Consider the following 144,179-nt stretch of genomic DNA (forward strand, 5'->3'; position numbering starts at 1 on the left):
TGCTTGTGGTTGTTGTTTGAGCAGGGTTCCAACCCCCCAAATAATAAACCAATTCCTTACTTTTTAAATACCTTGCACCCTATGGACATTTAGGTGTCGATTCCGATCCTGGAAAAACCGGGTACGAATCGTCGGACGGAGTGTTTTCTCGGTCCGACTCGTACCCGGGAAAAATACCTTACAAACATGCGAGTACGATTCGTACGGAAACACCATTTCCGTACGAAGTGTAAAAACCACCGACCGACAAAAACATACCCACAATTCCGATCCGGGACACCGCGGACGTGACGTCCGGACGGAGTCAGGCAGCGTTTCACGAACCAGCAAGTACGATCCGTGCCCACGTCACTCCCCACGGATTATATTCTACGGCAGCCAAAAACTGCCGGGAAATCAGGACGATGCGCAGAAGGAGCACCTGTACGCGATGGACAGCCATGGACCCCATCCTACGTGTCATCCCGGCCCTCATAGCAGTCGACCTGGTGGACAGGAACCGACGCATACGCCACAGAAGGTCAGAACAACACCCAGGGGCAAAGGGGGGGGGGCAGGGGCAGGAAACATAACCCCCACCCAAGTTTAAAATCATACATGCCCTGTACATACCTGACCCCCAGGGCCTGGTCACTTCGGGAGGTGGGGGCGTGTCCACCAAGGCCTGCGTCCGCCACTACGGAAGTCAACATGGACGCGAACCGGCAACACAACAATTGTGGTACGCACTGTACCCACGCCTCAAAAGCATGGGTACGGGTCGTACCACGCCCACCCCTACGTCACCCCAACAATGGCGGTACGGCCGTACCCATGCCTTTGGGACGTGGGTACGGGCCGTACCGCCATTGTTGGGGTGACGTAGGGGTGGGCGTGGTACGACCCGTACCCACGCTCTGAAGGCGTGGGTACGGGCCATACCCCTACGGCACCCCAAAAATGGCGGTACGGCCCTCATCCACGTCCCAAAGGCATGGGTACGGGCCGTACGCCATTGTTGGGGTGACGTAGGGGTGGGCGTGGTACGACCCGTACCCACGCTCTTAAGGGCTGGGTACGGGCCGTTCCCTTACGGCACCCCAACAATGGCGGTACGGGCCGCCGTACCCATGCCTTTAGGACATGTGTACGGGTCGTACCACGCCTACCCCTACGTAACCCCAATATAGGTGGTACGACCCGTACCCATGCCTTTGGGACGTGGGTACGGGCCGTATCGCCATTGTTGGGGTGACGTAGGGGTGGGAGTGGTACGACCCGTACCCACGCTCTTAAGGCGTGGGTACGGGCCGTACCCCTACGGCACCCCAACAATGGCGGTACGGCCCGTACCCATGCCTTTGGGACGTGGGTACGGGCCATACCGCCATTGGTGGGGTGCCGTAGGGGTACGGCCCATACCCAGGCCTTAAGGACGTGGGTACGGGTCATACCACGCCAGTGGACAGACACATAGGGGTGTGTGGCCATCAGCCCCAGCAGTGCCCAGACATAGGAGGGGTGGGTGCCTATCACTCCCAGCAGTGCCCAGATATAGGAGGGGTGGGTGCAGAGTCCTCCCAGCAGTGCCCAGACATAGGAGGGGTGGGTGCAGAGTCCTTCCAGCAGTGCCCAGACATAAGAGGGGTGGGTGCAGAGTCCACCCAGCAGTGCCCAGACACAGCAGGGGTGGGTGCAGAGTCCTCCCAGCAGTGCCCAGACATAGGAGGGGTGGATGCAGAGTCTGCCCAGCAGTGCCCAGACATAGGAGGGGTGGGTGCCTATCACTCCCAGCAGTGCCCAGACATAGGAGGGGTGGGTGCAGTGTCCTCCCAGCAGTGGACAGACATAGGAGGGGTGGGTGCCTATCACTCCCAGCAGTGCCCAGACATAGGAGGGGTGGGTGCAGAGTCCTCCCAGCAGTGGACAGACATAGGAGGGGTGGGTGCAGAGTCCTCCCAGCAGTGCCCAGACACAGGAGGGGTGGGTGCCTATCACTCCCAGCAGTGCCCAGACATAGGAGGGGTGGGTGCAGAGTCCACCCAGCAGTGCCCAGACGTAGGAGGGGTGGGTGCCTATCACTCCCAGCAGTGCCCAGACATAGGAGGGGTGGGTGCAGAGTCCTCCCAGCAGTGACCAGACATAGGAGGGGTGGGTGCAGAGTCCTCCCAGCAGTGCCCAGACATAGGAGGGGTAGGTGCCTATCACTCCCAGCAGTGCCCAGACAAAGGAGGGGTGGGTGCCTATCACTCCCAGCAGTGCCAAGACACAGGAGGGGTGGGTGCAGAGTCCTCCCAGCAGTGCCCAGACACAGGAGGGGTGGGTGCCTATCACTCCCAGCAGTGCCCAGACATAGGAGTGGTGGGTGCCTATCACTCCCAGCAGTGCCCAGACATAGGAGGGGTGGGTGCAGAGTCCTCCCACTAGTACCCAGACATAGGAGTGGTGGGTGTAGAGTACTCCCAGCAGTGCCCAGACACAGGAGGGGTGGGTGCAGAGTACTCCCAGCAGTGCCCAGACACAGGAGGGATGGGTGCAGAGTCCTCCCAGCAGTGCCCAGACATAGGAGGGGTGGGTGCCTATCACTCCCAGCAGTACCCAGACATAGGAGGGGTGGGTGCAGAGTCCTCCCAGCAGTGGACAGAGACATGGTGGTGTGTACACCATCCTACAATTAGCAAAACTCCATAGGTGCATTGTGGTACTGTAAAATTCGGAACCACATTGAAGGCATGCCCCCACCATGCCGATTTTGGTGTCAACGAACCGCAAATGACAAATGCGGTATGTGCAAGTGTTTTTGTCAGGTTCTACCGATGAATTCACCGTGTATATGATATTACATATTGTATCCGTGGGTTCCATTTTACAACAGTAGCCATTTTGTGGTTGCCCTCACATAGGCTGTGCTCTGAGGCCATGCCTAGGCCTAAAGGACACGTACACCTTCTGTGACTTCTTTGTGACCTGTGCAAACTGACTCCTCTGCCCGAGGTCAATCCTGTCCGGCCAGTTCCTATTACCCGCGGCCAAATGAGATTAGCATCAGGACTCGACACATCATAAAGTCTTTCATCCCACATGAACCCTGACTAATCTGTTTCACATCTGACTCTGTTTCCTACTTTATGGCTTGTTTTACGAGCAGGAGGTGCCCGTTTTATTGGGGTCTGCTGATATCTGATGAGGGTTCTGAGCCTTGCTGGGTTAAATGATTGTGGGCTGAACTAACTGAAATGTGTGATTGTCATCATGACTCTGCTCTTTCTTTGAAGCGAAAATATGTGAATGACCACTTGTAAAACAGGGGCGGTGTTGCCCAAAGCGTAATATTCTGTATAAAAGAAAAGACTGGTTTTTGGTTCAGGAGGCTGCCTCGTTCAGTTGCTTTAGGTGCTTCTGGGCGACGTAGCCTCACTCATTTGACTTTAATAAAGATGTCTTTTCATATTTCAGCTTCTTTGCCAAGTTCTTTGTTATATTACCCTGAGAGTGAAATTTTCAAGTTTCACAGTTGGCGCCCAACAGCGTGGCCTCATCAGAAGTGGCTATCTGGAGGAGTGATCTTGTCAGAGGACAGAAAATCTACTGGGGAGAACAGGACAGAAATCCACTAAGCAGGTACTCTGTGCACAGAGGTTCTGGGGGATTCTTTGTCTCTGCAGCCCAGTATATCTCTGATCTTTCTGACTTTGACTCTCCAAAAGATGTCACTCCTGACTGAGAACCTTTTTTTGGCGTGAGCGTTATAAAAGGCCGTTAGGTCATGTAGAACTTGACAGTTAGAATTTGGATGACCTTTTGATTAGTAAAGGTAAGAGTTAAGTATAAGTGGGTCGCTCCCAGTCCTTTGGTTCTTTGGGTCTTTGATTTGGTTATCGCAATTACCAAAGCCGAGGGGTTGGTTTCTTGGTTTTTGATTTGGTCATTGCAATTACCATAGCCAAGGGTCTCGTATATTTGCGAGTGTATTGGTAGAGATAACCCCTTGAAGTTTGAAGCTAGATTAGTGAGCTATAAGATGCCTGATCTTAGCAAATTTGGAAATGTAGCTTTGGAACTTTGAGATTTGTGTTGGCCAACTTTTGGTTTGTATAGGTTTGGATATGCGAATTGCAATTTGTGTAGTCAGGTAATGAGGAGATATTTCTCCATTTGGTTTAGTTGAACGGTGCACGCACGAAAAGTACCTTAAGCACCATTTTGATTATAATACTTGCGTTTTCCGCAGTATTTTTGGCATGTTTGTAAGCTCACATGGAAAAATGTGTTGTTTTTTTTGGAAGGTACCATAGTGTGGGAAATATCTAAATAGGTTAGATTTAAAAACATATTTCTTCCTTGGTGATTTTGTATCCCCAGGGAATTAAATTATGACATAATACAAAACAAGGATACTTTGTTCTGCGCAGTTTTATTAATGAAGATATGCAGAACGATTTTGTTTGGTGTTCTGCTAGGCAAAGCTAGTGAATTGAGCGCATTCACTACTTCTTGGACATACATCTGTCTGTTGGGCTGTTTATGCAGTTTTTTGGAACACTATTGAGAAGCGTTTCTTGTAAATATGACTTACAGCTAGTATTTGCAAATGGTTTGGTTAAAGTACAGTCTGTGAGCTGTTCTTTATTTCTGTCCTGAGTATTGATTTGTAAGTCAAATGTGTGTTTAAATGTCTATGTGGTTTTCCAATTAGTGCAACTTCTGTAAGTAAATTGCGACGGCGCTATTTATGAAAAATGGCTGAAGCGCGCTGTATTGTGTGTTTGACCCCTTTCTGTTTATGTCTGAAATGAGCTCAATGTGTGTTTGTGGGTCTTCTGATGTTTTCAGTCTGTTAAGCAAAATGTTGGTTAATTAATATTAAGTGGAAACTTAGAAAAAATCCAGAATGAACCATGTGATGTGCTAAAATAGCTATATGTTGCTCTTTAATTTATAGAATGAGCAATTGTGCACATATACAAAACTGCCGTTAAATGCTTAAAGGATAAAATTAGAAACACAGTCAATAGATATAAATAAGGCCCCAAAAACGAAATTATCTATTTTTGCAAAAATAAATAAATTGACAGCATTTTCCTTAGATGCATTGTATTAGATGTTCACAGGCAAACTTTTCAGCTGCAGTATATTTGATAGGAATGTTCATTCAGCCAGCACTTTCCCAGTTAAACACGGGTGGAATTTTGCATAACCGTCCTTTTAAATGAAAGTGGCGCAAAAATGTGACGCGTTTCAAGTTGGGCTTATGCGCTTAGGCTTGTGAGTTAATGTGTCCAAAATGATAGGCAAGGGATGCAGCTTGCATTTTATATGTGGAATTATCACAAAAACGAATAATTGTTTTGTTTTTTTAAAGGAAATTATTAATTATGGAAAAATTATTTTTAAAAAAATAAGTGCTTTTCAAAATCGTTTTTTAATATTTATAAAGCTTAATACTCATTCTATGACCTCCTAGCATTAAAATTTGATTTAAGTTGTGTTGCATCACTAAAATGACAAGCATTCGTGTGTACAATATTCCCTTGGCGCAGGCGCAAACAAGCTCATTTTTATAGAGTATAAGTTATTATTTCCAATGCCTGACTCATGGGTTATGTAATAGACATTCTGGTAATGCATATTGTGCAAGAAAATTGTAGGATATTAATATTTAATGCCCAAAATATCAAAGTCGAATTTGGGTAAAAGCACTGTTTAAACTGCCTTTTCTTTCAGTCAGAGTACTTTTTAAAGTGTCACAGGCTTCAGTAAATGCATACATTTAGGTTTGATATATATTTACAGGTTGTGCCTTCTTATGATTCACTGAGTCAATGTGCCAGTACAAAGGCTTGTTTTATTATCAGGGTTGAAGGTTCTAACTTCAGCTGGGCCTACTGAGACGTTCATTCATTTAAGGTTGATGAAATGTGTACCATTGCATAGGATTGCAACAAGCATTTAATCTAAAAACTGGTATGTGTGTTATTAAGTGTTGTGAATTATTCACAGTAAATGTAGTTTAATAATCTGGGAATAGAGAATTTTTTTTAGCTCCTAAAAAGGAGAAATTATTTTTTAAAATATAGTGAATTATTGAAAGTTAGGAGGAATTAGGAAGGCCTTCTGCCTTTGACAAATTCAGAGTGGCAGAAGCTGGGGGCTAGGAGAGCTGCAGAGGCTGGCTCAAGTCGCGCTGCTGAGATGCTATCTTTAGTTTTCCCGTAAACAATGGAGTAGGCTGTCACGTTGACATTTATGACCTTTTAAATTAGGGCCTTGTCCCTGTGAAATGCAGAATGACCTTACGGGCCTCTAAAAAGTGGGGTTTCTGGTTATTCCATAAGAACATCAACAAAACTAAAGAATTTAATTCCAAAGGGAAAATATAGAAAAAGGGTTTCTTTGAAAGTCCAAACATCATGTTAAATGCTTTGCAGAACTGATACATTTGTGTCTCCGCTCTAAAAAATAATAAAATAATGCCTGCTAGTTGCTTTTATTTGACAGAAAACGAAGTGTTGCATTAAGTCTTAGACAGAAAATAAGGTGCAGCTCTTTTCTAAAATTTTGAAGGCTACATGCCACAGTGAGTGCGATTTTGCCAATTAAGGATTATTTTTCATAGTGGAAATTGTAGGTGCCAAATTAATATGAAGTGTTAGTGTAACGATTTTTTACTTTTAGAAAGGTAAAACTAAGGTAGCTTAATGTTGCAAGGACTGACAAGAGGGTAACAGTTAAGTAATGGAAATTTATTTTTGTGTATTTGGTCCTATCATGAATTGTTCTTGCTGGTCCTGTATGTTAGAAGAGGGACAGTAAAGTTATATTTGACAGCAGATTTCCATTGCCTGGTGATCTACTGTCAAAAGGAGGGTAAGGATTTTAAACCTGACAAATTAAACAGGCCCAAATATTGAGTTTTGGGCAGCAGGTTTACAGTGCATAAAGTACATGACATGGTGTTTGTGTGTCACCGCTTACTCACATATGCTATTGTTTTGTCTATGCTTTTTGTGCTTGATATACAGCCAGTATATCTGATGGCTTGACGTTTTGTGCGTTTTTATTATTATTTTTTTTTTTTATGCATGTTTTCGTTGTTTTTGTTGCTGCTTTTGATACTATTACAAGTTTACCTGTGTTGTGAGGGGATGGTCATGACGATGCCCATCGCTACGCAACAGTTGGTTGAACTTGTTCTGGTGACTAAATTCCACAGATAATGATATTACATGCTGTGAACATGAGAGACAACACTTCACCAGTGCATGTCTATTTGGCTATAATGGTATTAAAGGAAAATAAAAAGAGATATACAGGATCAAAGTGTGTCACCTGCAGTTAGTCACGTTACTGCCCCTTCCCTTAAAGGAACAGGCAGCCCTACATTTATGTATCCTTGATTGGACCTAAGGATGAAATTATAGATCTGTGACTCAAGGTGGCCTAATTTCTATATTACATTAGTTAATGATGTTTTGCTTCCTAAGTAGCATATAGCTTTTGTTCCTTAAAAGAAAACCAGGTTTTCATTTTTCCCTGAAGAAGGAACTGGAACATTGCCTAGGGTTACCGTATATGGTGTAGTCGCCAGCGGTAGAGTTAAAATGTGTGTAACTTTGGCCTTCTATGTATCACCCGTACTCTTGGTGTTGTGTCACATGCTTGACTATCACCCAAGTAACTTCTTGTTCTTCCTATAGATTTTTTTCTTTTGTTGCTTCTCCCCTGACCGATGTCGCATCATGCTTAGTTATTGGGGATTTTAGTTGTGTCCTAGTTCCAATTCCCTTTTCCGTATTCCTTTCACCAGTCAGCCCATTTATTATTGTAGGTGTATTGTTCAGGTACCCACTTCCAGACTGCAGTGATGCACCAGGGACCCCCATATTTTGTATAATTCCCTTTTTGTATGACCAGACTGGTTTTCAAGAATTTTCCTTAGGCCTGCCTCAATGTTTTCCAGCCTGACTGTCAGGGTAGCGATAGACTGGTTAACTGACTCAATATTATAGTAAGACAAGTTTTCCATCTCAATAGGAGATAACTTACATTTACTTTTTGAACATGACAAATTTTCAATGTCTATTTTTAATGTGGTTTTTACCCTTTTGTTCCTGCTGGTTTAATTTTTGGTGGGACCAGATGTGTTCTAATCATGCAAATACAAGGACTCTCTAGTTCTTGTCTTTTGTTTCCACATTTCATCATTAGCCTGTGTACCACAAGTGCACCTGATGCACAGTTTTAGAGGGAGGTTTCTACATGCCCATGATAATCTGTACCAGGTGATTTCTCTATTGAGATGTTCTAGACAAGGAATTTAGGAACACCTAGATGTAATCATTGAGAAAAAAAATGTGTTTGCCCCATTAGACAATGCCACCATATGTGAAGACATCCATTTAGATAGAATTCTCGTGTAGTTATCTACCCTTAGATGATGGAGGCTCTCACAGGGAAACCCAATTGAAAAGCTTAGAGGCACTGTTTTGCCTATTGCCTTTATATTTGTATTGCTTTTTGAGAATGACAGTGTATTTTAGACCAAAATTGTCCCATGGCGTGTGGCCACTCCTTTGAAGAACGCAGGCCACCTGTTTACAGTCCCCTTGTTATACAATGAACTGTTTAAAGCATCGCACTTGCTTCATCAGAAGGCGTTCAACATCAGAAAAGAAGGAGGAGCTGGTTTTGCCACAGAACCAGAATTTCAGTGCAAAAGAGCGCCTGTCATGTGCTGGTAACCTCTGACAGTGTGCAGTCCCTTGAGCCCCTTGGCCTGAGTTTTTGGCCACACACCCCCCTTTTCCCTTTGCTCCAATGGAAGTGCAGTGCACCGGCAGATCCAAGATTGACAAAAGGCACTACATTCTGGTGCCCATGAAAGAGCAGCCTGAGCGTCCTCTGACACTGAATGATGAGTGTTGGAGCCTGAGAATGGTCCCGGGTCTGCACGAGAAGACCTGTGCCCTTGATCAATGGAGAACACACTACCTGTAGTGCCTGCCGCAAGGGAGAGATACTGGTGCACTGCCTTGAGACATTGAGACTTTCGAGTGAGCTGTGGGTGTTTGCCAGGAGGGCACTCCAACTAAGCAGTACTTTTCTCATGAAAGGCTTGAATTAAGAGGCCCATGCGAAAGAAAACAACAAAAGACGATTTGATGGACAATAGAAGCCTGCCAGAGAGGCTTTTTGAACGGACTCTGGCCGTAGTTGGTTCACAAGAGGTTTCCGTGTGATTGTATAGACTAGGTGTTAGGAGACTGATTGTTTTGCTGGCATTGTTTTAAAGTACTATTCTGTTTAGTAAAAGCAGAATAAAGTCAATTTTCTGTAGAAAGAGTACCCCCTTTTCACCTCAGAGCATTATTGAGGGTCACCACTGTTTCACCTGAACATACAAAAAAAAATTACTGAAATGCATAGGAGCCCTAAAAATGTTACTAGATAATTTTAGGATTTGCTTTTTGCTTAGGGTTGTGAAAAATTATTATTTCATTTGTAATAGTGGTCACTACTTTCTCCCGTTGTCTATATGTTCTTAATAACGTGTTTTCTAGTGTTTTTTTAAACATGACGTTGTCATTTATGGGTGGGATTGTTTTTCTCTACTCAATTGACTTCTGCACCCGCTTCCCAACCTATGTCTTTTCCTACTACTGTTTCTTTGCACTCTTTTCACCCTTTTCCTGAACATGAGCAGGTTGGAAGATCAGAATTCGTAAGCAATTCTTTTGTACAGCTTCTGCATCAACCCTAGTTAGCAGTGAACATCACTAATTATTGGGTGTGTGATCTTATGCCACCTACTACAGACAGAGGTATTCCTTATTTTGTCCCGCCATATGTGGCCTTTGTGCTACTACATGTGTAAGGAAACATGTATCAAAAGACGAGCTAAGTAATAGGATGATGCTACAGCAACATCTCCATGACCTTATGAATATAGACCTGAACTCAGATTAGTATGTGTATAGTTATTGCCTATGTAAGGGCAAAAGGAGGGTCTGTGGTACTGTAAAATCCGGAACCACATTGAAGGCATGCCCCTACCATGCCGATTTTGGTGTCAACGAACTGCAAATGACAAATGCGGTATGTGCGAGTGTTTTCATCAGGTTCTACTGATGAATTCACCGTGTATATGATATTACATATTGTATCCGTGGGTTCCATTTTACAACAGTAGCCATTTTGTGGTTGCCCTCACATAGGCTGCGCTCTGAGGCCATGCCTAGGCCTAAAGGACACGTACACCTTCTGTGACTTCTCTGTGACCTGTGCAAACTGACTCCACTGCCCGAGGTCAATCCTGTCCGGCCAGTTCCCTTTCCCTCGGCCTAATGTGATTAGCATCAGGGCTCAACCCATCATAAAGTCTTTCATCCCACACGAACCCTGACTAATCTGTTTTACATCTGACTCTGTTTCCTACTTTATGGCTTGTTTTACCAGCAGGAGGTGCCCGTTGTATTGGGGTCTGCTGATATCTGATGAGGGTTCTGAGCCTTGCTGGGTTAAATGATTGTGGGCTGAACGAACTGAAATGTGTGATTGTCATCATGACTCTGCTCTTTCTTTGAAGCGAAAATATGTGAATGACCACTTGTAAAACAGGGGCGGTGTTGCCCAAAGCGTAATATTCTGTATAAAAGAAAAGACTGGTTTTTGGTTCAGGAGGCTGCCTCGTTCAGTTGCTTTAGGTGCTTCTGGGTGACGTAGCCTCACTCATTTGAGTTTAATAAAGATGTCTTTTCATATTTCAGCTTCTTTGCCAAGTTCTTTGTTATATTACCCTGAGAGTGAAATTTTCAAGTTTCACAGCATGAAGGCATACACAAAGTGCGACTATATTGAGAGTGGCATGCCAACACATCACTGACAGCAGTGTCCTACTCCCATGAGGGTGGATGTCCATCCCCCACTGCATGACACACCACATATGGGTGTGATGACAAATGACACATGCTTACCCACCCCTGGCGCTGGCAGCACAATACACACACTGAGAGCATGCAACAAGACTGTACATTAATGTGCCACCCTACTAAACTAAGAAACCCAAAGGGAACACACACTGTCACGCACATTCAAGGACTGATAGGAATGTACAGGTAGTGGGGCAGCCAACAAGTTGCTGCTTCCCATGGAAGGAAAAGGGTGGAGTACCCACAGACACAATGCCCACAATTGTCAGTCAGGTGCCCAAAGACCCTGCAGAACACGTAACACATGTGTGCGAGGCTGGGAGTACACACATGCATAGTGCATAAAAGGGAACATGTCCACATGAAGTCATGTCAATATACTCCATACACAAGTACAGTGACCACCAAGGATGCCACAAAGGATGCAGGTGGAGACATTGCTGAGCATGCATGGCCAAAGTTGAAGGGATCCGTCACACATCCAGGAAATATAGACACAGCTCAGCACAACAATTGGGAAACACCCTGCAGGGAAGATGTCAGGGTCCACAGAGGAAGGAACACACCTTGGGACAATGTCACCATACAGTAAGAGCTTACATGATCAAAGATTATTTGCAGATACCTTGTGATGGCACACAGATACCAGGGTCCACCCCATGAGCAGCACACTGCAACATTTCCCAGACACCTAGCACATTATCATCACCCCAAATCATGGAGCAGCACCACCAACAGCAAGACCAGAAAAGCATTAGTGTGCAGCATAAAAATGATTGCAAAAGAAATGTCCACTATATACAGGGCCTTTAGGCCAGGCCATGTGCGAAGTCCTGGTGGGGGACACTTTGGGACGCATCTCCCCTAGCTAGCCTGCACAGTTCACGTTTCCATATCATCCACAGAAGGGGGGGCATCATGTGGGGGGGAAGGACCAGGCACCGCAGGGACAGGAGGGGCAAGGGTAGAGGTTCTGGGTGCAGGGATGGACGACTCCACCACAGGGGGTGGGGCGGCGCCAAAGGTGGTGGTTAGCAGGGCGCTGCACACGGTTGCAAGGTCTTCCAGCGTCTCCCCTGCACCTGAAGGAACCACAGGCCCCAAGGAGGGGGGTGTCGGAGGGATGGGTTGCAGCGCTACTGGGGGAGGGTGTGGACAGGGGGGAACTCAACTACCCTGGCCGGGTACTGCCTCCACCGCTTGCGGGGTGGTGTCACACTGGGGCTGAGGGAAACACTGGCCATGAAGGACTCTTTATCGGACAGTTGGGCAGGAGAGCTAAGGGGGGTGGTTTTGGAGGAAGTGGGTTGTGAGGACTGCGGACTCCCACTGTGGCTGCGTGGCTGCTGTTTGCCCCCCGACCCAGTGGCTGTGCCTACTTCCCCCTGTGTGTGCGTGACAGGAGGTGTGCGCTTGGCCTTCCCTGGTGGTGTGCTGCCTGTGTATGGTGGGGTGCGTGCATGGGGACATCTGGGTGTGCGTGGGACAGGCATGGGAGTGGGAAGTGTGGATGTTGCAGGGGTAGGGGGGGACGGAGCACTGCAGGAGACCCACTGCTGCAGTCAGTGACGAGTCTATGGACCTCAGCAACATCCGTTGGTCAGACATCGCTGCTGACATGCCCTCCATGTTTGACACCATCTGTGTCAGCAGTCTGGTGTGGCCATGGAGGACATTAAGCTGCGATGTCTGACCAACCTGCAACTGCCGCAGAATTTCCACAGACTCGGCATTGACGGCAGCAGGGGAGACAGGGGCAGGGGGTGCGGTGCCTGCCACGAAGGAGACATGTTGTCGCCTAGCACGGACGGAAGGGACCCGAGCAAGTGGGAGGCGGGTGATGGGAATGGAGGGGGCGGCGAGAGATGGAGTGCTGCTTTCAGCACTGGGAGCAGCCTCCGCCCCCTCTGGGAGCTCAGCCTCGGACCCGTCAGCGTCATAGTCGGTGGTGGGACTGGACAGGTCCTCCGCCTCACTCCCCTCGGCCTCCATGCCACTCGCTGCGCCAGACTCACCAGCACTGGTGGCACCGGTGCTGGATCCCTCCTCAAGGTCCGTGCCAGTGTCTCCCTCGGTTTCCCCCGACGATGCTGTGGGCAAGGCGAAGAGACAGGAAATAATCAGACACCTGTATACATATGACACATGAGTCAAAACTACATAGGTCACAGTGCATAGCATGAAAAGCAACATGAGTAACATCTACAATACTAAGCACATATGGAGGCCCTGCACCACACAGTTGGTTGACCCACCATGCCAATGAGAAACAATGGAGAGCATGACACAACAGCAAATAACTTGATATCAAATGAGACAGAGGAGCTAGTGTCTGGGGACAGTCGAGCACAGCATCTGGACCACACACCGTTGCCAAAAAAGGGATGAGCAGGAACCATGTCTTTTAACTTTTGGCACATGCTGCTTAGCAAATACATTAAACCATGCCCAACATGACTGGGTCACTGCATGTTGAGTGTATGTTCAGACAATCATCACACACAGGCCAGACCTGGCAAGGAGACATACGGTTTGGACATGTGGGCCTTGCCCGCACAAACCCCCCCTACCTGAGACAATGTGATTGAGACAGAGGAAGTACTTACACCTCTTACTCGGGGATTAAAAAAATGCCCTTAAATAAATCCTGATTGTACACAAACTACCCCTTGTGTGCCTGTCCACACATATAATTGACAAACAACCATCATCAGATAGTTGTACCAAAACACACAGGCACTGGCCACTGTGAGTATGCACAAGCCAAATTGGGTCACCCTGTACAGTGGACACATGTAGCACACTTAACGTAAATACAAATTAGGCCAGGGTACAATGCCACATAGCCCAACCTATGCTGAAGACACAGAGAATGTCAACATTGTTGGATGACACACATGATACCTAGGAAAGGGTGCCTCAGGGGACTGTAGTGGCCACACTCCTCCATGGTCCTGTATGGGTATGACTGCAACAGAAGTGACCGTCCCTGCACTATGCATATCTCCCACTCATGCACATCATGTCTGAGGGCACAACATTGGTCTTGCATGCTGTAAGGCAGTACACTGTTAAGACACACTTCTATGTCGGGACTCAGCATCAGTGCCAACTAACATGGACCCCACAATGACTGAACTGGCCAGGGCACAGGCAAGGTCCCAACACATGTCACACACCACCCCCACACATGATGCTGCAAGCATTGGACACTTGGATTAACTGGCAGCCTAGATAACCTTGTGCAAGAGTGACTACACACAAACCAGGGAACACTTTTCAAGGAGGGGAAGGGAGGAAGAACAGCACGGGTTGACTTTGGGGAACAGGATATGCACTGCACATATAAACCCTGGCAGTGTATCCATGCGACTGCGCACTTCCAAAAGCTGGTGAGACACAACCAACACACATGTACCTACCCCCTTCCTGCTGCTGCTTCTCCTGTAAGCACCTATCCATCTCTGGGAAGACCACCAGCAGGACCCGGGCGATCCTCCTGGTCCAGCACCGGATATCCTGCCAGTGTTTCCTCACCTGGGCCAGGCGCCGCTTCCGACCCTCCACCGACCTCACGGCACTGACAGCTTGCTTCCAAATCATCCCCTTGGCATAGGCGCCTACCTGTGAGGATGACAAAGTGAGACTACTTAAATACACCTGCTACATGTCACAGAGACACACATTTGAACAATTTGGCTGGTTTGAATAGGGCATAGTATGCAGCAAACTCATTGCACCTTTGTCATAGGGACATTATCCTCTGGGGAAGGACAAATGCACTACGTGGCATTGAAAGTACACAGGTGGAATGAGGGGTGCGACACAATCAATGATCCTGGCTCACACTGTGCATCACAAGCTACACCAGGATTATGTACAGCACCTCAAAGCAGTCACATGCCCCAGGCCACTGACGCAACCTCAGCAGAGTACACAGACACACACAGGCACAGGACAATCACCTGCCATTGGCAACTGCGGGTACAAACCTCACTCTGCACATGTGCCACTTGACTGGGGGGTGTCACAGGTGTGGGGCTGGCTCAGCACGGCAGACACACAGCACTGCTCCCTGCTCACATCAGATGGGTAGGGTATATGCATCCCTCATGCAGCTGGGGTGGAACACTCCACATAGACACTCACCCACATGACAGGGGACTTACACACATACCAATGTCCAGGGGACGAACACATCATTTGGACACTCTCACCACAGGTACACTCAACTCACACACATCTGTGGGTACAGTCACCTGTCACACTGGGGGGACCACAGAATCACATCAGAACTGTAGAAACAACATTCCCAAGAGGATTAGCCAGGCTGAATGTGGCATGCACCATGCAGTGATTGTCACATGCAAGTGAGGAGTGCAGACATGCACTACATCATGCTCTGCATGGGAGACATGAGGCATTTCCCCCCCCTGGGACCCACTCTAAAGTACATTGCATGTCTGTCACACCTGGACACAATGCCAGAAGTGACATTCACAAAAAAGGGGCACAGTCTAAGCTAGTGGAGTCAGCACTCACCTGCTCCCCTGGTCTCCCATACAGCCTGGGGTACTGTGGGAGGATGAAATCCAGCAATGCCACATTCTCTCCCAGGGTGAATGGCTGGGCCCTCTCCACAGACCTGGACATGGTGCCAGAGGAATCACAAGCAGCAGCAGTAGTGTGGAATGAAAGGTTGTGCAGGCAAGTGCTCTCTCATGGGACCTGGCTGCCTTATATTTGCCTTGCTGGCCTGTTTCATTTACAGGAGTACAGAGTGATTGGTCAATCTCATTTGCATCCTACGTTTCCTCCAATCCCTTAAAACGTACCCCAGTGGGTGCCTTTGCATGGTTTAAAAATTGAGCATGATGTCAAGTCAACAACCACTTTGCAACATAGTATATTGTCTCCAACCGACTTTTGCTGGCCACCTGATGAAAAAATTTGAACTTGAAACTCGTTCTCCATGACAACCAGCATGCATTTAGGCCCTTATTTGACCATTGGTCGTACCAATGGCTACACACTTAAATGGGATAAGGTTGACCAATCTAAAGTATTAACCTCCGTATTAAATAAATGTGCCCCGGAGTTCCTGACTTGTCTCTCAGAGGATGCTATACCAGTTAACATCCTTGCTTCTTTCTCTATAATCTGTGACGAAATTAAATCTTCCCTAACGAGGAAATGCAAAAGCAATATGGCACCGAGGGATGGCTGGTTTAACTCTAGTTGCACTAGAGCATATTCATATTTAAAGAAAACGCTAGCTATCCACCCCAGGTGCACGGAAGATATTCGTAGAGCTAGGAAAGTCTACCAACTAGCATTAAAAGAGAGAAAAGACGAGTTAAGGAAAGAATCCTGGGAAGCGCTCCACCAGGCTTCGGTCACTAATGATTGTGCAAGGTTTTGGAAAATCATTAGAAACCCCTTTCTTAGAGAAAAGGACCGCCCCTCTATCGAGATAGCCATCCCAGAGGACAAATGGATTGATCACTTCTCCAATGTCTACGGGGGTGACGGCCTGTCTTATTCTCCTTGTAAACCTTTGGATTACCCTCTCCTGGGCAATATGCAGTTTTGCCTAAAAGAGGTTGAAAAGGCTATACAAATGAGTAAGGGTGGGAAGGCCCCTGGCCCTGATGGCGTACCTATAGATGTGTTTAAGACCCTTCCGTCTCTGTGGGCCCCTCTTCTGGTTCATGTGCTTAACGCCAGCTGTAGGACGGACTTACTGCCCACTTGGGTGGAGTCGATAATAGTCCCAATCTATAAAAAGGGGGATAGACTTGACCCGGGTTGTTACAGACCCATTTCCCTTTTAGACTCCTATACTAAAGTAGCTGGACGTGTCATCCTGGACCGTCTATCTTTATGGGTTGGTTGAGAATAACTCTATTTTATCCGACCTACAATACGGATTTCGTCCAGGTCTGGGAACTGTGGAACAGGGCCTTAACTTTTTAATGTTGACCGGGAAGTATACCAGGGCTAAGAGGGAGAATTTGTTTGTGGCCTTTGTCGACCTCTCAGCCGCTTTCGACTGCGTGGTTCACTCTAAATTATGGACACTTCTGGGTCAAATTGGGGTTGAAGAAAACATTATTAATGTTCTTAAATGTTTTTACAGTGATGCATCCGCTCGGGTTCGTTATGGACGAAAGGGAGAATGCACGGGCAAAATCCCTATCAGGAGTGGTGTTAGGCAGGGCTGTGTTCTGGCACCTCTCCTTTTTAATTTATACATCAATGGATTGGAGATGGCCCTGTGCAACACAAGCTTTGATCCCCCAAAAGCAGCCGGTCGTCCAATACCGCTATTAATGTACGCGGATGACGCCGCATTAATGTCTCGCACTCAAGTGGGTCTACAACGCATGGTGGAGAACTTTGCTCTTTTCATGAAAGATCTGGGCCTACGAGTCAATATAGCAAAAACTTTCATCATGCGTTGTGGTAGAAGTGCAAAAATCAAAAAGACTATATTTATTGAGGGTCAGCAGTTATCTTGTACGAAGCAATTCTCCTGCTTGGGTATTTTATTTACCGCGAAAGATGTTTGGGGCGAGGCTATATCAGCTAAAAGATTGGTAATGAACCCTGCAATTGCCGCCCTTAGATCCTTCACGGGGAAATTAGGCACCAGACCACCTACTGAATTAATTAGGATTTATAAAGCCAAATGCGTTTCTGCCGCAATGTATGGTAGTGGGATTTGGGGCCTCGCTGATACTTCTCAGCTCCAGATACTCGAAAACTATTTCCTAAAATTCATCCTCGCAGTCCCCAGGAGTTCCTCTAATTATATCTGTCACTCGGAATTGGGACTCCCCTTTATATCTGACCTTATCAAGCTGGAACCGGTATTACTTTGGCATAGGGTATGGACAAAAGAAGAACCCAAACTCAACAGAGTCATACTGGCAGATGTCTTAAAACTAGACAGACACTCGAGGATTCCGTGGCTGAATTACGTACAAAAATTCTTTAGTGATATTGGTAAACTGGATTATTTTCTAAAACCCCATACCATGCTTGCTATTTCACGGAAAGAGCTTAAAAAAGAGGGTTTGCTCTTTCTAGAATCCCTAAGAATTACTGCTGAGATCACAAACCCTCTGTTTTAAACCATCATTTAATCTTAATTTCTTTTAATATTCAACCCTATTTGATACATGTCGCGGGTAATTACGACAGATTTATATTAACCCGGTTTAGGATGGGACTGTTTCACAGACTGGTTAGCTTTCCATCAGTTAACAATTGGTCCCATGTATTACCTCCCTGTCCCTGTGATGGAAGTTCCCACCAAAGTACAATGCATGTCGTTTTATTTTGTAAATTTTACCATCAAACAAGGATTGTCCAAATATTACCTTTTTTAAAAGAGATCGGGCATCGGCAATGCCGCCAGGCTATGTATGAAATTCAACGGTTGGACAATTGCCTCTGCGTTGCAAAAATTACATTGTACTTAAAGAAAGTGATTTCCATCAGAAATAGGATTACCGTATAAATGGCATCTTTTTCTATTTTTACCCATGTTAATGTGTTTCCCATACGATGTGACTTTCTTATTAATCCCCTTTTAAGGAACTGTAATGTCTTGCGATATTATACTTTTATGATTGTTTTTACTTACAATCGAATAAAGTTATTTGATTTGATTTGATATGAAGTCAACAACCACTTTGCAACATAGTATATTGTCTCCAACCGACTTTTGCTGGCCACCTGATGAAAAAATTTGAACTTGAAACTCGGTCTCCATGACAACCAGCATGCATTTAGGCCCTTATACTTGTCCCTCATGTGTCCCATATGTAATTTCACTATACACACACAGGTGTGGTGCGTTCCACGCCCCTAGGGCACCACTACTCCAGTGATATGGTCCGTACACGCGTGTGTAGGGTCAGTATCACTATGGTAGTGTTGCCACACTACCATAGTGATACGGACCCTACACACGCGTGTACGGACCGTATCCCTATGGCGTACGCCTACGGCAACACTACCATAGTGATACGGACCCTACACACGGCCTCAGAGCGTGTGTACGATGCGTTTCACACCTTACACTGGTGACAGGCGGCACACAGAAAGGAATAGAGCTGTCATACTTGGCCAAGGCTGGACATCAAGTCATTGTCAGTGCAGTCCTACATGTCTCAGGACTAGGTGTGTCAGGCAGTGATGTGGCACATATCTCCTCATGTTTGAACCCAATAGATGTGTGATGAGCTGTGTACACATGTCATGTGTGAGGGTGCACTATGTGCCACACATCCCCTTCACACCTTTGACATGCGTGCATGTAGTACAGACTTGTCGAGCACTGCATCACTGGCATGGCACAGTCACCAACTCCTACAAGTGTCCCCTGATGCCAGGTACACGGATAATTACACCTGACATGTAACTACCGGCGTGGCACGATGTGACTATGTCATGTGTGTGTCATGTGTTCCCATGAGCTTGCTGTTGGTGTTCCGTCAAATGCATCTGCAGTTGCTGCATCCAACATGTGTCTGTGTGTAGATGGGCATGGCACACAATTACGTACACCAGGCCACATGTGGAATCAGATGTAATGTGTGTATGTATGCATTGAAGATGGACTTGCGAGACAAGGACATATCTGCGTAGTCTCAATGTATGTGTGATCAGTCTTGACATGTACCCCATCATGGCAAGGTGTGTGGTCTGTCCTTTTTTCAAGGACATGTGACCTGTGCCTCTAGTGTTCCGCAACCTGCCTGTATGATAAACATCCTTCTTCTGCACATATGTGGATGTCTGTCACTCCTGTAATGCGTCTGCCTGTTCACTTACACAGGCCCAAAGCTAGTTTCATGCCATGTCATGTTGACCTTGAGAATCCATGTTTGTAGCTGGCTCTTGGTAGGAGTGTCACCTGCCTGGCATACGTGTCCAGGATATATTGCACAGACCTGACTCTGTATGTAGCATATGTGTATTGGCTGTTGAACATGTGCTCAGTACATTGACATTGTTGTTGTACTGTACTCACTCTTCGTTATCCCTTGCAAATTACTGCAGGGCTCCGCCTCTCCCCCGACCAATGCCAGACTTGGCTGCCCTGAGGGAACGTGACTGTATACGCCGCTACCGCTTCACCCAACGGTTGATTGAGATTTTGACCGCAAGGCTGACACCACACCTCCAACCGCTACACAGGTATCCTACTGCACTGACACCCAAGATGAAGGTGATGGCAGCCCTACATTTCTTTGCCACGGGTACGTTTCAATATACCATAGCTGATGTTGGTGGAATGTCCCAGACCATGTTCAGCCGTGTCCTGCATGATTTTTTAGAGGCCATGTTGGTTCACCTGGATGAGTTTATTCATTTTCCAACTCCTGAGCAGTTGACAGGTGTCAAGGGTGAGTTCTATGCCCTGGGAGGGATGCCCCATGTCATTGGGTCTATTGATGGGACACATGTGGCTTTGGTACCACCACAGGCACAGGAGGTAGCCTTTCGCAACCGTAAACATTACCACTCCATTAAAGCCCTTGTAATGTGTCTTGCTAACATGGTGATTTCCCATGTCTGTGCTCGTTTTCCAGGATCAGCACACGATGCCTACATCATGAGGCATAGCAGGGTGCCTGAAATGATGCTGCAGCTGCGCAACGAACGAGCAGGTATACTCTGTTAGTCCTGTATTTAGCGTCATCTTTATGACTTACTGCTTCTCCTGACCCACTTCTGTCCATGATGTTTCCATGTAGGGGACTCTGGCTATCTCAACATGCCATGGCTTATCACACCTCTCCGCAACCCCAGAACGGCTGCCGATCACCGGTACAACAACGCCCATGGGCAGACCAGGCGAGTGATAGAGAGGACTTTTGGCCTCCTAAAGAGCCGATTCCGGTGCCTCCACAAGACCGGCGACGAACTCCCATATGCACCGGTGAAGGTCTGCAAAATCTTCCTCGTGTGCCGCATGCTGCACAACATGGCAGTGGAGAAAGCTGTGCCACTCATCCTGGATCCGGATGAGCAGGAACATCCACCCGTGGAGGATGAGGGGCTTGGTGAGGAGGCAAGTGATGTGGAGGAGGAGGAGGAAGAGGACATTCGGAGTCGGCACATACGCAACTTCTTTGCATAGTGGTGAGTTCCAGTCTCTGAGTGTGCACGCATTGAGCCTTGTGTGGCATGTGTTGCAATGTGTGGGTCCATCTGCATGTATGCCAAGTGAGTCAGAGGTGTGTTTTGGATGTGTCACTCGAGTGATGGTGTAATAAAAGAATGTCTTTCCTGAGACACTATTTTCACCTAGCATGTTGACAACCTTATACGTGTCGAGTACATGCCCATGCATGCGGATGTGCTTCTTTTGGCTGACTTCTTGTGTGTCTCTCATCCCCAGGTGTTTGCGCATGCTGTCTGCTGGTGGCATCATTGTGCTCCTGCTATTCCTCATGAATACAGCAACGTGTGCTGAATCAGTGTTACATGCACGGACATGTTGAAAATTCTCCTTAGGGTAAGGGATGCAGCACAGCTTTTTGGGTGTTTGGAATGTGTGTGCACTGCTACTGTTCATGTTTGGTTACTTTGCATACATGTCGAATCACCATGAGGGACATGACATGGAGCTGGATTCACCTGAATTGATAGTCACACTTGGTGACAGTCATCTGTAATCTGATTGTGGATTGTGATGAAGGCATCCATGTTTGTAACACTGCCCTCGGAAACATACGGGATGCACCGGGTTGACATAGTATGGGACATCCCCATTAGAGGCTCAATGGTGAATAGCGGCCTCTCCATGAGCAGCAGGGGGTGTTTAGCTCAAACCCGTCACTTGTGTGCCAGTTCTATGGATTTCCAGCATCTGTGGTGCAAAGGGGGGGTGCCAGTGTAGGTCCCACATGTTCATCCACATGACCTGTGCATCTGTTCATATAGATGCATTTGCCTTCCGGCGAACATGACTAAAAAAGGTGTCCCTCAGCCTCCAAGGTGCCTCATCTCTGTCAATGCAGGTCTTGTTGCAGGGATTCTGCTTTTTGCTCAGAACTATGCGCAGGAAACCAGGACCTCAGAGAATTGTGGTGTACCAGAAACTCCCCTCAGAACCAAGAACCCCTATCCGACTAGCTTAGTGTCCCATTCGTTAGCCTAGATCTAGCTAGGCGGTCCCAATGTATAGACAACCCAGAACAAGCGACTTAGATATTCTCAGGAGTGGTGGGAATCCGAAATACCCGTTTGTACATTTATATTTGTCCACAACAGAATAATAAAGACACGGTGAAAGTTTAAAGAGTTTATTTTATAAACCTCGCGTCCTAAGATGCAGTGCTTTGGCTAACACTAGTAAACAAATGGTTAAGATCAAGACCATTAGCATAGTTACAATACCATATAAAACGAAAGGAACAATCATATTAATAATGACAGTGGTTTACATCCACGTTCCTTTCTCTAACAACTAATACATTATTATTATTGTTATACTAATAGAAGGTCTCATAGGCTTGTACAGGGGACCCCATACCTTATAGATCAGCGTAGTGAAATCACATCAAAGGATCAGCTAACCCTCTCATGCTTCAGCTCTTCTGTTCGAATGAATCTAAAACTTCCTGTGCGGTCATATTAAAAGCACTCGTCCTTCAAATATTGGCAGCTTCATGTGTGATATGTCTAAAAGGTGTCCCGATCAATCTGAACACAGCACCCTATATTGTCTAGTGACCTAGACTCGTTCTTTGCACGATGTACAGACAAAGGTCGCTGCACAGTGCTAAGAATGCTAAACAACAAACTGTTATTTTGTACGATAATGTTGAGCAAGCATTTCTAAAATGAATAACACATAACATCAGTGTCGCGTGCAAAAGCCTCAGAAACGACAGGCTGGCTTTCAAACCATTGTCTCTGTTATGCTAACTTAGCGTTGTAAATAGGGAGGGGCTTAAACCATCCCACACCCCCCCTTGCTCGAACTATTAACCGATAGGGGCTCACCTATCAAGAACGCAGAGTTCAATTAGGATAGAACGGAACCAAGGGCGTGAAATAGAAGTCCATATAAAGTGAGTATAAAGTTCGAGAAAATAGAGAAAAAATTAAAAAAAGAATCGATGTCTTCAGAGGGGGGAAAAATATGAGGAAAAAAAATTACCATCCACTGATGTCCATCGATGTGGTAAGCCGGGAAGAAAGGAGAAAAAAAAATGTTAATCCATCAAGGTGTATGCACCGTAAGTTGCAACCGCTTCCAAGAGGAAATCATTGGAACGTTCTGCAAATGTCTCTGCCATCCAATTGAGCAAGTTAAATGAACACACGTGCTCCTCAAAAAATGGAGCCTCCAGCACCATAGGACAGCTGTTATTATCCTCTAGATAACTCCGTTCGAGAAATCCAATTGCAGCCTCTTCGATGTCCCAATTACCAAGGACTCCGTGTGCGGCACCCAAGGCCATAAACCCGACTCCAGAACAGTCAAACTCATGCGCCACTAAGGGACACATTAGTTCATCAAAATCCGGGTCGAGTGACACCAAGTTTGACAAGCACAAATCCAGAGCCCACTGGAAGGGACAATCCAGGCAATGAAAAACAGGCTGTACACAGGTAAAGAACGGAAACCGGAATGACAATCAATACTTGACGCTTAAGATCGCCAGAGGTAACGTGCCATAGTATTCAAACATCCGGCTACGAAGATGCAGCAGGCGGAGCATGTCGTCTTGCGACACCAGGTTTACAGCCATAACGAAGTGCGCAAATCAACAACAGGATGCCAGCTACAAGAGCAAGAATTAGAGGAAACCCTCCAAAGACACTTGAAAAAATAGAATGTAAAAATGCGGGAATCACACCAAAAATAGTTTGGAAAGAAGTCACGAGGCCCGAGCCCACAATTTTAAAAAAATGAACAAGGCCACTCGTAGACGAAGCATTAAAGATAGTCTGAATCAAAGTTCCAAAATGTAGGGGGAGGTCAGTATTTAAAAGTGTCTGTACCTCAGTGCGTGTGTTTGCCACGTTAAGAAGAAATGTTTCACGGGACGAAGTTAACGCAACTTCTTTTTTAGACAAAAGAGCTCTTATTCTGCTCATCCTATTGAACTCTGCGTTCAAGGTTGGAATCGCCGGCCAGATAGAAATATCAAGCCGGCCTTGCGGGGGTGGAAAAAGGACGTTATTACAGCAAATCACCCTTTGTGAGACTGTTACTATGTAAGGGATACCCACCAGCATCCCACAGCAAGCTTCACTATTCAAAAGTAAATAACTTCCATTAGCAAGCAACTTAAACGTGGGTGATACGACTGACACTGGAATCCCTTTCAGGGCACAAGCTAAATTAGGTGCATTTATATTGCAGGCGCCATGCAACTGTATATGTCTACAAACTACAGAGTGATCAGGCGAGGAAGTGCATTCCTCACCTTTCACATAAACCTCCTTTCCATCTCTCCCGCATCTATAAGCGAAAAGAAGTGACCAAACTTCGTGCAGGAAAGCATCACCAAGTTGTTCATATCTACCTATAGCATAATATTTCATACACAAACTAAATTTAAACAAGCTAAACGGGAGGGTGACCAATCCGTGTACGAGCCAAACGGCATAATCCAATTCAGCAACAGAGAAAGGTAAAGGTTCTAATTTTTCAATATGCAGCAAAGCGTAAGTTGCGTCTTTCATGGACATGAACTGCTGTTTTGACGTCAAATTAAAAGGAAGGAATAACGAAGTGATATTCATGTAATCCCAAGGGACTTTTCCTGCCTTTAACGTGTGTAATGTCCATGCAAACTGCATAATTGAACGTAACTGATTTTGACCATGATATAACAAAGATACACCATCCTGCACAATGTCTACAACAGACGAAACAATATTATCTAATGTATATATTCTAGATGACAAAGTATTAATACTATTATCTATCACAGCCAACACCTTTTCCATGTTGGCTTGGTCAATAGCACGTAATCTAGAAGCAGCTTCAAATTGTGACAATTTCCAAACTTCGTTGTAAATAGCATAAACCCATCTTTTCGACCTGCCATGTGCAGGACCCTTAATAAAATCATTCAAATCAATTTTATCATTTAACTGTGATAAATGAAGTTTAACTGAAGCTAATGTGGAATGCTGCAGCCATGACTGACATAATTTTCCTACAGAGTTGGTTGTCACTGTGTGTGAAGTTGTAAAACGAGGGTCAACCCTACTTTGTGTATACCCAGGAGCTAAATCCAGAAACCGACGTTGACAAGAGTCTGAACTTCTATGCCAAACCAGCCAACCCTCAGGATTCAAATTTGAAACATTAAAGGTGTCGTTGGTAATAAGGGACTGCAACACAGATAGGGATAGATCCGTATGATTATCCCAACCAGGATAAGCACCCAGATCTGGGATCGAGGGGAAATTCAATTTTTTAGATGTAGCCAATCCAAAACTGGTGGTCTGAAAAATGGATGAATTCAAAAACAACATGTGGTTCGGAATAAGACAGGCACGATGCAAAGCCTCAGTACCCTGCACATGCCACGGTTTGGTTCCCCAAACCGATTTAAGATCGATAGTAGCTTTCCATATCTCATAACCTCCAATGGCCAAATCATCCATGAAGGATTTGGAATACAATAATTTAGTGTGTGTCAATCTAACCTTAGATGCTGGTTCTACCCTCATTCTACAATAAAAAGAACCAGGATTTGACACACCAAAATCCGAAAAATATGTGAATTTTTTCAACATAGTGGCAGAACTGCCGGGCACAGGGACAGGACAATATTCCCATTGTGTAAAATTTACAAAATTTCGAAAAGTGTTTGCTCTGTGTAGAAAATGCGTGCCATAATGTTGAAAACAATACTGCTCATCATAATTTGCAGTATTTAAATATAAATCATCAGCATCAAATGCAGCATAATTTTTCAAATCTGAAAACAGTGTTTCTATTGCTTGTACATCCCAATCATCCGATCGGATATTTTGCTTAACCACATCACCCATAGAAACACGAAAAACAGTTGGTACATTAATAACTTCGGTGGGACCATGAATTTGAAAGTTCACTGCATCCCACGCAATCCCATCACGAACAGGCCAGGCGGTGATGTTCACAAAAGTCTGGTCTCTTCTCATAATGTGTGATGAGGAATGTGGGGCCAAAGTTCCATCAATTAATCGAATTGTAGAACGTTCATTCAGGTAGTGTCCATTGATAAGTCTAAAAAACACTACCACAAAGCCAATAGTCATGAACAAAAAAATACATATCAGCACTAGCCAGATGTAAGTCCAAGGTGCAACCAAAAAATGTCTCTTGAACCAGGCAAAAATTTTAGAAATTTTGGAAGGGGCAGTGGAAGTTAATGATTCAGTTTCAAAGGAAGAACAGGACTGGGCAAGTGTCGTTGAATGTAATAGAGGCAAAGGTACTTCTGCTGGATAAGCATACTCGGGATCATCAGGCGGACCACCCGCAGTAGGTGGTACAAGGGGATCAATAACTGTGAGCATCTCCACGGAGACTTCAGGCAAGACTGTAGAAGGTGGCACCACCACAGAGTTTCTTATCATTGAAGGGCAAGAAACCGAAGGTGTCATACTATGGAGAATCGGCCACCCGCTGCAGCTTGACATTCTCAATTGAAATGTACCTGTTTTCTTTCCTTCCAAGTAGTGGAGGTAAAACTGTACGCGTACCCAGTACTCCCAGCACCGGGACCGGTGCACGATAAGAGGGGCCGAACTCCTTCTTGTTCTCCACCTTCTCACGGACCAGGTCACCAACTCGAGGTAGCCAGCCGACTACCGGAATCTGGAGCGCCGCATCGGATGTAGAGGGCACGTGTTCCTTTGCTAGAGTGTCTCTGGCTTCTTGTAGATTCTGCAATACAGCACAGTGGTCATCTAGGTCAAAAGGCGCGGCAGCTGCCGCCATGTCTAGACCATCAAGGTCGGGAACAAACAATCTTACTCCAAAGAGCATCATGTACGGGGTCCGCCCACCCAGAGACCTTCTAGGGAGATTATTAAGTGCACGTTGAACGTTATACAAGTGGGTTAGCCAGTTCCGGCCTGTACCTAACACCTTGGCTGTCAATGATTGTTTTAGGTCACGGTTCATTCGTTCCACAACACTATTGCCCTCAGGCCGGTATGGAGACGAAAATTTGACTTGGACCCCCAAACTTTTCATAGCTTCTTTGTAAGCCTTAGAGGCGAACGCAGGGCCCTGATCAGAATGAAGGGTACCACAAGCAAAACTCCCTATAAAGACACGCAATACTTTGATGACAGTCCTGGCATCAGCACTCCTTTGTGGCCACACCCACAGAAAACGTGTGCACGAGTCTATTGCAACCAAGATGTATTTGTACGCAGTATTGGAGGTGAAAGGACAGCAGTGATCTAAATACACACGCAAGTGGTTGATTAGATATATGCAGTTGCATTTGAGGTGGACGCGCGACAGAAGAAGGTTTAATCTGCTGGCAAACGTCACAATTTAGGACATAAGCCCGCGCTTGTTTGTACAAACCGTACCACCAGTAACGCTCCTGCAATAGAGAAATAGTTGCTGACACTCCAGCATGCGCTGACGCAACTCTTTCGTGGGCAGCTATTATCAGAGATGGTCTGCGGTCCGCGTTGGGAATCAATCTGTCACCAACGTCGTTAATCCTCACTAACGGGACGTTATCAGGACTTAAGCAATAATGGTATCGAGAAGGGAAGCCTCTAGGGTAGTTTTCCCCAGACACTGATGCAGCAATAGCTGCCAAGATGTCATCATCAATCTTAGATTTGGATCTTGTAACTGCTGCTACTAGATATGTTGCCACTGCGGTTTTTGCTGCCTCATCAGCCAAACTGTTACCGACAGCATGGACACCAACTCGTTGGTGACCAAGTGTGTGAATGACATTCACAAGGGGCAGACTTCCATTAAGTTCTGCCACTCGAGCTCAAAGCATTTTATGCTTCACTGTGCTACCTTTTGAATCACGAAAGCCATTCATAATCCAAAAAAGTAAGTTGTCGTTGTAAGATTGAACACAATAGTAGGAATCACTCACTATAAGAGTAGTGACTCTGTGATCAGCAAACTCCAGTGCAAGCACTAGAGCCCGAAGCTCCGCCAACTGCGCGGTACAATCACCCAATGACTGCGTATGTACTGCATCAGATTGGAATTCCCCATTTACGAAAGTACCGACCACAATCGCGCAAGCCGCTGAATAAGCGTGCTTCGATCCAGTTGCGGGTTGCGCAGACCCATCAGTGTATATGACACAATGGTATTCCTCCAGTGGGCGCATTGAGAGAGGAGCAGGATGAATAAATTCATACTCCAAACTCTCCTGAGTCTGCAACCCTGCGTCAAAGAAGTATTCGACGTCAGGCGAAGCTGAGGAGGTCGCCCATTGTATCCACCTTGGATGCAAAGCCTTAGAATTCGGTACACTAGCTTTTGTGACTGCCTCGAGGGCAGGGAACGGTGTTACCACCAGCATACGCTTTCCTTGTGATAGCGCTCTCTCTTTCAGGATCGCCATCTGAACTGCTGTCAGGACTTTTTCAACAGTGGAAAATCGCAGCTCAGCCGAAGTGTACAGATGAGATTTGTAAGCAATGGGGACTGTGTCGCCCTCATTAAACGTTAAGTACGTGAAACCTTCCGCGCCTGGAACAATTCTAATGACCAGGTTTGTGTGGTTGTCACGAGTTTGTAAAAATTTAGCAGTAAGAAGATCAGTCTGCAATGAATACAATGCAGCTGAATGCTCTGGCAGCCAGCATGATTTGGTAAAATGTGGTTGTACCAAGGCATAAAGCGTCTTGATACGCTGGGCATAATCAGGAATGTAGGATCGGCCGAAATTCAGAAAGCCCAGCAGGGATTGTAGTTTTTTAAGTGTTGTAGGGATACGAAGGCTTGCGCATTTCTCAAGGAACTGCGGAGCCAAGCCTCGACCCTCATTATTGAGTTTGTACCCCAAGAACAACACTGTGAACTCGGCAATGTGGGACTTCTTAAAGTTAAACTTGTAACCGAAGTCTGCAAACATAGTGATTATGTTATCCACGCGAGCAAGGTGTGGAAGCAACTCGTCATCAGTTAGATATATGTCATCAACATGCGAGTACGCCTCCGGGTCTATCATCTCTAAGAGAGAGACCACCCGGGCAGCAAAAACCCCAGGGCTGTTCTTGTAGCCCATCGGGAGTCTTTTGAACAATTTTTGTTTTCCACCCGAGGTAAATGCTGTCCACTCATAACTATGAGGGGCCAGGTTATGGCAATAAAAACCATTGGACAAGTCAAGTGTGGTTTTGAACCGTTTTCTCACAAGACTATCAACGAGAGCCGAACTATGAGTATTCTGTACCGCACACGTCCGGCAGTGCGAGTTTAAGTGCCGGTAATCCAAAACTAGGCGGTACGACCCGTCAGGCTTCGTCACAGTGAATAAAGGATTATTCATGGGTGACACACACGTTTCAATCACTCCCTGATACTCTAATTCTTCAAGGATGGACGCGACGTGAGATCTCGCCTCGCGACGCATGGGGTATTGGGGTTGAGGCTGGGGATCGGACCGCAATGGAATCTCATGGTTGGGAGAACATTTATCCCAGCCTACCTGATTACGATACAACGCAGGTGCAAGCACCTGCGCCCACTCACCGGCTAACCTATTAGACTCCTCCTTGGGCACAGTGTGCCCGAAGGCAGGAAGTATAACTTCCTCCCCTCTTGGAGCGTTTAAAACGAAAGCCGGAGGCCAATCTCTTTCCGCCAAAAGAATGTCATAGGTGGTAGTTAGATGGTCCCAAAACACCACTTTAATTTTGCGCTGTATGTCACCCTCAATATTAAGAACTATTTCAAACAATTTTTCCGGGGGGGCTACGCGAGTATCAGCAGTTTCAACTGTTGAATGAATGAATGAATGAATGAATGAATGAATGAATGAATGAATGAATGAACAGTTTCAACTGTTACATAAATATCAGTTGCTGTCGCCTCCAGATATGGACGCAATGCTTCCCGCACTACTGTAACTTCCGCCGCGCTGTCTAGCAGCGTTAGTGCCCATATCAGGTTCCGAAGCTGTGTCCGTACCATCTGAGGCATACCTCGCTGAGATTGCAGCAACTTTCTTTTTCTGAAACGGGGGACGTTGTCTCGCAGCGTCTTCCTGTTTGCCTTTTCCGTCAGTCTGGCGGGGCTCGTCTCGACCTTGAGTTCCCCGTCCTTTCCCACGCTCTCCACCACCAGTTTGTACAGTCGATCTTTCCTGTGAAGAACGAGGAGAGCGTTGTTCAGAAACCTGAAATCTATCAGGTGATTTAATACGAGTACGATCGCGCAAATCATATGTGCGTTCACTAAACGACTGAACAGGCGAGGCAGAACGAGAAACCTGTTTCTGTTGCTGTTTCTCTTGTTTCTTAGCACGCCAACTTTGTTTTGGAAAGTTGGGCTTTTCGTCTTTTGTAGACAAACTCACCTTAGTTTGCTGCACTACATCAGGAATCTTGACGGTTGGCTTCACGCCTAGGGCACTACGTCCAACCATCCTATAGGCTTTAGCAATAATTTTTGCGAACTCTCTTGGTTTGTCGGCATCAGCCACGAGCGCCAGCATGTTTCCTACTTGAAACTGCATGGCATCTCCTTTGAGGTTGCCCATAATCATGGAACAAACCAAGTCGAAACTGTCTACAAGCCTCATTCCCAACACAATAGCTGCCTCTGCACCATGATTTTCTTGGACTCTTGATGACAGAGGGTAGTACAGACAGAGACGGAGTGCCGTAGCACTTCGAATATGTCGCAGCAAAGATCTTGCCCCAATTGTCACAATCGACAATGTCAGGGACCAGGTCCTTCGGCAAAGTAACGGTGAGTATCCTGTGTTTATCCACAGGAGTTGTATTTGGAAATACGGCATCTAGTTGATCAATTTTTTCAGCAAGCCAAAAGGGAAATTCTTCCTTACTCAGGGGGCGCTTGCCGACCACCGCATTAACCATCACCGGGCTTATGACCACCTCGTGTGGGTGATCAGCCGCGTGTCCCGCAACTGCAGGTGCCCCCACCTGTACAGTGCGTGACACATACTGCACTAAAGCCCTATGAACCGTAATCAGGGCTGTGTGTAGCGTTCGCAAGTCAGCCACACCTACCGTTAGGTAGCGTGGATGAGGGGTATATCCGGCCAGTACCGGCCATGTGGCCCCTGCGACAACGGGCCCATTCTCGCCGGTACGACCTCATGGGGGAGGGCGCCATTAAACCAAATAGTATGCTGCCAAGCAGAAATAGGTATTTCTAGTGTCCTATATGGGGCATAGACCGCAGGCACAGGCGTGGCTCTATATTTGTGGAACAAACCATCGTCTGCATTTACCTCCACAATAGTTACCCAAGAGTAAAACAACGCATAAGGGTGTGAGGCATCAGCACTCACCACAAAGACCACGGCCATCCCATCATCAGGTACCCCATACGCCCTCAAATGAGTACAGGCACCCTACTATGAGCGGGAATATTGGCCGCCATAAGGACACACTAAAAAGTAACAACGGATTTTACAGCAGCACTTGGGCTCAGAAAAGTGAAACCTTTTTAATTATCAAGCTTGAAAGAACCTTTAGTCGAAAACCTAGGTAGGTTAAGCCGTCACTCCCGTTATCCGGAAACCAGAGTGAGGGCTGTTGTGGACTAATACAAGCACTACTAAGGCGTCTCAGATCATAAGACCAAATGTTAGGTGCGCCATGTTGCAGGGATTCTGCTTTTTGCTCAGAACTATGCGCAGGAAACCAGGACCTCAGAGAATTGTGGTGTACCAGAAACTCCCCTCAGAACCAAGAACCCCTATTCGACTAGCTTAGTGTCCCATTCGTTAGCCTAGATCTAGCTAGGCAGTCCCAATGTATAGACAACCCAGAACAAGCGACTTAGATATTCTCAGGAGTGGTGGGAATCCGAAATACCCGTTTGTACATTTATATTTGTCCACAACAGAATAATAAAGACACGGTGAAAGTTTAAAGAGTTTATTTTATAAACCTTGCGTCCTAAGATGCAGTGCTTTGGCTAACACTAGTAAACAAATGGTTAAGATCAAGACCATTAGCATAGTTACAATACCATATAAAACGAAAGGAACAATCATATTAATAATGACAGTGGTTTACATCCACGTTCCTTTCTCTAACAACTAATACATTATTATTATTGTTATACTAATAGAAGGTCTCATAGGCTTGTACAGGGGACCCCATACCTTATAGATCAGCGTAGTGAAATCACATCAAAGGATCAGCTAGCCCTCTCATGCTTCAGCTCTTCTGTTCGAATGAATCTAAAACTTCCTGTGCGGTCATATTAAAAGCACTCGTCCTTCAAATATTGGCAGCTTCATGTGTGATATGTCTAAAAGGTGTCCCGATCAATCTGAACACAGCACCCTGTACTGTCTATTGACCTAGACTCGTTCTTTGCACGATGTACAGACGTAGGTCGCTGCACAGTGCTAAGAATGCTAAACAACAAACTGTTACTTTGTACGATAATGCCGAGCAAGCATTTCTAAAATGAATAACACATAACATCAGTGTAGCGTGCAAAAGCCTCAGAAACGACAGGCTGGCTTTCAAACCATTGTCTCTGTTATGCTAACTTAGCGTTGTAAATAGGGAGGGGCTTAAACCATCCCACAGTCTCTTGCCACTGTGCATGCGGCATGTCTGGCATAGTTATCCCAGATTGTGCATATGAGTCTATGTGTAGAGTATCAAGATGCAAGCTGTTTGTCAGGGATTATAATATGTATTGTGCATGATGTACATGGCTGTGTAGGTATTTTGGCATCTCAGTCCCCACAACGGCCACTTTGCTGCATGTGCATCCATTGTCTGTGTGTGTGCCATGTTGAACCAGACACTCCTTCCTTATCATACACCTTTTGCAGTAGTCCTTTCTGACATCCTTTTCTTTGTGTGCAACTTGTGGCATGGTTTTCAGGACATGGCGCCTGCTGCTGCAGGCCCTGCAGCAAGGGCACACAGAGTTTCTATATTTTGCCTCACACACACGCCTCGAAGACGCACCCCCCTTCCTCCCTCCACCCATTCATTTGGGTGTAATCTGCTTGTGTGTGACACAGTTGTGGTGGCAAAGGCTGGACCGTCTGCACATGCTACGTGCACATTGCATGTGCCTCATGTCCTTGCATGTGCAACATCACGCTACACCATGATGTTGAGGCCACCCACCAAGCAATGTCCATCCAATACATCTGTTGCATGCACTCAGGCATGCACTAATCGCCCACACAACACCTTTGCATAATGAGTGTGCAACTCCAACTGCCTACACAGCACTGGCATGCCTTCCAGGCCCTGTCACAACAACCAGGTCATGTCCCTCCTACTCCCCACCGGCTCTGTACCCCAACAAGGCCATGGGAGTGGTACTCCAGGCCTCTGCATGTAGTATGGTGTTGTTGTGGGACACATGGCACAGGTATCATGTCTCAGCGTGTCAGTCTACAATGTGTCCAGGATCCCCCTCTACACCATGACATGCGCACTGCATCTCATCATCATCTGGTGTCCCATTGACAGCCAGGTGCTCCTCACCCTCCCCAAAGACGCAGTCCTTGCCAGTTCTCATATTGAATAATGCATGGTATCCATTGGCAGATGGCTGAACATCAGCCACCCGATGCTGGACTTGTACAGGACTGAGGTGTTCATCTGCGGATTGTCCCATTACAGCTGGGTCACCTGCTTGTGTCCCACCCGCAAGGGCCCTGCACAGGCACACAGTGTCCACGCACACGAGCTGGTGTGCATCATGGATTGCTTGCTCACATGTGCTATGCTGATCACCAGCATCTGTAACTCAGGCTGCAGCACACTCTGCATTATGCACAAGATCCACAGTTCGATCCACCTCAAGGCAAGACAGACCATCCCCCAGGTCAACTACAACATCCGTGTCTAATCCTACCCTGCACTCTACGGACAAGTACGTTACAACTCCCATGATACTTGTCCACATCCAGGGTGCATCTGCACAGCTCTGCTTCAACATCCAGTGACCCAGCCACATCACCGTCCAACAGAGATAGCTGCAATGGATCACTGTCAGCTGCCCGATGACCTTCACAATCCACGCCCACACTCAGGATGCAGCCCACGACCACGACCCCAACACAACCTTGTGGCACTGTCATCCAAGACCCCATTGTGCCATCTCCATGCATCCAACCTTGGCCTGGCCACCATTCTCCACATCCACCTGACTCCAGCATGCAGGACATAGTTCTCTCACCTGGCTACACATACCTGGGACTCCCACCCCAGGACACTCCACATGATCCCTGACCTCTGCGCATGACTGTTGCTCTTCGAAATAGGTCTGTCCGCACAGTTGTGCAGGCACCCCCTTAGCTGGTTGGGCCCATCACGGGTGAGTATGGTGCTCCATGTCTGTATTGGATGATACATTGTGACCCATGTGTGTCCTGTGCCAAACTCAGACCCCAGGGTATGGATGGTTGGAGTTACTTCAAAACTCAGGCATGGTTTGACATTACAACACACACATGTTATGGAATAATGCAAAATGACGGCATCATCTCGTGATTTTGATGATTTTTATTAGTGGTGGGGTACGTGTTTGGGGGGATGAAAAGAGGTGCTCGCCGGGTGTCTGTAATCCAAAGTTCACAGGGGGAGTTGGTATCCTTGCCATTGGAAGTCATCAGAGTCCATGCCACAGTCTTTGTCAACATTGGTCAGACAGTGACCAGCAAGTCCATGTGGCAGAGAATGTCATTGGATGAGGTGCTGCTGTTGCGCCAGAGGGCCAGGTGCCAGGCCAGGTGACCTGGGAGATGGTGATGGTCCGCTGACTCTCACGGTCTTTTGTGTGGATGACCCACCTTCCTCCGGGGACCCTCAGAAGCAGGCCGTGATGATGTATGTGATGCTCCGTCATATGAATCCTCCTCCTCCTGATCCCTCCCTGTGGCTGGTGGTGATCTTTGCCTGGTGGCACAGGGAGGGTTGCCCATGTTTTCGTTCCAAGTGAACGGCTCATGTCCGTTTGCACCGCCACAAGCTCAGCCAGTCTTGCCTCCATCCATCCTTGGTGTTGCTGTTGACTGACATATTGCTCGGCCTGCAGGTTCTTAATCTCGTTGAGGGTCTCCACTACCTGGCTGATGCCCCTGGTGTCACGCCGGTATGTGTCCAGGATGTTGCGTACGTGTGACATACCGGTTTCCTCAGCTGGCTGGTCAGGTTCGCGCCTCTGCCGTCCTCCACTCCCACCACCCCTGCCCACTTGAGCCTGGCCTGCGGTTGTGGGCACATCGGGTCTCCGGGACCCCTGAGGGATGGCATTTGCGGGGTCGCCTGCCTCCTCCTGGGTGCCCGGATTACCTTGTCCCTCCAGGTCAGACTGGCTACGTTGTTGTGTGCGAGCAGGGCTCCTGGGTGTATCCTGGGATGTGGCAGGAATGGGGGTGGTGGATGGCACAGTTGTACCTGACGCAGATGCTGCAGGTGCTGCAGGTGCTTGGGCACCAGAGGTGCCAGGTTGGTCGGGGTCATCCACGGAGTGGTGAGAGTCGTCGCTGCCGGTGGGATCATCGTCACACCGAGCCTGGTCCTGTGATTCTTCCCCCCCAGTGTTGGGGGAGATCGACGACGTTGCCCTGTGTGTGAGAGAGAGACAATGTTAATGGTGTTTCATGCGACATCCATGTTTCATACATATTCAAGTTGGCACAGTTCCTCTGGGTAGTTGGATATGTCTAGCATTCCTCTCACAGTGCACTTGTGGATGGGTATGTTGCGGGAGACAGATTGATATGTACTCCTGGTTATTTGGCCTGTCTAATGAGTGTTGGGATGCTTATTTGGCTATGGATTGGTCTTGTTGTGTCACATGTCCATTGTGGGAGTGGCATTTTCCGTTGGCTGCCCCGGGGGTGTGTGCTTGTGTAAGGGGGGGTGTGTGTGACCGGGCATGATGTTGGGTGTGGTGTGATTTGTCATTGGGTCAACCAGGTGATGTGTCTATCCCCTCATGGTGCATGCTGGCATGACAGTGAATGTGAGTTCCTGTGGTAGGTAGGTGGCATGTGGAGTTGGTGTTTGAGTGTACAGTGGTCACAGGAGTGCCTTGTGCTGTCTACAGCAGGGCCAAGTGTCATCTACCTTGTCTGTACTTGGAAAGTCCCTGTGCATTGTGCATGGTGCATGGTTATGTCCCTTGGCTACAGCTTTCAACACTTTTCCTATGTGTGACACACTCTTTGTTGTTGCATCAGTTTGGAACGCAGTAAGCAGTATAGCGAGCGGGCGTAGCGAGCAATGCAGAACCGGCTTACTTGTTGCACTGTACGTGGGCAAATGGTGCTTTTTCATATCTATTGGAGAATGCAGGTAGGTAACTTATGCATTTGTGACTGGGTTCTAACAAACACAGTGAGTGGGTATACTGGGTGTAAGGTTAGGTTTGTGCCTGCAGCAAGGATCTACTCGTGCACAGTTTGACACATGGCCCAGTGATTTGCAACCGAAAAAGGGGTGGTTGACGCACTGCCAAACCTTGTCAACATGCACACAGTCCACCTGCTGACAAGCGGACATGCCCACACCACCCAAGGGTGATTTTGTCTCCCTCTGTCTCCCTCTCTCCCTCCCTCTGTCACCCTCCTCCCTCTGTCTGTCTCCCTCTGTCGCCCTCTGTCGCCCTCTGTCTCCCTCCCTCTCTCTCCCTCTCCCTCCCTCTGTCGGTCACCCTCTGTCACCTCATCCCAGCTTCCTGGGCACACACACTTTGCAGGTCTTTCAAAGGCCATTGGCTTGTTCATGTGGCTTTGTTTAGATTCTTCCCGCCCCCATTGGGCAGGGTGTCTCTGAGTCTGCGCTGCTGCGGCGGTGTGTGCTGACACTCTTTCACAGTGATGCCTCTTCATTAGCTGCTGTTATGTGCAAATTGGGCCTTCATACCCATGTCATCCTGCGACGCGGCCACCATTTGCAGGCGACACAGTACTGTGTCGGGACACACTGTTTGTATAGCTCTGCCCTAGGCCATATGGGATGAGGGCATTGGTGTCTGCTTCTGAGTTGCACAATGTGTTTTTTGAGGCCCACCCTCCCGGCATCATGGACATCCTGTCTTGTGTTGGTGTTTTGTGTGGCCTGTGACTTGGCATTGCCTTGCTTGGTGCATGGGGCATGGAGCCGCTAGTGGCATGTGCGTGTTTTTGGAGTGTGGTTGTGTCCGGTGATGGCTTTGGGGTACTTGCGTGCATGATTGGGAGTTGGGTTGTGGATGCGGTTCCCCCCATGTGAGGTGAGTTGTTTGTGTACTCACCAGGCTCGGCGACTCCTTCTACTCCATGTACACCCACCGGTGGCAGCTTGCGCATCACCTTCACCTCCCAGGGATGGTAGTGGACCGGTCTGCGGGGCGGCCCACCTCCAGTGATGTTCCCCTGGTTATATTCGTCAGTCATTTTGTGGCGGACCGTCCTCTGCAGATCGTACCACCTGGCTTGGCATTCATGCCTGGTCCTTCTGATGGGTGCAACAGCATTCACCCTCTCGACGATCCTCTGCCACATGGCTGATTTTGCTGCTACGCTGGTCTGTCTGACCAATGTTCCAAAGAGCTGTGGCTCGACTCTGATGATTTAGTTGACAAGGATCTCCAGCTCCTCCCTTGTGAACTTTGGATTCTTGTCTGTGGGCATGGTGTGGGGTGTGGGTGTGGATGGTTGTGGGTGTGTGGGTGTGGTTGTGAAGGTGTGTGCGTGAATGTGATGATGGGGTGTTTGTGAAGGTGGTTGTGTGAAGGTGTGCAAGTGTAAGGTGTAGTCAAGGTTCAAGTATGGTGCAGTCGTTTGTCTGTGGGGTCTGGCAGCAGTGGGTCTGTTGCAAAGGCTCATGGTTTGTGTGTGTGGGCCCTTTTTATTGGTCCATTTGTGGGTGTGGCTGTGTTTGAACTTTGGGTGGATGTGTTATAAGAAGTGGTTGTGTTTTGGGCCTCTGTTTACCTGTTTGGCAGTTGCAGGTCAGTGTATTGGATGTATTTGGGCTTGTTGGACGTGTTTTGTGGTGTTGTGCGATTCAAATTGACTCTCCTTGTGGTGTTTTGCAGTGTCCTGGTTCAGTACAAGTGTTTTCCGCGTCTGTAAGGTGCGTACATCGGCCATGTTGTTGTACAGTGCTCACATTTGCTATGGCTTGGTACGACTTGTACATGCGCGATGCTGGGTGAGGGCGCTGGTGTAGGGGCCTGGGGTAGGGTGCGTACAGGCACGGGCATGGTGTAGGGGCCTGGGGGTACATGCCGTACATACAGGAACCGGGGGTACGGCACGTACATAGGGGGGGTTGGGGGTACAGCGCATACATGCGAGGTGGCTGGGGATACGTCGCGTACATACGGGGGGCTGGGGGTACGGCACGTACATATGGGGGGCTGGGGGTACGGCGCGTGCATACGGGGGTGGTGGAGATACGGCACGTATATACGGGGGTGGTGGGGATATGTGGCGTACATACGGGGCTTGGGGTATGGCGCGTACTTGGGGGGCTGGGGATACGGTGCGTACATACGGGGGCTGGTGGTGCGGCACATACATACGGGGGGGATGTTCGGCGCGTATGCAGGCACATGTTTGGACGTCTCCATGGTTGCTATTGAAGTTCGCTCCGTACGGTGTTTTTTCCATACGGTTGTACATTCGGACGGACGGGACGGATCGTACTTGCGCGGTCGGACTTCATTTTTCCGATTTGTACGTAAAAATGTACAGGGACATGTCGGGGACTTTTCCCGACCCGAGGACGTGTCGGGGATTTTTCCCAATACGATTCGTATGTAGTTTTTCACATCCAAATCGTACTTGCCAGTTTGTACGGGACTTGTACGATTCGTACGTAAAAAAATACGGATACGATTCGTACGGGGAAACTTTTTAACGGATCAGAATCGGCACCTTAGTGCCTACCACAGGGATGACTTATATGTACTAAAAAGTTTTGGAGTAGAAAAATGTTGTTATACAGTTAGGACTGCATATTTGGACAACAGAATTTCAGAATGCAAGGACTGAGTCGGTCTACACCATCAGCAGCTGTCATCCCAATCCGTAACTAGCTCACAGTGCCTCATCCAAACCCCAAAACCAACCAGGGTACCAGATGATTTTGGCAACCTTAAACATCACACTGTGATCCTCTAGGGAATTTCGGAAACAAATCTTACTCCGATTGTTGTTTACTTATGCATACCCATGCTTAAACACAAGAAAGATACAAAGACAGTTGTTAATGGGGTCTCTAATCGTTTCTGTATTGAGAGCTACTCATGTTCAATTGAACGCATTGACAGCTACTAATATTATTAGTGATGTATAATTTAATTTTTTTATGTCTCATACTTCAACCTTTCTGATTTAATAAGCAGGTGATCTACTCTGAGGTAGCTGAAAAGCTACAGTAGCTCACGAGCTACAGTTTGGAGACCCCTGTTTAATGCATTTGTTAAAGCTATCGTAATCTAGCATTGAAAGAATGTGCTGAGATTATTTGGCAGATAAACCAAAGTAAGGTAACCAGCATTATAAACATGGGGAAAAGAATGAACATTCCAACCATGCCAATATTAGATATATATCTATGTTTCTACCTATCACAGCCCTTACTCTAAAAGCATGATGGGTGTACCCTCTGCACGATCTCTCAGGCTAGCCCGGGCCCCCGCACTTGGATAGCTTGGCCAGACGTTCAACCTGCAGTGCATTGGCAATCCCTCTCTGCAGGATGGGAGCTTGGTGTTTGCAGGGCTGCATGCGCAACACAGCAAATCGTCCCAGGACACAGAAGACCGGACGCTTCTCTCTGACCTCCAACAGGACAGGGGACAGTTTACATACTAAAACCACTGTGTTACAGCTCTGATGTAATGATGTGTCTAGATGTTAGAAGCTGCCAAGAAGTGGACAACATAAGTCCTATGATATCTTGTTCTGTGTTCTAGCCTTGTACTAAGTGTACAGATTAAAAGAGGAGAAAGGTTTCCTAAAAGCAAGTAGCATGTACAGCGTATTCTCAGAACCATATGATGCCAGCAAAATGTGGAAAATATTTCCTTGCTAAAAACATTGGGGCAGATTTATAAGCCCCTTGCGAGACATTTACGCCGCCGTTTCGTCACTTCTGTGACGCAGTGGCGGCGTAAACCATGCGCCATGTTGCGCCTTATTTACAACGTGACGCATCTAGGGAGATGCGTCACGTTGTAAAGCCCTGCGCTACATTAAACCTGCCTCAGGTTTAATGTATGCAGGGTGGGCGTTCCGTCGGAAAATGCCTCGGAAAAGTGACGCAGTGAAATCTTCAAGATTCCACTGAGTCACTTTTCCGATGCTGCTGCGTCAAAACCCTGCGCCTGCTTGAAGCAGGCGTAAGGCATGATGCAGCATGTTAGGTATGGAAAGCCCCTAAACATTGCGGGATTTGCGTCGTGCTTGCGACACGACTCCAGCAATGCGCCGCCCTTACGCCATCAGATGCGTCACGCATCTGTTTATCCTTGCGCCACGATGCGCTGCATTGTAAATGTGGCGCATCTGTGGTGGCACAAGGGTAAAATTGCGTGACGCACCTTTCCTGGCACATCCCTGCTGATTTGCAGGGATGCGCCAGGAAACATCAATCTGCCCCAAAGTCTGCCTACAATGTCTAACATGTAAATCTAAGTGAAGATCCTAAGTGGTTCCATGAGGGAAATCAACACAATGTTTATTTTATCAGGTTGACTATATAGTTTTAAACTGCCCAGTCAGGCTGTAGTGGCAAATTTGGATCACTGACGAAATATCGAGAAGGAGAATATCGAATTGCCAAAATATTGAAGTAAAAATATAGAATGCCAAAATATTGAAGCCCTATCTCCAAACAGGTAAGTACAAATCCAAAATATCGTTGTAAAAAATATAGTTAGTCAAAATATCGAATTTTTTAAATGTCTTAAAATTAATGTAAAATTAATGAAATAAAACATAATTAACTGAAACATACTTAAAAATACTTAAATAACTTTAAAATTAATAAATAATTAATGTAAGTAAAAAAAAACATATATTAACGTAATATTAATTAAAAATATGCAATATTTTTTGCGTAGGATAGCAGGCGGGTAAAATTTACTATTACCACTCCAGTAAGTGCAATAGTAGGGAAAGCGTTGGATAGCGGGAGGGTAAAAATTACTATTCCCACTCCAGAGAGTGCAACAGTATGGAAAGCGTTTGATAGCGGGAGGGTAAAAATTAGTATTGCAACTCCAGACAGTGCAATAATAGGCAAAGCATTGGATAGCGTATGGGTAAAAATTAATATTCACACTCCAGAGAGTGCAACAGTAGGGAAAGTGTTGGATAGCGGGAGGGTAAAATTTACTATTCCCACCCCAGAGAGTGCAATAATAGGGAAAGCATTGGATAGCGTAGGGGTAAAAATTAATATTCACACTCCAGAGAGTGCAACAGTAGGGAAAGTGTTGGATAGCGGGAGGGCAAAATTTACTATTCCCACTCCAGTGAGTGCAACAGTAGGGAAAACGTCAGATGGCATAGGGGTAAAAATTACTATTCCCACTCCAAAGAGTGGAACAGTAGGGAAAGCGTTGGATAGCGTAGGGGTAACAATTACTATTCCCACTCCAGAGAGTGCAACAGTAGTGAAAGCGTTGGATAGCAGAAGGGTAAAATTTACTATTCCCACTCCAGTGAGTGCAACTATAGGGTAAGCTCTGGATACCGTAGGGGTAAAAATTATCATTCCCACTCCAGTGAGTGCAATAGTAGGGAAAGCGTTGGATAGCGTAGGGGTAAAAATGTTTATTTTTTATTAATTACCTATTAATATTTAATTAACAACCAATTATTTTTCAATACCTAAAATTAATAAATAAAATTAATTCCAATTAATAATTAATTAAGAATAAATTAATTAGCAATATACAAAAATTATTTCAATACTATTTACAATTACATTAATTCACACCATATTCCCCTATAAACTCACAACCCGCTACAAATAATAAATTAATACAATTAACATAATTATCAATTAAACAATTAACACAAATTAATTACCAATTAATACAAATTATTTACCAATTAATAATTAATCAACAACCAATTAATTTTCAATACCAATTAATAATTACCTAATAACAATTAAATTACTTCCCACCCTATTCCCCTATAAACCCACAACCCGCTACAGAAGTAAAACGCAAAGTTAAATTAAAAATAATTAATAATTCCTAAAAATTATTATTTAATGTACTATAATTAAATTACTTCCCACCCTAATCCCCTATAAGCCCACAACCCGCTACGGAATTAAATTACACAAAAATTAAATAACATAAAATTCATTACTTTAAAAATATTCAAACATACATTCCAAAATGAATACATACTTTTAACACATATACTAAAACTTAAAACACTATAAAAAAAAATCGATATTTTTAACAACTATATTATGACTGTCGATACTACTTACTTCTATATTATTTAAATCGATATTTCTTACCTGATTTTCGATATTCTTCACCACTATATTTTGGCAATTCGATATTCTGTCCATTCTATATTAAAAACTCGATATTCTGTCTTGGCGATATTTTTTATTCAATATTATGTCTGCTTACCAGCAAAATTGAAGTCATGCTTTGCTTTGTCACTTTAGTTATGGCTCATCAATGCAGCAGTCCACTTGTGGCATTTAACTTACAGGGTACCATTTACTAGGCACTTACAGGTAAGTTAAATATACAAGGTGAGTTAAGTATATCAATAAGGCTTTAGCCAATTGTGCATGTTTTTGTATGAGAGCACTGGGATGCTCCCGGGTAGCCATGCGTTTTATAAATGTCTCTTTCATTTAATTTCATTTCATATACACTGGTGATGGACGGCAGCAATAAAATCTGTCAAAAGTAGGGGGAATGACCCCGCAAAAAGGGGCATTTACGTACAAAGGAATACATTGTTTTGGCATGCATTCCAACACAATACAAACTATCAACATGTATCACAAACTTTCTCGAGGCCCCTTAGCCCAGATGTACACAAAAAGCTTACCTCACATTAATAAACTCTAGGTTGCAATACAAATACACTGTGACAAGCAGAGTTAGACCTTAATTGGTGCAATTGATAAAACAATAGAGGTTGAAGTGAAATAAGAACTCACTTCAATAAGAACTCACTTCATTGACCTGACTTATGCTGATCTGTCCTGAATGTACTGCACATTGCCGACTGTATGTACAAGCTGGGTATAGCTAACATTAGGACAGCCTCCTGATCCCACAAACACGAGCTGATAGTTCAAGGCTGAAGCTTTTGCTCACACTTTGGGCCCTGGCGTCTCCGGGACTGCCAGCCCTTTATTCCCAGCATTTCTCCACTCCTCACCAGCAGAGTCAGAGTTAGTCAGCTTTATTTATGTCACTCCACCAGGACAAGAGGGGTCAAGGGTGAAGACAGCAGCCCCACTATTCCCTTCTCATCACATGCTGGGGTTTATCCAGCATACCTTTTCAACCCCACCACTACATGTGACTAAACAGAAGTTTGGGGTTGTCACTTGCAGGTCATGACCTCCTGACTGCAGAAGCTCAGCAGTGATGGCTCTCATCTTGCCCTCCTGCCCAACCATCTACCTCCTTCCTTCCTGGCTCCTCCACCACTCGTGAAATGTTATGACCAGCGACACACCCACCAATTGAGTGATAAAGCACCTTAACTCCACCTATTCCTGACTCTATTAGCGATGAGTACTGTGGAAATGTGGATTTTCCTGATCAGTTATGTCCCCTATCTTGGACCCCAACGGTTCTATATGCATGTTACAAGTACATGTATGTTCCCTCCAGTTCCAGTTTCTAAGACGCAAACATATGTGTGTCTACCGTCAACATGTTCTCTGTCAGATCCGCCATCAATGGGCTGGATATTCGATTCCTAAGTATGAAAGGCCACCGACTTTATATGGCTAAGTTACTCCATTTTTACAGTTCAGACGAGTAGGCCCGATTCTGCCCTCAAAGCCTTTCCCTGCTCTCTGTCTCTGACAGCTTCAGCTTGAGCTCGCATCTGTATCCATGAACTTTGTCCTACTCCCTGTGCAGCTAACGGTGCCTGCCTCGGCCAGTTTTCGCCTGTCTGCCAAGAAGTTGTATTTCACCTTCGAATTATCTATTTTACTCTCCAGCCGATGCATTCCTGTCCAGTGATTTAGGTAAACATTTCCTTTAGCTCACAAGCAAAGGACTCAGCCTTTCCGTCCTCCTGCAAGTGATTCATAGCCCTGTTGCCATGGAAAGTTTTCTATGCCTCGCATCTCATATAGACACTTAGACGCTTGTACACGCACACAGTCAGTATAGAATAGATTCTGTCCGAGAGTCTCTTCCTTGTGGATAACATAGTTCTTTAAACATAGGATGTTAGATATGATTTGGGATTAGGATGACTTGACCCCAGACTTCTCGTCTCCACATGTAGAGCTAAATGTCAAGTCCCCTTCACCCCCTAGTTGCACGTCAATTACACGTCATGCTGCCGCGCGCGCATCTATGCCAAGTATTATCTTATAGATCCACCTATGTCTGATAATTCTAACCAATCATGTTTCTTTTATTCCTTATTACGCCTAGTTTCGATTATGTCACTGTTACGTCATTTTTCTTATCAAATGTTACGCCTTCTACATTCGTTTCATTGTAATGTACTTATTATAAAAATACATGTCTGTTAATGAATTATTGTACTTCACTTCCTGAACCTTCGTGGTGACGGAACCTGAGGGCCGCGACTCGAGTCGGCCATTTTGAATGGAATAAAGCCCATTAGAAACCTCTTATACCACGGATTCTGCCTCTTGTTATTTTGAGCTATTTACTTTAATTTAAGATTCCGCATGAAATTCAGTCCGGTAATATTTATTTTATTTACCACATAATGGCGCCCGAATAGGGACACTTTCTCATCTCACGCGCCGGCGGTGCGTTGCAGGCCCGGTCTCCTGCCACAGCTGGACGGACCATAAACGCGTACCAGCAGGATTTCCTGTAAGCTCCCTCCGGTCAAGCGGGGGCGACTGAGGCTGCAATCAACCCAGACGAGGCGGTGAGAAGTGCGAAGTATCCCGACCAGAGCCTAGCTGAGAGAGCAAGATCCGAGGTATACAGAGGCCCACCAGGTTTTCCGAAATCCCGACGTGCAGAGGGTCCGATGTCCGCAGTTATCGAGTCCTGTCCATTCTCTGAGGCCTTCCGTTTCAAGGAGCTACTCGGTGAGTACCATCGCCGAGGAGGCGTGTTGACGCGCACATAGGTTGTGCCGGTCAAGACGGATTTGGGTACACAAATCCGGTCTGCACTGTTTAGCAGTGTATATGTACTGTTTAGCAGTATATCAAGTATTCCGAAGTATTCAGTTATTGTCAAGAATTCAGCGTGGTGATTAGTTAGGCAGACTGTCATCATTGTCGATCATTGTTATAATGTTTAATGTTTAATGTTTAAAGTATTCAGAAATGTCTTGCATATTGTGGTATGAATGACTGTTTATTGTTCACTGTTCATTATTGTGTTTCTCGTATTAAGTAAGTTCAAGAGTAAGTATCAGGTCAGTTGTCAATATGCCGTTCTTCTCGAAGTTAAGACAGATTACTACCAGAAAAGGGGTGCTTGAAGAAGCAGTTCCTATTCCTCCTAGAGACACTCCAGGACATTTCATGTACCATAAACATGGCTTAGATGCCATATTGTTTCTTGATCTATGGGTAGATTATACCAAAGGATTACCGGAAAGTCAAAGGTGGCCCATAGCGGGAACCTGGGATGCAGAGTGCATCATGAAAGTGGAGGAAGAGTTATGGAAAAGAAAGGTCAGACAGTCACAGAAAGACGCTGTTGAGTTATGGCGTAAAGAATCTCATAGACGAACAGAAAAAGCACGTAGACAAGAAGAGAGGAGTAAAGAAAGTTCAAATAAAGTTCAAGAAAATCTATTAATTGAGGAAGGTATCCGAGTGAAATCAGAACAAGTAAATAGACAAAGAAATGCTCTTATGAATGGTATGTATCCCCTTCTAGCCGAAGGACTACCTAAGGCTGTTACGGAGGTGCCAAAAGACTTGCCACCCCCATTATTTCCAATTAAGGTACATCCAAAGGGGCATCCCAGAACCGCAGAAGATGTTTTTCTTTCCTCATATCTAGATGACGCAGCTCCCGAGTATGCTAACGCCACACCACATAGACCGTCTGGCGGAGGGGTTCAACGTCAGGATCAGGTATCTGTCCCCGTGCAACAGCAAGTCCCGATACAAGCTTCGGCAAGCACATCTGTTTCCGCATCTGTCTCCGCAGTCGACTCTACAGGGGTATCGACGCCCATAGTTGCTGTATCACGTTCGACGAACCCTTTCACACCCGACGCCCCAGATGGGGCCACGGGAGGTGCTAGCAGTACTTTCACACCACCTAGAATAAATAAACTTGTCTTTCAAGAGTCAGCACATTCACGTACACCTAAGTTCGTAAATGAACGTACGCTTAAGGAACTCCTTGTAAATTGTAGATATGACCCCGTGGTCGGTAAAGAGGACGAAATGGTCGCCTGTAATAAATCTGAAATCTCCTGAACATTCGTTTCAAGCCGCAGATAAAATACTACGAGAACGAAGAGGTTACCACCTCCTCGATTCCATGGATGAGCAAGAATTAGCCAGATCAGCCGTTCATTGGATTGTTAGTCCTGAAAAATACGGTGATGAGACCGTAGCACACACGTTTTTTAACCTCAGTACAGATGAACAACGTTTGGCTGGAATATATATGATTCAGCAACTCCTCATATTATATAAGAGCCAACATGCTGACCCTGGTCCTTTACCTGATATATTAACGGAACTACTCACGAACAGATGGAGAGGTTCTAGTAACAAGCTAATTAAAGAGATATTAGTGTCACGTAAGCAGTACGTCCTTTTTGTAAATCCAGATTCTCTCTCCCTGCCCCCCAGAGAAAGAACACCGTACTACATGGATAGACAAAATCCTTTACGGGAAGTGCACCCAATAAAAGGCGAAGACAATGAGTTTCACCGTGTATTTGTTTACACACCCATATCAAAAATGGAATTATTAGAAATGAAGAAAGTAGTACCTAGTCATGACAAAGACCCAGCGGGTTTCCACCGAGAAATTAAAGACATGTTACTGATGGGAGAGTACACCTTTCCTGATATTATGACGATATTAAAAGTGCTTTTGCCTGCTGGCATATATGAAAAACTGAAAGAAAAAGAGTGGGAAGTGGGAGACCAAAAGATAGACTGGACAGCATTAGCAGAGGAAGAAAGAGGCCGAGCTGCAGGTTCAGGGCTCGGGGATAAAGTTAAACTATTACCAGGTTTACTAGTACAGGTACTGCCACGTTTATTAACTACAAAAAAGGAAGATTGGGGTGCAATCACAGCCTGTAAACAAAAGCAAGATGAAGACACAAGCGATTATTATGCTCGATTTGAAAAATGTTTTGGTATAAATAGTGGTATAAAAGCAAGTAGTGACTCATATCCACATTTATTTGTGACAAAATTAGTGGAAAATGCATTGCCTCCAGTGAAGAATAGAATATTGAAATTCGAGAGTACCTGGCAAAGTAACACTCCGTCGCAAATGCTACAAATGTTACAGTATCATCACAATAGAATTAGGGATGAACAAGAACACGAGCATAGACGCATGAAGGATACAAAAATGAAAATGCTAGTTTCTCAGACAGTACCAGCAGATGGTCACAAAAAGGGTGTGACACATTCTGGTGATTCTGCAGTTCCTGTAAAAGGAACCTGCAATTACTGTAAACAACTAGGCCATTATGTACATGATTGTCAAGTCCTGAAACGAAATATAGCTACAGGTATTGCAAAAGAGAGACCACGATTAGTTAGACAAGATCAGAATGAAAAAGGAGCTATGCAGCATGGACAGTCCGTGCCAGTTCAGCAACAGTCTATGCCAGCCTCACAGCAACCCATACAGTTTGTGCCAGCTGCACCACCGTTGCCTGCTACTGCCACACAAACCACAACACAACAAATGTATCAGACTGCACAGTATGAATACCCTGAGTATCAGCGTTACGCATGAACCAGCCTAGAGAGGGAAGTTGACTTACCGCTTATCGAGATTCCGGTAGATCAAGAAGGACCTTATGTACATAGTGAATTATTAGGTCAAGATAGAAAATTCTTACTCGATACAGGGGCAAGTCGAACAACAATAAAACGTAGTGAAGTTCCAGGGGCACCCCTCTCAGGCTCTCAAAATGTTTCCCTTGGTTTTTCAGGAAAACCTATTGTTAATGAAGTATCACAGCCTCTACCACTTACGATAGGACCTTTGACACGAACTACAGATTTATTGCTTACTAAATCATGCCCAGAAAATTTGTTAGGAATTAAAACTCTGAAAGCACTAGGAGCCATAATATGTTGTTCTCCGGAAGGAGTAAGGTTGTTTTTGCGTGATTTTAAAGGTCACTATGTGTCTAGAGACATGGATCCCCGACTACAGACTTTACCAGTACATCTATGGGCACAAGGCCCTACGGATGTTGGCTGCATGAACATTACACCCTATCGAGTTACATTGAAAGCAGGAGTGGTACTACCACGAATGCGACAATACAAGCTACCGCATGATGCTGTAGTGGCTTTGTTGAAAATCATTGATGAGCTAATTGCCCAGGGAGTAGTTGTAGAAACAGACTCCAATGTATGTAATTCACCGATAATTCCGATTCTTAAACGAACTGATCCTACTGCTCCACCAGTGTACCGATTGGTTATTGATTTGCGTGAACTAAACAAGTGTATTGTACCACAATTCCCTGTGGTCCCCGATATATCATCATTGTTGACAGCAATTGATTCCGAAGCAACATTTTTTTACTGTAATTGATCTCAAGAATGCCTTTTTCAGCGTCCCAATAGATCCGGAAAGCCAATACTTGTTCGGATTCAGTTTAAATGGGCGCAGCTTTAAATTCTCACGCGCTCCCCAAGGATTTACAGAAAGCCCCAGCATCTACAGCCAAGCACTGAAACGAGAACTTGACAGTATCCACATGCCAGTCAATACTGCACTGCTTCAATATGTCGATGATCTGCTGATCACCGCGAGAAGCGAGCCAGAATGTGAAAAAGCTTCTCTGACAGTTTTACATTTCCTAGCCGACAAGGGGCACAAGGTGTCCCCTTCTAAGCTGCAATTCTGTGTTCAGCGAGTTATTTATCTTGGTCACTCGCTGTCCAAGGAGGGAAGGCAGCTTACACCCGATCGCATCCAGTTAATTGCTAACATGTCAATACCCCAGACACAAAAGGAGGTGCGGGCTTTCATAGGCCTCACTTCATATTGTAGGCAGTGGATCCCTCAGTACGCATTTCTAGCAAAACCACTCATTCAGTTAACCACCCAGGAGGCAGCCACATCGACTGTTCTCCCTTGGACTCAGGAACATACACAAGCTTTTGAAAGCCTAAAGGAAGCTTTATGTCAAGCACCTGTTTTAGCAACACCATGTTATAGCAAACCTTTTACACTCTTTGTTACAGAACGCGAAGGTACTGCCTTGTCAGTACTCACTCAGGATCAAGCAGGATCACGCAAGCCATGTGCTTATTTTTCCAGTACATTAGATCCCGTAGCTCAGGCTTTGCCTGCATGCCTGAAATCAGTGGCAGCGACAGCTTTAGCAATCAGACAAAGCGATGCCATAGTATTAGGACACCCATTGACAGTACAAGTACCACATGCAGTAGAGGTTCTTGTGAACCGAACACAAACACAACACTTGACCATAGCAAGACTTACCGGTTATGAACTGACATTGTTTCAACCACACATAGAGATCCGACGGTGTAATACATTGAATCCTGCTACACTATTACCTGTAATTGGAACAGACCCACTAGCTCATGATTGTGTTGAAATCATTGAAATAAAGACGAAACCTAGACAAGACTTGACAGACGTTCCATTGTTAGATCCAGACCTGACGTTGTATGTAGACGGATCATGCATGAGAGCAAGTACAGGAGATTTAGTGGCCGCGTATGCAGTCACAACAGACACTGAAGTTATTGAGACACATTGTATAGATACTCTGTCAGCCCAAGCAGCAGAACTTATTGCTCTAACGCAAGCCTGTATTCAAGCCACAAATAAGAAAGTTAATATATACACTGACTCACGTTATGCATTCGGAGTTGTACACGACTTCGGTGTGCTGTGGCGAGAGAGAGGTTATTTAACGTCCCATGGTGCCCACATTCAGCACGGGCCCCTCATTCATGCTTTGTTAGACGCAATACATCTACCCACTGCTATATCGATTATGAAATGTAAAGCACACACGAAGGTTACTGATACCATTTCTCAAGGCAATGATTTAGCTGACAGAACAGCTAAACAGACTGCTCAGAATCGCACATTAGACATGACAAAGCCAATAGTTCAGACCCCAACACAGTGTATGACAATTAAGGATCCCACACTTGACGTAATTGACATACAGACACATGCCACAGCAGAAGAAATAAAGAAATGGACTGAACTAGGAGGGATCCAGACAGATCAAGGATGGATGACGAAGGAGAAATCTGTATGGTTTCTCCCTGATTCCATGGTTCAAGCCATTATAGCTACAGTTCACAGTCCAGCACATTTAGGAGAGAAGGCTATGCTAGACAGCATTCAGCACATTTGGTTTAACAAACATTTACGAGCAGCAGCTAAACAAAAAGTTCGTACCTGTATGATATGTTGTCAGTTTAATCCAGGAAAGAGTGTTCCCGTAGAGCAGGGTGGATTTCAGCCTCCTGACCATCCTTTTGAAGTCCTCCAGATGGATTATATTCAGATGGAACGTTGTCGAGGATTCAAATATGTCCTCGTAGTTGTCTGCGCTCTCTCTCGTTGGACAGAGGCGTATCTCGTATCAGATTACACTGCCCCGACTACTGCCAAGCAGCTAGTTCGAGAATTCTTCCCACGGTACGGTTTACCACGTGTTGTATATTCAGATAACGGTCAGCCTTTCTCATCCGAATTAATGAAACATGTCTCACTCTTGTTGGGATATCAGTGGAAATTCCACTGTGTCCGACACCCCGAGGCAGCAGGTCTCGTAGAAAGACATAACCAGACACTGAAAATCAGACTGTCCAAAATATGTAGAGAGAAAGGTGTCGACTGGATAGTAGCATTACCAGTTGCACTCTTTTACATGAGAATGGTAGCACACTCTAGAACAGGGCTATCCCCGTATGAGGTGATCTTTGGTAGACCACCGAATATGTGGGGGACGCCTATACCACGTAAAATAACTGATGTTGACTGTAATATGCTGACAGATTACCTGGCTTCATTGATGTCTGCACTACAATCTTCTCGTTCACAGGTAGCTGCAGCCTTTCCCGACAACACTGAGGCGAAACCCCATGACGTTGTTCCGGGTAATCTTGTCTTTGTGAGAAATTTCGACAGGAAGAGTCAATTGGAGCCCAGGTGGAAAGCACCCAAGTTGGTCCTGTTGACCACAAGAACAGCCGTGAAGATCGAGGGACGAAAAGGGTGGATTCATTCCAGTCACGTAAAAAAATTTCATGGACTACCTTCAGATATAGACACTGTGCCCTGCACTCCCTCACAGACTGATTCAAAACTTCCTTTTGTTGAACAGAATGACTCTCAGTGCTATAAACAGAAACTCAGGTCCAGATCTAAACTGTCGGACGATTTGATTGTTTAAGTCCTCTCCAAGGTGAAGCGGTTGAATCTGTCCCGACATGTACCCCTTAGGTCTGAATCATGTAGAGTCCAGAATCATAATGAAACGACATGCTTATTGTAAATCACTGCGTAACCACTGTATTGTGACTTTATTAATTTTGTTTTTATTGAGTTTTTTAATAGTTACTGCAAGTATATTGTTGCATATGTATTATCCTGTTTCTAAACGTGTTTTCAATATAACTGATGAACATTCTTTTAGTGACCTACCGCCACATGAATTATCTTATAGACTTGCGCTGCGCAATAACACATTCATTAGTATGTTACATCACTCCCATCAGACTAGTAATGCGACCAATTGTTGGGTGTGTGGCCGACTCCCTCCCTATCAGAATAACAGAGGAGTTCTGCCTTTCTTTCCACATCCATTCACACACAATGGCTCCTGTGGAGCATGGTTTAGTTTATTAAATTCCATAGACCCAGACACAGCAGTTTATCAACAACATTGGATATGGGGAAATCTGAATCTAGTTTTATTCAAAGTCTGTCACCCTAATAAGGAGGGTCACCCCAGTAGAACAGGAACTGATTTAGAAAATGAAGTGTATAAATTAGGTAATTTTACGCCTAATCTTATGATTCTGAATGTCAAATCCGAAGTTGAACTAATTCTGCCCACTATGTCAGTATTTCCAGTTAAGGGTGAATTATGTGTAAGAAAAGTTGGTTCCATACATATGGGCCATAGCCAATGCGTTACTACAGTAGAATATAGTGATCAAGGTAAATCTTCATTTAGAGCTTCTCGCCATTCCTACTTCATATGTGGTCAGACGGCATATATGCGTCTGCCTCTAGATTGGGATGGTACCTGTTACATCGCATTCCTTTTGCCACCTGTTTTCCTAGCTCCCCCTGATTATTATCGAGATGTTCATTTAGTACACAATAGAGAGCGGAGAGATCTCCCAGTTGTCGATTATACTGAGACAGCATGGGACAAGTATGTAGATTTCAATAAAGGTATCTTTCCCTATATAGGTACTATATCAAATAGTAAGCTGATACGCAGACTCACCAAGACTCTTGAAGCTGTAGTAAACGAGACTATAGCCGCCCTAGGCAATCTGACAGAGGAACAATCAGTGATGAGAATTGTTGTTCTCCAGAATCGTCTTGTCCTTGACGTCATCCTGGCCGATAGGGGCGGAGCTTGTAGGGTCATCGGATCCAGCTGCTGTATATTCATACCAGAAAATTCGCCATCTGTATATAAAGCTATAACACGCCTTCATAAGATTGTAAGCCAGATACACGAGAATCCAGGCACTTGGACGTGGTCCGGGTGGTTTTGGAGTGTGATATCAGCCTGGGGATGGAGAGTTCTATCCTTCCTAGGTATTGGCCTTCTTATGCTCTTCAGTTGTTGTTTATGCCTGCAATGTGGACCAGCGATTTGTGGTATGTGTGCCACATCGTGTATTCCACATCAAGGTTTTCGTTCAAGATCCCGGAAGAAGAAAGAAGAAGAAATGATGCTCCATGAGCAAATCAATGGATTAATGAAGATTGATGTCTCGTGAAGGGCAAGAAGGGGACAAGGAGGGAATGTGGAAATGTGGATTTTCCTGATCAGTTATGTCCCCTATCTTGGACCCCAACGGTTCTATATGCATGTTACAAGTACATGTATGTTCCCTCCAGTTCCAGTTTCTAAGACGCAAACATATGTGTGTCTACCGTCAACATGTTCTCTGTCAGATCCGCCATCAATGGGCTGGATATTCGATTCCTAAGTATGAAAGGCCACCGACTTTATATGGCTAAGTTACTCCATTTTTACAGTTCAGACGAGTAGGCCCGATTCTGCCCTCAAAGCCTTTCCCTGCTCTCTGTCTCTGACAGCTTCAGCTTGAGCTCGCATCTGTATCCATGAACTTTGTCCTACTCCCTGTGCAGCTAACGGTGCCTGCCTCGGCCAGTTTTCGCCTGTCTGCCAAGAAGTTGTATTTCACCTTCGAATTATCTATTTTACTCTCCAGCCGATGCATTCCTGTCCAGTGATTTAGGTAAACATTTCCTTTAGCTCACAAGCAAAGGACTCAGCCTTTCCGTCCTCCTGCAAGTGATTCATAGCCCTGTTGCCATGGAAAGTTTTCTATGCCTCGCATCTCATATAGACACTTAGACGCTTGTACACGCACACAGTCAGTATAGAATAGATTCTGTCCGAGAGTCTCTTCCTTGTGGATAACATAGTTCTTTAAACATAGGATGTTAGATATGATTTGGGATTAGGATGACTTGACCCCAGACTTCTCGTCTCCACATGTAGAGCTAAATGTCAAGTCCCCTTCACCCCCTAGTTGCACGTCAATTACACGTCATGCTGCCGCGCGCGCATCTATGCCAAGTATTATCTTATAGATCCACCTATGTCTGATAATTCTAACCAATCATGTTTCTTTTATTCCTTATTACGCCTAGTTTCGATTATGTCACTGTTACGTCATTTTTCTTATCAAATGTTACGCCTTCTACATTCGTTTCATTGTAATGTACTTATTATAAAAATACATGTCTGTTAATGAATTATTGTACTTCACTTCCTGAACCTTCGTGGTGACGGAACCTGAGGGCCGCGACTCGAGTCGGCCATTTTGAATGGAATAAAGCCCATTAGAAACCTCTTATACCACGGATTCTGCCTCTTGTTATTTTGAGCTATTTACTTTAATTTAAGATTCCGCATGAAATTCAGTCCGGTAATATTTATTTTATTTACCACAGTACTCGGACTCTCATGGACTTGTGGGAAAAGAGGACTGGCCTCTCCAAAGGCATGGCACATCTCCTCTCTCTCCTCTTACTGATACGAAAGGCCTAGCCTCTTCCCCAGAAACCTCAGAGATGCTCGTTGTGGTAGATGGGGGAATGATATCTGTATTGTGCTCTTTTGTTCTATCTGGTAACATTCACTGTTGTGGGCAAGAGGGAGTTGCAGCGAACAGCTTTGAAAATTCTCACCCTGGACTCTTTCTCTAGCAGGATAATAATATTCTTGCTGGAAAAGACTATTAGTCCCTGGGGTCCTTGATCGACTTCCAGGGGAAACAGCAATTAACTCCGCTCAACGGGGCACCTGGAAGGGTGAATTCCACTTCAGTTCAATTGAGAGAAACATGAGTATGGATTCTAGGCAGACAACAGCCCCTTGTCTTAAACCTACATATGTTTACCTGTATTTCAACATGTCACACACTTGCACCGACCCCTTAGTCCAGATGTACACAAAAGATGATCTCACATTAAGAGAAGGCACTATAGTTTATAAAACAGACATACTTTGATAAGAATCATTACAGTGGGTGAGACTCCATCTGAGGCTGCAGGGGATACATAACTGAGGTTACAAGTGAAAACTAGTAGCACTTCATTGGAACTCCCTTCACTGAACTGACTTACATTGATCAGTCACACTTGTGCATGTGTACCAGTTTGGCATGGTTCACCTTAGGACAACCCCTCATCACGCACAGTTTAGGGCTGAAAGTTGTAGTCTCCTTTTGGTTGCAGGTATGTCCAGCACTGCCAGTGGCAGCAGAAGTCCATGGTCCCTGTCCTCCCTTTGGAGGATGGGTCACGTGTTGAGGCTTTAACCCCATTGTTTCTAACTTGTTACACGCTGAGAGGAATCCAGCATTGCTACTTGATCCACTATTGCCTGTGACTAATGGGAAGGATGAAGCTGCCACTAGAAGAGCCATGATTGGTCAAGACCCCGAGTATCTAAGATGAGATCAATGACTTCACTATATGTGCAGAGCTGGCAGGAGCCTCTATTGCAAGTTGCTGTGCACTGTGTGGATGACATCACATAAAACACAGATTGCATGATATGATGCTCAAGCGCTGCCCATACCCTGTTGTGACCTCTCTGTTCAGATGATGTCTCTTGGCTCAGGACCCACCTTGGCAAGGGGAAGCAAGTGAAGTTATCATCTTAGGAAGCACAGTGAAGGCACTGATATGAAGGTAAGTGTTATTTGTATGTGCTGGGGCCCAGGTAAATGTGTGGCCATTTATGATTTAGCCTATGTTTAGGTGTTTATGTGTGCACATGAGCATGGCCTGGATTAGTCCTACTGCGCGATAGCAAGTGAAGGGTGATTAAATAATGTTACATTTGATACAAGTGCTGGGCATGCAGCTGTACCTCCTTTGCCTTTACCATAACATTTTCATTACCTGAAACAAATCACACATGTTGGTAGCGCCAATAGTCCTTGTTTGCCAAATCTAGCTGTGTGCAAATTCTACTTTTTATACACATGCCACAGATTAGGGGTCTTAATAGACAGCAGAATCACATTTTTTACGTGTCTCCTGAGGTTTGAAGCTGCAAATAGCACTTTGTGAGACTTGCTGCAGACATTTTGGAGGTTCATAGGAGTTCAGAGCATGTCCTTGCATCAGAAGGGAGTCCTACCTTCGGCCTTTACTAGAAGTCCTTGAAGTCAGACACATGCCCCGCATGCAGCACCTTAGGTTGTAAACAGATGCCCTCACAGCTCCCACCTCAGTATATTTATGTATTTATTTTATTTGTAAAGCGCAATATTCATCCCTTAGGGTTTATAACGATGCTATAATGCTCCCCTTAATGAAAAAACCTCACAAGCCAAGAAAATTATCTAGAGAACAGCCAGTTGTTGGTGAGGTGCAGATCTAAAGGAAGTTCCATTTAGCAGCAGACAATTGTGAGAATGAACGACCGCCATATCTGGACTTTCATATTCTGATTGCCTTAGCCAAGGCTAAATTTCTTGATCTCAGTTCCCATAAGGGTTTACAGAATTTAACTCTAGATTGTAGAATTTCTGGACTGGTGCTATATAAAGATTTATGGGCATAGCACAAGAGTTTTAAGCAGGCTATCTTTCGCATAGGCAACCAATGTAAGGATGTCAAACATGCTGCAGCAGACCTAAATGTATCTGTATTACAAATTAGCTTAGCCTCAGCAGTTTGGATTACCTGTAATCGGATAAAAAGGTAATCTGCCATGCATGCAAAAAGGGCATTACCGTAGTTCAGGCGATTAGCAATCAAGGCCTGGACAATGGTTTCATGTCAGGCTAAGGATCCAATGAACATTCTTCTCAAAGGTTTTCGAATGCTGAAGCATTTACTTCAGGTGGTTTTAACATGTTCTTGAACTAGAGAGAATCGTCAATAATGATCCTAAAGTTTTTTGCTGATTTCTTGAGGGTGGGCATAGGCCCCCCAAAGAACAGGCTTCCAGGAGGCATCCCAAAACAGATGAGCCCCATCAAACAGCAGGATCTCAGTTTTGTCTGCATTTAACTTTAGACATATATCAGTCATCCATTCTGCAGCATCAGTGAGGCTCCATGTAGATTGCCTTGAGTTTTGTCTTGTTTTTTACCCAGTGAAATCATAAAATGGGTGTCGCAGTATAAAGCTTCTAGGCATTGTTATCAACTTCAGAACACAACAGTTATTGCCATGTAATAAGATAAAGTTCACAATCTAGCCCTTAGTTGCATTTGCATTGTATGCACATCGCTTATTGTCTACTACTCCTTAATACTCCTTAAAATGGTAGTTTGTCCATCATGTGGTCCTGCTGACTGTGTGTTATAAATGCCTGTGAGTAGCCTGCATTTATTTCCATCACGCAGAGTGATTGACAGGTTGAGACTGACAATGAATAAAGGAAAACATGCTCTTAGAGTCATGTTTAGATCTGGTGATGTGCTTTTTTACATCTAGATTGGAAATGGCAGCATTTATTTATAATACATCTTCAAGGTTGGAGTTGAGCAGGGAAGGTAGTCTGTAAAACTGGGTGGCTTTTTGTTGTAGTGCATGATTTGTTGCTAAAACTGAATTTTAATAAATCATACCACATTGAAAATAATTTTTTTTGTGGTGATGTTAGAAATTGGGTTTCTGGTTGGCTAAGGTAAACACCCTAGCCAGGCAGAATCCATCACTCTAGCCAGGGTAATCGAGATGCAAAAGTTAGATCATCTGTGCTCTCCTTCTGGTAGCTTGGCGCAGAGCAGGGAGGCTTATCTGAAGAGGCAATGTGTAAAGGGCTTGTACAACATACACTAACACACCGTACCACAATGAATGGGACCTAGGGGGTTTGACTCCCAATTATAGTATTTTTCCGCCAGAGCTGGGGGCGACCGGTGAGACGTGGGGGACTGTCCTCGCTTAGTTGAGGCAGTCGCTCTGCCTTTCCTCTGGATTCACAGCTGCACCGGCCAGAGTAGTAAGGACAGTGTGCATAGAGGGTTGATGATCCTTGCGCCTCTGGCCATGCCCCTGGTCACCAGGGCATCGTGTAACAATGAAGCAACGCTGGAAGGTGATGCGGCCACAGCAGGGTTGAAATCAGCATGCACAGCTGTTGAAAATTACAGCATGAGTCAGCCTAACTGGAGCACTGATTCTGGGCAAAATAAAAGAGACATCTTCTGTACCCAAGCAGGGTGCTAGCTGATGAATACAGTAGCAGAGTGATCCAGAATGCTCTGTTTCTACTCAGAGTTCAGACACCAGACTCAGAGTGGCAATGAAGTATTTGATGACCCTTAGGCTTCAATAAAGATGGAGCAAGCCATTGGAGAACACTGAAAGTTAGTCACAAGGCAGAGGTGGCAGCCAGCTGGCCGACACAGCAAGGCCAGCTGCAATGTGGCAGTCCCTCCTGCAGCTCAACAAGCAGCAGATCAATGCAGCAGAGCAGTTAGCAAAGTAGTAGCCCCTCCCGGCAGCACAGCAGTCCTTCTGGCACAACCAGACACAACATTTGCAGGCCTGAAACAGGTTTGAAAAGCTATTTCTGTTGGTGGCACATTCAGTGCTGCAGCCCACTAGTAGCATTTAACGTATAGGCCTGGGGTATATGGTATATCACTTTAAAAGGGGCGTACACGTAAATTAAATATGTCCATCAGGTATACACTGATTAAACGCATATATTTAGGGAAGAACCACAGGCTCCAAAGGTGAAAAAAGCGAGATAGACCATCAGCATTGGACTGGTCTATGCCTGGTCTGTGTTTCACCCTAATGTCTAGACCCTGTAGGGAAATGGACAACCTCAACTGTTTGGGGGTTTCACCAATCATTTGCATGAGCCACATGAGGGGTCTATGGCAGTCTGAACTAGGTAGTGAGTGTGAAACTGGCATGGCCTCAGCTTCTTCAGTGCCCAAACCACAGCAAATGTTTCTCACTCAATAGCACTCTAGCTCTATTTACTGGGAAATGACCTCCTGAAGGTAACATGTTGGTCTAGGCCCCCTCGTTAAGTTACGATAATACTGTCCCTACACCATGCTCTGAAGCATCTATTTGAATGATAAACTCCTTGGAGTTGTCAGGAGCCCTTAGTAAATGAATGGTGCACATGGCTTGCTGCAGGGAGTCCAATGCAGTTTGCAGCCCTCTCTCCAAATCACATACCTGGAAGGTTTCTTAGAGGTTAGTTAGTCAAGGGGATCAATAATGATGCCATATCCCTTGACAAATCTCTTTGAGTGCCTAAGAATGCTCTGACCTCAGTCTGGGTTTTGGTGGCAGCCAGGCCATGATGGTTTCTATCTTGGCCTGAAGGGGTTGCACTTTCCCCTTGCCCACCAGGTGTCCCAAGAACAGCACAGACCACTGCCCTTTCTACCTCTTACTAGCCTTGATAGTTAGGTTTACCTGTTGCAGAGCTTGAAGCTACTGAAGACTAGGCCGGGGAGGATTTCACACTGCCAGAAAAACTCCATCGTGCTCCCTGGATTTCCGCCCGTGGTGGAGTCTGTTGAGTTGTGCTGCTTGCACTGATTTTTAGCTTAAGGGATTTAAGGGAAGCGCTGTAAAATCACAGTGAATGGCACTATGCATCACAAGAGAGGCTGCTGCTGCTGCTTTCTGCCCCTTAAGTATACATTCCACTCAAGCGGCAACTTCCTCAACTTGAAAAGCAGATGTCTCAACGCGAGTGGCTGTGACCTGCCACAACCGCCAATCTTAAGAAATCTAGCCGGGAGGAGGTATAGCGTCTGATTTTTTATCGCAAGTGCTCACCAATTTAACGTTGGTGAACTGCTCGAGAGAACTCCAGAACTCTGCGCAGACCTCATGGTGGGACAAATTTTGCAAATTCCACCAACTCAGTGGAATACTTCACCCACCGCTACTGAAGACAGCTATGTCATTCAGATAAGCAGCAGAGAAGGCCTCCATACCAACAAGGATTTGTTTCACCAGCCCATGGAAGGTGGCACTCTTAAATCCACAGGGCATCACACTGAACTGATAGTGGCCCTCTGATATGAAGAAGGCTGACCTCTTCTTTGCTCCCTCTGTTAGGGTGATCTGCCAATTCCCTTATGTAAGAACAAAGGTACTGAGAGTTACTGAAGATACTGAGATAGTGCGCTGCCCCATACGATCAATCTGCTCATCAGTCCTGAGAATGGGTTGAGCATCGGACACAGAATGTAGCCCTCTGTCATCCGCACAGAACCTGAATTCAGGTGTCGTGCCCGCTGGGGCAGCTTTTGGGACCAGAACCAATGGACTGGACCAATGGCTACTGGAATGTTCTATTACCAGCATTTAAGACATTTCCGGCCTCATGTTGGATCTTGCCATATCTGACAGCCTGAAAGATTTATTCTTGACAGGGATGTTTTCCCCTGTGTCCACATCATGAATACACAGGTGGGTAGTCCAAGGATGAGGGAGAACAGAGAATAATACTGCCCCAATACTTGGTGGCAGTCGATTTGCTGTTTAGGAGTTAGAGTCAGGGATAGCATTTCCCCTTCCCCAAACCTTTCTTTTTCTGCAAAGGCTAAGAGATCAGGTAGAGGATCACTCTCCTCTTCTCCCCGCCATCTGTCACCAGCAGCATGGTTACCTCAGACCTCTGAAAGTGAGATTTGAGGTGATTGACATGCAGCACCTGGAGGGTTGCCTAGGGGCCTTGAGACCCACCAGGAAGGTGGTCTCTCCCTTCATATCAATCACATCATATAGGCCATTCCAGGGGTCCTGGAGAGTTCTGGGCTCCACTTGCTCCATTAACTACAGTTTCTGACCAAGCTGCCAATACACAGTGGTACAAATTGTGTTATAACACTCTATTATGACACCCAGGATTGCTTCGAGGTTATTGGAAGCTTGCTTCCATAAATTAGCCTTTTGTCTCCTGAATGCCGGCATTTACCTCACAGCATCCTGTGGTGATCTCTTGGTTGCAAAAGGGATTACCTCTGGGTACGTAATGGCATGATCCACCAAGAACAGGATACACCTGTTGCCTGAAGCAGTCTGTGGATCCCTAGGCCCCACAATGTTGATGCCCACTCTCTGAAAAAGGTGTGCCCATGACTGGCAGTTGGCACAAGGGGGCTTTAAGCAAGTTACCTGTCTTCCCACTGGCCTTGCAGGTCCTGCTAGTTCTATAGAAGGTATCTGAGGAGTCCTGAGACTGGGCCAATAAAAGTATGGGTCAAGCCTTGCCAAGGGCTTGTCTTGTCCTAGGTGTTTTGCCAGGGGTATATCATGACACAGCTCCAGTAGGGAGGCCCAGTAACACTGGGTGACCACCAGGTCCCTTGGCGTCACATGCACAGGAAACTTAGGCTCACTGTGAGGAGGTCTGTCCTCCCAGTAAATGTGGTGCCGATCACAGTGAGCTCTTTTACATGAATAGGTATCTCTGGGGAATTGGAAGATGTTGGTTATCATAAACAACTCACAGCCTTGGCATAATGGCAGTGGGGTGAGTGTGCACTATCTGGTATAGGATTTGTACTGGGAGCATACCCTCCAATAGAAATGCCTCTTCAAAGACAGACACAGATGTTTCATATGCATTTGATGTATGCTGTGTACTACAGCACATATGTAATGCATGCATCATCGAGCAATGCACACCTATTTCTTTATTTGTGCCTGACTCAAATAGGTGCCAATTAGGATGCAAAACCTAGTTTGGCTATCGTTGTAGATTGGTCTTTATGTCAGGAATTTGGTGATCCACCTCAGTACTGCCCCTTTACGTGGCATCATTGTGTATCAACACAAAACTAAAATTGTACTGTAAAAAGGGCACTTTTTCAGTGCAAAACATATTTTTGATTAACAGTCAATTGCATGCAATCCTTTATGTTGCTTTGCTTCACTTTATGCTCATGCAGATTTAGTAAATCTAGGCTAAGGTATTTCAGTAAAAGCCCTGTTAATGATAGCAACTGTTACCATAAACTGCTTGAGGCTGAGCATATGTTTGTCAAGCCAATCTGCCTTTATTCACCTTACCCATCCTGAATTTGTTTTAAATGGACAAATCACTTCCTAGTGTGTACGCTTAACCAACATTTCTGAAAGCTGGTATGAGGTAAGCAACAATTACATGTCAACCCGAGCACCATACCCCTTGGGGGTAGTACTGAAGAGGCACAGCTATGCAGAATTTATGGAGCTCAGTGACTGCAATAACTGTGGAGCAGTCACATACATACCAGTTCAGTGGACAGAAGGGGTGGTTAGGAGCCAGTCAGAACACAAGTATGTCTATTTAGAGTCATTTTTGCTTGGCACACCAAGGTAGTAGAAAAAGTGCCTCATTCGAAAGTGCCTTTAAGAACTGTGTTTCTCTATCATATTTATTTGAAAATTGTGTTGTAAAATGCACCAGTTGGTCCACATTTTTAAACCTTTTCTTGTGGGAGTGTCCACAAACATCCCTTGCTGAATTTACGAATGTTTAAAGCAGCTGCTTACTTTGTGAAAATCTACATGGCTATTCAATGTTTCATCACTTTCAAAGTTTAATCCACAATGTCCAGGCTGTGCAACATGCGTGAGGCACCCAGGTCACTTTCTGATTACAGAAGGCACCATGCTTACACAGACCCTTCTCTGATATGTGTCATACTGGTGCAGGATGATAGCTAGCATGACAACTTGGGTGCATTGCTTAATTTTCATAGTACATTGTCCATTGCAAATGAGGGGACCATTTAACATTGATCCAGGCTGCTTTATCAAATTGGGTGTAATGGCTCAGAGCTGTCATGAGACACTATGATTGTGTGACACATCGAAGATGGTGCAAAATCAGTGCAACCACAAGGAGCTCCTGGAGAAGCGGTTGCACAAGTCCCAGGGACTTTTCCAGATTCACCTGCTGAAGCTTGCAGTGGTACTCCTGCTCTCCCTCAATATGAAGTCTGTGTGCTCCTAAGGAAAGTGCATCTGCAGTTTACAATGTGACTGACTGTCTTTCAATACTGTCTACAGCACAGGTCAATCAGCAGTCGAGTCAGAGTCAGTAATGTTTCACAATTGAAAAATAAGGATTTTGGAGGTGACTAACCCATATGTGGTCACGAGATGCACATATTTTACATCCTTTCAGAAATACAAAAAGATGTCATTGTAATTTCAATTGCATTGATATAGTGCTTATCATCCCTAACGAGGCATTGAAGTTCTTTATACTGGGCAGCCATAGTGGTTATCGGCTATTGTTGGTTATTGGTATTAGTCTTATGCTCTCAAGCAAACCATTCCTACTATTCATGCATTCAATCCAGGTCATTTTTGGTAGAAAAAGTAATAGGAGTTATTTGTGATCATTAGTTGGGGAGGGGAAGGATCTGACATATTGTTGGTGAGATGAATAGATGAGCTAGAGGAGGTGAGGTATTATCAGGATGCAGGGATATTACTTTCAGAGGAAGAGAGTTTTTATCTTCTAAATGAGTTGTGGGCAGTCTCCCGAAAGCCAGCAACAGCGATTAAGACAACAGTGTTTGTGACAGAGTTAGCTGTGTTCAGGGAGAGGAGGCATGCAGAGGATGGAAGGGAAAATGAGGTCAGTTTTAAGGAATAAAAGGAGAGGTGGCGATCAGAGATTTTACGTAAAGGTCAGTTTTCATGCCATATTTTAGGGATATAGAGGATCTTTTCTGAGATAGCAAGAAATTTACTAATGCAAGACTGTAGAAAGAAGCTGCATTATTTGCATTTGAAAACGTCTTTTATTAGATACTTTTAGAAATATGCAAATCATATCTCTGCCCCTAGGCTACTGCTAGAACACCGCTCTGGCCAGGTTACCTGGTGAGCTCAAAGGTTGGGAGCAAAAAATAAATGGCTGGATGCATTTGTAGCAAAATATCAATAACGTTATGTATCTATAGATAATGTATGCAAACATTGAACATTCTGGAGAAGAGGTCTTCTGTTGTTAACCCTCAGGTTTGGCTTACAGAATTAATAACACAAACAAAGTGGGATCCATTTGGATGTGTCTGGTTTGGCACTGTACAAGATGGAGAGCAAGAAAAACGTCCCTACACTGTGGCTGTAGGTTGGTAATCCAGATTTGAGGAGAGGAGGGGGTGACTGAACTCCACTGAAGAGTCTTGGAAAATGGCCCTCTGAAGGGTCACCCCAAATTGATTGCCTTTCTCCAACTCTTTTTCTGACTTTGTTTTTGTTGGCTTAGGACTTAGGACTTTACCCTTTTTCCTTTCCCTTTTCTTCTTTTTTCGGACTTCTTGATTGAGGGGAGTTGCTTGTGTGAAGTATGGATCGTAATTGTCTTGCATTAACGGATGACCAGATTGCGGCCATTTTGTCTGGCCCTTCACTTTTTCCTGATTCATCCCTATCGAGTACAATTTCTGCTAGAGAAGAATGGGAGAAGTTAAGTGGCTTAAAGAAAAGGCAGGTGAGGGTGGCATTGCATGGGGCCCTAATGACCGAATACTATCGGGCAGGGGCTGCTCCTGCTAGCTTATTGGTCAGGATCGAACCAAGGATTTTTCTAGAAGATAAGCAATTCCGGGTCGATTGGAGTTACATCGCAAATAAATGTACCCGGGATTGGCTTATCTTAATTATTCAGACGGCAAAGAGGCTGAGCGACGCCCTATTGAAGGAGATCGTTGATCTAGAGGAGGTAATAAAAAATGACACAACCCTCACTGATACAAAGGATCATCTACAGAGAATACAAGAGGATTTGACCGAATATAAAAATTACATGGTCAATCAAAAGATTAAGGGACTCAAAAGAAACTTGGAGAGGTACACACATGAGAGGGCTTTCCCTTACGTGGATGATAAACATTATCAGGCAAGCAGTGAGAATATTCCTCCATCTAGATATCAGAGAGGGGGGCGTCAACAGCGTAGGATAACACCTGGTAATTGGACCTTCGATAATACCTCCAGCGAGGATGATGAGGCAGCTCCACCCATAGCCCAGGGGAAGGTCAGATTCAATTTGGAACCACAGGCCAATCAAGAACTTGGCTCCCTGATCCGTTCTTTTTTGGGCCAGGCTCAACAAGGCAACAGAGGGGGAGGTCACAGGGGACGGGGCAGAGCCAGACAGAACCAGTCTCAGAACTGGCAGATGTTCTCCCCGCGCCAAACTCGCAGTCGAGGTCGAGCCCCGATGTAGGTGTGAACAACATCGTTGTGAACCTTTCAGGACATGAACTAACAGCAGGTCAATTAAAAGTACTGAACCGTGGTCTTGGGTATGTTCCAACTCCTAAACATGACTCTTTTAAATGCCGGACCGAACTCCACGAAGTGGTGAGAAAAATCAAGATCAAAAAATTCTTTGCAAACAAAGAACAGACTCCTGCCTCAGTTTTCTCCACGGATTTACACCGTCCCTCCCAGTTTTGTCCACCACTATCTTCAGTTGGTCCTGAGGTGGCAGTTTTTGAGAATAAGGTCTTGAACGAGATTAGACTACTGGAGGAATCACAACAGGCCAACACCTTCAACAACATGAGCAAATTAGATTGGGCTGCAGTAAAATCCTTGCAAGATAACACTGCACTTACCATCAAATCTGCTGATAAAGGGGGCGCTGTGGTTCTTATGAATACCAGCGACTATGAGGCGGAAGTACTGAGGTTGTTGAGCGACAGGAGGAACTACTGTCCTCTTGCACGTGATCCCACGGCTGAACTGCTACAACAGATTACCATCATTGTGGCACAGGCGCGGGAGAAGAAGTGGATCACTGCTAAAGAGGCAGAGTTCCTCGTCAACGTCAACCCCAGGACACCGGCATTCTATATTCTGCCGAAGATTCATAAGGCCCAGCGTCCACCCCCAGGCCGCCCTATTGTATCGGGCATTTCCTCGGTACTTGAGCCCCTTTCCCAGTTTTCTGATTTTTTCCTCAGGGAATCTGTAATCACCCAACGGTCATATGTTCAGGATACGACCGATATCCTTAACATCATTAATGAAATGGACTTTGATCCTTCTCAGCAGTTACTTGTGACCATCGACATCGAGTCCTTGTATACTAGCATCCCCCAGGACGCGACGCTGGTGGCAGCAGCTCGCGCCCTGGGGGCTCAGGAGTGGTTTTACGACACTCCTCAGTCCTTTGTCATGCAATGTGTGGAGTTGGCCCTCACCCGAAACTATTTCTGTCACAAAGATGCCCTGTATTTACAGATCTCGGGGACATCGATGGGCGCTACATTCGCGCCGAGCCTGGCTTGTATTTATGTCGGCCAATTCGAGGAACACTACCTGGACCACCCCTCCAATCCCTTCCAGGGGCACATCTGCCTCTGGAAGAGATATATAGACGATGTTCTATGTATTTGGACGGGCACTCAACAACATCTTTGTGAATTTCTGGAATGGCTGAACTCGCTTGACATCTGTTTAAAATTTACCTGGCAGTTCAGTAGAGAGACGGCCACGTACCTCGACCTTGACATCACTGTGGTGAATGATAAACTTAGCACCAGCGTTCATCACAAGCCCACTGACAAAAACTCCTTATTACACTACCAGTCTTACCACCCCAGAGCTCTAAGGGACAACCTCCCGGTTGGTCAGTTTCTGAGATATCGCAGAAACTGTTCCTCCACATCTGACTATTTACATCAATCAGAGGTTTTGAGCATGAAATTGGAACAACGTGCTTACCCTAAGAGAATCATCACTAGAGCCCGTAAAAGGGCTCACAATACACCTAGGGAGGCATTGCTTGAGAGGAATAAGAAGGAAGCATGGGAGAGCTTGCCAGTAGTTCTGACATTTGACCCGTTGTCTAATAAGATCAGACAAATAATCAAGCGACACTGGTCATTGTTATCCACTAGTGACTTTCAGATGCCCCAGCCCAGATTCGCGTTTAAAAGGACTCAAAACCTTAAGGACAGACTGGTGCATACAAGACCTGCCCATGGTCAGAAGAATGTAAGCCTACCCCCAGGACATCATCCCTGTGGTAGCTGCTCAGTGTGCGAACTGACGGAGAAAACAACTGAAATTACACTAGGTAGTGGGAGAACCTGGTTTCTCCGTCAGTTTACCAATTGCAATACATGCCATGTAATTTACAGACTGACATGTCCATGCGGACTACACTACATTGGTCTTACATCTAGAAAGGTCAAGGTACGCATACAGGAACATCTTAGTACGATCAGGGCCGGCAAGCTCACTACACGATTGGTACAACACTATAAAGACCAGCAACATCACTTTAGATCTTTAAAGTGGGTCATTCTGGAGAAAGTTTGTGGCGACATAGGCGAAATAGACAAGAGATTGGCTGTGAAGGAGGCCCGCTGGATCTACACAGAGAAGGGGGATACCTTTGGTCTTAATGACCAAATTGAGTGGAACAAAGTGAGCAGATAGGTGGTCATTAACAAGCTGAGTACAACACCATGGAATTATGACCTCACTACCCGCACTAATCCTTGATGTTCTATTTTTGGCACAATAAGTGTAGTCTTACCCATGAAAGGTCAAGCTGCATGATCCGAAATGATCTACTTGGGGTATATCTGCTCTCCAATGTGGTCATTTGGTGGCTTACGGGTCGTGTCTCTGTCTCTCTCTTTTTTATTGTTGAGGGCGCCGTGTGTAATATGTTTATGGTGCACACATTCACGCATGTGTGCTCTACTTTGCAGTCTGGAGGTTTCCTAATTTCATTAATCCCGAACTGGTTTCCTCCTTCTATGTCTATCTTTGGTAATACTTTATACGTTACCTCCTAAGATAGGGCTGCCTACTCAGTGCCAAGCTACCAAAGGGTGAGAACAAGAAAATGTATGCTGTATAACTGACTTACTCTGATTAGGATTGTGGTCCCTAATTGGGCAAGGTGCATATCTCTGCCAACTAGAGACTTAGGGGCATATTTAAAAGACCCGTATGGCACATGTGTGCCACTTTTTTTGACACATCGGTGGTGCAGTGTACTGGCCCATGATTACAAGCCCACGCAAAGCCACCCTACATGGCTTTTCATGGCCTTGTAAATCTGGCTCCATTTAACTCATCACTCTGCATGAAATGGGCATTCCATGGGCATTGCAGTCCAAGATTTACAAGGTTTCATAAACCTGAGAATCATACCCCCTCCCACGGAAGGCGTAGGAGTGGCTCAACGAGGAAAAAATACCTTTATTTCTACTCTACTTTTGCTCCTTCTATGTGTGCTCCATTCTTCAGCTCAATTAGAAGAAAGAAAATGCCATCAATGCTTGTTTTTGTGCAGGAAGGTTTCCCTTCCGGCATGGCAACAATCAACCCAGGTATGCAGGTACCCTTGCGCTATGGTGCAAGTCTGCCCGCAATGGTGCTAGGCAGTCAGTTGTGCCCCAGGATGTGTCCTATTGCTTTAAGTATGATGCATCCCTTTGATATCCATATGACACAGCACAACACAAAGCAAGTTGGTTTACGGCACCTCACAACATAATTTTGTTAACAATGAGTCCCCAATTTCTATCATTGGTGATCAGCGATAGGGATAGGACATATTGTTGCCAGTGGTACTTGCACTTGGGTATGATGTAAAAGGATGCACCGTGCAATGAAACCCTTATTGCCATGCCACCCTATGCTGCCCCTGGTCCTCATTACATTGTGCATGCTAACGTATTTGTTTTTTGATGATCAACAACCGGTTGATTATCCTGAACTGTCGTGAGGAGTAATAGTCCCTGCAAAGCCGCATGCATGTATCAGTGACCGGTCACTGTGATGCTAATAGAAGTAAAAGTAAAGTCACTCCAAATTTGATAAATAATCAAAATAAACTATAAAAAAGGCTTAAATCATGACAATTGATAACCACTTACCAGCACTTGCAATTTTGTGGCAATTGTATACGAACCTCAATACCAGCCGGTGTGTGGCTTTCCTAGAGGCTGCAGGGATGTGGCCCTGGCTCTGCCCCCTCCAGTACAGCTGTAGATATGCATCTGAGTCTAGTTCACATCCATGCCTCGTCGAGGGTACCTGTGGATAGACGGCGTCTACCCACTCTTTTCACAGAGTGAACTCCATCTCCCACTGCAAGGAGTTGTGCCCCAAAGAAATATACTGAACTTGTCCAGATGCCATTTTCAGACACTGGACACATTTAGCAGTGCATGCAAAATGTATACTTTCATTCCAAGCAGCAACATGCCTGTGAGAGGCCTTTGTTATTTTAAATTCCAGCTAAGCCCAAAACAAAGGCTGAAGTTAAGGGGTCATAACACCTCCTTTCAAATGAGTATCTTGGCTAGGAGCTATCTGGAACCTCACACCTAGCTGCAAATGCAATGGAGAGGAGCCAAAGGCTCCCAGCTTGTTATCACTCCACAGGAACTTAAGAGAGGCATGCTTTTGCCTTGTAAAGTCCCTCTATAGAGAGACGTAATGTATGCACTGTAAGATTGTCAGATGTGTTGGTGTGTCCCAGTATTTACACAAACAACAATTTAAATAGCATTAATATTTCTTTTATAGTGATACTCATCCCAATCCAGGGTGTGGAAGCGACTTACATCACACGTACACATTATACAATGTACAGAATGTGTTACAAAAGACAGTAAGGGTTACAAGGTGCAGAAGTAACATTTCTTTCATAGCTCATTGTGCTATAGTCCAAGGATTACAATTTATGGACTGCAAGTAAGAATAGAATATCTGTGTTAAGAGCAGGAGCCTACTTACCCAAGTAAATAAAATAAAAAAATGGTCACTTGCATGCCTCCAGATTTGCTTTGCAGGACACATATTAACCCTCTTTACCACTTTGAGTCAAAACTGGAACCAGACAAAACAAAGATACCTCCAGCAAGTGCACTAACCTCCAGAGCTATCTTACCATTGTTATTCTCATTTCCCAAAATTTACTGGACACACAAAGATCTATGCAGCAGGTGCCACAACCCCATAAGATATTTTTAAATGCAGACTTTGCAACCAATTAAGCAGATTTAATTTATTTATTGCAGTGTTTTCCAAAAATAAATGTTACGATGAGGCGCAGATTTTGTGTCAAGGTTATGTCACTTTTTGGCACAACTCTCATGCTAAATCTAATTAGTTTAACTTTCTAATGCTCTCAAATGTACTTTTGCAAGACCTGCTTGGTTAGTCCCCCCACTTTATTTTTCTAGGACTTGTGCTTTGTAGAAGGGTGTGCATGGATGAGCATATCCACAGTGTTGTTAAGCTTGTGTGAGCAATGGAACTCTACTGCACCTCTGTGTAAGTTGTCTCTTGTGACTACAAGATATTGTTCTCAAATTAGCTTATCAGCCAGGGAGATGGATAAAAACCTGCTCTCACAGAAAAGTGCATCAATAAGCTTAAGATAGTCATATGATATATTAAAACCCTAAATTATACCAAGTTTCCGCACCACACACAACATTATGATAGGAATTGGGCCTGGTAATTGGTGGGCATGACATTAGCACCAGAGTCTGCCTCTGTCCTCTGCTGGCAACAACAACCTGGAGGCCAAGTTCAAACCTAGAACCCCAGCAATGGCGAAAAGATTATGCTGTGTACCTATGTAATATATATTTGTCCAACCCTAATCACTTCAACTGTCTGTGTCTGTGTTAAGTGTGAATACAACAAGGTGAATGAAAGGGTGGATGTGGGTCAGAGAAGGTCTGCGAACTGTCAAGTTAACTGTGTTAGTGTAGATAAGTACCAGCAAACCCATCAATAGGAAACCTTATAGAACAACCACTAGAAACAAGTCCGGTAATTGTGATATCCATACAAGTACATGCCATCGAGGTGGTATGAACGGGTTCAGGAATCAGCCAAGGTGCACTCTCTACAGAGTAGAATAGATACTTCTCAATGCAGTCACTTTTTCAATATTACATCAGTTTATTTCAATCAGTTTAGGATTTCCGGCTGACTTAAAACACCTTCACTTTAAGAAAATCATTGGTGATGCATTGTGTGGTCCATCTGCAGCACAGATGCCATGAGCTGTGATATTTTAAATGGACAGGTACTGAGTACCTGCACTTTTGAATTTGAGAGGAAGAGTACTAGCACTTCTGATTTTTTGATTTCAAGATCTGGTTACTTCCCAGCTCCTCTCAACTCTGGTACAAACTGAGGGAGCTTTCAGGGGACCTTTGATGCCTCGACTTCATCTCACACTTCTCACCATAGAGTGCAATTCATCATTTGCCAAAACAATCTTAATGTAATATCCCTGGTGACATGTCATTCTGCATGCACATATACACATTTCTAATAGAAACAGGAGCTCACAGTGATGTTTAAAGGTACAGCAGAAGCAGCAGCAGAATAAAGTAAAAGGCGAGTTCAGAAAAAAATGCAATAGAGGCAAATCATGTGGGTTGGGAATATGAACCAAATATAGAAAGATACCTTTCGATATATAACTGCACTTTAAATGTATGTATATATGAAGCTAAGAATAGAAAATCCATGCCTCCATGTGTGCACTTTCTTCTTCGATATTTTAACCCTTGTTATTCCAGTTTTGATATTGTGAACTCTCAAAATTGCAGCCTTGATATTCCCTTACACAATTCTTATAAAGAATACTGGGAAATAATTTCCAGTTACAGAACTAATTACAAATCCCCCTTCCACCTTATGGATAATCCCTGTGAAGTCCTGTGAAAAGGGCACAGCTATAGGATGCAGCCGCAGGATTCCTGCACTCATGATATCTCCATCCTTGCAAGCAGCATGCTGATTGGTGCAGCTCAGAACACAGCTCAGGGCATCTTCTGAAACTTTCCAAGAAACACATTGAGTGGCTGTCACCAGTAAAACAAACTGCAGCCCCAGCATCACTTGTGGAAACAATGGTGAAACTGGCTGTGGAAATCTTGCAGTTTAGTCAGACAGGATTTGACTGGGGTGTTGCCCTCAGGGTCGGATTGGGAATCTAAAGCAGCCCTGGCAATTTTGAAAGACCAGCCCACCACTGCTTTTGTTACTGGTGGCAAATATAGCAGCACCGCCCCCCCCCCCGCTGCAAAATTGCCCCCACTCTTCTTGCCTCCTGGGTGAAAGCATGAAGCCCAGTCCGGCTGTAGCTGCTCTTAGCAGGACATAAAGTCTGCAAGTGTCCTCCAATCTGCCAATGTGAAAATACCGATAGCGACTACTTGTAAACGCAGGTGAATGCGACAATGCTAAGGCAGTTGTACATTTCTGTTACTCTAAACCTTAGGCCATATTTATGACCTTAGTGGTGCAGGGCGGTACAGAAACTCACTTTGCTGCCCTGGCCTACATTCCAGGGAAAGGTCAGGAATGTGCAGTATTTATCCAATATTGCCCATTCCTGTCCTTTTCCCTCAAACTGGTCTTGTTTTGGCAGCCTAGCGTCATCGCAGGCACCCTTGTACCATGGTGTATTGGTTTCTGTGTTGCAGGTAGGATCATTTTTCACAGGAAGGGGCTCCTTCCTGCACTAAAACTATCCTGAGAGGCTTGCAGCAAACACAGAAAGAGGAAGTAACAAGCAGAAATAGACACATTTCTCCAGGTTATGCCTCCCCTGGGGGGTGTATCTTTGTGGCGCATTCCCAGTTTTACAAGGCCTTGTAAACCTGGCAATGCATCAAAGACCATGGGAGTTATGTAGGAGCACCGACACAATAACCATGAAACTCCTGCCCACGGCGGATTAACGCAAGGCAGCGAACATGCACTGAGTTAAGTTACTCAATATTTTTAAGCCACTTAAAGTGGTTTCACGTGGCTTCAAAAGTGACTTAAGGTTTGTGTCATTTGGTGAAGTGCAACGGAAGGTGGGTCATAATTATGGCCCTTATTTTCAGATTCAGAAGCACTGAAACGCGAAAAGAGCAAATGAATAAAAGAAATGCAATTTAAGCCTCAATTTGAAACCTGATTATGGTCTCCAGTATTGACTCAGAGGGGTGAAATATATATTCATATACATCTATTATGTTCACCCAGTCTTCTGTTGTTGTCAAGACATGGCCACCCTGGGATGACCTTGGTTTGACCACACTGAACATTTTTAGTGCCTCTGCGCTTTTGAGGGCGTTCACAAATCAATGATTGATGTGAAATAAATGGCTTGGCATGCATGTGTCTTCGACAGATAACACACATCCCAGTTTAAAACACTGCACATGACCAACCACCAGCACAGCTCTCATAACCTATGGAGCATCCTAGACTATCCTGTGGTGCCTGTAGACATGAAATGGTACCAGTAAAAAATACAGATGTATTTGCAGTGTGCTGCAGCTGTTTTTACATCCACACACCTCCCTTTTGACAGGAAGAGGGGGCATTTGAGAACTAAAGAAGGAGTGTTGCAATGTGCCCTGGTGTTTTTTAATGCATTCTCTGCATCACCAGAGCAGGAACCATCTGAAGGGCAGATTTCCTGCTATTGCTTGCTCTTCCTGCTCTAATTGTGGGAGACAGAGAGACCAGGACAGCACTGTTTTTACTAGGATATTGTGATGCTGTTATCTTCTCAAGTTCCAGATCACTTTGAGGCTGCCTAGCACCTCACAAAGACACATCCGCACCAAAGTGCAAAGGTGTGTGCTTTATTTTTCAAATATGCTTAAACATACTTTAAACATTTCCCACTTTGTTCGCAATTGTGTGCAGCACACATGCAAAGTTCAAAAAGAGAAAAATACAAAATCTTATTCCCCTTGTCCCTATAACTATATACTCTACATGCCAACCTCTGTCTACAATCATTAGTAGAACAGGCTTTGCATCACACAACATAGGTTGCAGAATTGAAGAAAAAAATGACTATGAAAAGTAAACAGTTTATCAAAGCTTTGCAGTGGTTTATGTCACTTTGTGACTTTACACTGGTGCAACGCCTTGATACATATACACCAAATCTCACCAGTGCAGACACATTTCTGTCTCTTTCTGCTACCTTCCTCATCAAAGTGCAACTGGGGCCAAATTACAATTTGTTTTCTGCACTCAGCCAATGTAGAAGGAGTGCATGCATTTCTTTGCCACATTTTGAGCATATACATTAACTTATAAAACCCTATGCCTAGAGAAACACTGAAAAATTCCACACATAGTATGTGTGTTGAAAAGGGCAACACACTGAATGTATGGAATGTTTGGAGAAATAAAAACGTTTCTCCTTTAAGCATAATTTTTTTAGTCAAATCCCTGTCTTAAAATCACAGTAAATCAGGCTTTGTGTCAAAAGCTATAAGTGCTGGTGCTCAAACGCCCATGTTTCACCCCGGTAACGCCCCCTTGATGCATGGTAGTGCAAAGCAGTGCAAAACACTGCGGATTAGATTTACTGAGCCCTTGTTTTGCCCATGGATCATTTAAGAAAATGCTGAAGACAGAGTTACTACTCGATCCACGCAAGATGGGCGTGCTGGTATAGTAAATATGAAGTAATGCAAGGCGTGGTAAGTCAGATTTACAAACAGTAGTAACCCCGATAAAGCTCCGTCTTTCCAAGGGAGGTCTTTATTTCTATGTGCAGCACACATGGAAAAAGGAAAATCGCCTCAGAGGATTGTTTTTGTGCAGGAAAGTGCCCCGTGCAGGAAAGCGCCCCTTACAGGCACAAAAGCAAACCTGCCCGTAAGGCAGATAGACTTGCACCATGGCACTAGTGTGCCTGCGTTGGCACTAGGCAGCACTAAGCACTGGAGGAGAGCGGGATTGCTCCATATCTTACTGGACATAGCATATTCCTGCTCTCTCCTTGTCACACATTGCAGTGTTGCAAGTTGTATTGCTATGTTGTGTGACATTTCAGTAAATCTGGGTCTATATGTGCAGAAAAAGGGGACAGTAAATACCTTTACAAGAGTTGCGCTGATTGGCATCACTTTTTGTGATTTTGCGTCTGCACTTTAATCGGACCAGAATCTTTAAGACTACTCCTTTGTTCATCGTACAAAATCATGAGCAATTAAAATACATCGATACACAATCATTAAAATATACGGTATTAGCAGCGACCAGCTAGAATTCAAAAGCATTGATGCACATGACGTCTTTTCATTACATTCCCCACTGGTTTGCACAGGGAATGTCTTCTGCATGTGTTGTTGTTAGTGTGGGAGCCTCCCTGTGCTCCTCTCACCGTGTTTACCTTTTTGTTAGCTTCTTAGCTTTTTCACAATTCTTTACGCTCTTCCAGGTTTATTTTACCTCTTCTGGTACAATGTAGCCCAAGTGTCTCCGTGGAAAAGGAGTCTGAGTGGACAGGGGGCGGACAGAAGTCAAACCGAACACAGGAGAGTGTCCCTGGATGTCTGCTCTCTGGCAGAAGAAACGCAGCCAGACTTTGTGTCTTAGGGGACCAGGTAATGACTGCACAAGTCACACTCCGTGCCCTCTTCTTATAGAGAATTTTTCATCCGTAGGACGGGACATTGCATTACAATTATACACCTGGGTTACTCATGTAAGGAGATGTGAGTCCCAGAGGTATTGTCAGTAGTAATGCTTATGACTTCAAGGAACAACAGAATAATTTCCTTTAATTTAAAAACTATGGGGAGAAAGGTACAAGAAACAATTATAGGCCTCAGCTGTTGTCCAGAGATACCATCAAAACAAAATTTATCATGGTGCTAACCTTGCATATAGTGTATTGCAAATAACATAGGAAACCTGAATATTTTCTGTGATTGTGACATGTTCAATTGAAGAATAATGAAATAGCAGCAGTTTCCCTCTGTTCCCCTAACATGGGTCCAATCTTTGCTAAGAAAATAAAAAAGTATCACAACGTTATGGAAACAGCTAAGTAACCCTGGGCTTAGTGGGCGTAGCTGGGCTATGCCGAGGACCACGGAGTTGTGAACAAACTCCGTGGAACTCCGCTCCGCTAAGCCACCCGCCTCCACCCCCCTACATTAACAATTAATTCTACATTACTTTAAAGTGAATTAAAACCATTTACCAGTACTGCTGTGTCCCCGGGCTGCCCTCCTCCTCTTCCTTGCCATCTGGATAAGGCTTGAGAAAACTGCGCATGCGCTCACACATTTCTTGTGAGAAATGTGCATTCACGGGTGCTCGCGCATGTGCAGTTTCCTCAAGGATTATGCAGACAGCGAGGAAGAGAAGGAAGGCAGCCTGGAGACACCGCAGTTTTGGTAAGTAGTTTTAATTTACTTTAAAGTAAATTAGAATAAATTGTTAGTATGGGGGGGTGGAGGCAGGTGGCCTAGCATAGCAGAGCGGAGTTCCACGGAGTTTGTTCACAACTCTGTGGTCCTCGGCGTAGCCCAGCTACGCCCACTACGCCCAGGGTTACTCAGCTGCTCCCATAACTTAGTGATATTTTTGGCTTTGTGATTCTCTTGAGGTACATCACCCCAACGCCTACAAAATCAACTCTTCAAGGCTAAGACTGACTCTGGTGAAAAAGAATCTGTAAAGCCCACTACAAATGATAATGGTTTATTAGCCACAATCACTAGCTTCCTTACAACAGCTATGGAGGTGATCAAAAGTGAGATCGAATGTGTTTAGGAGAGGTTGGGGATGCAAGAAGAAAGCTCTAAATTCTAGTTATCAAGGTGGGGCCACTGCTTCAGTAGGACTGCAACCATCATGGTGAGCAAATAATGATAAGAGCAACTCAGTAGTTTTAAATCCTTGTGTCTTTAAGGGGACATTAGAGATTGACTCTTACATCGCCCAGGGTGACTAAAAGGAAAACACAAGCTCCCCCTTCAAAAGAGGACAAGAGCTCTTACAGGCCGGTTACTCACTGGAAAGCACTTCTAGCAAATGAAAAAACTACAACTGCCACATGAATCTCAGTGACTTCCTCCCTGTTTGCCCTTGAAAAGGCGGCCTCGGGGGTAAAATCAACACACGCCCTACTTGTTGGCACTCTAGAAAAGATCTTGAAATCAATTCTTTACCCCCTGCAGGAAGGTCAATCATGACCCCCAAGACCAGAGATCAACCTCTAGAATAGTCCTACAACAACTACTGGAAGCCGCCCTGCTGGTTCTTGAAGAACGTACCACCTTTGTTTGTCACGACCGCCGTCGTTCCTGGGGCTTCGAGTGAGGCACAAGGGTTCCACCCCCCGACGTTTCCGGCTCTGGTTATTGTAACACAGAGTGCCAGAACAATCAGGCGAGGGACAAGGAAGATGAAGCCCTGAGAGAATAGTAAGAGAGAAAGTAAGAAAGAGAAAAACAAAGGAAGATTAATCACAACAACAGCCTACTCTGATTAGGTCTCGCTAGTGTACTGTGGCACCTCAAACTTACTGTTCCAAAACACAGCCAAAAACACACTCTGAGATGACACACCACCTCCAATTCCACACTCTCTATTGACTTCCTTCTGCTCCCGTTGCCCTTTCCGAAGCACAAAACCCACCTCCCTCAGTGAACCTGGAAGATCCCTTTTCCTTAGGTATGATACTATAATACAAATGTCTTGCACCGTTGTCCAGGAATTATCCGACCTGAACAAGAAGGAGATGAATGAATTGTTCCCCTACAAGTGTTCTCCTCCCTTCCGCTTTCTGTGAGCTTACTTAAACCAAGTCTCGTATTACATTTCATACAGCTCGTGGTATCATCACTCTCAACGGTACGGACACGGAGTCTTGGCCCTCTCCCTCGGACAATGCGCTACTTGCCGGAAGTCGAGTAGTCGCTCTCTCTCCCTGTGGAGTCCACTGGTATCCTCCGCGTAGTCCTCACAGCTCGGGGCACTTGGCAGTCCTCTCCGAATCCTGTGTGAGTCCGGTGGTCTGAGAACGCGGCGACGCTTACCGCAGCGTCCCGCGGGGAAGTTCCGAGAGTCGGAACCGAACACTCCTGTGCTGGAGTCTTTTGGCGGTCTTAGCAGCACAAACAAAATCCCGCTCTTCCTCCGAAGCCGCAGACGCGAGCTCTTGCGTCTTCTTGGCTCGGTAACGGTCAGCAATCATCAGCGTGCTCCTCGATTCAGTATTACGCGCCTCGATTGGCTCCTGAGTCGCGTATTTCACTGGTTCCCGCCCCGCCTATGTACCGCCGAGGATTCTGGGCCTCGTAGTTCTTTCATGGCGGAACGTGCGGTAGGCGCTCTGGATCAGCGCCTGACAGTATGCCCCCCTGCCATGCGCCTCCTAGGACCAGGCTTGGCCGGGAAGCGGGCGTGAAACAAACGCACCGCCACCGGGGCGTGCACATCCGAAGCCGGCACCCAGGAGTCCTCTGCAGCCGAATAGCCCTTCCACGCAAGAAGGTACCACAGGGCCCCTCTCCGATACCGAGAATCCAACACCCTGCTCACCACATACTCCTCCAGTCCGTCGTGGAGTACCGGCGGGGGCGCCCTCCTCCTGGCACCAACAGCAGGTTTCAACAGTCCACAATGGAACACCGGATGGATGCGTAACGACGTGGGCAAGGCCAATTTATACGCCACCGACCCCACACGACGGATCACGGGATACGGACCTATGAAGCGTGGATGGAAGACACTGCGCAATGTGAACCGAAGGTATTTCGTAGAAAGCCATACGCGGTCTGCGGGTTGATACGCAGGCCCGTCCCGTCTGTGGCGGTCTGCCCATGCCTTGTAGACGCCTTTGGCGTGTTCCAGAGTTGACTTGAGGCGTTCATGGAGAGTACCCAGCTTCCGTAAATGAGTAGCCAGCGCGGGCTGCTCCCAGATGTCCTCGGGGAATGCCATTGGCAGAACCTTGGCGTGATAACCATAATTCGCCCGAAAGGGCGTTTCCTTGATAGAACAATGCCACGCGTTGTTATAGGAGAGTTCCGCCATCCACAGCAGCGACACCCACGATGTGCTGGCTTCCTTGGAGTAGCAACGGAGATAGGTCTTGAGCGTTTGGTTGAGACGCTCGGTCTGGCCATCCGTCTGTGGGTGGAAGCTGGTGGAGATAGCCACCTCTATTTGCAGGGCCTTACACCACGCCTTCCAAAACCGTGCTATGAACTGGGGGCCCCTGTCCGAAACAATCACTCTCGGGAGTCCATGTAGGCGTATCACATGGGATAACAGCAGATGAGCCGTTTGACTGGCCGAAGGAAGGTTCTTGCACGGCACGAAATGACCCATTTTCGTGAGGCTATCTACCACAACCATGATTGCATTACAACCCTGGTCCATCGGCAGCCCCACCACGAAATCCATGCTGATGTTGTGCCAGGGTCCAGTGGGAGTAGGCATGGGTACCAACTTGCCTTTAGCTTTCGAACGGTCTCCCTTGGCTTGTGCGCACACGTCACATTGTTGTATCCAGTTTCGGACGTCCTCTTTCTTGTGGTCCCACCAAAAATGACGCTTGAGAAGCTGAAGAGTCTTAGCGCACCCTGGATGGCCCCCCAACAGCGACACATGACACCACTCGAAGGCCTGACGCTGGAGCGCCACCGATGGCACAAACAGACGTTCGCGAACAAACGGCAATCCACATTTCAGATGCCGGTCTACTCCCTGTTCTTCCCAACGGAGCCATTGTTCTATGGTATGGTGTGCTCGCACTGATTGTAGAAACGTGTCCGCCCTGACCACGCAGAGTACCTTCTCCGGGGCGATGATTGACTCATGGACTTCTCTGAGAGACACGGGCTCTCCGCCTTGCCGGGATAGTGAATCAGCTTTCTTGTTTTCCGACCCTGGACGAAAAGTGATGACAAAGTCATATCCTGCAAAAAACAGCATCCAACGCATTTGTCTTTGCGTAAGGTGTCGGGCCGTCTTTAGGTATTGTAAATTTCTGTGGTAGGTGTACACCGTTATCGGATGTCGGGCTCCCCACAGATAATGTCTCCATTCCTGAAACGCCTTCCGAATTGCGAGCAACTCCTTTTCCGCAATTGTGTAGTTTGCTTCAGCCGGGGTCAATTTCCTAGAAAGGAATGCTATGGGATGCAGTTGTCCTGACTGTGCCTCTCGCTGCGAGAGTACCGCTCCCACCGCAATGTCGGACGCATCTGCCTCCACAATGAACGGAGCGTCGGAGCAGGGATGCTGAAGGATCGGGGCTGTAGTGAAAGCTTGCTTTAACTCACTGAACGCCTGTTTCGCTTCTTGAGTCCATGTGAAGGGGTGTCCTTTTCGTAGTAAACGAGTGAGAGGAGAGACAAGTTGTGAGAAGTGAGATATAAATCTCCTGTAATAATTAGAGAACCCAAGAAAACATTGGACGTCTCTCACTGTTTTTGGGATGGGCCACTCCTGAACTGCTACCACTTTCCTTTCCGCCATACTTAACCCTGCAGGGCTCAAGACCACCCCCAAGAACTCCACCTTCTCTACATCAAATTCACATTTGCACAACTTGCAAAACAGATTGTTCTCTCTCAACTTCTGGAGGATTTGTGACACATGTGTGTGGTGGAGGCTAGAATCCTTGGAGTAGATTAGGATATCATCAATGTATACTACAGTTGTTTTATCTATATACTCCTTGAGCACATCATCTAGAAAGTATTGGAACGCCGCTGGGGCGTTACACAGCCCAAACGGCATTACCCTGTATTCGAAAAGGCCATACCACGTTTTAAACGCCGTCTTCCACTCATCTCCCTCTCTTATCCGTACCAGGTGGTAAGCCCCTCTCAAATCCAATCGGGTGTAAAGGCGGCCTCCTTCACCTGGTCCAGTAAGACAGGAATGAGTGGAAGAGGGTATCGGTTTCGCACAGTATTTTTATTCAAAACGCGATAATCAATGCACGTTCTCAAGTCGCCATTAGCTTTCTTGATAAAGAACAGGGGCGAAGCGGCCGGAGAACGGGAAGGCCTGATGAACCCTATGTCTGCATAGTGTTCCAAATATTGTCTCAGATGTTCCGACTCTGGTTCAGACAAGGCATACACTCGACACGATGGCACACTTGCCCCCGGAATCAAGTCTATCTGACAATCATATTCCCGGTGGGGGGCAAGATTTCCGCCTTACTCTCGCTGAACACATCTGAATATTTGTCATAGACTGCGGGGAGGACCGTTTCTTTCTCTGCCGCCGTGAGGACATGATACCCTTGGGTGAGCGCCAGAAGATGGGTTCGGTTAGTGTTAGCGCATACCCTTTGGCAATACTCGGTGGCGAATTCTACCGTTTTTCTTTTCCAATCGATCGTGGGATTATGGGTTGTCAACCACGGCATGCCCAAGATCAACTCATACTGTGGGGCCTCTATGATGTTGAAGGCTATTTCTTCCACGTGATCCCCCAGGGGTCCAGTTTTGGACAGCGTTAAGGGCTCCGTGACCTCCGTGATTGGTCCTGATATCAGGGGTTTTCCGTCCACTTCCCATACCTTTTCTGGAATAGGTCTCGATAAACGCCTTAACCCCAGCCGCTGCACCAACCCATTGTTCACGAAATTTCCGGTGGCCCCTGAATCAATCATCACTCTGACCTCATGTTCTGCTGTTCCCACTTGCACATGCATGATTAAAATAACGTGGGATTCCGATGCTATCGAATCTATAATCGCCAAGGACGGCAGCTGTAGCGTCCGGGTCTGGTCTCCTTCTTCCCCACTCTTAAGTTCTGGAAGGGAGGTCTGTAATGTGGTTACAGCCACTTTCCTCACCCCTGCATACCCTCCTTTTTTGGGTTTAACTGGGCAATCCCTCACGTAGTGCCCTTTCTTTCCGCAGTACATGCATAACCCCGCACTCCTGCGGCTTTCTCTTTCGGCCCTGGATAAGGGGGCCCTAATCGCTCCCACCTCCATGGGTTCGGCCTGACCTTCCAACGAGGCCACTGGGTGTTTTGGCCCTCTCTCGGGTTTATCAACGTGTGCATACACCCGCTCTCCCTTCCGTTCGGATAACCTATGGTCTAGTCTCAACGTAAGAGTCATCAAATCAGTACAAGTGGAGGGCTGCGGATCAATTTGGGCCAATACGTCTTTCATGTCGTCGTTTAACCCCTGATAATAGAGGGACATTCTTTTCTCCTCGGGCCAGGCTGTTTCAGCCACTAGACGGTTGAAGTGAGTCAAATACGCCACCAGGTCCTGCTTCCCCTGTCGTAGTACCAACAGTTCTCGGTCCGCCGAGAAGGTGGTGGCCCATCGATCGAATACCCTCTCAAACTCTGTTCGAAAGGCATTCCAGTCTGACAGTAAGGGATCGTCATATTTGACCAAGGGTACTGCCCAATTGGCCGCGTCCCCCGTCATATATGAGATCGCAAAGGCCACCCTCGAATGGTTAGAAGGAAAGGAAGCTGGTTTGCAGGAAAAGTGCAGGGCTATTTAAGTCAGAAAGGTCTGTATTTTGTGGGGATCACCCGAAAACCTCTCAGGGCTAGCTAAAGGTATGGGAGGTGACACATTCACCTGTATAGGTGATGAAGACGACGAGGCATCAAAAGGATTCCTACCCTGTCTATCCACCCTGTCTCGTAGCGCCGCCGTTTCCGCTTTTGATGCGGCCTATTCTTGTTGTACCACCAGGAGAGCCTGCAATACGTCGTCCAATGAGGCCATATTTGTGCGTCACTCGGAACCCCAGGATTTATTTCATGGGCGTGTAATTCTGTCACGACCGCCGTCGTTCCTGGGGCTTCGAGTGAGGCACAAGGGTTCCACCCCCCGACGTTTCCGGCTCTGGTTATTGTAACACAGAGTGCCAGAACAATCAGGCGAGGGACAAGGAAGATGAATCCCTGAGAGAATAGTAAGAAAGAAAGTAAGAGAGAGAAAAACAAAGGAAGATTAATCACAATAACAGCCTACTCTCATTAGGTCTCACAAGTGTACTGTGGCACCTCAAACTTACTGTTCCAAAACACAGCCAAAAACACACTCTGAGATGACACACCACCTCCAATTCCACACTCTCTATTGACTTCCTTCTGCTCCCGTTGCCCTTTCCGAAGCACAAAACCCACCTCCCTCAGTGAACCTGGAAGATCCCTTTTCCTTAGGTATGATACTATAATACAAATGTCTTGCACCGTTGTCCAGGAATTATCCGACCTGAACAAGAAGGAGATCAATGAATTGTTCCCCTACAAGTGTTCTCCTCCCTTCCGCTTTCTGTGAGCTTACTAAACCAAGTCTCGTATTACATTTCATACAGCTCGTGGTATCATCACTCTCAACGGTACGGATACGGAGTCTTGGCCCTCTCCCTCGGACAACGCGCTACTTTCCGGAAGTCGAGTAGTCGCTCTCTCTCCCTGTGGAGTCCACTGGTATCCTCCGCGTAGTCCTCACAGCTCGGGGCACTTGGCAGTCCTCTCCGAATCCTGTGTGAGTCCGGTGGTCTGAGAACGCGGCGACGCTTACCGCAGCGTCCCGTGGGGAAGTTCCGAGAGTCGGAACCGAACACTCCTGTGCTGGAGTCTTTTGGCGGTCTTAGCAGCACAAACAAAATCCCGCTCTTCCTCCGAAGCCGCAGACGCGAGCTCTTGCGTCTTCTTGGCTTGGTAATGGTCAGCAATAATCAGCGTGCTCCTCGATTCAGTATTACGCGCCTCGATTGGCTCCTGAGTCGCGTATTTCACTGGTTCCCGCCCCGCCTATGTACCGCCGAGGATTCTGGGCCTCGTAGTTCTTTCATGGCGGAACGTGCGGTAGGCGCTCTGGATCAGCGCCTGACATTGTTGCACGATCAAGAGGAAGAAACATCTCAGCTAAAAAATAAAGCAATATACTGGTTAGTAAAAGCCACCATTTGGCATAGCTGTGAAGGCCTTTTCATTAGCATAAACAACGTTCAAAGAGTATCCTGGGCCAAAAGAAGGGATTGGAGACTGTGGTAACTTCAAAAACATGCATGTAAATAGGTCTCTTCTACATAGGCTCTCTAGGGCATGTTTTCAAAATGATAGCATTAGAACAGTACCCCTGGGATACTTTTATGAGCTGAATGTCTCAATACCACCAAACCATTCCTCACAGATCGATTTCCATACCTGCCATTAGCTGTCCCGACCCATAATCATTTTTCCTCCCTAGAACTAATTGACTGACTGTCTACTTTAAAAAGATGACTGCGATCTGATTACCAGGACTGAACTTGAGCTACAAAAACTTTTAAGTAAATTTGCTACCTTCATGACAAACACAGCTAAGTTACATGCCATGGTAGTTGGTAAACTCATCCCCCCTCAAGTTATGTTTTATTAACAACAACACTTCTCATGTACCATCATTTTCTTACCTGGGCATCCTATTCGACCAAATGGTTACAAGTGTTACCTCATTGAGGCCAGCAAGGGGTGTGTTGAGCGAACCATTAGGACACTTTTCTGATTTGCCAAGATAGTAGGTTCAAAACAACTTGACATTCTAAATAGCATCTATGTAAATTGCTGCAGCCATATCGTTATGCACCAGGCAAGAGTTTGCGGCTATGCAAATGTCTCATCCTTGCACACAGTAGAAAACCAGTTTCTGAGGAGATTCTCGGCGATACCTACCAGTCTCATGATAATATTATGTCACATGGAACTAGGATTTTCCACCCCTGAAAGACCACATACAAACTGCACCTATAATGTTGTGATGGTCTGTCTGATCTAAAGATGAACCCGCACTTAATTGAGCAATTATCCAACACTGCTTGCACCTTGGGTACATACCTAAAATCCCATGGCTCAGCTATTTTAATGTCACAATGTGTCTACCTGGGAAACGATGGGAGAGGAGGAGGGTGATCAGCTACCTCCTTATGTCTCTCCTGTGCTTTATGTTCAGTCACCATGGGATACGCCTGATCCAGACTGTAGCGGTCTCTTTAACTCAAACCCTTCCCACTTCCTGGAGAAACAGACACACCACGTGACGGGGTCACAGGCGCCTATCGGATCACCGGCTGGAGAAGAGGCGGGGTTCTTAAACCAGGAAGACGCTGAGAAGGGAGTCACCTATTGGAACTACGGACGCTACGAGTGGAAGAGCCAAAGTAGAAAGGAGGAAGACGCCGACCAGGCCCAGCTGCGGTACGGAGAGGGTGAAGCACCGAAACCTCAACGGAGCCGACACGGAAGACCAGGCGAAGGGGAGCCGGATCCGATCCGGTACCGCAAGAAATCCAGCCACGCTCATGGAGGAGAGTGGCTCCCAGAGGTACTTGCTCGAGTGCGAGGTTGGTTCCGGAGGGGCTCTCCCGTAATTGACTGAGCAGCAAGGAGGAGGGATGATGCAGGAAGGAGGATCCTGAGTTGTTAACCCCAATGGGCGTTTTCTTTTCCTTTGTTTATTGAAGAGCACAAATGCCTTGTGTGGCATTGGTGGTGGTCCGGGTGTTCTTCCCTCACTCCTTTTCCCCTATCACGCGTGCGACATAGAACCATAGACTGATAAGTCTTCCTCTTTTCTTTTCTTTTCTTTCCTTTATGGTGACCCGACCTCAACTCGACGGGAGCGGAGGGCAAACCAACCACAGAGTCATCACACAGCCCTGATACTAAGGAGCAACGTGACCAGACAAACTATCTCTATTTTTGCCTTTTGAAACGGGAAAGATTACAATAAAATTCTTCCTGTATCCCACCCTCTGTGTCTGTCTCTGGCTATTTACCCACAGTTAAGAAGCATCTTGATCTTCTGAGGAGAGTTGACTGCTTTCAGAATCTACAATGTATTGCCACTGCTCCAAAATATCAGTTGAAGAACGATCTTTAAACTACACTTAAAGGATACAGGGAACACATATTGGTATATTAACAAGAATTGCCACTAACTAGTGTTAGAGTTAGTTAACGGCAATTTTTTTACCACTTGGTATAGCCAGAAACTATTGCCATGGTACCGACGTATTTACAGTATGTCGCTACATGGTGATAGGATCTTCTTGCGGCAGTAAATGTTGTTCCTAACACTAATGTCACAGCGATAAAGTACTTGCCGCTAATGTGAAAAAAGTGATGGCCGGCCAGTCAGAGGCCCAAAATCTACATTTAGTCAGCATCACATCACTTTGTTCACTCATTGAGGGGAAAAAAACTACAAAAAGCCCATGAAGCATTAATTATTTTTTACCTGGAAGCAAAACAGAGCAAGCTGGACCCAGTTCAGCAGGAGACCACAAACCCCTTAAACCCCCTAACAGCCAGGATGATCAACCAAAGTCCCAGGGGAAGAGGAAGAGGATAACCAGATTTAGTTGGGGAAATAACCTTTACAATGCAGTCATTACAATGCACTACCTTTACACCGCAGTCATTACAACACAACATCCTTTAGATCGCATGCCATTACAAAGCAGCCATCACAACACGTCATTACAACGCATGTCATTACAACTATCTGGCTGAACTTTGCGTATTCCTCAAAATGTCTCTAGACATACTCATCCCCAAGGACTCTGTCGGCCCTCAACTGGCTAGGTACACAATGAGGGAGTTGTCACAAGAACTGGGCCAGTCTGGCGACTCTAGAAAAACACTTGTAAATAAAAGCACAGGAGTCACAACGATGTATATTGGCCTCAGTTCCGTATGTAGCTATTCTCTCCGGGGTTCCTTCTCCGACCTCGGGACTGATAGAGACTCATATCGAATTAAAAAATAAATGTCTTCTCTAGCGGAGGGTTAAAAAATAAATCCCAATGATATTTTGATGACACGCAGAGTTGACTGGTTAGGAAATAGGCCCAAAGATATTGAAGGAGAGTGTATTATAGTACATTTTAGGAAACCACATATAACACATTACATTTATTGTAATTTTGATCCTAGAGGCACCCGTATTAAGTGCCTTCCACTTACTTACTTTTATGCGGATGGGGCTACTAGACCGAAGAGGATAGATCGAGGCATTGGGTTTCAGGACTGGCAAACAGTGTACCCCCTTCGAAGGCAGAACCTCATGTGCCCACAACAACATCAGTTTAATATTCCACTACAAAACAGATTCCGGTTACTTGACGAGGTTGATTGACTAGGGGGAAAATTAGATGAAGGTATAGTAGAAAATCTTGAAGATGATATATTGTTGAAGGTTGGTCCACAGTTATCGGAAGGATTATGTCCAATTAGCTTATGTACTATACCTTCCTTAGGTTGGAGGGTAGTTTCATCCCCACCTCAATCTCCTGATAACATAGAGTCATTATCCACAAAAATGATGGCACCTATTCCTGACATGGCTAATACGGAGATCATACATTCAGGGAATATAGCTACTCCTATACTGTTGGCCAGATCCAAACCTAATCTTAAGATAGTGTCGTGGAATATTTCTGGCCTAAAAAGCAAATGGAACTGCCCCGATTGTGGAAAATTTATAGACTCATACGACATATGTATGTTTCAGGAAACCTGGACAGTCGAGGACTATGCGCGCCCAGTTTTTGCTTCCTTTTTTATCCCAGCTACTTCTAATGGAAAGGGCAGGCCCTCTGGAGGTCTAACAACATGGATCGGGGGCCACCTGGGGTGTGAAATCACAACTGAGGGACAGACAGGACCAGATATTCTTAGCCTAAACTTGACATTCAATAAAAATTTTAAAATTAATTTAATCAATGAATATTCGAGGCCAGTAAAGAATGGTAGGGAGTCCCCTACCTTAAAACAGCTTGATATAGTAATAGAAGGTTTATCTAAAGAGGGGTTGATCTTAATTGGTGGCGTTTTAAATTGCCACTTTGAACCAATCAAAGACCTTGTTGACTCCTATGCACGGGAAGAAGATGAGATTTGGGCAATTCCTGAGATTAATAGCCCCCCGGCTCGGGCATGGTCAGCTTTGGCCCTACAAATAAAAGCTTTGACCCTTAAATACTCACTTCGGGCCTGTAATGGCCGTTTTAATTCTGATACCTCTGATAAATGCACCTACAACAGAATCGGACATGAGTCAATCTTGGACTACGTCCTGATTGAATGCAAGGGCTGGTCTATGATTGATGATTTTACTATACCTCCTAGCCATGATAGTGACCACAATGCCCTAACAGTATCTTTAACATGTCCCATACATAGTGGCCACATTGAGCCAGAATATTCAAGCAGGAAGGATTTATTTCACTCCAACAATAAGAGGAAGGTAAAGTGGTCACAGATGGAGAGGTGCGATAAAAATATGGTCACACTTTATGAGAGTATAATTCCTGATTTCGAGCAATTATATGACCACCTGGATGCTAGTATCTGCCTTGACCTATTTTCCAAAGTTGGAGCTGTGAATGATAATATTTTTTGTAAACTGAGGCAGGTATTTAGTAAAGCAAATCCTTTAATAGGGGTTATAAAAAGTGGTGACTTGGTTTGATAAAAGCTGTGCCAAAGCCAAAAAAGCCCTCATCGCAGCGATTAAAGATAGGTCCAAAACCAATATTAAATTAACTAGGGCCCAATACAAAAAGAGCATTATTGCTGCCAAGACAACATGGGGTATAGCACAGTGGGACAAAATGAAAAGTGCCCTTGAATGTAAGGATGTTAAGGGCTTTTGGAACTTGGTTGCTACTGGATCTAGTGAAGGACGGACACCCCTGGAACCCAACATTGCGGCTGAAAGCTGGGTCCTTCACTACCGGGCCCTTTATTCTCTGGAGCCTGATAGTGAAGTTTATATTAGTCCAATACCTAATAGTCCCCACAGTTTAGAACTAGATCCTCCCCTGATTTCTATCAAAGAGGTAGAAACTTCTATTGATAGAATTATTCCAGGAAAAGCGCCAGGTCTAGATTATGTCCCGGGCGAACTCTTTAAGAGAGAGCCTAAAATCTGGGGTCCATTTTTATGTGTGATTTATAACAACATTTTACTTGGGATGGATATACCTGAATCTTGGCTAGGGGCAGAGGTTATCCCTATATTCAAAAAAGGCTCCCCACTTCTCCCATGTAATTATAGGCCAATTAGCTTGCTTGACGTCTCGCAAAAGGTCTTCTCCAGAATTATCCTAGATCGAGTCCAAACCTGGCTAGAGGAAAACGAAATTCTGTCCCATCTCCAGGCTGGGTTTAGATCGAAAATTTCAACATTAGATCAGGTATTTAGGCTCCAGCTCCTCTACTGGAAAACGGTGGAGGTAGAAAGGGGGAGTCTCTATCTGGTCTTTGTTGATTTGAGAAACGCCTTTGACTTGGTACCTAGAAAAGCACTCTGGAGGGTGCTGCGGGAGTTGGGGTTTCCCCCTATCTCCTTGAGACAATAAAACGACTCCATGAAGGGAACTATGCAAGAGTGAGATATGGGAAAAATGGGTATCTTACCAACCCTATCCCAGTAAATAGGGGAGTGAGACAGGGGTGTGTCTTAGCTCCCACACTTTTCTGCATATACATCAACAGTCTGGTGCACGCCCTGCGCCAATGTGAGAACATTGATGCACCTAGGTTGGCGCAGGGTCTTGTACCGGCGTTGATGTTTGCAGACGACACACTCCTTCTCTCTAAATCCCCTATGGGGCTCCAGAGGATTTTGGATGGGTTTCTAAGCTTTTGCAAGGATCGGGGTTTAGAGATCAATGTACAAAAGACTAAATATATGGTCTTTAATCCACGAAAATCCACCCATCCCGGTCCGCACCTGAAAGGAGTTCCCTTAGAAAGAGTTCAGGAATTTGAGTATCTGGGGGTGACCTTAAATGAGAAAATGCTATGGGCCACCCAATTAACCAAGGCCAATATCAAATTAACCCAAACTTCAGGGGGCCTGGCAACATTTTTTAAGAACACACATTACAAACCACTAAGTCCTGTGATAGAAATTTATAAAACCCAGATAAGAAGTGCTACCCTATATGGTGCCGAGATTTGGGGACATTCTACAACTAACTCTGTTACAATCACCGAGAACAAGTTTCTCAGGTGGTTAGTTAGGCTTCCACAAAGCACTCCTTTGACTCCCCTGCGCCTACATCTTGGCGTAAGACCTATCACTAAAGAGGCTGGTTGTAGGCCTCTCCTTTACTGGAGAAGGATTTGGACAACCCCGGAACTAGTGTCATTTAAAAATGAGCTGATTGAGATCCTTAGCACCCCCGGGAGTGGGAGATACCCGTGGCTTGCATACATTAAAAAATATCTAATTCTCATGGGGCTTGGCGATTTATGGGATAATCCAAGTGTTACTTGTTTTAATGTCACACGTAAAAGACTGATTGAAAGGTACTGGGAGGTACATATGAATGATCTGAATACAGGTACCAGATCTGGGCCCATGTCTTTCACATTTCTAGAGTTTAAATGTATATATGCCCTGGAACCAGTCCTTGATGTGATCCAACCCACTCTCGCCAGGAAACATTTTTTGCAGTTCCGTCATGGATGTCTCCCGCTCCATGCTGTGACGAATAAATGGTCCAATGGTACAGATAAGGGTTGCCCCGCATGCTTAGCTAATGAAGAAACTGATTTACATGTTCTGTTATTTTGTGAAATCCGACGGAGTGAGCTCATAAATTTATGTAGGAACTTGGGCTCTTCATGTTGTATGGAAGTTTATAGACTGCTAAAAACAAACACTGATCTTTCTATTGTCTATGCAGTATCTAGATTTTTATATCGCATTCGGTGCATCAGGGCAAATCTTCTGAAAGAGAAATAATTTTTTTATCCTATTCTTAAAACTTGTAAATATTTTAAACTTGTTTTTTTTTAACTCTCCAAACTGTCGCCTTATATTTAATGATTTGTAAAATGGATTTTGAACATTGATGTCTCTTTTATGGCTTATGCCGAAATAAAGATATATTGACTGACTGACTGATATTGGCTGTGATCATTAAAGTTTAGACATGTCAACAATGCATAAGCAGTTTAGCCAGCACAATTAATCCAGAGTGCCATTACAAAATGTGTTCTGCTGAGTCTGTGCCCCTGATAGGCAGTGAGAAGGCAGGATATGTGCAAATCCGCCAATGCCTCAGATCTCCAAGACAACATTGTTGCTGCAACTTCCACTTGACTTGGAACAATACTCAAGTCAGTGTCAAGCCACATGAAGTGGCTCAACCTTGCCTTGCAAACAAGGTATACTTTGAGCATGTACTTATTGTCAATGGGCTGGACAATGGTTGTTGTGATGGGTGTCATGCCATGGGCCATGTAAAGCAGATACCTCAACATATTTCATAAGATGACAACGCAATCTGGATGTAAAAAGAGGGATGAGGTAGGATAGATAATGTAAAAGTGTGTTTCTGTGTCTAATCCTAGTTCTTTTGTGGTGTAACACCTATCACAACACCCCTTGCACTATACTTGTATGCAAGGCATGTTATATCGTTGTCCCCAATGTACACGGCTGTGTTGATACACATACAACAGCGTTATGCTGCCTATTCAATATGTTTAAGTTTCTTTATTTTTGCATAGTTAACTAAAACCATTGCAATTTTAACACTTAAAAGAGTTTTTTTTATTTTGCCGAACATTCAATGAAATTTCATCCACCTTTGCTACCTTTTTGAGCACTGTAATTATAAAACGAAAATCTTCTAGTAAAACCAATTAAAACCCAGAGGTAGGGAGGTTCCTTACAATCTAAGATCAGAATTAATAATAGTGTATCAATATATGTCCTTAATTCACTGGGTACTACTACATTGGTAGGGAAGGTTCCTTGCAATCTAAAATAAGAATTAATAATAGTTGTATTAAAAAATGTCCTTGGTTTGCTTGGTACTACAGTCACAGATTATTTGCTCCAGCCGTGGCTGCCCATTAACCAAGATCGTGGTATGTATGTTGTTCCGGTTATCTGAGCTTCTCGAGAAGTTTCCATTGTAGTGCAGGTGGTCTGTCCTTAGTGTAGTCTCACAAAGGCCTCTGCCTATCTTTAGACGACCTGCAACAGCAGAGCGTTGTGATCGGTATTTCAAGTTTTCGGTAATTTGGGCATCTTTTGTTCTTACAGTATAAGAAATTTTACAAATCTGCAATTCAATTGTGTGTTTTCTGGGTTTAAACAGGCTAGCACTGCTTGTCTCCTGGTGCGGGTGCCTTTCTGCTTGAGAGGTACTTTTAGTAGCTGTTGCCCTTCTTGGTGCAGTTCCTTACATGAGCAGATTAGGTGTAAAATATCTCCTTGCTTGATGTTGCACAGCCTACAAGTATCTTGTACTGTTGTCCTCAGCTGTGGTGGAAGATGCTGCGCACACGGAAGAAATCAACAGTCTGTGCCTCAGAAAGTTCATTTTTATGGCTTTAGGATATTCCTGGTTGAAGAATGTTTGTGAGGCAAGTGATTTGCAGGAGGTCAAGTTCATCCAGGCATGAGATCTCTTTGAGAAGCTAGCCTTGTCCTGCACCAAGAAGTTGTGTTTTATGGACTTCCAGACTAATTTTTTAAAGGTGAAATTGCCGAGTTGCATGTCCCAAAGTCCCATGAGTTTGGTAGTTCCCAAGGCTAGCTGGAGGTAATTTCTAGCTTGGGAGTACTCCCTATGCTGTATGTCATACCACAGCAGGTGATTTAGCGTGTTTGCAGTGGCGCTTCTTATCTTACGCCAGCAAATAATGTAAGAGCCGTACCTGGCTAAGGCTTGTTGTAGTAGACCAAACTCCAACCTTATTTGAGAAGGTGATGTATAGGGTGAAAGGCAGAACATAGTTCTGTATGCTTTTACCTGTGTGTTGTCCAGATCCTTAGCATCTCTTCCCTGCATTGCCTTGTTGCCGTAAGTGATCGCGGGGAGAAGTTTGGCTTGCACTACCTTCAGCAGCAGGTTCAAAGTCTGCCCCATTAGTTTATTTGCAAGGTTTTTCATCGATAGGGCTATCATCAGTCCTTTCCTTCCTATTTCCTCTTTCTGGCACGTAAACAACCCTTCCTTGTCGATTGTGACTTCTAAATACTTGTACTCATGAGCTGGGTCAAGTTTAGTACCGCCCGGGAACTAGTTCCTCTGCATGTTTTTTGTTTTTGTTTATTGACATTGTCCGAGTCTTGCTCAGGTTTATTTTTAAGTTGTTTTCTGTAGCATAATTCTGCATTTCCATCAATAGATATTGGACACCAACATAAGTGTGACTAAGAAGAACTACGTCGTCTGCATACATGAGATTGGTTATAGATTTCCCTCCTATTTTAGGTGAATGGGAGTTGCAGGCATTGAGCGCCTTCGGAAGGTCAGCCATGAATAAATTGAACAGGGTTGGTGTGAGCCAACAGCCCTGTTTTAGTCCTTTAGTCTTGGGAACTTTCGAGGAGAGGTGGGTGCCGCCACCTAGTTTCTCCTGCATACAGGTATCAGTGTGTAGAAGTGACAGAATCTTTAAGATGGGCAGTGGTGTGCCCCATTGCGCCAGTTTCCCCCACAGTCTGCCCCTCTCTACGTTGTTGAATGCAGCACTAAAGTCTATATAACATATGTGTAAAGGTAATTTAGAGGTCTTTTCTGCATCGATCAGTAGAGAGATTGTGAGGATATTTGTTGATTTGCTGGCCATTTTGCGAAAATCAGTCTGGTTTAGCAGTATTATATGGTTCGCCTCAGCCCAGGATGTGAGCTCCTCTAGTATGGTGTCCACAAAGTATTTTGCTTCATTATCTATCAGAGCTCCTAGAAGGTAATTATTAGGCCTAGTCAATAAGACAAAGCACATATCCCCTGCACTTCCACGTGGAAAGTGAAACTGGTGTGGGGACAGGGCTAGAAAAGATGCCCCTGAGTCCCAAAAAACATACCCACATCATGTAACCGATGCTGTGTGAGCCTAATGCCTCCATTGCATCATGTGTATTTGAGAATCAGCAAATTATTATCATATGTAAAAATTTTCTTTGGACCACTCCTAGGGAATCTCAAACTTGGACTTTGCTGGCCCACATTATATGCATTTTTTGTCACTCACATTCAAACTGCAGACTGACTTTAGCCTGTCCCTTGAAGATGTTGTAATTCCATTTGTAGACATTCAAATGAACTATGTGGGGAATTAATCTCTACTACTCACACCTGAAGCCATCTTGATTGGAATAAAGTGGTAACACTTAAAACATTTAATTTGCAAAGGAACAAAATGAGGGGGTTCATTTTGCCATAGAAATTATGATTAGTGCTGCAGAAAGAAAAATTAGGGCACATTTTGACTTCTCAAATCCTCTTCTATTTCATTAAAAAAGTCTGACATGCAGACTGAAACATGAACTTTGAATACCAGCAGCAGATGTACCTTGTGAGCAGTAGCTTTACTACAGTGATCTAATGAGCAACTAGAGTGCTAACATCCAGAATTTATGACAAATGTGTGACACATCTGAATTCCTTTTGATGAAACCAAAGTAAACAAGCATTGAACATGCAATAGGTCTCGCCCTCGTTTAAGTTAAAGCAATTCTGTTTGTAATTAGGCGGCTTTTTAGCTTTGCTTGTGTTAATTTTTTTCAAACTTTCATGTACATAACATGCATATGTATGCATATATGTATATGTGTATATATATATGTATATATAAACATGAATTAATATTTGTATTTATATAGATATGCAGATTATATATATGTGTATACATGTGTGTATATATATATATATTCACTGAAAAAAACATAGGTTTCAGGCACGTTATAGTTAGGAATTAGCATTTAAAAAACCTTAGAAATTCACTGAAAAAACCATAGGTTTCAGGGGCGTTATAGTTAGCTGGACTTTTCACTCGTACAAAACCATTGAAATTCCCCCATTATAGTTAGTTCAGCTAACTATAACTCGTGTGCCCGCAATACACTGCTGATGATGTCACATATTACATCACTCATGAAATGGTCAGTGACATCACTCATGACATCACTGATGGCATCTCAAATGACACCACTGATGACATCACTGATGACATCATCCAGTGAATGTATGTTTTTATGAAAATTACATATGTTTTATATATGTGTATCTCAAGGTCGATGGAAAAATAAATGGGTATATAAGTGTCTAAATGGATGATTTGTTTTTGAAAAATTGATTGTATAACTGACTGATTAAGTGTATCTTAGTGAATACATGGCTTAGTGAGTAATGTTTAAATATGTAAATATCTGTATCAGTCTCTCACTTTGTGTATATGTGGCTGCATGGGTTGGTGAGTAGATACATGAGTGTCTATATAGGTTATTAGTTGTTTTTTTGAGTATCAGTATGAGTGTCTGAGTGTCTGTATGGTTCGCTGGGGGTATTACGTAGTGCATAGGTGCATAAATGAGTGACTCACTGTATGTGTTGAAGACAGCATGTGTGCAGGACTGTATGGGTGGATGAGTGTGTGCATGGGTGTATTAGTGAGTGAATGACTGTCTCAATAGTGTCTTTATGAGTAACTACATATGTTTTAAACTAGTATATGTGACTATTGGTGTATATAAGTGAGTAAATGTGAGAGTGAGAGATTGAAAGAGTTCCTGTATGAATAAGTATGTGTTTCTATAAGTGATTGTTTAAAAGACTAAGTATGTGTAAGTTTCTGTAGAAGTAAGTGTGGTGGTGTGTGTATAACTGTATATGCAAGTAAATGGATGTTTGATTCTTTATTAGCATGAGTGACTATGTGTGTGAGTAACTCTATGGATGAGTGGCGCTGTGTATGAGTACATATGATGAGTGAGTACATGTATGAGTGACTGTATAAGACTGTTGGTGAATGAGTGGATGTGTATGTGCATCTTAGAATTACTGAATAGGTTGTTGTAACAGATATTGGTATGTCCATTGTTTTGAAAATTTTAGTTTCTATTTTTGAATGTGTGTTTCAAAGGTTATATTAGGAGGAGAGGAGGTCTGATCACAAGGATGATGTCATCAGTGATGTCATTTGAGATGTCATCAGTGATGTCATGAGTGATGTCACTGACCATGTCATGAGTGATGTAATATGTGATGTCATCAGCAGTGCATTGCAGGCACGCGATTTATAGTTAGCTGAACAAACTATAACAGGGGAATTTCAATGGTTTTGTACGAGTGAAAAGTCCAGCTAACTATAACGCCCCTGAAACCTATGGTTTTTTCAGTGAATTTCTAAGGTTTTTTAAATGCTAATTCCTAACTATAACGTGCCTGAAACCTATGGTTTTTTCAGTGAATTTCAAAAGTTTTTTAAATAATAATTTCTAATTATGCCTACAGAGATAGGACATGTGAAGAAAGAAGTAAGAATGCACAGAAAGAAAAAAAAGAAATGCAGAAAGAAGCAACAGAAGTCCTCAAAGACGAAGAAAAGTGCAGGAAGAAGGATAACGTGCAGACAGAACAAACAGAAGAGCAGAAAGAAGCCTCGTTGCAAAATCATCCTGTACCCTCAACTTTTTCAGACGGATACTGGTGGTAACTGAGTCTGACTAACCAGTCCTAGAGCCAGTGCTATGTTAAAAGACACTCAGAATACAGTGAAAACCCCTACATACACTAGGGAACACTAGGCGTTGGGATCCCCCTGTGATCAGCATGACCTCCTCTGTAAGCTCCTAGTATATAATAGGGCAGGGGATTAAAACTACCTCTTAAAACGGGCCACAGGGCGTGTTTGCACACGTCACCTCAGGCCCGTCCCCTCACTTCCCCACTGTGTAAACACGCTCTGTGGACGTTTTAAGTTGGGAGATTAAGTCCCCTTGAATCCTGAGGGTCCCTAGGGTCCAACTAGACCACTAGGTACCTCCAGTAAGCGCTACAGAGCTGCGTGGCAGAGACGTGTAAAAAGGGGCACGGCCTAGACCACCTCTCTGCAACGCAGCGCTGTGGCGCTTACTGGAAGCACCTGGTGGGCTAGTTAGCCCCCAGGGTCCCTCAGGATTGAAGGGGAATTATTTCCCCAACTAAAAACGCGCCACAGGACTTGTTTGTACACGTTAACTCAGGCCCCGTCCCCTCCCTTCACCACTGTGTAAACACGCCCTGTGGCCGTTTTTTAAGTTGGGAGATTAAGTCCCCTTGAAACCTGAGGATCCCAAGGGGCAAAATAGCCCACTAGGTACGTCCAGTAAGCGCCATTGCAGAGAGGTGTAAAAAGGGGCACGGCCTGCACCACCTCTCTGCAACTCAGAGCAGTGGCGCTTGCTGGAAGCACCTGGTGAGCTAGTTGGCCCCCAGAGTCCCTCAGGATTGAAAGGGAATTATTTCCCCAACTTAATACACGCCACAGGGCGTGTTTGCACACGTCACCTCAGACCCCGTCCCCTCCATTCACCACTGTGTAAACGCGCCCTGTGGCCGTTCTAAGTTGAGAGATTAAGTCCCCTTGAATCCTAATGGTCCCTAGGGTCAAACTAGCCCACTAGGTACCTCCAGTAAGCGCCACAGAGCTGCGTTGCATAGAGGTGTAAAAAGGGGTGTTGTTTTTTGTTATTTAAAAAAAATATATATTTATAGAAACACCTAGGACATGCTGGACAAACAGTATGTACCTATCACCATGACGATTTACATGATATTCATTAAAAGGCGACTATGCATAGAATGAATCCACATGGAATGTATTTACACCGCTAGTGAAGCTCTGACGTGTCTGACGCCCTACCGTGCCTAATCCCAGCACCCCCGCCGGTGGGTACTGTACCGTTTATTTATACAAACATGGGTAGCTATTGACGGGCACATTTAATATACACGCACACCAAGCCATTCAAAGGGGATTCGACAAAAATTCAACCAAACTATGCAAGAAACCCCCCTCACATTTAATAAAATATACATCCACCACCGGATGTGTAATACTTTTTATTTTACTCTCTGGAAAGGAGACAAACCTCACTTGAGAGTCACAGCGTGCTCCGGGCTGAGCTCAATGCTGTGTTACACCCACCAGAGCCCGCCGAGTGCCTCACACCTCGGTGTTGTATTCCACCAGCTAGTGTGTATGCTATGACACTCTCTAGCCCATGTGCACTGTAACACCACCCCATGAATATGTCATGCCACACTTGCCTTCGCACAGGTTATATTGCCCCATCTAACGTGCCTTCCTCGATACCTATGTTATAACGCACAGCGCTATGCCATACATATTACAATCTGGGATCCGTATCTTTGTCACAGTGCATATGCAACGTTACACTCCCCAGCACATATTTTATATTACAACTTTAGAGACTAGTTAGGTTATACAACACTTCCCTGTGCATATTACACTCCAAGGCGCATATCACATAGCATGCGCTAGTGCCTGTGCTATCTCGCGCTCTCCAATGAATCTGTCATTGCGCACAATGTATTACATATTACATTTCACGCCCTGGTTCATTTTATATCACACTTTTTGGTGCATAGTTTATACCATATACTATATCTAGTTTTCATTTTCAATCGTGATCTCAGGACTATGTTCTATATAACACTGCGTCCACCTACCCTTTTCACGGGCATTACATTTTGTGATGGGGGTGGAGGGTCAGGGGGTGTTTCTGCCAAGTGAGCCCGGAGTCACAGTCAAAAACATCCTCTTCTTCCTGAATAAAAGTGAGATCATGCTGCATACTTGTTCATATTTTAAGTAGTTTGCACAGAAACACATTTTAAAAACAATAAAGTTCCTAATACCCACCTTCTCTGAACAGTTAGCTTGCTGCCCCATCCACCTCCTCCCTATCCTCTGTTGTCTGAATCCATGGACTAGCCTCCTCGCTCCTGCCATGCATGGTCTGATGTGCTGCCACTGCCCTCCATTTAGCATGATGTACCAGTCCACTCCTCCTGCCCTCCATTGCCCAATTCTATGGCCCATCATTGACCTCCTGCTTAGCCTCTGTGCTTAGCTTGCTGCTCCTATTCTCCTTCCCCCTGCCTTCCGATGTCTTTGTGCATGCCCCTGCTCCATCCTTTGTGCCCACCATGTTCCATGGACCTGCCACTCCTATCTACTCTGAGTGTTCTGTTGAGCTGCCACTCCCCTCCCACCTGCCTAGCATTGTCAGATGACTGTAACCTGTCCCTGCCACCTCCACCCTGCCTGTCACATGCCATGCCCCTATCCCCTTCCTCCTGTCCTCCATGGACCAATTTACTGCCACACCCTTCTGCCCTCCCTGGTCTGTTGTGCTGCAACTGCTCCTCCTGCCTGCCCCGCTCGGTCTGTTGTGAAGACCCTTCCCCTGAACTCTCTTGTCTGTGCCCAGGTCCTGACCCTCCCTTCTATCCTCCATGGTCCTTTCTGCATGCCCCTGCACCCTCCTTCTTGCCCATCATAGCCATTGTGCTGCCACCAACCCTCCCGCTTACTATGCATGCTCTTCTGTGCTGCCATGGCCCCACCCACCTTCCCTGTGTGGTCAGCTAGCTGCCCCTGACCCCCTCCCACCTTCCCTCCATGGTCTGTGTGTATGCCATCATAGTCTCATTGTTGCTCTCCATGGTGTGTCTTGTTTCTAGTGCCCATCCTGCCTGACCTCCATGGTCATCTTGCTGCTCCTGCCCTGCCCCCTTGCCCCCAGCCCTCTGTTTCCATGTGCAGACCCCTATTCCCTCCCTCCTGGCTTGTCTGTTCCATTGTAATGCCCCTGATCCGTCCCTCCTGCCCTTTATGGTCTGTTATGCTGCAGCTTTCTCTCCTGTGTGTCCATTATGGTCAGCTAGCTACCATTGCCTCTTTCTCCTCTGTTCTCTGTTGTCCATGTGCATGGTCCTGTCCCCTCCCTATTGCTTTCTATGGATTATTGTGCTGCACTCCTGTCCCGCATGCGCTGTGTGGTGTATTGTGCTGCTGAAAACCCTGATGCCTGCCCTGTAGGGTCAGTTTGGTGCACCTCTCCATGTCCCTCCTGTCCTCTGTTATCCGAGTCCATGTCCCTACCCCAATTCCTCCTGCCTACCATGATCCAATGTACCATACTTGCGAACATTTTGAACTTGGTAAGAGGGAGATTTTGAAAAAAACTGGGTTATTGATTTTCCCCTTTGAGTTACATTGAAAAAGAGGAGATTGTAGATAGGGGACAGATCAAATAAAGCCCATTTGAGCTTAAAAATATTGGACGTTTCCTGGCTGAAACGGGTCTGTTGACATGAATGGTTGTACTACCACTGCCTCTTCCTTCTGCCCAGAATGGTTTATTATATTGCCACAGCCTCTCTTGCCAGGCCTGTATTGTTGGTTTGTTGACCCTGCCCCCCTTTCCACTGCCCTCCATAGTCTGTTGTGCTGCCACTGCCCTTCCTGCCTGCCAAGTGTGGTCAAATTGTTGCATCTGCACTCTCCTACCTGCCTTCAATTTTCAGAGTCCGTGCCCCTGGCCTCTGCCTTTCAAAAGTATCCCAATGAAGAACTAGATTGCTAACATTCTATATTTATTACCAAAGTGTGGAACTCCTGATTAGGGTTGGGCGGAATTTGCGAAATCCACTTCCGCAAATTATCGCGAAAATGTTTAAAATTATCGCAAACTAGCGGAAATATTGCGAAGATGCAGAAGTTTTTTTCCCGCATGTTCGCGAGATTTCTGCATGGTTGTGGGTCGCCAACTTACCCATGTGGTTGCTCGCGGGCGCGGCCATCTTGTTTTGAGTTGTCTCGCAGTGCATGATCGCGAGAAGAAAGACGTGATCGCGCGACGCATGACGTCACTGCAGGCGCGAACTGTCGCGAGACCGCGCAAATGGCTAAAAACAATACAACATCTCATGGAGAACGCGACCGGATCAACAAAACTTGTCGGCGAACGCAGGGATTCAGGTAAGGCGATCGCATGCGCGCGAGAATGTATTATTGTACAGCGCGAGCAAGAAACAAATTATCGCCAAGCTGCGGAAAGCGGAAATTTTGACATTTTCGCGCTCTCCGCGGAAAGCGGAAATGTCAAATTATCGCAATTTCCGCGAACGGAACTAAATTTTCACCCAGGCCTACTCCTGATGTCATCTTGATGTAATTGAGAAGTGTAATTCCTAGAGTATTTCCTTTAGAAATTACATATATGAGAGGGTCTTATTTGCATCAAAATTATGGTTAGTGCTCTAAAAAACTAAAGTGAGGACATATTTTCTGAGTTTTCAAATAGCGACAAAGAACTTTTAAATTATTTGTAATCTTTATGTTTTTTTATCCAGTTGACCACTTGATTAAATGTTGCACCTAGGGGAGAGCATGTGGTGTTACTTAAAGAGCTGCATACTTTGCAACTGGGGAACCAGGTTGGAGTTTCTGCTTCAGCTCAACATTCTGTGATTCTGGTCAAATCACTTAATCTCCCCATGTCTACAACCAAAATGAATTTGATCTTGTGTGATGTAACTAATGCTCATGTAAAGCACTCCAATACCTGACAAGTCTGCATTATATAAAACTGCAAATACACAAAAAATAAGTGTTTTGCACACTTCTGTCATTGGGCTACATGTGGGCTACATCTGGGTGATATTTGTGCTGCATTTGGGCTCTTTTGTCTCTGGTGGCCATTTTGGGAGACTTATTTGTTATGAAGTTTCCTAATTTCCTTATGTACTGCAGTCTCCTTGTGGAAATATGGATTTTTCCGATCAGTTATGTCCCCTATCTTGGACCCCAACGGTTTCATGTATGAATCACAAGTACATGTATGTTCCCTCCAGTTCCAGTTATGAAGACGCAAACACATGTGCGTCCACCGTCAACATGTCCTCTTTCAGATCCGCCATGAATAGGCCGGATATCCCATTCCTAAGTATGAAAGGCCACCGGCTTTATATGGTTCACTTATGCCATTTTACAGTCCAGGCAAGTAGGCCCTGATTCTGTCATCAAGCTTTTCTTGCCTTCTGCCTCTGAAAGCTCCAGTCTGAGCCTGCATCTGTGACCATGAACTTTGTCTCATTCCTTGCGCGGCTCACGAAGCCTGACATCAGCCTGTTGCCTGCCAAAAACTGTATTTCACCTTCGAAATTATCTGCTCCGCTCCCTGCCCAATGCATTCCTGTCTAGTAGTTTAAGTAAACATTATTCCAGCTACCGAGCAAAGGCCCGGCTTCTCTGTCTTTATGCAAGTAATTCATAGCCCTATTATTATGGAAGACTTCTGCCCTCGCATCTAGTGTAGACACTTAGACGCTTGTACACGCACTAACAGTCAGTATAGTCAGTATAGAATAAGATTCTACTCTAAGAGACCTCTCTTTTGGATAACATAGTTCTTTAAACATAGGATGTTAGATATGATTTGGGATTAGGTTGACTTGACCCTCCAGACTTCTGTCGCCACATGTAGAGCTAAATGTCAAGTCCCCTTCACCCCCTAGTTGCACGTCAATCACACGTCATGCTGCTGCGCGCGCATTTCTGCCAAGTATTTCTGCTGACATTGCGAAATTCTTTCATGGAACCACCCTATTATGACATCACACCTGATGACGTTCTTTAGCCACACCCAGTTATGCCTACTTTTTGCTACGCATGAATGTTTTATCTACACTATCAATTGTTACGCCTCTTGCATTTGCTTCACTGTAATGCCTATTGTATAAAAGTGATTAATTATCAATAAAGTATGTACTTCACTTCCTGAACCTCCGTGGTGATGGAACTTGGAGTCACCGATTCGAATCGTCCATTGGAATAAAGCCCATTCCGAACCTCTAATACCACGGATTCTGCCTCTTATTTACTGAGCTATTTTTATTATGTTTCTGTATCAAATTAAGTCCCGGTAATTAAATTATTTACCACATGAATGGCGCCCGAATAGGGACACTTTCTCATCTCACGCGCCGGCGGTGCGTTGCAGGCCCGGTCTCCTGCCACAGCTGGACGGACAACAACGCGTACCAGCAGGATTTCCTGTATCTCCCTCCGGTCAAGCGGGGGCGACTGAGGCTGCGATCAACACCCAGACGAGGCGGTGAGAAGTGCGAAGTATCCCGACCAGAGCCTAGCTGAGAGAGCAAGATCCGAGGTATACAGAGGCCCACCAGGTTTCCGAAGTTCCGAAGTGTCCGAAGTTTTCGAGTCCAGTCCAGTCCGGTCCAGTTCAGTCCCGTTCCGAGGCCTTCCGTTCCGAGCTACCCGGTGAGTACCATTACTGGGGAGGCGTTCTGACGTGCACATAGGTTGTGCCGGTCAAGACGGGTTTGGGTACACAAATCCGGTCTGCACTGTTTCAGCAGTGTATCTGTACTGTTTAGCAGTATATCTAGTATATCAAGTATATAAATTCAGAATAATTCAGTTAATGTCGAGTATTATGTTTAGTGATTCAGTTTCCTTAGATCGTCATCATCATTGTTGCTCAGTTAAATGTTAAATGTTAAATGTGTTAATACGTCCTGCATAGTGTGGTATGAATGACTGTTCATTATTGTGTTTATTGTATTAAGTTCGTTCAAGATCAAGTATCAGATCAGTTCTCAATATGCCGCTCTTTTCGAAATTAAGACAGATCACAACTAGAAAAGGGGTACTCGAAGAAGCTGTTCCCATTCCTCCTAGGGACACTCCAGGGTACTTCATGTATCATAAACACGGCTTAGACGCTATATTATTTCTTGATTTATGGGTAGACTACACCAAGGAATTACCAGAAAGTCAGAGGTGGCCCGCAGCTGGGACCTGGGATGCAGAGTGCATCATGAAAGTAGAGGAAGAGTTATGGAAAAGGAAAGTCAGACAGTCACAGAAAGACGCCGTTGAGTTATGGCGTAAAGAATCTCATAGACGTACAGAAAAAGCACTCCGACAGGAAGAGAAAAATAAAGAGAATTCAAATAAAGTCCGAGAAAATCTATTAATTGAAGAAGGTACACGAGTGAAATCAGAACAAATAGACAGACAAAGAAATGCCCTTATGAATGGTATGTATCCCCTCCTGGCCGAGGGATTACCTAAGGCCACTCCGGAAATACCAAAAGACTTGCCACCCCCATTGTTTCCAATAAAAATGCATCCTAAGGGGCATCCTAGAACAGCAGAAGATGTTTTTCTTTCCTCATACTTAGATGACGCAGCTCCCGAGTATGCTAACCCCGCCCCACATAGACCGCCTGCTAGGGAGGTTCAACGCCAAGATCCTGTATCTCTACAGCAACAAATCCTGACACAAGTTCCGGCAAGCACATCTGTTTCCACATCTGTTCCTACAGCTACTTCTATAGCTGTGTCCACACCTATAGTTGCTGTATCGCGTTCAACGAATCCTTTCACGCCCGATACCCCAGACGGGGCTACCGGAGGTGCTACCAACATTTTTTCTACGCCACCCAGAGTAAATAAACTTACCTTTCAAGAATCAGCACATCCACGTAACCCCAAACTCATAAATGCCCGCACGCTTAAGGAACTTCTTATAGATTGTAGATATGACCCTGTGCCCGGCAAAGAGGACAAAATGATCATGGCATCATTACGTATCAGACGAGCCGCGGTGTATTTAGGGAAGTTACCAGGAATGACTGTGCATCTAGATAATATATACCATTTTGTCCAAACAGGGCGAGATTCTGAATGTATTAACAGAGCTATGGAATACCAGAAAGTGGAGATACAGGGGGAACTGTTACGTTTCCTCATAAATTGTGTGATCAGAAATCAAGACCGACCGGGGGTAGACCCGGAAGCAATGCAAACTCTTACCAGATGGAGCCAGAATATATCAGAAGGGAGACATGATAAGCAAAATTGTATAATAGCCATGTGCCGAAAGATCCGTAGAGAAATAGAACGCCTACACGAAGAGAGATTAGCGGTAGACCAGTTCGAACAAAGCGAGGAGGAAGGATCAGGACTGCCCACAGGACAGTCAGACACCATAGCCTATGTAGGTAGAGGAAGATCTTGTAATAGTTCTAGATGTTTTATTGACCCGATACGTCCGATATGTCCAGATAATAACAGGAATTTCCAAACACCTATAATAAATATAAGGTCCCCCGAGCATTCGTTCCAAGCCGCTGACAAATTACTCCGAGAACGAAGGGGTTATCATTTTCTCGATTCTATGGATGAACAAGAATTAGCCAGGTCAGCCGTTCATTGGGTTGACAGTCCCGGAAAGTATGGTGATGATACAGTAGCACACACATTTTTGAACCTCACCCCAGATGAACAGCGTTTAGCTGGGATTTATATGATCCAACAACTCCTTATACTATATAAGAGTCAACATTCAGATCCTGGTCCCTTACCTGATATATTGACTGAACTACTCACGAATAGATGGAGAGGTTCAGGTACTAAGTTAATTAGAGAAATACTAGAATCAAGAAAGCAGTACATTCTTTTTGTATGCCCAGAACATGTCTCACTGCCCATCAAGGAACAATCGTGTTGCCCGGTCCTGAAACGTAATATCGCCACAGGTATTACAAAAGAAAGACCACGGCCACCTAGACAGGATCAGAATGAACAAGGAGCCCCGCAGCATGCACAGTCCATGCCAGCTCCACAACAGTCTATACAGTTTGTGCCAGCTGCACCAGCGCTGCCTGTTGCTGCCACACAAACCACGGCACGACAGCTGTACCAGACCGCACAGTACGACTATCCTGATTATCAACGATACGCATGAACCAGCCTAGAGAGGGAAGTTGACTTACCCCTTATCGAGGTCCCTGTAGACCAAGAAGGACCTAATGTACATAGTGAATTATTAGGCCAAGATAGAAAATTTTTACTTGATACAGGGGCAAGTCGAACAACCATAAAACGTAGTGAAGTTCCAGGGGCACCCCTCTCAGGCTCACAGAATATTTCCCTTGGTTTTTCAGGAAAACCTATTGTTAATGAAGTATCACAGCCTCTCCCACTTACGATAGGACCTTTGACCCGAACTACAGATTTATTGCTTACTAAATCATGTCCAGAAAACTTGTTAGGTATAAAAACACTGAAAGCTCTAGGAGCTATAATATGTTGTTCTCCGGAAGGAGTAAGATTGTTTTTACGTGATTTCAAAGGTCACTATGTGTCTCGAGACATGGATCCCCGACTGCAGACTTTACCTACACATTTATGGGCACAAGGCCCTACTGATGTTGGTTGCATGAATATTACACCATATCGAGTTACACTAAAGGCAGGAGTGGTACTACCACGAATGCGACAATACAAGTTACCACCAGATGCTGTAGTGGCTTTACTGCAAATCATTGACGAGCTCATTGCCCAAGGAGTGGTTGTGGAAACAGACTCCAATGTATGTAATTCACCGATAATTCCGATTCTTAAACGAACAGATCCGAAGGCCCCGCCAGTATATCGATTGGTTATTGATCTGCGCGAATTAAACAAATGCATTATGCCACAATTCCCTGTGGTCCCAGATATCTCGTCATTACTGACAGCTATTGATTCCGAAGCAACATTCTTTACTGTAATTGATCTCAAGAATGCCTTTTTCAGCGTCCCAATAGATCCGGAAAGCCAATACTTGTTCGGATTTAGTTTAAATGGACGTAGCTTTAAATTCACACGCGCACCTCAAGGATTTACAGAAAGCCCCAGCATCTATAGCCAAGCACTGAAACGAGAACTCGACAGTATCCACATGCCAGTTAACACTGCCTTGCTTCAATATGTCGATGATCTGCTGATCACCGCTAGAAGCGAACCCGAATGTGAGAAAGCATCACTGACAGTTTTACAATTTCTAGCCGAAAAGGGGCACAAGGTGTCCCCTTCTAAGCTGCAATTCTGTGTCCAGCGAGTTGTTTATCTTGGACACTCGCTGTCCAAGGAGGGAAGGCAGCTTACACCCGACCGCATTCAGTTAATAGCTAACATGCCAATACCCAAGACACAAAAGGAGGTGCGGGCTTTCATAGGCCTCACTTCATATTGTAGGCAGTGGATCCCTCAGTATGCATTTCTAGCAAAACCACTCATTCAATTGACAACACAGGAGGCAGCCACATCGACTGTTCTCCCTTGGACTCAGGAACATACACAAGCTTTTGAAAGCCTAAAGAAAGCCTTATGCCAAGCACCTGTTTTAGCAACACCATGTTACAATAAACAGTTTACACTCTTTGTTACAGAGCGCGAAGGTACTGCCTTGTCAGTACTCACACAGGAACAAGCAGGATCACACAAACCATGTGCTTATTTTTCTAGTACATTAGATCCCGTAGCTCAGGCTTTGCCTGCATGCCTAAAATCAGTGGCAGCAACAGCTTTAGCAATCAGACAAAGCGATGCCATAGTGTTAGGACATCCATTGACAGTTCAAGTACCACATGCAGTAGAGGTTCTTGTGAATCGAACGCAAACACAACACTTGACTATAGCGCGACTTACAGGGTATGAATTAACATTGTTTCAGCCACATATAGAAATCAGACGTTGTAACACATTGAATCCTGCCACACTTTTACCTGTAATCGGAACAGACCCACTAGCTCATGATTGTATTGAAGTTATTACAATCACGACGAAACCCAGACAAGACTTGACAGATGTCCCATTGTCAGACCCAGACCTGACGCTGTATGTAGATGGTTCATGTATGAGAACAAATACAGGAGAGTTAGTGGCCGCTTACGCAGTCACAACAGACACTGAAGTCATCGAAACAAATTGCATAAATACCTTGTCAGCTCAAGCCGCAGAGCTCATCGCTCTGACACAAGCCTGTATTCAAGCCACAAATAAAAAAGTCAACATATACACTGATTCACGTTATGCATTCGGAGTTGTACATGACTTCGGCGTGCTGTGGCGAGAGAGAGGTTATTTAACTTCTCACGGTGCCCACATTCAGCACGGACCCCTCATTCATGCCTTATTAGAGGCAATACATCTACCCACTGCAATATCAATTATGAAATGTAAAGCTCATACGAAAGTTACTGATATCATTTCTCAAGGCAATGATCTGGCTGACAGAACAGCTAAACAGACTGCTCAAACTCAAACATCCGACATGACAAAGACAATAGTTCCGACGCCAACACATTGTATGACGATTAAAGATCCTACTCTTGACGTAATTGACATACAGACACATGCTACACCAGATGAAATAAGGAAATGGACTGAATTAGGAGGGATTCAAACGGATCAAGGATGGATGACGAAGGAAAAATCTGTGTGGTTCCTTCCTGATTCAATGGTCCAAGTCATTATTAACACTATACATAGTCCAGCGCATCTAGGAGAAAAAGCTATGCTAGACAGCATTCAACACATTTGGTTCAATAAACATTTACGAGCAGCAGCTAAACAAAAAGTTCGTACCTGTATGATCTGTTGTCAGTTCAACCCAGGAAAAAGCGTTCCCGTAGAACAGGGTGGATTTCAGCCTCCTGATCACCCTTTTGAAGTCCTCCAGATGGATTATATCCAGATGGAACGATGTCGAGGATTCAAATATGTTCTCGTAGTTGTCTGTGCTCTTTCCCGTTGGACAGAGGCATACCCGGTTTCAGATTACACTGCCCCGACTACTGCCAAACAGTTGGTTCGAGAATTCTTCCCACGATACGGTTTACCGCGTGTTGTCTACTCAGATAACGGCCAGCCGTTTTCATCCGAATTAATGAAACACGTTTCACTTTTGTTAGGTTATCAGTGGAAATTCCACTGTGTCCGACACCCCGAGGCAGCAGGTCTCGTAGAAAGACATAATCAGATCCTGAAAATCAGATTGTCCAAAATATGCAGAGAGAAAGGTGTCGACTGGGTAGTAGCGTTACCAGTTGCACTCTTTTACATGAGAATGGTAGCACACTCTCGAACAGGGCTATCCCCGTATGAGGTGATCTTTGGCAGACCACCAAATATGTGGGGGACGCCTATACCACGCAAAATAACTGATATTGACTGTAATATGCTGACAGATTACTTGGCTTCCTTGATGTCTGCACTACAATCTTGTCGTTCACAGGTAGCTGCAGCTTTTCCTGACAACACTGAGGTGAAACCCCATGACGTAGTTCCGGGGGACCTGGTCTTAGTGAGGAACTTTGATCGAAAGACTCAGCTGGATCCTAGGTGGAAGTCGCCGCAACTGGTCTTGCTCACCACAAGGACAGCCGTGAAGATCGAGGGCAGAAAAGGCTGGATACATTCAAGTCATATCAAGAAATTTCATGGACTACCATCGGATGTAAATACCACACCTCGTGTGTCTTCACCCATTGACTCAAAACTTCCTTTGGTTGAAATGAGTAATCACGAACAATATAAACTCAAACTCAGGACTAACCAGTCAAGCAATTTGATTGTTTAAGTCCTGTCCAAGGTGAAGCGGTTGAATTTGTCTCTGACATGTATCCCTTAGACCTGAATAGAGAAAAAAACCCGAAAAATGTTGAAACGACATGCGTACTGTAAATCACTGCGTAGTCATTGCACAGTGACGTTATTAATTTTGTTTTTCTTAAGTCTTTTAATAATTACTGCAAGTATATTGTTGCACATATATTATCCTATTTCTAGACATGTTTATAATGTTACTGCTGAACATTCTTTTAGTGAATTACCTCCGCTTGAGTTGTCTTATAGATTTGCGCTGCGCAATAACACGTTTATTAGTATGTTACATCATTCCCATCAGGTTAGCAATGCTACAAATTGTTGGATATGTGGCCGACTCCCTCCCTATCAGAATTATAAAGGAATTCTACCTCTCTTTCCATACCCGTTCACACACAACGGCTCCTGTGGAGCATGGTTTAGTTTAATTAATTCCCTAGATTCGAATTCTGCAGTTTATCAAGATAACTGGGTATGGGGAAATTTGAACTTAGTTTTACTTAAAGTCTGCTACCCTAACAAGGAGGGACTTCCCAAAAGAACAGGAACTGATCTAGAAAATGAAGTGTATGGATTAGGTAATTTTACGCTTAATCTTATGATCCTAAATGTCGAATCCGAAGCTACTCCAATTTTGCCCGCTATGTCAATATTTCCAGTAAAAGGTGAATTATGTGTAAGAAAGAATGGTTCCATACATATGGGCCATAGTAGATGCACCACTGTAATAGAATTTAGTGATCAAGGCAAATCTACATTTAGAGCTTCCCGCCATTCCTATTTCATATGTGGTCAGACGGCATATGTACGTTTGCCTCTAGATTGGGATGGTACCTGCTACATTGGATTCCTTTTGCCACCTGTTTTCCTAGCTCCTCCTGACTATCACAGAAATACTCATTTAGTACACAATAGAGAAAGGAGAGATCTCCCAATAGTCGATTACACTGAAACAGCATGGGAAAAATACACAGATTTCAATAAAGGTCTCTTTCCCTATATAGGTACCGTAACAGAAGAGCAGTCTGCTATGCGGATTGTTGTGCTTCAAAATCGTCTTGTCCTTGACGTCATCCTGGCCGATAGGGGCGGAGCTTGTAGGGTCATCGGATCAAGTTGTTGCATTTTCATACCAGAAAATTCGCCATCTGTATATAAAGCCATAACTCGCCTTCATAAGATTGTAAGTCAGATACACCAGAATCCAGGCACCTGGACTTGGTCCGGTTGGTTTTGGAGTGTATTATCTACCTTTGGATGGAAGGTCCTATCCTTCCTAGGTATTGGCCTTCTCATACTATTCAGTTGCTGTCTATGTCTACAATGTGGACCAGCGATCTGTGGTCTGTGTGCCACATCGTGTATTCCACCACCAAGATTTCATTCATCCCAGAAGAAAAAAGAAGAACAAATGATGCTATATGAACAGATCAATGGATTGATGAAGATTGATATCTCTTGACGGGCAAGTAGGGGACAAGGAGGGAATGTGGAAATATGGATTTTTCCGATCAGTTATGTCCCCTATCTTGGACCCCAACGCTTTCATGTATGAATCACAAGTACATGTATGTTCCCTCCAGTTCCAGTTATGAAGACACAAACACATGTGCGTCCACCGTCAACATGTCCTCTTTCAGATCCGCCATGAATAGGCCGGATATCCCATTCCTAAGTATGAAAGGCCACCGGCTTTATATGGTTCACTTATGCCATTTTACAGTCCAGGCAAGTAGGCCCTGATTCTGTCATCAAGCTTTTCTTGCCTTCTGCCTCTGAAAGCTCCAGTCTGAGCCTGCATCTGTGACCATGAACTTTGTCTCATTCCTTGCGCGGCTCACGAAGCCTGACATCAGCCTGTTGCCTGCCAAAAACTGTATTTCACCTTCGAAATTATCTGCTCCGCTCCCTGCCCAATGCATTCCTGTCTAGTAGTTTAAGTAAACATTCTTCCAGCTACCGAGCAAAGGCCCGGCTTCTCTGTCTTTATGCAAGTAATTCATAGCCCTATTATTATGGAAGACTTCTGCCCTCGCATCTAGTGTAGACACTTAGACGCTTGTACACGCACTAACAGTCAGTATAGTCAGTATAGAATAAGATTCTACTCTAAGAGACCTCTCTTTTGGATAACATAGTTCTTTAAACATAGGATGTTAGATATGATTTGGGATTAGGTTGACTTGACCCTCCAGACTTCTGTCGCCACATGTAGAGCTAAATGTCAAGTCCCCTTCACCCCCTAGTTGCACGTCAATCACACGTCATGCTGCTGCGCGCGCATTTCTGCCAAGTATTTCTGCTGACATTGCGAAATTCTTTCATGGAACCACCCTATTATGACATCACACCTGATGACGTTCTTTAGCCACACCCAGTTATGCCTACTTTTTGCTACGCATGAATGTTTTATCTACACTATCAATTGTTACGCCTCTTGCATTTGCTTCACTGTAATGCCTATTGTATAAAAGTGATTAATTATCAATAAAGTATGTACTTCACTTCCTGAACCTCCGTGGTGATGGAACTTGGAGTCACCGATTCAAATCGTCCATTGGAATAAAGCCCATTCCGAACCTCTAATACCACGGATTCTGCCTCTTATTTACTGAGCTATTTTTATTATGTTTCTGTATCGAATCAAGTCCCGGTAATTAAATTATTAATGGCGCCCGAACAGTTTAATCTCTTTCCCCACACGCCAGAGATGAAGGTCCAGTTTTGCCCCCTTCCACAGCCGTGATGGACTTCAAGCGCGCACGTCGCGGGTCTTCCCGCCAACTCCCTCAGGCCAACGAAGGGGACAGACTGCGACCAGGCATCCATACGAGGCGGTGAGGAACGCAGATTGTCCTACCCAGAGCCCACCTGCGAGAGAGCTGTGTCCGAGGTATACAGAGGCCCACCAGATTCCGAAGTTCCGAAGTTCCGCGTCGAGTCCAGTCCGGTCCAGTCCAGTCCAGTTCAGTTCCGAGGCCTTCCGTTCCGAGCTACCCGGTGAGTACCATTGCCGGGGAGGCGTTCTGACGTGCACATAGGTTGTGCCGGTCAAGACGGGTTTGGGTACACAAATCCGGTCTGCACTGTTTCAGCAGTGTATCTGTACTGTTTAGCAGTATATCTAGTATGTCTAGTATATAATTCAGAATCACCTAGTTAGTGTCGAGTATTATGCTAAGTGATTAGTTCCCAATGGCCATCATTGTTGTTCGTTAAATGTTAAATGTTAAATGTTTTAAATACGTTCTACATATTGTGGTGTGAATGACTGTTCATTATTGTGTTTATTGTATTAAGTGTGTTCAAGTAATAAGGTCTAAAAATGCCGCTCTTTTCAAAATTAAGACAGATCAAAACTAGAAAAGGGGTACTCGAAGAAGCTGTTCCCATTTCACCTAGGGACACTCCAGGGTACTTTATGTATCATAAGTATGGCCTAGATGCCGTATTATTTCTTGATTTATGGGTGGACTACACCAAGGATTTACCAGAAAGTCAGAGGTGGCCCGCAGTTGGGACATGGGATGCAGATTGCATCATGAGAGTAGAAGAAGAATTATGGAAAAAGATAGCCAGACAGTAACAGAAAGATGCCATTGAATTATGGCGTAAAGAATAGCATAGACGCACAGAGTAAGCGCTCAGAAAAGAAGAGAAAAGTAGGGAGGATTCAGACAAAGCCCGAGAAAACGTGTTAGTTGAGGAAGGTATCCGAGTAAAAGCAGAACAAGTAGATGGACAACGAAACACTCTTATGAAAGAGAAAATGTAGACCAGCTTGGAAGGATGCCATTGAGTTTTGGCGCAAGGAGTCACATAGGAGGTCAGAGTAAGTGTTTCACGAAGCAGAGAGAAGTAGACTGGAGTCTGGAAAAGCCAAGGAACAGATGTTAAAGGAGGAAGTGGAGGAGGTAAAATGAGCGCAGGCTGACAGAGAAAGAAATACTGACGTTGCTGGTATTTATCCCGTCCTTTCAGAGGACCTAGCAAGAGTGGCCCAAGTAGAAAGACCAGTTAGAGTGCCACCGCAAGTACCACGATACATATAATAATGATATAGTAGCCCAAAGGTTCTTGAGCCACCCACCAAATGAACAGCGCATAGCTGGTGTTTACATGGTCCAACATTTGACTACGTTGTCAATAGGAAATTGAGAGGGGTGTAGCTAGAGAAGGAGCAACACCTGTGATTTGATGACACCCCTAATGTACAAAGTGCTAACGAAAAAGTAATTTTTGAAAAGTTTAGCTTGAAAAAAAGAATAGTGGGTATTTCGAATTTGCAAATTGTTCAAGAATACAGGTTTGTGTTCTTGGTGGTCCAGTGAGCCAATGTGCTGGGTCAAGTCGGTAAGATTATGACCCCCTGAGTGCAAATTGTATGTAAAAATAATTTTTCAATTGGGCGAATTATTGCAGTTTTTATGGAATTGAGTAGTCTTTTTGTCTTTGACAGCTTCAGAGTGAGGAGAAGGTGGGGGCTGTGTAGAGCAGAATGTGATACAGAAATCGGAGACAGATTCTGACCTTGTAGCCAGTGTAGGTGGGGGCCGGTGGGAGGAGCAGAACAGAGGCACTGCTTAGAAAGCTTCTCTGACATCGCATCTGTGTAATGCCTGCAGCCGGAGAGCCTTGGGGGCCGGGAGTAGGAAAACAAAAAAAAGATGGCTGGCAGCCCAGGCTCAAGCCGCGCTGAGGGGCTATTTTTAGCTTCTCTGATAAGACAGGGCAGCTGAGAAATGTAAGTCGAGAAAGATTCCCTTGTTCTATTCTGTGCAAAACAAGTGCCCCGAGGAAATGTCTATGGAGAAGATTTGTTTTATTTTTTAGCAAATGTTATATTGCTTCTGGCCAGAAAGTAAAATGTTGCTCTTGCTTGGAATTTTAAGGGCTATGTGCCTATATAAAAACGATTTTCAAATTCAGACATTTTTGAATTGTGGCCACAAGCTGCCACCAGTTGCATTGGATAAATGATCCAGTGGTTACGGGTCTGTGAGGAAAGATGGGAGATGCATCTTCGACTAGGACATGAGGGTACATTGTGTACAAAGATGCATAGCTCATTTTTATAAAAAAAAAAAAAAGACAGGTTCGTATGTTCTTCATTTTTGATTATTGTTGCTGATCCTGTGTGTCAGACTTGACACGGTCATCATTGGGATGACCCACTGCCAGATGGGGTTGTATAGGGCAGGTAAATCAGTTATTGATTATAAGCCTGACAAATTAAGCAGGCCAGAATGTTCGCATCTGAGCTGTAGGTACTGTAATTGCGCATCGCTGCTCATTTATATATGTTAGTGTAATTGTCTATGCTTTCTGTGCTTGGTATACTGATGGCTTGGCATATGTATTTTATATATGTTTTGTTTTTGTGTTGTATTGACCAGTCTGTTTAGCGTTTAATACAAAGTTCTCCTGTGCAAGTACAGAGATAGTCGTGACGACGGCGATCTTTGCACAGTGCTTGGCTGGAACTTGTTCACAATTACTAAATTTCACAGACGTGATATTACCTTTATCATGCTGTCAAAATAGCAGACAGCACGTTATCAGTGTATGTCTAAGTGGTGTTGGAGATGAATGAAATAAAAGAAAAAGTTATACAAGACTAAAATATTTTTCACATGACTGCCTTTCTCTTATAGACAGGCAGCCTCGGTCATATGTTTCCAGATTGGACATTAAGGAACCATAATGATCTGTGCACTCGCATCTTAACTCTTGAAAGGCCTGTTTTAAATAAGGACTGCCACCACAGAGTGACAAATGAGGCTCGGTATTTAGGGTAATGAGAAAATATCTGACAGGATTTCCTTTTTAATGTTTGCTTGAGTAAGCTCATTCTTGTAAGTGGTGGCCCCAAAAGTTGACTTGTTTTTAAATTAGGCTGTTTATTGTATAGGTGGAAATTATTGCAGAATTACTGATTTTTTTTTTAGCAGATGAATTATTAATTATCAACATTAACAACTGTTCTTAAAACTTGGTTTTCCGAATATTTAGGTAATTTAGCATTCCTATTAGGGCCTACTAGCATTAATATTGACTTCAGGTTGGTGTAGGTTCATGTAATAGGGACATTTGCATATGAGATGTCATTTGGCCAGCTTATGAGCTAACACAATGAGGTTTGTACATTAATTTGAAGGATTTCTCGCCGTTTCAAATACGCTGTGTATCTCCTATAATTTTGCTTACGCCCAGTAGCTACACACAGGGATTAATAGTGTTGACAAGACACAGGGTTTGATAGTGTTTGACAGCAGTGAAATCTGTTTCAGATTTCCTCCTGTCAAAAAGGGGGGGAAGGAGGAGAATATTGGCTTTCTGCTGGCCCCTGAGGAGGTTCGCTTCCCGCTAGCCCCTTAAGAAATTAAGCCCCTTAGAAATTAGCCCCCTTAGAAATTAAGTCGAGGAAATAGGTATGGTGCTTTCCCCTTTTTCTCATGTTTTATTGTGATCTTTCAGGGGAATTAGTCCAAGCCCCTAATACAGCTTCTACTAAAGTCCTCCCTTGGACACAAGAACACACTGTGGCATTTGAAGAATTAAAGAGAGCTTTATGTCAAGCACCAGTTTTAGCAAACCCTGATTACAACAAATCGTTTATGTTTTTGTGACAGAGCGGGATGGAACAGCACTATCTGTCCTAACACAAGATCATGCAGGAAAACACGAGCCCTGTGCTTATTTTTCTAGTACATTAGACCCAGTAGCACAGGCTTTGCCTGCGTGTCTAAAATCAGTTGCAGCAACGGCCTTAGCCATAAGACAAAGTGACTTGATAGTGCTGGGCCACCCTCTGACAGTACAAGTACCACACGCAGTAGAGGTTCTCTTGAACCGGACACAAACACAACACCTGACTGTAGCTAGACTGACAGGCTATGAGCCAACGTTATTTCAACCACACATAGAGATCAGACGATGCAACATACTGAATCCTGCTACCCTTTTGCCCTCCAGTACAGAAAGCGTTTCACCACACGACTGTGTTGAAGTAATACATACCGTGACTAAACCAAGACAAGACTTGACAGACGTTGCACTCCCAGACCCCGACCTAACACTATAAGTTGACGGCTCATGCATGAGGACAGGGGCGGGAGAATTAGTGGCAGCATATGCAGTGACTACTGATACTGTAATAATAGAGACTAAAAGAATAGACATATTGTCAACACAAGCAGCAGAGCTCATCGCCCTGACACAAGCGTGCATAAGAGCTAAGAGAGCTGAGAGTAAACATTTACACCGATTCTCTGGCGAGAAAGAGGTTTCTTGACCTCTCATGGGGCCAAGATACAGCATGGCCCCCATATTCAAGCCCTACTGGAAGCAATACATTTACCAACAGCCATAGCTATCCTAAAATGTAAAGCACATACTAGAGCCACAGATACCATTTCCCAAGGCAATGATCTGGCAGACCGAACAGCTAAACAGACAGCTCAGACCCCACTAGACATGACAAAGTTACAGGTTCAATAAGTGTCCAAAGCCATGACAGTTAGGGATCCTTCCAAGGATGTACAAGACATACAGACACATGCTACGATGGACGAATTAAAGAAATGGTCGGAACAAGGAGGGGTACTGACTGATCAGGGTTGGATGAATAAGGGCAAATCCACATGGTTTCTTCCTGATTCGATGGTACAAGTGATTATAAATACCGCACATAGTGCTGCACACTTAGGAGAGAAAGCAATGATAGATAGCTTACAGAATATATGGTTCAACAAGCACCTGCGTGCAGCAGCGAAACAAAAGGTCAGAACATGTATGATCTGTTGCCAATTCAATCCAGGTAAAGGCATTCCGATGGAACAAGGTGGATTCCATCCACCTGACCACCCTTTTGAAGTGCTCCAAATGGATTATATCCAAATAAACAGATGTAGAGGTTACAAATATGTCCTGGTACTAATGAAGCAGGTGTCCCTTCTGTTAGGGTATACCTGGAAATTCCATTGTGTGCGACATCCTGAAGCAGCAGGCCTTGTAGAAAGACATAATCAGACATTAAAAATTTGCGCAGACAAAGGTGTAGATTGGATGGTAGCCCTGCCGGTTGCCCTCTTTTACATGCGAATGGTAGCTCATTCTAGAACAGGCTTATCTCCCTATGAAGTGGTCTTTGGTAGACCACCAAATATGTGGGCACTCCAATGCCTAAAAGATTACTGATGCTGACAGATTACCTGGCTTCCTTGATGTCTGCACTACTCTCTTGTTGTTCGCAGGTTGCTGCCGCCTTCCCTGACAACACCCAGGTCAAAGAATACTCCATCGCTCCTGGATGGAAGGCGCCAAAGTCAGTGCTCTGGACCACGGGGACGGCCGTTAAAGTCAAAGTGCACCTTCACCACTCTTTTACAAAGGAAAAAGACTTTGAACTTGGATTTTGGATTTTGAACACCATTTTCTAGAGGAGACTCCCCAGAAGTTTCTACAAAGCTAAACTTTGATCTAAGAAGTCAGAACCCGTTTGATCAATTAAGTCCACTAGGTGGTGAAGCGGTTGAACATGTATTCTGGCTTGCATAAGATCTTGGACAATAATATTGATAAGAAAAAGCAAGATGTGCATCACGATAATATGTATCAGCTTAATACTACATGCTATTTTTCCTCCTATTGCCTCACTCTTATACTCCTCCACTAATGATACCATAAAGCACACATTTAGTGATCTGCCATCCCATGAGCTATCATATCGACTTGCCTTACGCAACAATACCTTTATTCAGATGCTGCACCATTCACATCAGACTAGCAATGCTACAGACTGCTGGGTCTGTGGCCGACTTCCCCCGTATCAGAAGGTAAAGGGAGTCTTGCCTCTTTTTCCTTTTCCGTTCTCCCATAATGGTTCTTGCGGAGCATGGTTTGCCTTAATGACATCCATCAACGGTGATGCCAAAGAATGTCAAGACAAGGAGTGTAGGGGCGAGTGGGTATGGGGTAACTTGAATAAAGTCATGAACAAAGCATGTTTCCCAGATGAAGAGGGACTTCCCCAAATGAAAGGTACAGATCTAGAAAATGAAGAGTATCTGCAAGGAAATGCGACCGTCGATTTCATAGTGTTGAACGTAAAGCCCCAACACATGTCAGGTCCGCCTTCAATTACAGTCCTGCCAGTAAAAGGGAACTTGTGTGTCAGAAAAGAAGGCTCAGTACATTTGGGGCACAGCGAGTGTGATACTATAATAGTATTCGAAGACAAAGGAAAGTCCTATTTCAGAGCATCACGACACACCTACTTTATTTGTGGCCAGACAGCCTATGTGCAACTGCCCTTGGACTGGGGTGGGACGTACTACATATCATTTCTTTCATACCTAATAAAGGCACCATATGTATACAAAGCAATAACAAGGCTCCACAAGATTGCCCAAAACATACATCAAGACCCAGGCACGTGGACATGGTCCGGTTGGCTCTGGGGATTAATATCGGCTTGGGGATGGAAAGTGTTGACCGTCTGTGGGTTGATACTATTAATGATATTCAGTTGTTGCCTATGTCTGCAGTGTGGCCCGGCCATTTGTGGCCTGTGTGCTACTGCATGTGTTCCACATCCCTATTTACAAAGCATTGAAAATGGAAAAATAATGCTGCAAGAACAGATCGACTGTCTCATGAACATAGACGTTACATAGGGGGTTCACTAAGGTACAAGGAGGGAATGAGGAAAAAAAAAATGTATGAGGCCTATGTGTCCCCATGTGCCCCCCCCCGAACGCTTATGTGCACATACATGTAACCTATGTATTTCCCCTCCATGGCCTTTCTATCATGATGCTTATGCTATAACGTGGCCTGCCATCATCCAGTCTCCCATGAGAGAAACGACAAATCTGTATTGAGGCCTACACGTTTTTCATCATGTTTTCCTGCATTTTCATGAAGCTCATGTTTATGGCTCAGCCAGAGCCAAAAAGAGGTTTTCATGCCTCAGAACGCTCTGAAAGCTACAGCTACGTATCCTTGGCCTTGCACACTTGGGCCTCAGCCAAAGGGGCCCTGTCACAAGGTACTGAGACAGTATTGAGCACGGTTATCTGCTTACTCTTACTGAAACCACATTCTTGCCTGGTGAAGGAGGAATGAACGCGCCCATCTGCAAGGAGGGAGCCCAGCCCTACTGTCTCTCTTTGTGAGATTGCAAAGCTCACGTCAGTAAAAAGCCCATAGCCCCCATGTAAGGCTTCTGCAGTAAATGAAGTAAATGAAGAAATAGATGCCACATCGGCTCTTGGTGATGAGCAACCTATGTCACAAATCAGTCCCTGCTCCAGACATCGGATATCAGATAATACAAGATGTGCTGGTCGTCTTGACACTGAAGGCCTCACTAACTGAAGGCCTCACTTCCAGACTTGTTCGGTTGCATAGCAACCCTCCCCACGTCAGTTACACGTCATGCTCGAGTTGAGCACAAGTAAGGCAAAGTTCCAGTACAATTCCAGCAGATCACGCAACCCCCTCCAGGTATCCACCCACACATGACAAATTACCCATTATCATCAAGTGGACGCCCACATGGACGCCCACCTTCACGCCTACTTACACGCCCACATGCTCTTATCTCATTCTCTCTTGCTCTTTTGCTTACGTACAATTGAGAAATGTATATATACTGTACTCTGTGAATAATGTTTTGAGAATATTGAGAATACTTTTGAGTCCCTTTCCAGATCCAATTTTGGTGATGGAAATATTCTCCCTTTGACTCGAGTTATTGGAATAAATCCCTTTATGAACCTGATACCACAGACTCAGCCTCTTGCTTTATGCATGATCTTATTGATATTCTGAAAAATTCTGAGAGCGTAATATTTTATTTACCACATAATGGCAATTTAGCAAATTGCAAATTGCAATTTAGCAAATGCTTTCAGTTTTTTACTTTGATTCCATCAAGGAGGCATTCAGATGTGTCACACATTTGCCATGAATTCAGAATGTTAGCACTCTAGTTGCTTATTAGATCACTGTAGTAAAGCTACTGCTCACCAGGGAAGTCTGCTGCTGGTATTGAAAGTGCATGTTTCAGTCTAGATGTCAGAATTTTATAATGAAATAGAAGAGGATTTGAGAAGTCACTCAAAATGTGCCCTAATTTTCTTTCTGCAGCACTAATCATACTTTCTATGGCAAAATGAACCCCCTCATTTTGTTCCTTTTTAAATTAAATGTTTTAAGAGTTACCACTTTATTCCAACCAAGATGGCTTCAGGTGTGCCATACGTTTGTCATAATTAGGACTGTTAGCGCTCTAGTTGTTTTTTAGAACACTCTGGGAAGCTGCAGTAGAACAGAAAGGAATCAACTGACAGTCTCTGCCCTTGTTGGATGTACATGTTTTACTTCATTCTCACATGACTGAGAAAGATAATGTGAATTTACAGAAAATATGCTCTCAGTTTAGCTTATAGATCGCCTTCCAAACCTCTGTGGGAAAAGCATGAGAAAATAGTTTTCTCTCAAACATGATTCATGATATCACAGCAGAAGGCTTTTTCACATGGTAAACTCACCTTAGAACACACCACAATTCCTAAAATGAGTATGGTACCATCAACAAATGATGTATAATGTAACTAACGTCTTAAAACCTTCCATTAACTGCAATGCTTTTTAAAAAGGTGCTCTCATGTAAATTGGTCCCAAGATGGCTGCCAACACTTCTTGTATGAAGTGCTGACAGCCAATCAGATCTCACGATGAGATGTGTGGTTAGGCTCCGCCCAGATATATATGTGATTTTACTTTTGATTTTCTCATGAACTACTGAACGGATTTACACCATTTAAGCAAAAGGCACGAGTCTGAACTGAGGACTACCTCTTTTACAAATTTGGTGTAATTCCGTTCAGCACTTCGGGCTGTAGCTGCGTCAACAGGTCCTATGGGAAAATGCATGGGGAAAATGTGTTTTGGGACCCCCTTTTTTCTCGGGCCCCGCTTGACGAATCACCGTGAAATTTTCAGGATAGGAGAGGAGCGGAGCTGTCCAAAAGTTTGGAAAATTTTGCGAAGATTCATCAATCGACGCCAACGTTATTCCAAATAGAATGTTACGGATTTCCTATTGAAAATAGGTCCTAACTATAACTACCCACTGGCGACTGCCAGTAGGTAATATATATACACATACATATACATTAATGCATATACATATATGTATGTGCATATATGTGCATTTAGAGAGGGGTAGAGAGAGGTAGAGAGGTAGAGGTGTAGAGGTTGTGGTGTAGAGGTAGAGAGTTAGAGGCAGAGAGGTAGAGAGGTAGAGAGTAGTAGAGAGAGAGGTAGAGAGAGGTAGAGCGGTACAGAGTAGTAGAGAGTAGTAGAATGAGTAGTGGAGAGTAAGGAGTAGAGAGTAAATAGTAGAGAGTAGTAGAGAGTGAGTAGTAGAGAGTGAATAGTAGAGAGTGAGTAGCAGAGAGAGAGAGTAGTAGAGAGTAGTAGGGAGAGAGTAGTAGAGAGTGAGTAGTAGAGAGTAGAGAGTGAGTAGTAGAGGGTGAGTAGTAGAGTGAGTAGTAGAGTGAGTAGTAGAGAGTGAGTAGTAGAGAGTAGAGGATAGAGAACAGTAGAGAGTGAGTAGTAGAGAGTAGTAGAGAGTGAGTAGTAGAGAGAAAGTAGTAGACAGTAATGGAGAGTAGTTGAGAGTGAGTAGTAGCGAGTGAGTAGTAGAGAGAGTAGTAGAAAGTAGCAGAGTAGTAGAGAGTCAGTAGTAGAGAGTGAGTAGTAGAGTGAGTAGTAGAGAGTTGAAGAGAGCGAGTAGTAACAATCAAGTAGTAGAGAGTGAGTAGTAGAGAGCAGTAGAGAGTGAGAAGTAGAGAGAGTAGTAGAGAGTAGTAGAGAGTGAGTAGTAGAGAGTAGAATAGAGTGACTAGTAGAGAGAGTAGTAGAGAGTGAGAAGTAGAGAGAGTAGTAGAGAGTAGTAGAGAGTGAGTAGTAGAATGAGTAGTAGAGAGTAGTTGAGAGCAAGTAGTAGAGAGTGAGTAGGGAGAGTGAGCAGTAGAGAGTAGTAGAGAGCGAGTACTAAAGAGTGAGTAGTAGAGAGTGAGTAGTAGAGAGTGAGTAGTAGAGAGTAGTAGAGAGTGAGTAGCAGTGAGAGGGTAGTAGAGAGTGAGTAGTAGAGAGAAGTAGAGTAGTAGAGAGTGAGTAGTAGAGAGAGAGAAGCAGAGAGTGAGTAGCAGAGTAGTAGAGAGTGAGAGGTAGAGAGTAGTAGAGAGTGAGTAGGAGAGAGAGTAGTAGAGAGTAGTGGAGTATTAGAGAGTGAGGAGAAGAGAGTGAGTAGTAGAGAGAGTAGCAGAGAGTGAGTACTAGATAGTAGTAGAGAGCGAGTAGCAGAGAGTGAGTTGTGGAGAGTCATTAGTAGAGCGTAGTAGAGAGCGAGTAGTAGAGAGTGAGTAGTAGAGATTAGTAGAGTGAGTAGTAGAGAGTGAGTAGTAGAGAGAGAAGTACAGAGTAGTAGGGAGTGAGAAGTAGAGAAGTAGAGAGTGAGTGGTAGAGAGTAGTAGAGAGCAGTAGAGTGAGTAGTAGAGAGTAGTAGAGAGTGAGTAGTAGAGAGTGTGTAGTAGAGAGTAGTAGTAGAGAGTAGTAGAGAGTAGTAGAGAGTGAGTAGTAGAGAGAGAGTAGTAGAGAGTGAGTAGTAGAGAGTGAGTAGTAGAGAGTAGTAGAGTGAACAGTAGAGAGTGAGTAGTAGAGAGAGAGTTACAATGGAACAGACAAGCCAGGAGGGAGGGAATAGGGGTCTGCACATGGAAACAGAGGGCTGGGGGCAAGGGGGCAGGGCAGGAGCAGCAAGATGACCATGGAGGTCAGGCAGGATGTGCACTAGAAACAAGACACACCATGGGGAGCAACAATGAGACTATGGTGGCATACACACAGACCATGGAGGGAAGGTGGGAGGGGGTCAGGGGCAGCTAGCTGACCACACAGGGAAGGTGGGAGGGGCCATAGAAGCACAGAAGACCATGCATGGGAAGTGGGAGGGTTAGTGGCAGCACAATGGCTCTGATGGGCAAGAAGAAGGGTGCAGGGGCATGCATAAAGGACCATGGAGGATAGAAGGGAGGGTCAGGACCTGGGCACAGACAAGAGTTCAGGGGAAGGGGCCTCAAAACAGACCACGTGGGGCAGGCAGGAGGAGCAGTTGCAGCACAACAGATCAGGGAGGGCAGAAGGGTGTGGCAGTAAAATGGACCATGGAGGACAGGAGGAAGGGGATGGGGCATGGCATGTTACAGGCAGGGTGGAGGTGGCAGGGACAGTCATCTGACAATGCTAGGCAGGTGGGAGGGGAGTGGCAGCTCAACAGGACACTCAGAGTAGATAGGAGTGGCAGGTCCATGGAACATGGTGGGCGAAAAGGATGGAGCAGGGGCATGCACAAAGACATCGGAGGGCAGGGGGAAGGAGAATAGGGGCACCAAGCTAAGCACAGAGGCTAAGCAGGAGGTCAATGATGGGCCATAGAATTGGGCAATGGAGGGCAGGAGGAGTGGACTGGTACATCATGCTAAATGGAGGGCAGTGGCAGCACATCAGACCATGCATGGCAGGAGGGAGGAGGCTAGTCCATGGATTCAGACAACAGAGGATTGGGAGGAGGTGGATGGGGCAGCAAGCTAACTGTTCAGAGAAGGTGGGTATTAGGAACTTTATTGTTTTTAAAATGAGTGTCTGTGCGAACTACTTAAAATATGAACAAGTATGCAGAATAATCTCACTTTTATTCAGGAAGAAGAGGACATTTGTGACTGTGACTCTGGGCTCACTTGGCAGAAACACCCCTTGACCCTCCACAACCCATCGCAAAATGTAATGCCCGTGAAAAGGGTAGGTGGACGCAGTGTTATACAGAACATAGTCCTGAGAGCACGATTGAAAATGAAAACTAGATATAGTATATGGTATAAACTATGCACCAAAAAGTGTGATATAAGATGAACCGGGGCTTGAAATATAATATGCAATACATTGTGCGCAATGACAGATCCATTTGAGAGCATGAGATAGCACAGGCACTAGCGCGTGCTATGCGATATGCGCCTTGGAGTGTAATATGCACAGGGCAGTGTTGTGTAACCTAACTAGTCTCTAAACTTGTAATATAAAATATGTGCTGGGGAGTGTAATGTTGCATATGCACTGTGACAAAGATATGGATCCCAGATTGTAATATGTATGGCATTGCACTGTGCGTTATAACATAGGCATCGAGGAAGGCACTTTAGATGGGGCAATATAACCCGTTGCAAAGGCAAGTGTGACATGACATATTCACGGGGTGTTGTTAGAGTGCACATGGGCTAGAGAGTGTCATAGCATACGCACTAGCTGGTGGAATACAACACAGAGGTGTGAGGCACTCGGCGGGGGCTGGTGGGTGTAACACAGCATTGGGCTCACCCAGGAGCACACTGTGACTCTCAAGTGAGGTTCGTCTCCTTTCCAGAGAGTAAAATAAAAAGTATTACACATCCGGCGGTGGATGTGTGTTTTATTAACCGTGAGGGGGGTTTCTTGCATAGTTTGGTCGAATTTTTGTCGAATCCCCTTTGAATGGCTTGGTGTGCGTGTATATTAAATGTGTCCGTCAATAGCTACCCATGTTTGTATAAATGAACAACAAGGGTGTCTACTCGGAGAGTACCCATCGGCGGGGCCGCCCTGATTAGGCACGGTAGGGCATCAGACAAGTCAGAGCTTCACCAGCGGTGTAAATACATTCCATGTGGATTCTTTCTATGCATCGTCGCCTTTTAATGAATATCACGCAAATCGTCATGGTGATAGGTACATACTGTTTGTCCAGCATGTCCTAGGTGTTTCTATAAATATATATTTTTTTTAAATAACAAAAAACAAAGGCTGGCCCTGGGGATGGGGTCCCCGGGGCCATAAGTGGCCTGACCAGGGGGGCAATGAAGCCCCCTCCTAAAGAATTTTTTAAAAAAAGGCCATGACCCGGGGGTTGTGGTCCCCGGGGCCGATTAAGGCCTTGGGAGGGCCAAATTAATTTTTTTCAACAAAAAAAATTAGGGTGCAGGCCCTGGGGGATGGGGTCCCCAGGGCCAGTAAATTAGAAAAAGAAGGGGGGCAACACAGCCCTCCTTCTTAAAAAAATAAAATAAATGAAAGACTGGCATTGCGCCGGAGGCCACGCCCCCTCCTTGCAGCACTATGCAAACGCGCCAACCTGGCCAGTTGTAAGTTGAGGAATTAATTCCCCTTCAATACTGAGGGTCCCTGAGGGCAAACTAGCCCAACAGGTATCTCCAGTATGCGCCAGGAAGCTGCGTTGCAGACAGGTGTTCTGAGGTCACGCCCCTTTTTACACCTCTATGCAACGCAGCTCTGTGGCGCTTACTGGAGGTACCTAGTGGGCTAGTTTGACCCTAGGGACCGTTAGGATTCAAGGGGACTTAATCTCTCAACTTAGAATTGCCACAGGGCGCGTTTACACAGTGGTGAAGGGAGGGGACGGGGCCTGAGGTGACGTGTGCAAACTCGCCCTGTGGCGCTTTTTAAGAGGTAGTTTTAATCCCCTGCCCTATTATATACTAGGGGCTTACAGAGGAGGTCATGCTGATCACAGGGGGATCCCAACTCACAGTGTTCCCTAGTGTATGTAGGTGTTTTCACTGTATTCTGAGTGTCTTTTAACATAGCACTGGCTCTAGGACTGGTTAGTCAGACTCAGTTACCACCAGTATCAATCTGAAAAAGTTGAGGGTACAGGATGATTTTGCAACAAGGCTTCTTTCTGCTCTTCTGTTTGTTCTGTCTGCACGTTATCCTTCTACCTGCACTTTTCTTCGTCTTTGAGGACTTCTGTTGCTTCTTTCTGCATTTCTTTTTTTTCTTTCTGTGCGTTTTTTCTTCTTTCTTCACATGTCCTATCTCTGCAGGCATAGTTAGAAATTAGCATTTAAAAAACCTTTGAAATTCACTGAAAAAACCATAGGTTTCAGGCACGTTATAGTTAGGAATTAGCATTTAAAAAACCTTAGAAACTCACTGAAAAAACCATAGGTTTCAGGGGCGTTATAGTTAGCTGGACTTTTCACTCGTACAAAACCATTGAAATTCCCCCGTTATAGTTAGTTCAGCTAACTATAACTCGTATGCCCGCAATGCACTGCTGATGACGTCACATATTACATCACTCATGACATGGTCAGTGACATCACTCATGACATCACTGATGACATCTCAAATGACATCACTGATGACATCATCATTGTGATAGAGTGGCAGACCTCCTCTCCTCCTAATATAACCTTTGATACACACATTTAAAAATAGAAACTAAAAGTTTCAAAACAATGGACATACCAATATCAGTTACAACAACCTATTCAGTAATTCTAAGATCCACATACACATCCACTCATTCACCAACAGTCCTATACAGTCACTCATTCATGTACTCATTCATCATATGTACTCATACACCTATACATCCTGTTACACAACGCCAATCATCCATAGAGTTACTCACACCATCGTCACTCATGCTAATAAAGAATCAAACATCCATTTACTTGCATATACAGTTATACACACACCACAACACTTACTTCTACAGAAACTTACACATATTTAGGGCCATATGTAGATAATTTCTATTCACCGATTCATAAATACCGAATTTTACCGATTCGGTATTTATGAATCGGTAAATAGAATGTAGGTAAACATTCGGTAATTATTACCGAATCGGTAATCGGTAATATTCGGTATTACTGATTCGGTATTTACCGAATCGCTAATAATGCATCCCTTCCCATTCATTCCTATGGGCCTGGAGGCCCATAGGAATGAATGGGAAGCCATTTACTATTACCGATTCGGTAAATACCGAATCGGTAATAGGGGGAGCATATTCATGGGTGGCAGCGTGTCACATTGACACCCTTTTGTACCCCTGAATCGTGCATGTTTGCACATGTGGCGCACATACATGCCCTAAGGGCATGTATGTCTGCCACATGGCACTTTTCAAAAAGCACAAAATTGCTTTTTAAAAAGTATTCATTATTTGCCATCATCTTGTAGTTGGTGGTAAATAACGAATCCAGAAACCAAAAATGCACTCACTTGAGTGCCCCCTACATAGGATTTCAGGATTCGGTAATTTACCGAATCTGTAGTGTACCGATTTCTTAAAATTCCGATTCGGTAAATTACCGAATCCTGAAATCCAGCCACCTACATCTCAATTGCCTGAATACCGGTCAGTAACGGGATATTTACCGATTTTCGGCCGTTACCGACCGGTATTTAGGTACCTATATATGGCCCTTAGTCTTTTAAACAATCACTTATAGAAACACATACTTATTCGTACAGGATCTCTTTCAATCTCTTACTCTCACATATACTCACTTATACACCAATAGTCACATATACTAGTTTAAAACATATGTAGTTACCCATAAAGACACTATTGAGACAGTCATTCACTCACTAACACACCCATGCACACACTCATCCACCCATACAGTCCTGCACACATGCTGTCTTCAACACATACAAACAGTGAGTCACTCATTCATGCACCTATGCACTATGTAATACCCCCCACGAACCATACAGACACTAAACACTCATACTGATACTCAAAAAAACAACTAATAACCTATATAGACACTCATGTAGCTACTCACCAACTCATGCAGCCACTTATACACAAAGTGAGAGACTGATACATATATTTACATATTTAAACATTACTCACTAAGCCATGTATTCACTAAGACACACTTAATCAGTCAGTTATACAATCAATTTTTCAAAAACAAATCATCCATTTAGACACTTATATACCCATTTATTCTTCCATCGACCTTGAGATATACATATATAAAACATATGTAATTTTCATAAAAACACACATTCACTGGATGATGTCAACACAGAGGTGTGAGGCACTCGGCGGGGACTGGTAGGTGTAACACAGCATTGGGCTCACCCAGGAGCACGCTGTGACTCTCAAGTGAGGTTCGTCTCCTTTCCAGATAGTAAAATAAAAAGCATTACACATCCGGCGGTGGATGTGTGTTTTATTAACCGTGAGGGGGGGTTCTTGCATAGTTTGGTCGAATATTTCTCAAATCCCCTTTCAATGGCTTGATGTGCGTGTATATTAAATGTGCCCGTCAATAGCTACCCATGTTTGTATAAATAAACGACAAGGGTGTCTACTTGGAGAGTACCCACCGGCGGGGGTGCCTGGATTAGGCACGGTAGGGCATCAGACAAGTCAGAGCTTCACTAGCGGTGTAAATACATTCCATGTGGATTCATTCTATGCATAGTCGCCTTTTAATGAATATCACGCAAATCGTCATGGTGATAGGTACATACGGTTTGTCCAGCATGTCCTAGGTGTTTCTATAAATATATATTTTTTTTAAATAACAAAAAACAAAGGCTGGCCCTGGGGGATGGGGTCCCCGGGGCCATAAGTGGCCTGAGGAGGGGGGCAACAAAGCCCCCTCCTAAAGATTTTTTTTTAAAAAGGCCATGACCCGGGGGTTGTGGTCCCCGGGGCCGATTAAGGCCTTGGGAGGGCCAAATTAATTTTTTTAAACAAAAAAAATTAGGGTGCAGGCCCTGGGGGATGGGGTCCCCAGGGCCAGTAAATTAGAAAAAGAAGGGGGGCCACACAGCCCTCCTTCTTGAAAAAATAAAATAAATAAAAGACCGGCATCGCGCCGGAGGCCACGCCCCCTTCTTGCAGCACTATGCAAACGCGCCAACCTGGCCAGTTGTAAGTTTGGGAATTAATTCCCCTTCAATTCTGAGGGTCCCTGAGGGCAAACTAGCCCAACAGGTATCTCCAGTATGCGCCAGGAAGCTGCGTTGCAGACAGGTGTTCTGAGGCCACACCCCGTTTTACACCTCTATGCAACGCAGCTCTGTAGCGCTTACTGGAGGTACCTAGTGGGCTAGTTTGACCCTAGGGACCGTTAGGAATCAAGGGGACTTAATCTCTCAACTTAGAATGGCCACAGGGCGCGTTTACACAGTGGTGAAGGGAGAGGACGGGGCCTGAGGTGACGTGTGCAAACACGTCCTGTGGCGCGTTTTAAGTTGGGGAAATAATTCCCTTTCAATCCTGAGGGACCATGGGGGCCAACTAGCCCACCAGGTGCTTCCAGTAAGCGCCACTGCTCTGCGTTGCAGAGAGGTGGTGCAGGCCGTGCCCCTTTTTACATCTCTCTGCAATGGCGCTTACTGGACGTACCTAGTGGGCTATTTTGCCCCTAGGGATCCTCAGGATTCAAGGGGACTTAATCTCCCAACTTAAAAAACGGCCACAGGGCGTGTTTACACAATGGGGAAGGGAGGGGATGGGGCCTGAGGTGACGTGTGCAAACACGCCCTATGGCGCGTTTTAAGTTGGGGAAATAATTCACCTTCAATCCTCAGGGCCCCTGGGGGATAACTAGCCCACCAGGTGCTTCCTGTAAGCGCCACTGAGCTGCGTTGCAGAGAGGTGGTCCAGGCCGTGCCACTTTATACACCTCTCTGCAACGCAGCTCTGTGGCGCTTAATGGAGGTACCTAGTGGGCTAGTTGGATCCTAGGGACCCTCAGGATTCAAATGAACTTAATCTCCCAACTAAAAACAGCCACACGGCGTGTTTACACAGTGGTGAAGGGAGGGGACGGGGCCTGAAGTGACGTGTGCAAACACGCCCTGTGGCACGTTTTAAGAGGTTGTTTTAATCCCCTGCCCTATTATATACTAGGGGCTTACAGAGGAGGTCATGCTGATCACAGCGGGATCCCAACGCATAGTGTTCCCTAGTGTATGTAGGTGTTTTCACTGTATTCTGAGTGTCTTTTAACATAGCACTGGCTCTAGGACTGGTTAGTCAGACTCAGTTACCACCAGTATCCGTCTGAAAAAGTTGAGGGTACGGGATGATTTTGCAATAAGGCTTCTTTTTGCTCTTCTGTTTGTTCTTTCTGCACGTTATCCTTCTTCCTGCACTTTTTTTCGTCTTTGAGGACTTCTGTTGCTTCTTTCTGCATTATTTTTTTTTCTCCTTGTTTTTTCTTCTTTCTTCACATGTCCAATCTCTGTAGGCATAGTTAGAAATTAGCATTTAAAAAACCTTTGAAATTCACTGAAAAAAACATAGGTTTCAGGCACGTTATAGTTAGGAATTAGCATTTAAAAAACCTTAGAAACTCACTGAAAAAACCATAGGTTTCAGGGGCGTTATAGTTATCTGGACTTTTCACTCGTACAAAACCATTGAAATTCCCCCGTTATAGTTAGTTCAGCTAACTATAACTCGCACGCCCGCAATGCACTGCTGATGACGTCACATATTACATCACTCATGACATGGTCAGTGACATCACGCATGACATCACTGATGACATCTCAAATGACATCACTGATGACATCATCCTTGTGATAGAGTGGCAGACCTCCTCTCCTCCTAATATAACCTTTGATACACACATTCAAAAATAGAAACTAAAAGTTTCAAAACAATGGACATACCAATATCAGTTACAACAACCTATTCAGTAATTCTAAGATCCACATACACATCCACTCATTCACCAACAGTCCTATACAGTCACTCATACATGTACTCATTCATCATATGTACTCATACACCTATACATCCTGTTACACAACACCACTCATCCATAGAGTTACTCACACACATAGTCACTCATGCTAATAAAGAATCAAACATCAATTTACTTGCATATACATTTATACACACACCACCACACTTACTTCTACAGAAACTTACACATACTTAGTCTTTTAAACAATCACTTATAGAAACACATACTTATTCATACAGGAACTCTTTCAATCTCTCACTCTCACATATACTCACTTATATACACAAATAGTCACATATACTAGTTTAAAACATATGTAGTTACTCATAAAGACACTATTGAGACAGTCATTCACTCACTAACACACCCATGCACACACTCATCCACCCATACAGTCCTGCGCACATGCTGTCTTCAACACATACAAACAGTGAGTCACTCATTCATGCACCTATGCACTACGTAATACCCCCCACCGAACCATACAGACACTCAGACACTCATACTGATACTCAAAAAACCAACTAATAACCTATATAGACACTGTAGCTACTCACCAACCCATGCAGCCACTTATACACAAAGTGAGAGACTGATACATATATTTACATATTTAAACATTACTCACTAAGCCATGTATTCACTAAGATACACTTAATCAGTCAGTTATACAATCAATTTTTCAAAAACAAATCATCCATTTGGACACTTATATAACCATTTATTCTTCCATCGACCTTGGGATATACATATATAAAACATGTAACTTTCATAAAAACACACATTCACTGGATGATGTCATCAGTGGTGTCATTTGAGATGTCATCAGTGATGTCATGAGTTATGTAATATGTGACATCATCAGCAGTGGATTGCGGGCGCGTGTGGAGACCAACATCCAAAACCAGTTTTTAAACATTACTAATCCACCCCATGCTGTTTCACGTATCTAGGCCAATGGCATCTGGCAGAGTTTCTGCATCAGGAAGAAGCTCAGAGTCCTCTGAATATGAGCCCAGTAAAGCAGCGGCAAAACTTAGCTGTGTCACTTGTAGGGTGTCTGCCTATGTTGAGCATTAAAGGAGTAAGTGGGGTGCTCTGGGGGCAGCATCATGATGATCCTTAGGAATTTGTGTTCTGATCATCTGAGCCCAGGTAACGTGTCAAATCCCCATAGCTCTGCCCCATACAGGGCTGTGCTGACTGCTTTCGAATTGTAGACCTGCAGGGCAGCAGCAACAGGTCTACTGTGTGAGGAACGATGTTCTTTCCCACGGGCCACTGTGACGCGCTCATGGTTCAGTAGCATCTTTGTTAGGTGGGGCTTCCAGGACATTTTTTCTGAGAGGCGAACACCTAAATAGTCAAAAGTGCTAACTCTGTCCAGGGGGATCCCTCCTAGCATTGGATTCCCTTTGTAAGACTTGTAGTGGTGAAATGCCATGAATTTTGTTTTGTTAGTGTTGATACCAAAGTCCCTATTGGCACCGAAAAGTTGGAATCTATTAAGTAATAGCTGTAGCCCTAACAGAGTTTTACAAATAAGAGGGTTGCTGCAATTCCCCCCCCCAAGGTTGGGGCATCGGCAAATTCTTGTAGCAGGAAAATGACCACTCCATTCATATATAAAGAGTATAGCGTGGGGCCAAAACGCCACATTGGCGGATTCCCCTGCTGACTAGAATATACTCTGTAAATTGCCCATGCGACCCCCATCTAATCTGGGCATACTTGCCTTCGTGCAATGGAAGTACCAGACTGAGGATAGGTAGTGGAATACCCATGCCTTTAAGCACCTGCCATATTTGTGCCTGGGGACTAAATTAAAGGCAGTCTTCAAATCAATAAAAGCTAAATATAGACTGCCCTGGCCAATCACTGCGACTTTCCAATAAAGAAGCAGGAGGCGAAATACCTGGTTGATCGTCCCCGTCTTTTCCCTGAAGCTGGCTTAGTATTGGGATAAAATTGTGTTATTTTCCGCTCATGTCGTAATCTTTGACAGGAGGGCTCCACAATAGACCTTTAGTAGGGCTTCTATCAGGATAATGGGCCTGTAGTTGGAAGACTCTTCTCTGTCCTCTTTTTTGTCGATGGACACCACCTCTTCCCTTTCACAATCCTGAGACTGGGAAACCACTTGCTATGGCGTTTGACAAGAATAGAATGTAATGAGCCCAGCTTGTGATGTCAGATGAAATTAGATCCCCCAGAAAGTTATCAGGCTCTGGGGCTGTTTACTGTACTATTCCCTCGATCTCGCTCATGGTAAAATGTATCATGTGAGTGCTGGCTGGGAGAAATAACTTCCTCCATTGGAAGTGGGTCTGCAGAATCTGAATAAAGTTTTCCAAAGTGGTTGTGCCATGCTTGGTCTGTAATGTATTCGGGGGGGGGGGGGGGGTTTGGGCCTTCATCTGTCTCCCCAAGTAAATAAGGACCAAAACGATTTTGAGTCTTTCTCAGCGCCAGCTTCCATAGGTTGCTGCCATCAGGACTCATCACACTCCCTTTTCGCGTGATGCAAAGTTGCTTTATAGCGCTTCCTAGAGGATTTGATTAGGCCACTTGTTTTGATGGCTGGGCCTAAAATTAGATGCTCGAATCTACAGTCCCTTGTGAACCAGGAGGATGTTCCCGTTTTTGGATTACTGGACCTTCGATCACCCCCGATACCATAAAATAAGAACTTAATTGGTCAAAGAGGCGGTAATGGCAGGCGACTACAGCAACCCCTCCATCAGTACTTGAAGCCAGGGATTTAAGGTCAAGTGTACCTACCTCCAGATTGTGCTGCAAGCCCTTGATCTTATCCTAGTGCAAAACTATCTTCCGTCATATTAACATTTGCCTGTCATTGGATGGATAGACCTCCTTAGTACTGCTCAGGACTGAAATTCCCATGGAATTAGATAGGGAAGCCCACAGAGGCTTCATGCTTAAACAGAGAGGATTGTGGTCACTGTGGATTGTGGCACCCACACTCATATCATCTACTCCTCTTCAAAACCTCAAATCTAACAGAATGTAGTCAAATCAGGATTGGCCACTATTCCTATTGAAAGTGTTTGCACCCAATCTGTCAGAGGTAGTTCTTCCATTCCCAGCCCTTAGCCCAAATTCTATGTTTAGGGAGTTCACTTGGAATGCCAGTTGTATCAATGTTTTAACTGGGGTGAGATCTTAGGAAGGGACAGCCCACTTAAGGTCATCTTCATGTGTGCCTGTTATGTCTTCTTTATCAAGAGGCTCGAAGGAAGTGTTAGAATTGTCTGCTATTATTGGTCTCAAATGATTTGGACATTTGACCAGAATCTCTTAGAATTGCATGAATTTGGTATAGGTCATCCCCCCTTGGCCCCCCTCATGTATATATTAAACAAGTCGATTGAATTTTTCCCTAAGGGGCCTTTAATGCAGATCCCCAGAATATCTGGGCTAGCACTTGGGAGAATGGTGATTTGGTATACCAGCGCAATCCCTGCCGGACAGTCTCTCCCCAGTGATTGCTGGTGAAATATCATATCCTTCTATAAGGTTATTCCTGTGGGGGAAAGGCATTTTACTGCTTAGCCCGGCCACGTTCCAGGATACTATTCTGAGCTGTTTGTTAGATTCTAGGCTGGAGCGCAATAAAGCGCTTAAGCTGGCAAGGCAATGGCTGACAGGAGCCTGGATCACTATTCGGGGTTAGTATTTGTGTTAGACTCAGACCCTCTAAGTTTGTTCACTGGGCCATACCCTTCCACTTCTTACAGCCTTCCTTCCCCACTCTTGTGAGTTGGTATCTGTGGTCCCGCTAAGCTGGCACTGGCAGCTGTAGTTTTGGGATATGTGAGGGGAAGCCTATCATGCTGAAAGTCCTCCCCCATAAGTCAATTGTTAGTCTCTAGTTGTAAGTCTCTAGTTGTCCCATCCAGGAAGATGGTGAATTAGAATGTATCTGTGCTTGGGGAATGTAGTGTTTGCATTGAATTAAGGAGGTGGTGGGGGGCAGCTTCGGTATATAAGGGCTAGGAGATTTCCAGCCAGCTCTTCCTCTTTGAGGGTTAGTTCGATACAGTTGAAGGGCTGGTCAGAAAGTATACATCTTCTTGCCCTCACTATGTCATTACAAGTCACGAGTGGCATCCCCTAACATGGTGAATCCAATGGATTGCTTTATTAATCAATGCAACGTTCACCTCATATCCCATTCTCTCTCCAAGTTTGGGGACATTGACCATGTAAATTTCCAGACAGGCAACTAATGGGGAGGAACTAGTCGTGGTATCTGCATCCTGCCTTGTTTTGGCAGTACTTTCCCCTTTTGCGTAGTGTTGCTTCTTACCCCTAGATGTTAAAAAAACCTATTCGCTGCCACTGCATTAGGAGGCTAGTTTGTTTGGCTGACATTGGGTTCAGATAGTACTTGGGTACGTGAAATCGCAGTGGGGTAAGATTGGGGGCACCTGTGAGAGGGGGATCCCTTTTTGGGATGCTAGGCGAATATAAAATAGTTTGAGCGAAATTAGGTTGATGGGCTATTCCCAGGGCAGACTTGATGGACGGTAGAGGTCCTGGTCCATTCCACAATAAATGCTTGACTAGTGTTGTTAGATCATCAATCATGGCTCTCATAGCCCCTACTTCTGCCCTTAGGTCATTGATAAGCTGATGAGTGCTCTGGTTCTGACAATAGGGATTGGGAGCGGGTGTTAGATCACCTGAAACATCGAGAGTCTGGTAGGTAGGATCGTCCTTTGGGTCTTTAGTCAAATCCAGAAGGGGGTAAACCTGTTAGTGCATTAGAGAACTGAGTCTGACTTGCTTAAGGAGCAACTGTTGCTGTTTGTCGGGGGTGGGTGAACCCTCACAGTGTGGAGTTCAACCCCTGTTCTCTCGAGGTAGCACCCTTATTTAGTGGTCTTCTACACATATCCTGGATAACTGATGAGCTGCTAGGGCTGATGGTACTGATAGGATGTTGTCGAACTGCGGGACATAAGGTAGTTACTGGCTCTGCATCTAGAATGCCTTTGCATTCATTTTGCAGGCAATCAATGCAATCTAAAACGCAATTGTTGCCCGAGTGTTTTGATAATTTTTTGGCTTTATCCCCCTTCCCTGCTGCCCCACCTCCTGTACCTTCCACTGATTTCCTTTTCTCCATCCCTTCGTGGCGCTTAACCCAGAGCAAATCAAAAGACAAAGGCTCACCAGCACTTTACAAAGCAGTTGCAGAGCAGGAATGATCAACATCACTTTAAACAGACTGGAAATTCTGTGCCACTAAGAAGCCTTGAAACACCCAATAAGGTAACTCGAGTGAACCAAACAGTTGTCCCTTCTATAGTCACAGAGTATGGAGTAAAAAGGTTAAGCCCCTTCCAGTAAGCAAATTTACAATGCTTGAAAAAACTGATTGGTAACATTGAGCTGAAATAGCCTGCACATGGTCAGCAAACCTTATGCTGCATCGAATAGTCACTGACAGTGGGCAGATTAGAACACATCTACAGAGATAATTAAACTGAGGGGAATGTAAGCCCAAAACCTGATCCTAATCCAGCAAGAAAAAAAAAAGAAAAAAAGTTACAGTACCTCATGGAGCGACAGTTAATCCCCAAGAACTGTCAGGAAACCGAACTCAAAGGGAGTGGCCCTGCCCTGCCTCTTCCTGTAAATGGCGGGCAAGGACTGGCCCACCCTTGGCCAGGGCTTTGCCCACGTGCTGCCCGCGTGCATCCCATGCTGCGTGGGGAGAGACAGCACCTTGAGCACATTGTTGCCACCTCCACCTCGTCGGCGGCAGCATGAATGAAACAAATTGCACCCTGGGAATTGAGGACCCACCAGGGTTTTCTGCTGGCTGGCAGCGATGGGGGAAAAAGCAAAATTTGCACCCTTGGACTGGAGTCCCAACAGTGTGTTGCAGCAGGATGATAGATTCCCCACAGCAAAGCCTGGTTGGGATGGGTTGGAAGGTGTACAGTGGACAGGGCCAGAAGGGAATTTTAATCAGTGCAAATACTCCTCCAGTTCAGTCCAACAAGCCTACCAGAAACCATGTTTTACTGATAGTCAGTGGGACTGTAGTGTCAAGAAGTCTGAAACAGAGGACTGCTGTTCAAAGCACAAGGCCATGATGGGAGTTGTGGTCATCTCAGACACAATGCACGACTGTGCACCATCTTGATGGCACAATTCCATTCACTTTCAGGAAAGCAGAGTTTTAGGGAGGCTGCTGGGCTAGGTGGGAAGGTGTGTGTAGGACAGGGCCTGATGGGAGATGTAGTCATTACAAACACTACTCATCCTAAACAACCCAACAAGCCCACGTAGAACTATGCTTACCCGACAGTGAGGGGAAGTGTACTCTCAAGATGTCTGGCAGGGGGGCCTGGTATATGAGTTGACAACAACTCCTTTCATGGCCATGTGCTCCAGACACCATGCACCAGTGTCACCCAATTTGCCAGTACATTTCCTCTCACTGGCAGGGACAACATAGTTCCAGGTCTGCTGTTTGGGCTGGGTGGGAAGGTATTTTTAGGATGAGGCCTAATGGCAGATGTAGTCACTGTAAAGTCTCCTCCTCCCACCAAGCCCAAACAGATCATCTGTGCCTATAGCTACCTGATAGTGAATGAAAGAGTACTATCAAGATGTCTGACACTGGTGACTGGTGTGTGGAGCACAAAGACTTCATTGGAGTTGGCTTCAAGTTCAATACCATGGAGCAGTGTCAGCCATCATGCTAGTACACTTCCCCTAAATGTCAGGTAGGCATAGGCCAAGAGGAGTTAGTTGAGCGGGAGGAAGAGTATATGCAATGGCTGCATCTCCCATCAGGACCTGTCCTACACACCATCTCACTCCGCCCAAACAGACAACCTGGAGCTATGCATACCTGAAATTGAGTAGATATATACCAGCAAGATGGTTGACACTGGCTACTGCTGTTCAAAACACAAGGCAGTGATGGGAGTTGTGGTCAGCTCAGACAACAGGCCAGGCCCCACTGTGAGACATCTTGATAGTACATTCCCCTAATTGTCTGAACACCAAGCTTCCTGGTGGCCTGTTTGGGCTGGGTGGGAGGAGGAGTGTTTGCACTGACTACATTTCCTATCAGAACCTGCCCTGCTAACACCTCACCCAGCACCAAAAACCCACCTTGAACATTACTTTCTGGGCAGTGAGTGGGAATGAACTGCCAAGATGTCTGACAATGGTGCCTGTTGTTTGATTGCTCCAAAACTCCCAGCATGGCCTTGTGCTCCAAACACCAATCCCCAGTGTCAGCCATCTTGCTAGTCCATTTCCACTAAATGTCAGGAAAGCATAGTTCTAGGTAGACTTGTAGTGCTGGGTGGGAGGAGGAGTATTTGCAATGACCACATCAGGCCGATTACTACACAAACTCTTTTCACCCTGCCCAAACAGCACCCCTGGGACTCTGCTTACCTGGCAATGAGTGGACATGTACTTGTAAGATAACTGTCCTTGGGGACTGGTGCTTGGTGTGGCCACAACTCTCAGCAGACCGGGCCCTGCACACATTCTTCCCACCCAGCCCAAACAGCCCATCAGGAACCATGCTTTCCTCACAGTGGTTCCAAATCTATTAGCAGGATGGCTGACAACGGTGAATGCTGTTTCATCTGTCCCCAAATCACATCAATGACTTGTGCGCAAAACACTAGTGCCCAGTGAAAGCCATCTTGTTAGTACATTCCCATTCACTGTCAGGAAAGCATTGTTTCAGGTAGACTTTTGGTGCTGGGTTGGAAGGTGTGTGTAGGGTAGGGCTAAGCCTAGGTGGAGTTTGCAGAGTTTAACTATGCAGATTTCCGTGAGTTACCGAAAAACGATGCCAAATTCAGAAGAGTTCCATGAGCAGGTGGAATATTTCTGAGCCATACCTAATTGATACCAATTCCATAGACAATGCATTACAGAAACAAGCCTAAATGAACACGGCAATTTCGCTCTTTGTCCACTAGGTGGTGCATAAGAACTGAAAACAGTTTGACCTCCGTATTAAATCTGTGTGTTTGCTGTTTGCTTGTGTTCACTTAAATGGATTAAAAAAATCCATACGTTAATTAAAGCAACTGAAAAATCCATCTCACACAACCTATTGGTGTAATGCAGCTTAATGCAAGTCCTACAGACAAGAAATGCAAACAAAACATTTGGCTGTGCTGTGGCACTAACATTTTTGTGCAACACTGACTGGATATTGACTGGAAATGTTTATGTGCTGTGTGAATCCATATGGTGTTTTTGTTCTGCATCTGGGTTACAGCTTTGCCATTTTGCTGTCAGGCTCTGCTGAGAGGTTGTCCTGAAAGGAAACACTTTTTTTCATCTGTTCAGCCCTGATACGGTTCAGGTGCTGGCCTTTTCTGTTTCACGCCTAGTTCATAAAGCTCCTACTGGTTGGAGCTGCTTGTTGGAAAAATGAAGCAGACTTGCTCTCCCAAAAAAGCATGCCGGTCTCTGAAGATCCTGTCTGCCATCTGAATGATCACCTCACAGATACAACGGGAGCACACTAATATGGAAGCATGTATAAAATCAATGCCAAAATTCATGCAGAATTTTTAAAAAAGATGTGTAGATAAATATACCCATGGATCTGAGTAGTACTTAAATTATCTTCAGAACATCAAGGGGCATATTATCAACGGCCAGCGATAATTATCCCTGCCCATACATAGCGATAGAAATATTATCGCTGGCTATCGCTGAATATTATCGCCATGATAGCGCTATATTTACAACGCATAGCGCTATTGTGATAATATTTCAGCGATAGCAGTGTTCTCAATGGAACATCGCTGGTTTTCCAGCGTTGTTCTATTAAAAACAGCGATAACATTGCTGATACGACCCTGTGGTCCTAGCAGCATAATCCATCTCCCATTAAAAGTATGCCTTAGTCAGGAATGTAACAGACGTTAAATTCCTGAGTTAAGGCGGAGGTAGCGCGATTTTTTTTATCGCTGCACCTCCTTGTTAATATTGCGAAGCTGCCTTCACGATATTAACATGTGTTGTTTTCACAGCCACGCCTTATTTGCATCTCATTAGCGATGCGAGGCTGTGAAAAAACGGTCTCTACATCAAGGAAACACGCGCTAGCGTGTCCTTGGTGATATTGCGATATAATTATCGCCGCTTTTTGCCCAAAAACTAAAGCGGCGATAATTTTATCTGTCTTGATAATATGCCCCTTAATGAAGTTACAATAATGCTTCATATCAGGACCCCATATTCTTAAACCGAAGCATTGTTTGAGCACTACAGATCGCACTTCCCCACTCTTGCTATTTGAGAAAGCCTGTAGCTCCCTTCCTTTGGAGAGCCTTTCCCCATCACTGCGCTGTATTCTGGCTTCATTACCATAAATCTCTTATGGAGCTTTCTAACACTGCTACCAATCGTCAACTCACTCACAAGCTCCCAGTAGGACCGGACCTGTAATTGGACCCTCCGCCTATTATTTTCAGGCCAGCCAAAGATTGCCAGCAGGGAGTGGGCAGCAGCCAGGAAGAGGCAAATGGCCCATGACAGGCAGGGATAGGGGGCGTTGGCATCCCCCTCGGCGATGTGCATGCTGTGACAGCGATCACTGATTTCATGGTCCTGAAGCAAAATGACATGGCACAAATCGAAGAAGGAAGCCCCACAACGGTGTATTAAGAAAGAATCTTGAGAGCCGTCAGGGGCCACTGGAAGGGCAATACTCAATCCTAAACAAGGCAACCAGGAAGATAGTTCGACCACTCCAAACTTAACGAACCCTACACCATCACTGTGGCATCAAACGCTGCAAAGTTTCATACAATAAAACATGGAAATCAAAGTCATTTTACTGAGCCTGCTGGTAAACTCCACTCCGTCGTTGGCAAGCAGAGTTTGCTGAACTACGCTCTCCAAACTGAGTGCGAAGTGCCAAAAACTCCGCTGGTGGGCAGAGTTCAGTGCCCACCCTTTGACAAGGCCTGATGGGAAACAGAATCAGGGCAAAAACACTCCTCCTCCCAACTAGCACAACCAGTATCCCTGGAACTATGCTTACCTGACAGTGAGTGGAAATGGACTAGCAAGATGGTGTGTGAGGGCACATAACAAAAAGGAGATACACTCCCACCTCTAGCACACTCAACTACCCTTTGGAGATAATTTCTAATGCCTCACAACCATAATCAGATTGTCAAGCGTTTCTTCTTCCCCCTTTAGGAACTGTGAACTTTTTGTGTTTACACTAGCAAGATGGCTGACACTGGGAACTGGTGTTTGGAGCACAAGGCCTGGATGGGAGTTGTGGTCAAGTCAGACAACAGACACCAGTGTCAGACATCCTGACAGTACATTTCCACTCACACTATGAGGGACAGCATAGTTCCAGTTGTGCTGTTTGCGCTGGGAAGGTGTGTATAGGACAGAGCCGGATGGGTGATGTAGTCAGTTCAAACACTACTCATCCCAAACAGCCCAACAAGCCCACCTGGAACTCTGCTTACCTAACAGTGAGGATTTGTGTACTACCAAGCTTACTCACAGGGATCCCTGGTGCTAAATTGAGCACAACTACCACCATGGCTTTGTGCTCTAAAGACCTGTCCCCAGTGTCAGCCACCTTGCTAGTCCATTCGCCACTCACTGTCAGTTAGCCATAGGCCCAGATGAAGTGGTTGTGCTATGTTGGGGAGGAGTGGTATGCCATTACTTCATCTCTAATCAGGCCCTGTCCTCCACACACCTTCCCAGCCAACCCAAACAGCCACCTGAAACTCTGATTTCCTGAAAGTGAGTTAGAATGTACGACAAGAGGTGTGCCTCCACACTAGTTATGCACAAAAATATACCAATTGCAGAAGTGTCTGCCATGCTGATGATTATTCTAAGGACGTAGAAGCAGCATCCTAACTGATTTGGACAGATCCATTGGCTGCCAGTTGTCATGGTGACAGATACAGGTTTCTATTCAAAGGATGTGTTTGGTGCAACATGACTGATTTGCACATATGTATTGGCTCTTGGTTGTTGCGGTGACAGGCTCGGATTTTGGATTGTGTTCTCATTGTGTGGAAACCGACTCAGTAACCTCCCATTGCCAATGTATCAAAGTCACTCACGGTCTGATGATGAGTTTCTGAATGGCTCAGTTGGAGTGTTGTCTGCAAGCAATGTGATGCTTTGGATCGATAAGGAAAATGCTTTTGAAACAATAACTTTGGCTGCATGGAATGAAGACCGCCTCTGTGGTTAAGATATAAGTCTGACTGTTCCCTAGAGCCTTCACTTATCATCACTAACTGCATTATTCCTGCATCACCCCATCTCTCTGCTGTTGTCCACATCCTCTGGGAGCTACTATGGCATGTACAGAAGGCAGAGCCCCAGATTTCATCAAGGAGGAAAACCAGATGCTTCTGGAAACCCTCTTGCCTCTGTACAAGCAGCTCTATGGCAAACCAGAGGAGCAGCAGATGGATGATCACACAGCATTGTCATTTGATATGTGCAATAACCATGCACTACTGGCATTAGGAATCTCACAGACAAGCAGGTAAACAGTTTTTTGAAAATTAAAGTGTGTAGATAACTGTTTTGGGCAAGTACACTGATGTAGAAGTTTATGTACTGGTGTAAACATTTTATCACTGTTCCCATGGGATGGAGTCATCATTGAACACAGGAAAACTTCACATAATGCCACATGGCCACCCTTTAGACATTGTTGCCAATCTGCCCATGACCTATGTGTACCAGCTTTTGACTCTGAAACATGTTGCATGTGAACGAAGTGTCTGTGATCATGTCATCCTTACAGGTCAACTCCCATCAGAAGGCCAAGCTGTGGAGGACCATTGCCCGGAAGGTCCACTCCATGGGGTCGCCAATCGGCGCATTCACCATTGTTGCAAACAGTGACAGGACCTGAGAGGCTAGATGAAGAAGATTAGGGAAGTGAAGCTGAACCTGTCACCTCCAGACAAGATGGGCGTGGGCTGAACCCTGACCCCCCACATGCTCCGTATCCTAACAGTGGTCTTCCCTGACCTGGATGGGTTGTTAAAAGCCACACAGCAGCAAGGAGAGAGTGACCTTTTTGCACAACTGTTTAAACCATGCATGTTGAAGTGTCTTGGCCTGCTGGCCCTTTTACAGGTTGTAAGACACACAAAACCACTGTTCAGTGTCAAAAGATGCATATGCAGAAGGATAAGTAGATGCTTGGTCATGCCTCTTTCATCTGGAACATGTGCGAATAATATGTTTTGGTTATTGACAGGAGTGCCATGCTCATGTGATATGAAAGCATTACAACAGCATATGCATGATGATAACCTTCAGGAATATTGTGATTGCTCAACATGTGTCAGCACTTTGACTAATGTCTAAACTGTTATCTGTGTGGTCTCATCAACATTTATGACGTATGTTGTTGTTGATATGTGATGTATGTTGTTATTGGAGCACTCAAGTTTGAAAGTCTATGCCATGCATCCAGGGAACAGGTGATGTCTATGTTGAGGCATTGGTGAAATTTGATTGGTCAGTGTGCCAATGTTAGGTCCCAGCCCAGGTGCACAGTGCATTCCAATGTGTCCCAAGGGCTAATTACAAGTTTGCTAACTCAGGTCACCTATCACACTGGCCTTTGAAATTATTGGGTGTAAGATTCAAGTCAAGTCAAGTCAAGGTAATGTTTATTTAGACCATTGGTCCTTAAACATAAAATAAAGGAAACATTTCCTTCTTTCTGTAATACAAAATTACAATCATTTGTAAAAAATACAATACTACAATAAATAGTTTTTATCTTTCCTAGTCTATCCTGTTATCCTAAAAATTAATTGAATAAAATTCCGGTTCTATATACATTAAAAACCTTTTTAACCTCCAACATAATTCTCCTCAGTGTACAGGCGATATCTAAATTGGTCATTTCCGTTAACAATTCTACTGCCTGTGCATGGTTCTTTATACCATATTTTATAAATACTGGTCGTAAAAACTATTTCTGTGCATCAAGGACCTTAAGACAGTCTAACAGTAAGTGTCAAATGTCACATCTCGTACCTAGGCTGCAGGTGCAATTTCCTTCAGGATCCATCATAGCCTCTTTTATCCTGTTATTCATATAACAGGGGTTAATTCCTATTCGTAACCCTAAAACTTCCCTCCTCAGGTAGTGGTTTGGTAATAGATCTATATATGGGAACTGTTGATTTGATTTCC

The sequence above is a fragment of the Triturus cristatus genome, chromosome 2_1 (genome assembly GCF_964204655.1).
Source record: "Triturus cristatus chromosome 2_1, aTriCri1.1, whole genome shotgun sequence".
Taxonomy (NCBI): Eukaryota; Metazoa; Chordata; class Amphibia; order Caudata; family Salamandridae; genus Triturus; species Triturus cristatus.